A 144,179-nucleotide genomic window follows, 5' to 3' on the forward strand; every position below is an offset into this window, starting at 1 on the left:
TAGCAAAGTGAGCAAGGGACTCACGTCTGACCATACCCGGCCACACTTATGGCGGCCAAAAGCGGTACAAAAGGGGGTGGTGATGGACGGAGCATCTGAATCAATCAAACACTCACACCCAGTCAAAAGATCTGGGTTGAATCCATCACCGTTCTTTAGCCCACTCTGCCACCCCAGTTCAGACATGGCTAAATGCAAATCAGTATGACCCTGTGCCTCATGGGAACAGTCCAGCCCGAACTGCCTAGCCATGTCTTCCCTGGACTGGAAACAAGCTTCCGAGGACCGGTTTCTGGCATTCCAGCCATCTTCAGCCCGGCTTGCTTGATTCCAGTGGCAAAGTTAGCAAAGGACTCACGTCTGAGCATACCCTGCCACACTTATGGCGGCCAAAAGCGGTACAAAAGGGGGTGGTGATGGACGGAGCATCTGAATCAATCAAACACTCACACCCAGTCAAAAGATCTGGGTTGAATCCATCACCGTTTTTTAGCCCACTCTGCCACCCCAGTTCAGACATGGCTATATGAGAATCAGTCTGACCCTGTGCCTCATGGGAACAGTCCAGACCGAACTGCCTAGCCATGTCTTCCCTGGACCGGAAACAAGCTTCTGAGGACCGGTTTCTGGCATTCCAGCCGTCTTCAGCCCGGCTTGCTTGAATCCCGTGGCAAATTGAGCAAGGGACTCACGTCTGAGCATACCCTGCCACACTTATGGCGGCCAAAAGTGGTACAAAAGGGGGTGGTGATGGACGGAGTATCGGAATCAATCAAACATTCACACCCAGTCAAAATATCTGGGTTGAATCCATCATCGTTCTTTAACCCACTCTGCCAACACAGTTCAGACATGGCTATATACAAATCAGTCTGAACATGTGCCTGATGGGAAATGTCCAGCCCAAACTGCCAAACCATATCTTCCCTGGACCGGAAACAAGCTTCCGAGGACAGGTTTCTGGCATTCCAGCCGTCTTCAGCCCGGCTTGCTTGATTCCAGTGGCAAAGTTAGCAAAGGACTCACGTCTGAGCATACCCTGCCACACTTATGGCGGCCAAAAGCGGTACAAAAGGGGGTGGTGATGGACGGAGCATCTGAATCAATCAAACACTCACACCCAGTCAAAAGATCTGGGTTGAATCCATCACCGTTTTTTAGCCCACTCTGCCACCCCAGTTCAGACATGGCTATATGAGAATCAGTCTGACCCTGTGCCTCATGGGAACAGTCCAGACCGAGCTGCCAAGCCATGTCTTCCATGGACCGGAAACAAGCTTCCGAGGACCGGTTTCTGGCATTCCAGCCATCTTCAGCCCGGCTTGCTTGAATCCAGTGGCAAAGTGAGCAAGGGATTTAGGTCTAGGCATACCCTGCCACACTTATGGCGGCCAAAAGCGGTGCAAAAGGGGGTGGTGATGGACAGAGCATCTGAATCAATCAAACACTCACACCCAGTCAAAAGATCTGGGTGGAATCCATCACAGTTCTTTAGCCCACTCTGCCACCCCAGTTCAGACTTGGCTATATGCAAATCAGTCTGACCCTGTGCCTCATGGGAACAGTCCAGACCGAACTGCCAAGCCATGTCTTCCCTGGACCGGAAACAAGCTTCCGAGCACCGGTTTCTGGCATTCCAGCCGTCTTCAGCCCTGCCTGCTTGAATCCAGTGGCAAAGTGAGCAAGGGACTCATGTCTGAGCATACCCTGCCACACTTATGGTGGCCAAAAGCGGTACAAAAGGGGGTGGTGATGGACGGAGCATCTGAATCAATCAAACACTCACAGCCAGTCAAAAGATCTGGGTTGAATCCATCACCGTTCTTTAGCCCACTCTGCCACCCCAGTTCAGACATGGCTATATGCAAATCAGTCTGACCCTCTGCCTCATGGGAACAGTCCAGCCCGAACTGCCAAGCCATGTCTTCCCTGGACCGGAAACAAGCTTCCGAGGACCGGTTTCTGGCATTCCAGCCGTCTTCAGCCCGGCTTGCTTGAATCCAGTGGCAAAGTGAGCAAGGGACTCACGTCTGAGCATACCCTGCCACACTTATGGTGGCCAAAAGCGGTACAAAAGGGGGTGTTGATGGACGGAGCATCTGAATCAATCAAACACTCACACCCAGTCAAAGGATCTGGGTTGAATCCATCACCGTTCTTTAGCCCACTCTGCCACCCCAGTTCAGACATGGCTATATGCAAATCAGTCTGACCCTGTGACTCATGGGAACAGTCCAGCCCGAACTGCCAAGCCATGTCTTCCCTGGACCGGAAACAAGCATCCGAGGACCGGTTTCTGGCATTCCAGCCGTCTTCAGCCCTGCTTGCTTGAATCCAGTGGCAAAGTGAGAAAGGGACTCACGTCTGAGCATACCCTGCCACACTTATGGCGGCCAATAGCGGTACTAAAGGGGGTGGTGATGGACGGAGCATCTGAATAAATCAAACACTCACACCGAGTCAAAAGTTCTGGGTTGAATCCATCACCGTTCTTTATCCCACTCTGCCACCCCAGTTCAGACATGGCTATATGCAAATCAGTCTGACCCTGTGCCTCATGGGAACAGTCCAGCCCGAACTGCCAAGCCATGTCTTCACTGGACCGGAAACAAGCTTCCGAGGACCGGTTTCTGGCATTCCAGCCGTCTTCAGCCCTGCCTGCTTGAGTCCAGTGGCAAAGTGAGCAAGGGACTCACGTCTGAGCATACCCTGCCACACTTATGGCGGCCAAAAGCTGTACAAAAGGGGGTGGTGATGGATGGAGCATCTGAATCAATCAAACACTCACACCCAGTCAAAAGATCTGGGTTGAATCCATCACCGTTCTTTAGCCCACTCTGCCACCCCAGTTCAGACATGGCTATATGCAAATCAGTCCAACCCTGTGCTTCATGGGAACAGTCCAGCCTGAACTGCCAAGCCATGGCTGCCCTGGACCGGAAACAAGCTTCCTAGGACCGGTATCTGGCATTCCAGCCATCTTCAGCCCGGCTTGCTTGAATCCAGTGGCAAAGTGAGCAAGGGGCTCACGTCTGAGCATACCCTGCCACACTTATGGCGGCCAAAAGCGGTACAAAAGGGGGTGGTGATGGACGGAGCATCTGAATCAATCAAACACTCACACCCAGTCAAAAGATCTGGGTTGAATCCATCACCGTTCTTTAGCCCACTCTGCCACCCCAGTTCAGACATGGCTATATGCAAATCAGTCTGACCCTGTGCTTCATGGGAACAGTCCAGCCGAACTGCCAAGCCATCGCTTCCCTGGACCAGAAACAAGCTACCGAGGACCGGTATCTGGCATTCCAGCCATCTTCAGCCCGGCTTGCTTGAATCCAGTGGCAAAGTGAGCAAGGGACTCACGTCTGAGCATACCCTGCCACACTTATGGCGGCCAAAAGCGGTACAAAAGGGGGTGGTGATGGACGGAGCATCTGAATCAATCAAACACTCACACCCAGTCAAAAGATCTGGGTTGAATCCATCACCGTTCTTTAGCCCACTCTGCCACACCAGTTCAGACATGGCTATATGCAAATCAGTCTGACCCTGTGCCTCATGCAAACAGTCCAGCCCGAACTGCCAAGCCATGTCTTCCCTGGACCGGAAACAAGCTTCCGAGGACCGGTTTCTGGCATTCCAGCCATCTTCAGCCCGGCTTGCTTGAATCCAGTAGCAAAGTGAGCAAGGGACTCACGTCTGACCATACCAGGCCACACTTATGGCGGCCAAAAGCGGTACAAAAGGGGGTGGTGATGGACGGAGCATCTGAATCAATCAAACACTCACACCCAGTCAAAAGATCTGGGTTGAATCCATCACCGTTCTTTAGCCCACTCTGCCACCCCAGTTCAGACATGGCTATATGCAAATCAGTATGACCCTGTGCCTCATGGGAACAGTCCAGCCCGAACTGCCTAGCCATGTCTTCCCTGGACTGGAAACAAGCTTCCGAGGACCGGTTTCTGGCATTCCAGCCGTCTTCAGCCTGACTTGCTTCAATCCCGTGGCAAAGTGAGCAAGGGACTCACGTCTGAGCATACCCTGCCATACTTATGCCGGCCAAAAGTGGTACAAAAGGGGGTGGTGATGGACGGAGCATCTGAATCAATCAAACACTCACAGCCAGTCAAAAGATCTGGGTTGAATCCATCACCGTTCTTTAGCCCACTCTGCCACCCCAGTTCAGACATGGCTATATGCAAATCAGTATGACCCTGTGCCTCATGGGAACAGTCCAGCCCGATCTGCCTAGCCATGTCTTCCCTGGACCGGAAACAAGCTTCCGAGGACCGGTTTCTGGCTTCCAGCCGTCTTCAGCCCGGCTTGCTTGAATCCCGTGGCAAATTGAGCAAGGGACTCACGTCTGAGCATACCCTGCCACACTTATGGCGGCCAAAAGTGGTACAAAAGGGGGTGGTGATGGACGGAGTATCGGAATCAATCAAACATTCACACCCAGTCAAAATATCTGGGTTGAATCCATCATCGTTCTTTAACCCACTCTGCCAACACAGTTCAGACATGGCTATATACAAATCAGTCTGAACATGTGCCTGATGGGAAATGTCCAGCCCAAACTGCCAAACCATATCTTCCCTGGACCGGAAACAAGCTTCCGAGGACAGGTTTCTGGCATTCCAGCCGTCTTCAGCCCGGCTTGCTTGATTCCAGTGGCAAAGTTAGCAAAGGACTCACGTCTGAGCATACCCTGCCACACTTATGGCGGCCAAAAGCGGTACAAAAGGGGGTGGTGATGGACGGAGCATCTGAATCAATCAAACACTCACACCCAGTCAAAAGATCTGGGTTGAATCCATCACCGTTTTTTAGCCCACTCTGCCACCCCAGTTCAGACATGGCTATATGAGAATCAGTCTGACCCTGTGCCTCATGGGAACAGTCCAGACCGAACTGCCAAGCCATGTCTTCCATGGACCGGAAACAAGCTTCCGAGGACCGGTTTCTGGCATTCCAGCCATCTTCAGCCCGGCTTGCTTGAATCCAGTGGCAAAGTGAGCAAGGGACTCAGGTCTAGGCATACCCTGCCACACTTATGGCGGCCAAAAGCGGTGCAAAAGGGGGTGGTGATGGACAGAGCATCTGAATCAATCAAACACTCACACCCAGTCAAAAGATCTGGGTGGAATCCATCACAGTTCTTTAGCCCACTCTGCCACCCCAGTTCAGACTTGGCTATATGCAAATCAGTCTGACCCTGTGCCTCATGGGAACAGTCCAGACCGAACTGCCAAGCCATGTCTTCCCTGGACCGGAAACAAGCTTCCGAGCACCGGTTTCTGGCATTCCAGCCGTCTTCAGCCCTGCCTGCTTGAATCCAGTGGCAAAGTGAGCAAGGGACTCATGTCTGAGCATACCCTGCCACACTTATGGTGGCCAAAAGCGGTACAAAAGGGGGTGGTGATGGACGGAGCATCTGAATCAATCAAACACTCACAGCCAGTCAAAAGATCTGGGTTGAATCCATCACCGTTCTTTAGCCCACTCTGCCACCCCAGTTCAGACATGGCTATATGCAAATCAGTCTGACCCTCTGCCTCATGGGAACAGTCCAGCCCGAACTGCCAAGCCATGTCTTCCCTGGACCGGAAACAAGCTTCCGAGGACCGGTTTCTGGCATTCCAGCCGTCTTCAGCCCGGCTTGCTTGAATCCAGTGGCAAAGTGAGCAAGGGACTCACGTCTGAGCATACCCTGCCACACTTATGGTGGCCAAAAGCGGTACAAAAGGGGGTGTTGATGGACGGAGCATCTGAATCAATCAAACACTCACACCCAGTCAAAGGATCTGGGTTGAATCCATCACCGTTCTTTAGCCCACTCTGCCACCCCAGTTCAGACATGGCTATATGCAAATCAGTCTGACCCTGTGACTCATGGGAACAGTCCAGCCCGAACTGCCAAGCCATGTCTTCCCTGGACCGGAAACAAGCATCCGAGGACCGGTTTCTGGCATTCCAGCCGTCTTCAGCCCTGCTTGCTTGAATCCAGTGGCAAAGTGAGAAAGGGACTCACGTCTGAGCATACCCTGCCACACTTATGGCGGCAATAGTGGTACTAAAGGGGGTGGTGATGGACGGAGCATCTGAATAAATCAAACACTCACACCGAGTCAAAAGTTCTGGGTTGAATCCATCACCGTTCTTTATCCCACTCTGCCACCCCAGTTCAGACATGGCTATATGCAAATCAGTCTGACCCTGTGCCTCATGGGAACAGTCCAGCCCGAACTGCCAAGCCATGTCTTCACTGGACCGGAAACAAGCTTCCGAGGACCGGTTTCTGGCATTCCAGCCGTCTTCAGCCCTGCCTGCTTGAGTCCAGTGGCAAAGTGAGCAAGGGACTCACGTCTGAGCATACCCTGCCACACTTATGGCGGCCAAAAGCTGTACAAAAGGGGGTGGTGATGGATGGAGCATCTGAATCAATCAAACACTCACACCCAGTCAAAAGATCTGGGTTGAATCCATCACCGTTCTTTAGCCCACTCTGCCACCCCAGTTCAGACATGGCTATATGCAAATCAGTCCAACCCTGTGCTTCATGGGAACAGTCCAGCCTGAACTGCCAAGCCATGGCTGCCCTGGACCGGAAACAAGCTTCCTAGGACCGGTATCTGGCATTCCAGCCATCTTCAGCCCGGCTTGCTTGAATCCAGTGGCAAAGTGAGCAAGGGGCTCACGTCTGAGCATACCCTGCCACACTTATGGCGGCCAAAAGCGGTACAAAAGGGGGTGGTGATGGACGGAGCATCTGAATCAATCAAACACTCACACCCAGTCAAAAGATCTGGGTTGAATCCATCACCGTTCTTTAGCCCACTCTGCCACCCCAGTTCAGACATGGCTATATGCAAATCAGTCTGACCCTGTGCTTCATGGGAACAGTCCAGCCGAACTGCCAAGCCATGGCTTCCCTGGACCGGAAACAAGCTACCGAGGACCGGTATCTGGCATTCCAGCCATCTTCAGCCCGGCTTGCTTGAATCCAGTGGCAAAGTGAGCAAGGGACTCACGTCTGAGCATACCCTGCCACACTTATGGCGGCCAAAAGCGGTACAAAAGGGGGTGGTGATGGACGGAGCATCTGAATCAATCAAACACTCACACCCAGTCAAAAGATCTGGGTTGAATCCATCACCGTTCTTTAGCCCACTCTGCCACACCAGTTCAGACATGGCTATATGCAAATCAGTCTGACCCTGTGCCTCATGCAAACAGTCCAGCCCGAACTGCCAAGCCATGTCTTCCCTGGACCGGAAACAAGCTTCCGAGGACCGGTTTCTGGCATTCCAGCCATCTTCAGCCCGGCTTGCTTGAATCCAGTAGCAAAGTGAGCAAGGGACTCACGTCTGACCATACCCGGCCACACTTATGGCGGCCAAAAGCGGTACAAAAGGGGGTGGTGATGGACGGAGCATCTGAATCAATCAAACACTCACACCCAGTCAAAAGATCTGGGTTGAATCCATCACCGTTCTTTAGCCCACTCTGCCACCCCAGTTCAGACATGGCTATATGCAAATCAGTATGACCCTGTGCCTCATGGGAACAGTCCAGCCCGAACTGCCTAGCCATGTCTTCCCTGGACTGGAAACAAGCTTCCGAGGACCGGTTTCTGGCATTCCAGCCGTCTTCAGCCTGACTTGCTTCAATCCCGTGGCAAAGTGAGCAAGGGACTCACGTCTGAGCATACCCTGCCATACTTATGCCGGCCAAAAGTGGTACAAAAGGGGGTGGTGATGGACGGAGCATCTGAATCAATCAAACACTCACACCCAGTCAAAAGATATGGGTTGAATCCATCACCGTTCTTTAGCCCACTCTGCCACCCCAGTTCAGACATGGCTATATGCAAATCAGTATGACCCTGTGCCTCATGGGAACAGTCCAGCCCGATCTGCCTAGCCATGTCTTCCCTGGACCGGAAACAAGCTTCCGAGGACCGGTTTCTGGCATTTCAGCCGTGTTCAGCCCGGCTTGCTTGAATCCCGTGGCAAATTGAGCAAGGGACTCACGTCTGAGCATACTCTGCCACACTTATGGCGGCCAAAAGTGGTACAAAAGGGGGTGGTGATGGACGGAGCATCTGAATCAATCAAACACTCACACCCAGTCAAAAGATCTGGGTTGAATCCATCACCGTTCTTTAGCCTACTCTGCCACCCCAGTTCAGACATGGCTATATGCAAATCAGTCTGACCCTGTGCTTCATGGGAACAGTCCAGCCCGAACTGCCAAGCCATGGCTTCCCTGGACCGGAAACAAGCTACCGAGGACAGGTTTCTGGCATTCCAGCCGTCTTCAGCCCGGCTTGCTTGAATCCAGTGGCAAAGTGAGCAAGGGACTCACGTCTGAGCATACCCTGCCACACTTATGGTGGCCAAAAGCGGTACAAAAGGGGGTGGTGATTGACGGAGCATCTGAATCAATCAAACACTCACACCCATTCAAAAGAACTGGGTTGAATCCATCACCGTTCTTTAGCCCACTCTGCCACCCCAGTTCAGACATGGCTATATGCAAATAATCAGTCTGACCCTGTGCCTCATGGGAACAGTCCAGCCCGAACTGCCAAGCCATGTCTTCCCTGGACCGGAAATAAGCTTCCGAGGACCGGTTTCTGGCATTCCAGCCATCTTCAGCCCGGCTTGCTTGATTCCAGTGGCAAAGTTAGCAAAGGACTCACGTCTGAGCATACCCTGCCACACTTATGGCGGCCAAAAGCGGTACAAAAGGGGGTGGTGATGGACGGAGCATCTGAATCAATCAAACACTCACACCCAGTCAAAAGATCTGGGTTGAATCCATCACCGTTTTTTAGCCCACTCTGCCACCCCAGTTCAGACATGGCTATATGAGAATCAGTCTGACCCTGTGCCTCATGGGAACAGTCCAGACCGAACTGCCAAGCCATGTCTTCCATGGACCGGAAACAAGCTTCCGAGGACCGGTTTCTGGCATTCCAGCCATCTTCAGCCCGGCTTGCTTGAATCCAGTGGCAAAGTGAGCAAGGGACTCAGGTCTAGGCATACCCTGCCACACTTATGGCGGCCAAAAGTGGTGCAAAAGGGGGTGGTGATGGACGGAGCATCTGAATCAATCAAACACTCACACCCAGTCAAAAGATCTGGGTGGAATCCATCACAGTTCTTTAGCCCACTCTGCCACCCCAGTTCAGACTTGGCTATATGCAAATCAGTCTGACCCTGTGCCTCATGGGAACAGTCCAGCCCGAACTGCCAAGCCATGTCTTCCCTGGACCGGAAACAAGCTTCCGAGCACCGGTTTCTGGCATTCCAGCTGTCTTCAGCCCTGCCTGCTTGAATCCAGTGGCAAAGTGAGCAAGGGACTCATGTCTGAGCATACCCTGCCACACTTATGGTGGCCAAAAGCGGTACAAAAGGGGGTGGTGATGGACGGAGCATCTGAATCAATCAAACACTCACAGCCAGTCAAAAGATCTGGGTTGAATCCATCACCGTTCTTTAGCCCACTCTGCCACCCCAGTTCAGACATGGCTATATGCAAATCAGTCTGACCCTCTGCCTCATGGGAACAGTCCAGCCCGAACTGCCAAGCCATGTCTTCCCTGGACCGGAAACAAGCTTCCGAGGACCGGTTTCTGGCATTCCAGCCGTCTTCAGCCCGGCTTGCTTGAATCCAGTGGCAAAGTGAGCAAGGGACTCACGTCTGAGCATACCCTGCCACACTTATGGTGGCCAAAAGCGGTACGAAAGGGGGTGTTGATGGACGGAGCATCTGAATCAATCAAACACTCACACCCAGTCAAAGGATCTGGGTTGAATCCATCACCGTTCTTTAGCCCACTCTGCCACCCCAGTTCAGACATGGCTATATGCAAATCAGTCTGACCCAGTGACTCATGGGAACAGTCCAGCCCGAACTGCAAAGCCATGTCTTCCCTGGACCGGAAACAAGCATCCGAGGACCGGTTTCTGGCATTCCAGCCGTCTTCAGCCCTGCTTGCTTGAATCCAGTGGCAAAGTGAGAAAGGGACTCACGTCTGAGCATACCCTGCCACACTTATGGCGGCCAATAGCGGTACTAAAGGGGGTGGTGATGGACGGAGCATCTGAAAAAATCAAACACTCACACCGAGTCAAAAGTTCTGGGTTGAATCCATCACCGTTCTTTATCCCACTCTGCCACCCCAGTTCAGACATGGCTATATGCAAATCAGTCTGACCCTTTGCCTCATGGGAACAGTCCAGCCCGAACTGCCAAGCCATGTCTTCACTGGACCGGAAACAAGCTTCCGAGGACCGGTTTCTGGCATTCCAGCCGTCTTCAGCCCTGCCTGCTTGAGTCCAGTGGCAAAGTGAGCAAGGGACTCACGTCTGAGCATACCCTGCCACACTTATGGCGGCCAAAAGCTGTACAAAAGGGGGTGGTGATGGATGGAGCATCTGAATCAATCAAACACTCACACCCAGTCAAAAGATCTGGGTTGAATCCATCACCGTTTTTTAGCCCACTCTGCCACCCCAGTTCAGACATGGCTATATGAGAATCAGTCTGACCCTGTGCCTCATGGGAACAGTCCAGACCGAACTGCCAAGCCATGTCTTCCATGGACCGGAAACAAGCTTCCGAGGACCGGTTTCTGGCATTCCAGCCATCTTCAGCCCGGCTTGCTTGAATCCAGTGGCAAAGTGAGCAAGGGACTCAGGTCTAGGCATACCCTGCCACACTTATGGCGGCCAAAAGCGGTGCAAAAGGGGGTGGTAATGGACAGAGCATCTGAATCAATCAAACACTCACACCCAGTCAAAAGATCTGGGTGGAATCCATCACAGTTCTTTAGCCCACTCTGCCACCCCAGTTCAGACTTGGCTATATGCAAATCAGTCTGACCCTGTGCCTCATGGGAACAGTCCAGACCGAACTGCCAAGCCATGTCTTCCCTGGACCGGAAACAAGCTTCCGAGCACCGGTTTCTGGCATTCCAGCCGTCTTCAGCCCTGCCTGCTTGAATCCAGTGGCAAAGTGAGCAAGGGACTCATGTCTGAGCATACCCTGCCACACTTATGGTGGCCAAAAGCGGTACAAAAGGGGGTGGTGATGGACGGAGCATCTGAATCAATCAAACACTCACAGCCAGTCAAAAGATCTGGGTTGAATCCATCACCGTTCTTTAGCCCACTCTGCCACCCCAGTTCAGACATGGCTATATGCAAATCAGTATGACCCTGTGCCTCATGGGAACAGTCCAGCCCGATCTGCCTAGCCATGTCTTCCCTGGACCGGAAACAAGCTTCCGAGGACCGGTTTCTGGCATTCCAGCCGTCTTCAGCCCGGCTTGCTTGAATCCCGTGGCAAATTGAGCAAGGGACTCACGTCTGAGCATACCCTGCCACACTTATGGCGGCCAAAAGTGGTACAAAAGGGGGTGGTGATGGACGGAGTATCGGAATCAATCAAACATTCACACCCAGTCAAAATATCTGGGTTGAATCCATCATCGTTCTTTAACCCACTCTGCCAACACAGTTCAGACATGGCTATATACAAATCAGTCTGAACATGTGCCTGATGGGAAATGTCCAGCCCAAACTGCCAAACCATATCTTCCCTGGACCGGAAACAAGCTTCCGAGGACAGGTTTCTGGCATTCCAGCCGTCTTCAGCCCGGCTTGCTTGATTCCAGTGGCAAAGTTAGCAAAGGACTCACGTCTGAGCATACCCTGCCACACTTATGGCGGCCAAAAGCGGTACAAAAGGGGGTGGTGATGGACGGAGCATCTGAATCAATCAAACACTCACACCCAGTCAAAAGATCTGGGTTGAATCCATCACCGTTTTTTAGCCCACTCTGCCACCCCAGTTCAGACATGGCTATATGAGAATCAGTCTGACCCTGTGCCTCATGGGACCAGTCCAGACCGAACTGCCAAGCTATGTCTTCCATGGACCGGAAACAAGCTTCCGAGGACCGGTTTCTGGCATTCCAGCCATCTTCAGCCCGGCTTGCTTGAATCCAGTGGCAAAGTGAGCAAGGGACTCAGGTCTAGGCATACCCTGCCACACTTATGGCGGCCAAAAGCGGTGCAAAAGGGGGTGGTGATGGACAGAGCATCTGAATCAATCAAACACTCACACCCAGTCAAAAGATCTGGGTGGAATCCATCACAGTTCTTTAGCCCACTCTGCCACCCCAGTTCAGACTTGGCTATATGCAAATCAGTCTGACCCTGTGCCTCATGGGAACAGTCCAGACCGAACTGCCAAGCCATGTCTTCCCTGGACCGGAAACAAGCTTCCGAGCACCGGTTTCTGGCATTCCAGCCGTCTTCAGCCCTGCCTGCTTGAATCCAGTGGCAAAGTGAGCAAGGGACTCATGTCTGAGCATACCCTGCCACACTTATGGTGGCCAAAAGCGGTACAAAAGGGGGTGGTGATGGACGGAGCATCTGAATCAATCAAACACTCACAGCCAGTCAAAAGATCTGGGTTGAATCCATCACCGTTCTTTAGCCCACTCTGCCACCCCAGTTCAGACATGGCTATATGCAAATCAGTCTGACCCTCTGCCTCATGGGAACAGTCCAGCTTGAACTGCCAAGCCATGTCTTCCCTGGACCGGAAACAAGCTTCCGAGGACCGGTTTCTGGCATTCCAGCCGTTTTCAGCCCGGCTTGCTTGAATCCAGTGGCAAAGTGAGCAAGGGACTCACGTCTGAGCATACCCTGCCACACTTATGGTGGCCAAAAGCGGTACAAAAGGGGGTGTTGATGGACGGAGCATCTGAATCAATCAAACACTCACACCCAGTCAAAGGATCTGGGTTGAATCCATCACCGTTCTTTAGCCCACTCTGCCACCCCAGTTCAGACATGGCTATATGCAAATCAGTCTGACCCTGTGACTCATGGGAACAGTCCAGCCCGAACTGCCAAGCCATGTCTTCCCTGGACCGGAAACAAGCATCCGAGGACCGGTTTCTGGCATTCCAGCCGTCTTCAGCCCTGCTTGCTTGAATCCAGTGGCAAAGTGAGAAAGGGACTCACGTCTGAGCATACCCTGCCACACTTATGGCGGCCAATAGCGGTACTAAAGGGGGTGGTGATGGACGGAGCATCTGAATAAATCAAATACTCACACCGAGTCAAAAGTTCTGGGTTGAATCCATCACCGTTCTTTATCCCACTCTGCCACCCCAGTTCAGACATGGCTATATGCAAATCAGTCTGACCCTGTGCCTCATGGGAACAGTCCAGCCCGAACTGCCAAGCCATGTCTTCACTGGACCGGAAACAAGCTTCCGAGGACCGGTTTCTGGCATTCCAGCCGTCTTCAGCCCTGCCTGCTTGAGTCCAGTGGCAAAGTGAGCAAGGGACTCACGTCTGAGCATACCCTGCCACACTTATGGCGGCCAAAAGCTGTACAAAAGGGGGTGGTGATGGATGATGCATCTGAATCAATCAAACACTCACACCCAGTCAAAAGATCTGGGTTGAATCCATCACCGTTCTTTAGCCCACTCTGCCACCCCAGTTCAGACATGGCTATATGCAAATCAGTCCAACCCTGTGCTTCATGGGAACAGTCCAGCCTGAACTGCCAAGCCATGGCTGCCCTGGACCGGAAACAAGCTTCCGAGGACCGGTATCTGGCATTCCAGCCATCTTCAGCCCGGCTTGCTTGAATCCAGTGGCAAAGTGAGCAAGGGGCTCACGTCTGAGCATACCCTGCCACACTTATGGCGGCCAAAAGCGGTACAAAAGGGGGTGGTGATGGACGGAGCATCTGAATCAATCAAACACTCACACCCAGTCAAAAGATCTGGGTTGAATCCATCACCGTTCTTTAGCCCACTCTGCCACCCCAGTTCAGACATGGCTATATGCAAATCAGTCTGACCCTGTGCTTCATGGGAACAGTCCAGCCGAACTGCCAAGCCATGGCTTCCCTGGACCGGAAACAAGCTACCAAGGACCGGTATCTGGCATTCCAGCCATCTTCAGCCCGGCTTGCTTGAATCCAGTGGCAAAGTGAGCAAGGGACTCACGTCTGAGCATACCCTGCCACACTTATGGCGGTCAAAAGCGGTACAAAAGGGGGTGGTGATGGACGGAGCATCTGAATCAATCAAACACTCACACCCAGTCAAAAGATCTGGGTTGAATCCATCACCGTTCTTTAGCCCACTCTGCCACACCAGTTCAGACATGGCTATATGCAAATCAGTCTGACCCTGTGCCTCATGCAAACAGTCCAGCCCGAACTGCCAAGCCATGTCTTCCCTGGACCGGAAACAAGCTTCCGAGGACCGGTTTCTGGCATTCCAGCCATCTTCAGCCCGGCTTGCTTGAATCCAGTAGCAAAGTGAGCAAGGGACTCACGTCTGACCATACCCGGCCACACTTATGGCGGCCAAAAGCGGTACAAAAGGGGGTGGTGATGGACGGAGCATCTGAATCAATCAAACACTCACACCCAGTCAAAAGATCTGGGTTGAATCCATCACCGTTCTTTAGCCCACTCTGCCACCCCAGTTCAGACATGGCTATATGCAAATCAGTATGACCCTGTGCCTCATGGGAACAGTCCAGCCCGAACTGCCTAGCCATGTCTTCCCTGGACTGGAAACAAGCTTCCGAGGACCGGTTTCTGGCATTCCAGCCGTCTTCAGCCTGACTTGCTTCAATCCCGTGGCAAAGTGAGCAAGGGACTCACGTCTGAGCATACCCTGCCATACTTATGCCGGCCAAAAGTGGTACAAAAGGGGGTGGTGATGGACGGAGCATCTGAATCAATCAAACACTCACACCCAGTCAAAAGATCTGGGTTGAATCCATCACCGTTCTTTAGCCCACTCTGCCACCCCAGTTCAGACATGGCTATATGCAAATCAGTATGACCCTGTGCCTCATGGGAACAGTCCAGCCCGATCTGCCTAGCCATGTCTTCCCTGGACCGGAAACAAGCTTCCGAGGACCGGTTTCTGGCATTTCAGCCGTCTTCAGCCCGGCTTGCTTGAATCCCGTGGCAAATTGAGCAAGGGACTCACGTCTGAGCATACCCTGCCACACTTATGGCGGCCAAAAGTGGTACAAAAGGGGGTGGTGATGGACGGAGCATCTGAATCAATCAAACACTCACACCCAGTCAAAAGATCTGGGTTGAATCCATCACCGTTCTTTAGCCCACTCTGCCACCCCAGTTCAGACATGGCTATATGCAAATCAGTCTGACCCTGTGCTTCATGGGAACAGTCCAGCCCGAACTGCCAAGCCATGGCTTCCCTGGACCGGAAACAAGCTACCGAGGACAGGTTTCTTGCATTCCAGCCGTCTTCAGCCCGGCTTGCTTGAATCCAGTGGCAAAGTGAGCAAGGGACTCACGTCTGAGCATACCCTGCCACACTTATGGTGGCCAAAAGCGGTACAAAAGGGGGTGGTGATTGACGGAGCATCTGAATCAATCAAACACTCACACCCATTCAAAAGAACTGGGTTGAATCCATCACCGTTCTTTAGCCCACTCTGCCACCCCAGTTCAGACATGGCTATATGCAAATAATCAGTCTGACCCTGTGCCTCATGGGAACAGTCCAGCCCGAACTGCCAAGCCATGTCTTCCCTGGACCGGAAATAAGCTTCCGAGGACCGGTTTCTGGCATTCCAGCCATCTTCAGCCCGGATTGCTTGATTCCAGTGGCAAAGTTAGCAAAGGACTCACGTCTGAGCATACCCTGCCACACTTATGGCGGCCAAAAGCGGTACAAAAGGGGGTGGTGATGGACGGAGCATCTGAATCAATCAAACACTCACACCCAGTCAAAAGATCTGGGTTGAATCCATCACCGTTTTTTAGCCCACTCTGCCACCCCAGTTCAGACATGGCTATATGAGAATCAGTCTGACCCTGTGCCTCATGGGAACAGTCCAGACCGAACTGCCAAGCCATGTCTTCCATGGACCGGAAACAAGCTTCCGAGGACCGGTTTCTGGCATTTCAGCCATCTTCAGCCCGGCTTGCTTGAATCCAGTGGCAAAGTGAGCAAGGGACTCAGGTCTAGGCATACCCTGCCACACTTATGGCGGCCAAAAGCGGTGCAAAAGGGGGTGGTGATGGACGGAGCATCTGAATCAATCAAACACTCACACCCAGTCAAAAGATCTGGGTGGAATCCATCACAGTTCTTTAGCCCACTCTGCCACCCCAGTTCAGACTTGGCTATATGCAAATCAGTCTGACCCTGTGCCTCATGGGAACAGTCCAGCCCGAACTGCCAAGCCATGTCTTCCCTGGACCGGAAACAAGCTTCCGAGCACCGGTTTCTGGCATTCCAGCCGTCTTCAGCCCTGCCTGCTTGAATCCAGTGGCAAAGTGAGCAAGGGACTCATGTCTGAGCATACCCTGCCACACTTATGGTGGCCAAAAGCGGTACAAAAGGGGGTGGTGATGGACGGAGCATCTGAATCAATCAAACACTCACACCCAGTCAAAAGATCTGGGTTGAATCCATCACCGTTCTTTAGCCCACTCTGCCACCCCAGTTCAGACATGGCTATATGCAAATCAGTCTGACCCTCTGCCTCATGGGAACAGTCCAGCCCGAACTGCCAAGCCATGTCTTCCCTGGACCGGAAACAAGCTTCCGAGGACCGGTTTCTGGCATTCCAGCCGTCTTCAGCCCGGCTTGCTTGAATCCAGTGGCAAAGTGAGCAAGGGACTCACGTCTGAGCATACCCTGCCACACTTATGGTGGCCAAAAGCGGTACAAAAGGGGGTGTTGATGGACGGAGCATCTGAATCAATCAAACACTCACACCCAGTCAAAGGATCTGGGTTGAATCCATCACCGTTCTTTAGCCCACTCTGCCACCCCAGTTCAGACATGGCTATATGCAAATCAGTCTGACCCTGTGACTCATGGGAACAGTCCAGCCCGAACTGCCAAGCCATGTCTTCCCTGGACCGGAAACAAGCATCCGAGGACCGGTTTCTGGCATTCCAGCCGTCTTCAGCCCTGCTTGCTTGAATCCAGTGGCAAAGTGAGAAAGGGACTCACGTCTGAGCATACCCTGCCACACTTATGGCGGCCAATAGCGGTACTAAAGGGGGTGGTGATGGACGGAGCATCTGAATAAATCAAACACTCACACCGAGTCAAAAGTTCTGGGTTGAATCCATCACCGTTCTTTATCCCACTCTGCCACCCCAGTTCAGACATGGCTATATGCAAATCAGTCTGACCCTTTGCCTCATGGGAACAGTCCAGCCCGAACTGCCAAGCCATGTCTTCACTGGACCGGAAACAAGCTTCCGAGGACCGGTTTCTGGCATTCCAGCCGTCTTCAGCCCTGCCTGCTTGAGTCCAGTGGCAAAGTGAGCAAGGGACTCACGTCTGAGCATACCCTGCCACACTTATGGCGGCCAAAAGCTGTACAAAAGGGGGTGGTGATGGATGGAGCATCTGAATCAATCAAACACTCACACCCAGTCAAAAGATCTGGGTTGAATCCATCACCGTTCTTTAGCCCACTCTGCCACCCCAGTTCAGACATGGCTATATGCAAATCAGTCCAACCCTGTGCTTCATGGGAACAGTCCAGCCTGAACTGCCAAGCCATGGCTGCCCTGGACCGGAAACAAGCTTCCGAGGACCGGTATCTGGCATTCCAGCCATCTTCAGCCCAGCTTGCTTGAATCCAGTGGCAAAGTGAGCAAGGGACTCACGTCTGAGCATACCCTGCCACACTTATGGCGGCCAAAAGCGGTACAAAAGGGGGTGGTGATGGACGGAGCATCTGAATCAATCAAACACTCACACCCAGTCAAAAGATCTGGGTTGAATCCATCACCGTTCTTTAGCCCACTCTGCCACACCAGTTCAGACATGGCTATATGCAAATCAGTCTGACTATGTGCCTCATGCAAACAGTCCAGCCCGAACTGCCAAGCCATGTCTTCCCTGGACCGGAAACAAGCTTCCGAGGACCGGTTTCTGGCATTCCAGCCATCTTCAGCCCGGCTTGCTTGAATCCAGTAGCAAAGTGAGCAAGGGACTCACGTCTGACCATACCCGGCCACACTAATGGCGGCCAAAAGCGGTACAAAAGGGGGTGGTGATGGACGGAGCATCTGAATCAATCAAACACTCACACCCAGTCAAAAGATCTGGGTTGAATCCATCACCGTTCTTTAGCCCACTTTGCTACCCCAGTTCAGACATGGCTATATGCAAATCAGTATGACCCTGTGCCTCATGGGAACAGTCCAGCCCGAACTGCCTAGCCATGTCTTCCCTGGTCCGGAAACAAGCTTCCGAGGACCGGATTCTGGCATTCCAGCCGTCTTCAGCCTGGCTTGCTTGAATCCCGTGGCAAAGTGAGCAAGGGACTCACGTCTGAGCATACCCTGCCATACTTATGGCGGCCAAAAGTGGTACAAAAGGGGGTGGTGATGGACGGAGCATCTGAATCAATCAAACACTCGCACCCAGTCAAAAGATCTGGGTTGAATCCATCACCGTTCTTTAGCCCACTCTGCCACCCCAGTTCAGACATGGCTTTATGCAAATCAGTCGGACCCTGTGCCTCATGGGAACAGTCCAGCCGAACTGCCAAGCCATGTCTTCCCTGGACCGGAAACAAGCTTCCGAGGACCGGTTTCTGGCATTCCAGCCGTCGTCAGCCCGGCTTGCTTGAATCCAGTGGCAAAGTGAGCAAGGGACTCACGTCTGAGCATACCCTGCCACACATATGGCGGCCAAAAGCGGTAATAAAGGGAATGGTGATGGACGGAGCATCTGAATCAATCAAAAATTCACACCCAGTCAAAATATCTGTGTTGAATCCATCACCGATCTTTAGCCCACTCTGCCACCCCAGTTCAGACATGGCTATATACAAATCAGTCTGACCCTGTGCCTCATGGGAACAGTCCAGCCCGAACTGCCAAGCCATATCTTCCCTGGACCGGAAACAAGCTTCCGAGGACCGGTTTCTGGCATTCCAGCCGTCTTCAGCCCGGCTTGCTTGAATCCCGTGGCAAAGTGAGCAAGGGACTCACGTCTGAGCCTACCCTGCCACACTTATGGCGGCCAAAAGTGGTACAAAAGGGGGTGGTGATGGACGGAGCATCTGAATCAATCAAACACTCACACCGAGTCAAAAGATCTGGGTTGAATCCATCACTGTTCTTTAGCCCACTCTGCCACCCCAGTTCAGACATGGCTATATGCAAATCAGTCTGAACATGTGCCACATGGGAACAGTCCAGCCCGAACTGCCAAGCCATGTCTTCCCGGGACCGGAAACAAGCTTCCGAGGACCGGTTTCTGGCATTCCAACCGTCTTCAGCTCGGCTTGCTTGAATCCAGTGGCAAAGTGAGCAAGGGACTCACGTCTGAGCATACCCTGCCACACTTATGGCGGCCAAAAGCGGTACAAAAGGGGGTGGTGATGGACGGAGCATCTGAATCAATCAAACACTCACACCCAGTCAAAAGATCTGGGTTGAATCCATCACCGTTCTTTAGCCCACTCTGCCACCCCAGTTCAGACATGGCTATATACAAATGAGTCGGACCCTGTGCCTCATGGGAACAGTCCAGCACGAACTGCCAAGCCATGTCTTCCCTGGACCGGAAACAAGCTTCCGAGGACCGGTTTCTGGCATTCCAGCCGTCTTCAGCCCGGCTTGCTTGAATCCAGTGGCAAAGTGAGCAAGGGACTCACGTCTGAGCATACCCTGCCACACTTATGGCGGCCAAAAGCGGTACTAAAGGGGGTGGTGATGGATGGAGCATCTGAATCAATCAAACACTCACACCCAGTCAAAAGATCTGTGTTGAATCCATCACCGATCTTTAGCCCACTCTGCCACCCCAGTTCAGACATGGCTATATACAAATCAGTCTGACCCTGTGCCTCATGCAAACAGTCCAGCCCGAACTGCCAAGCCATGTCTTCCCTGGACCGGAAACAAGCTTCCGAGGACCGGTTTCTGGCATTCCAGCCATCTTCAGCCCGGCTTGCTTGAATCCAGTAGCAAAGTGAGCAAGGGACTCACGTCTGACCATACCCGGCCACACTTATGGCGGCCAAAAGTGGTACAAAAGGGGGTGGTGATGGACGGAGCATCTGAATCAATCAAACACTCGCACCCAGTCAAAAGATCTGGGTTGAATCCATCACCGTTCTTTAGCCCATTTTGCTACCCCAGTTCAGACATGGCTATATGCAAATCAGTATGACCCTGTGCCTCATGGGAACAGTCCAGCCCGAACTGCCTAGCCATGTCTTCCCTGGTCCGGAAACAAGCTTCCGAGGACCGGATTCTGGCATTCCAGCCGTCTTCAGCCTGGCTTGCTTGAATCCAGTGGCAAAGTGAGCAAGGGACTCACGTCTGAGCATACCCTGCCACACATATGGCGGCCAAAAGTGGTACAAAAGGGGGTGGTGATGGACGGAGCATCTGAATCAATCAAAAATTCACACCCAGTCAAAAGATCTGTGTTGAATCCATCACCGATCTTTAGCCCACTCTGCCACCCCAGTTCAGACATGGCTATATACAAATCAGTCTGACCCTGTGCCTCATGGGACCAGTCCAGCCCGAACTGCCAAGCCATATCTTCCCTGGACCGGAAACAAGCTTCCGAGGACCGGTTTCTGGCATTCCAGCCGTCTTCAGCCCGGCTTGCTTGAATCCCGTGGCAAAGTGAGCAAGGGACTCACGTCTGAGCCTACCCTGCCACACTTATGGCGGCCAAAAGTGGTACAAAAGGGGGTGGTGATGGACGGAGCATCTGAATCAATCAAACACTCACACCCAGTCAAAAGATCTGGGTTGAATCCATCACTGTTCTTTAGCCCACTCTGCCACCCCAGTTCAGACATGGCTATATGCAAATCAGTCTGAACATGTGCCACATGGGAACAGTCCAGCCCGAACTGCCAAGCCATGTCTTCCCGGGACCGGAAACAAGCTTCCGAGGACCGGTTTCTGGCATTCCAACCGTCTTCAGCTCGGCTTGCTTGAATCCAGTGGCAAAGTGAGCAAGGGACTCACGTCTGAGCATACCCTGCCACACTTATGGTGGCCAAAAGCGGTACAAAAGGGGGTGGTGATGGACGGAACATCTGAATCAATCAAACACTCACACCCAGTCAAAAGATCTGGGTTGAATCCATCACCGTTCTTTAGCCCACTATGCCACCCCAGTTCAGACATGGCTATATACAAATCAGTCGGACCCTGTGCCTCATGGGAACAGTCCAGCACGAACTGCCAAGCCATGTCTTCCCTGGACCGGAAACAAGCTTCCGAGGACCGGTGTCTGGCATTCCAGCCGTCTTCAGCCCGGCTTGCTTGAATCCAGTGGCAAAGTGAGCAAGGGACTCACGTCTGAGCATACCCTGCCACACTTATGGCGGCCAAAAGCGGTACTAAAGGGGGTGGTGATGGATGGAGCATCTGAATCAATCAAACACTCACACCCAGTCAAAAGATCTGTGTTGAATCCATCACCGATCTTTAGCCCACTCTGCCACCCCAGTTCAGACATGGCTATATACAAATCAGTCTGACCCTGTGCCTCATGGGAACAGTCCAGCCCGAACTGCCAAGCCATGTCTTCCCTGGACCGGAAACAAGCTTCCGAGGACCGGTTTCTGGCATTCCAGCCGTCTTCAGCCCGGCTTGCTTGAATCCAGTGGCAAAGTGAGCAAGGGACTCACGTCTGAGCATACCCTGCCACACTTATGGCGGCCAAAAGCGGTACAAAAGGGGGTGGTGATGGACGGAGCATCTGAATCAATCAAACACTCACACCCAGTGAAAAGATCTGGGTTGAATCCATCACCTTTCTTTAGCCCACTCTGCCACACCAGTTCAGACATGGCTATATGCAAATCAGTCTGACCCTGTGCCTCATGGGAACAGTCCAGCCCGAACTGCCTAGCCATGTCTTCCCTGGACTGGAAACAAGCTTCCGAGGACCGGTTTCTGGCATTCCAGCCGTCTTCAGCCCGGCTTGCTTGAATCCAGTAGCAAAGTGAGCAAGGGACTCACGTCTGACCATACCCGGCCACACTTATGGCAGCCAAAAGTGGTACAAAAGGGGGTGGTGATGGACGGAGCATCTGAATCAATCAAACACTTGCACCCAGTCAAAAGATCTGGGTTGAATCCATCACCGTTCTTTAGCCCACTCTGCCACCCCAGTTCAGACATGGCTATATGCAAATCAGTCGGACCCTGTGCCTCATGGGAACAGTCCAGCCCGAACTGCCAAGCCATGTCTTCCCTGGACCGGAAACAAGCTTCCGAAGACCGGTTTCTGGCATTCCAGCCGTCTTCAGCCCGGCTTGCTTGAATCCAGTGGCAAAGTGAGCAAGGGACTCACGTCTGAGCATACCCTGCCACACATATGGCGGCCAAAAGCGGTAATAAAGGTGGTGGTGATGGACGGAGCATCTGAATCAATCAAAAATTCACACCCAGTCAAAAGATCTGTGTTGAATCCATCACCGATCTTTAGCCCACTCTGCCACCCCAGTTCAGACATGGCTATATACAAATCAGTCTGACCCTGTGCCTCATGGGACCAGTCCAGCCCGAACTGCCAAGCCATATCTTCCCTGGACCGGAAACAAGCTTCCGAGGACCGGTTTCTGGCATTCCAGCCGTCTTCAGCCCGGCTTGCTTGAATCCCGTGGCAAAGTGAGCAAGGGACTCACGTCTGAGCCTACCCTGCCACACTTATGGCGGCCAAAAGTGGTACAAAAGGGGGTGGTGATGGACGGAGCATCTGAATCAATCAAACACTCACACCCAGTCAAAAGATCTGGGTTGAATCCATCACTGTTCTTTAGCCCACTCTGCCACCCCAGTTCAGACATGGCTATATGCAAATCAGTCTGAACATGTGCCACATGGGAACAGTCCAGCCCGAACTGCCAAGCCATGTCTTCCCGGGACCGGAAACAAGCTTCCGAGGACCGGTTTCTGGCATTCCAACCGTCTTCAGCTCGGCTTGCTTGAATCCAGTGGCAAAGTGAGCAAGGGACTCACGTCTGAGCATACCCTGCCACACTTATGGCGGCCAAAAGCGGTACAAAAGGGGGTGGTGATGGACGGAACATCTGAATCAATCAAACACTCACACCCAGTCAAAAGATCTGGGTTGAATCCATCACCGTTCTTTAGCCCACTATGCCACCCCAGTTCAGACATGGCTATATACAAATCAGTCTGACCCTGTGCCTCATGGGAACAGTCCAGCCCGAACTGCCAAGCCATGTCTTCCCTGGACCGGAAACAAGCTTCCGAGGACCGGTTTCTGGCATTCCAGCCGTCTTCAGCCCGGCTTGCTTGAATCCAGTGGCAAAGTGAGCAAGGGACTCACGTCTGAGCATACCCTGCCACACTTATGGCGGCCAAAAGCGGTACAAAAGGGGGTGGTGATGGACGGAGCATCTGAATCAATCAAACACTCACACCAAGTCAAAAGATCTGGGTTGAATCCATCACCTTTCTTTAGCCCACTCTGCCACACCAGTTCAGACATGGCTATATGCAAATCAGTCTGACCCTGTGCCTCATGGGAACAGTCCAGCCCGAACTGCCTAGCCATGTCTTCCCTGGACTGGAAACAAGCTTCCGAGGACCGGTTTCTGGCATTCCAGCCGTCTTCAGCCTGACTTGCTTCAATCCCGTGGCAAAGTGAGCAAGGGACTCACGTCTGAGCATACCCTGCCATACTTATGCCGGCCAAAAGTGGTACAAAAGGGGGTGGTGATGGACGGAGCATCTGAATCAATCAAACACTCACACCCAGTCAAAAGATCTGGGTTGAATCCATCACCGTTCTTTAGCCCACTCTGCCACCCCAGTTCAGACATGGCTATATGCAAATCAGTATGACCCTGTGCCTCATGGGAACAGTCCAGCCCGAACTGCCTAGCCATGTCTTCCCTGGACTGGAAACAAGCTTCCGAGGACCGGTTTCTGGCATTCCAGCCGTCTTCAGCCTGACTTGCTTCAATCCCGTGGCAAAGTGAGCAAGGGACTCACGTCTGAGCATACCCTGCCATACTTATGCCGGCCAAAAGTGGTACAAAAGGGGGTGGTGATGGACGGAGCATCTGAATCAATCAAACACTCACACCCAGTCAAAAGATCTGGGTTGAATCCATCACCGTTCTTTAGCCCACTCTGCCACCCCAGTTCAGACATGGCTATATGCAAATCAGTATGACCCTGTGCCTCATGGGAACAGTCCAGCCCGATCTGCCTAGCCATGTCTTCCCTGGACCGGAAACAAGCTTCCGAGGACCGGTTTCTGGCATTCCAGCCGTCTTCAGCCCGGCTTGCTTGAATCCCGTGGCAAATTGAGCAAGGGACTCACGTCTGAGCATACCCTGCCACACTTATGGCGGCCAAAAGTGGTACAAAAGGGGGTGGTGATGGACGGAGTATCGGAATCAATCAAACACTCACACCCAGTCAAAAGATCTGGGTTGAATCCATCATCGTTCTTTAACCCACTCTGCCAACACAGTTCAGACATGGCTATATGCAAATCAGTCTGAACATGTGCCTGATGGGAACAGTCCAGCCCAAACTGCCTAACCATATCTTCCCTGGACCGGAAACAAGCTTCCGAGGACAGGTTTCTGGCATACCAGCCGTCTTCAGCCCGGCTTGCTTGAATCCAGTGGCAAAGTGAGCAAGGGACTCACGTCTGAGCATACCCTGCCACACTTATGGTGGCCAAAAGCGGTACAAAAGGGGTTGGTGATTGACGGAGCATCTGAATCAATCAAACACTCACACCCATTCAAAAGAACTGGGTTGAATCCATCACCGTTCTTTAGCCCACTCTGCCACCCCAGTTCAGACATGGCTATATGCAAATCAGTCTGACCCTGTGCCTCATGGGAACAGTCCAGCCCGAACTGCCAAGCCATGTCTTCCCTGGACCGGAAACAAGCTTCCGAGGACCGGTTTCTGGCATTCCAGCCATCTTCAGCCCGGCTTGCTTGAATCCAGTGGCAAAGTGAGCAAGGGACTCAGGTCTAGGCATACCCTGCCACACTTATGGCGGCCAAAAGCGGTGCAAAAGTGGGTGGTGATGGACGGAGCATCTGAATCAATCAAACACTTACACCCAGTCAAAAGATCTGGGTGGAATCCATCACAGTTCTTTAGCCCACTCTGCCACCCCAGTTCAGACTTGGCTATATGCAAATCAGTCTGACCCTGTGCCTCATGGGAACAGTCCAGCCCGAACTGCCAAGCCATGTCTTCCCTGGACCGGAAACAAGCTTCCGAGCACCGGTTTCTGGCATTCCAGCCGTCTTCAGCCCTGCCTGCTTGAATCCAGTGGCAAAGTGAGCAAGGGACTCATGTCTGAGCATACCCTGCCACACTTATGGTGGCCAAAAGCGGTACAAAAGGGGGTGGTGATGGAGGGAGCATCTGAATCAATCAAACACTCACACCCAGTCAAAAGATCTGGGTTGAATCCATCACTGTTCTTTAGCCCACTCTGCCACCCCAGTTCAGACATGGCTATATGCAAATCAGTCTGAACATGTGCCACATGGGAACAGTCCAGCCCGAACTGCCAAGCCATGTCTTCCCGGGACCGGAAACAAGCTTCCGAGGACCGGTTTCTGGCATTCCAACCGTCTTCAGCTCGGCTTGCTTGAATCCAGTGGCAAAGTGAGCAAGGGACTCACGTCTGAGCATACCCTGCCACACTTATGGCGGCCAAAAGCGGTACAAAAGGGGGTGGTGATGGACGGAACATCTGAATCAATCAAACACTCACACCCAGTCAAAAGATCTGGGTTGAATCCATCACCGTTCTTTAGCCCACTATGCCACCCCAGTTCAGACATGGCTATATACAAATCAGTCGGACCCTGTGCCTCATGGGAACAGTCCAGCACGAACTGCCAAGCCATGTCTTCCCTGGACCGGAAACAAGCTTCCGAGGACCGGTTTCTGGCATTCCAGCCGTCTTCAGCCCGGCTTGCTTGAATCCAGTGGCAAAGTGAGCAAGGGACTCACGTCTGAGCATACCCTGCCACACTTATGGCGGCCAAAAGCGGTACTAAAGGGGGTGGTGATGGATGGAGCATCTGAATCAATCAAACACTCACACCCAGTCAAAAGATCTGTGTTGAATCCATCACCGATCTTTAGCCCACTCTGCCACCCCAGTTCAGACATGGCTATATACAAATCAGTCTGACCCTGTGCCTCATGGGAACAGTCCAGCCCGAACTGCCAAGCCATGTCTTCCCTGGACCGGAAACAAGCTTCCGAGGACCGGTTTCTGGCATTCCAGCCGTCTTCAGCCCGGCTTGCTTGAATCCAGTGGCAAAGTGAGCAAGGGACTCACGTCTGAGCATACCCTGCCACACTTATGGCGGCCAAAAGCGGTACAAAAGGGGGTGGTGATGGACGGAGCATCTGAATCAATCAAACACTCACACCCAGTCAAAAGATCTGGGTTGAATCCATCACCTTTCTTTAGCCCACTCTGCCACACCAGTTCAGACATGGCTATATGCAAATCAGTCTGACCCTGTGCCTCATGGGAACAGTCCAGCCCGAACTGCCTAGCCATGTCTTCCCTGGACTGGAAACAAGCTTCCGAGGACCGGTTTCTGGCATTCCAGCCGTCTTCAGCCTGACTTGCTTCAATCCCGTGGCAAAGTGAGCAAGGGACTCACGTCTGAGCATACCCTGCCATACTTATGCCGGCCAAAAGTGGTACAAAAGGGGGTGGTGATGGACGGAGCATCTGAATCAATCAAACACTCACACCCAGTCAAAAGATCTGGGTTGAATCCATCACCGTTCTTTAGCCCACTCTGCCACCCCAGTTCAGACATGGCTATATGCAAATCAGTATGACCCTGTGCCTCATGGGAACAGTCCAGCCCGAACTGCCTAGCCATGTCTTCCCTGGACTGGAAACAAGCTTCCGAGGACCGGTTTCTGGCATTCCAGCCGTCTTCAGCCTGACTTGCTTCAATCCCGTGGCAAAGTGAGCAAGGGACTCACGTCTGAGCATACCCTGCCATACTTATGCCGGCCAAAAGTGGTACAAAAGGGGGTGGTGATGGACGGAGCATCTGAATCAATCAAACACTCACACCCAGTCAAAAGATCTGGGTTGAATCCATCACCGTTCTTTAGCCCACTCTGCCACCCCAGTTCAGACATGGCTATATGCAAATCAGTATGACCCTGTGCCTCATGGGAACAGTCCAGCCCGATCTGCCTAGCCATGTCTTCCCTGGACCGGAAACAAGCTTCCGAGGACCGGTTTCTGGCATTCCAGCCGTCTTCAGCCCGGCTTGCTTGAATCCCGTGGCAAATTGAGCAAGGGACTCACGTCTGAGCATACCCTGCCACACTTATGGCGGCCAAAAGTGGTACAAAAGGGGGTGGTGATGGACGGAGTATCGGAATCAATCAAACACTCACACCCAGTCAAAAGATCTGGGTTGAATCCATCATCGTTCTTTAACCCACTCTGCCAACACAGTTCAGACATGGCTATATGCAAATCAGTCTGAACATGTGCCTGATGGGAACAGTCCAGCCCAAACTGCCTAACCATATCTTCCCTGGACCAGAAACAAGCTTCCGAGGACAGGTTTCTGGCATACCAGCCGTCTTCAGCCCGGCTTGCTTGAATCCAGTGGCAAAGTGAGCAAGGGACTCACGTCTGAGCATACCCTGCCACACTTATGGTGGCCAAAAGCGGTACAAAAGGGGTTGGTGATTGACGGAGCATCTGAATCAATCAAACACTCACACCCATTCAAAAGAACTGGGTTGAATCCATCACCGTTCTTTAGCCCACTCTGCCACCCCAGTTCAGACATGGCTATATGCAAATCAGTCTGACCCTGTGCCTCATGGGAACAGTCCAGCCCGAACTGCCAAGCCATGTCTTCCCTGGACCGGAAACAAGCTTCCGAGGACCGGTTTCTGGCATTCCAGCCATCTTCAGCCCGGCTTGCTTGAATCCAGTGGCAAAGTGAGCAAGGGACTCAGGTCTAGGCATACCCTGCCACACTTATGGTGGCCAAAAGCGGTGCAAAAGGGGGTGGTGATGGACGGAGCATCTGAATCAATCAAACACTCACACCCAGTCAAAAGATCTGGGTGGAATCCATCACAGTTCTTTAGCCCACTCTGCCACCCCAGTTCAGACTTGGCTATATGCAAATCAGTCTGACCCTGTGCCTCATGGGAACAGTCCAGCCCGAACTGCCAAGCCATGTCTTCCCTGGACCGGAAACAAGCTTCCGAGCACCGGTTTCTGGCATTCCAGCCGTCTTCAGCCCTGCCTGCTTGAATCCAGTGGCAAAGTGAGCAAGGGACTCATGTCTGAGCATACCCTGCCACACTTATGGTGGCCAAAAGCGGTACAAAAGGGGGTGGTGATGGACGGAGCATCTGAATCAATCAAACACTCACACCCAGTCAAAAGATCTGGGTTGAATCCATCACCGTTCTTTAGCCCACTCTGCCACCCCAGTTCAGACATGGCTATATGCAAATCAGTCTGACCCTCTGCCTCATGGGAACAGTCCAGCCCGAACTGCCAAGCCATGTCTTCCCTGGACCGGAAACAAGCTTCCGAGGACCGGTTTCTGGCATTCCAGCCGTCTTCAGCCCGGCTTGCTTGAATCCAGTGGCAAAGTGAGCAAGGGACTCACGTCTGAGCATACCCTGCCACACTTATGGTGGCCAAAAGCGGTACGAAAGGGGGTGTTGATGGACGGAGCATCTGAATCAATCAAACACTCACACCCAGTCAAAGGATCTGGGTTGAATCCATCACCGTTCTTTAGCCCACTCTGCCACCCCAGTTCAGACATGGCTATATGCAAATCAGTCTGACCCTGTGACTCATGGGAACAGTCCAGCCCGAACTGCCAAGCCATGTCTTCCCTGGACCGGAAACAAGCATCCGAGGACCGGTTTCTGGCATTCCAGCCGTCTTCAGCCCTGCTTGCTTGAATCCAGTGGCAAAGTGAGAAAGGGACTCACGTCTGAGCATACCCTGCCACACTTATGGCGGCCAATAGCGGTACTAAAGGGGGTGGTGATGGACGGAGCATCTGAATAAATCAAACACTCACACCGAGTCAAAAGTTCTGGGTTGAATCCATCACCGTTCTTTAGCCCACTCTGCCACCCCAGTTCAGACATGGCTATATGCAAATCAGTCCAACCCTGTGCTTCATGGGAACAGTCCAGCCTGAACTGCCAAGCCATGGCTGCCCTGGACCGGAAACAAGCTTCCGAGGACCGGTATCTGGCATTCCAGCCATCTTCAGCCCGGCTTGCTTGAATCCAGTGGCAAAGTGAGCAAGGGACTCACGTCTGAGCATACCCTGCCACACTTATGGCGGCCAAAAGCGGTACAAAAGGGGGTGGTGATGGACGGAGCATCTGAATCAATCAAACACTCACACCCAGTCAAAAGATCTGGGTTGAATCCATCACCGTTCTTTAGCCCACTCTGCCACACCAGTTCAGACATGGCTATATGCAAATCAGTCTGACTATGTGCCTCATGCAAACAGTCCAGCCCGAACTGCCAAGCCATGTCTTCCCTGGACCGGAAACAAGCTTCCGAGGACCGGTTTCTGGCGTTCCAGCCATCTTCAGCCCGGCTTGCTTGAATCCAGTAGCAAAGTGAGCAAGGGACTCACGTCTGACCATACCCGGCCACACTTATGGCGGCCAAAAGCGGTACAAAAGGGGGTGGTGATGGACGGAGCATCTGAATCAATCAAACACTCACACCCAGTCAAAAGATCTGGGTTGAATCCATCACCGTTCTTTAGCCCACTCTGCTACCCCAGTTCAGACATGGCTATATGCAAATCAGTATGACCCTGTGCCTCATGGGAACAGTCCAGCCCGAACTGCCTAGCCATGTCTTCCCTGGTCCGGAAACAAGCTTCCGAGGACCGGATTCTGGCATTCCAGCCGTCTTCAGCCTGGCTTGCTTGAATCCCGTGGCAAAGTGAGCAAGGGACTCACGTCTGAGCATACCCTGCCATACTTATGGCGGCCAAAAGTGGTACAAAAGGGGGTGGTGATGGACGGAGCATCTGAATCAATCAAACACTCGCACCCAGTCAAAAGATCTGGGTTGAATCCATCACCGTTCTTTAGCCCACTCTGCCACCCCAGTTCAGACATGGCTTTATGCAAATCAGTCGGACCCTGTGCCTCATGGGAACAGTCCAGCCGAACTGCCAAGCCATGTCTTTTCTGGACCGGAAACAAGCTTCCGAGGACCGGTTTCTGGCATTCCAGCTGTCGTCAGCCCGGCTTGCTTGAATCCAGTGGCAAAGTGAGCAAGGGACTCACGTCTGAGCATACCCTGCCACACATATGGCGGCCAAAAGCAGTAATAAAGGGAGTGGTGATGGACGGAGCATCTGAATCAATCAAAAATTCACACCCAGTCAAAAGATATGTGTTGAATCCATCACCAATCTTTAGCCCACTCTGCCACCCCAGTTCAGACATGGCAATATACAAATCAGTCTGACCCTGTGCCTCATGGGAACAGTCCAGCCCGAACTGCCAAGCCATATCTTCCCTGGACCGGAAACAAGCTTCCGAGGACCGGTTTCTGGCATTCCAGCCGTCTTCAGCCCGGCTTGCTTGAATCCCGTGGCAAAGTGAGCAAGGGACTCACGTCTGAGCCTACCCTGCCACACTTATGGCGGCCAAAAGTGGTACAAAAGGGGGTGGTGATGGACGGAGCATCTGAATCAATCAAACACTCACACCCAGTCAAAAGATCTGGGTTGAATCTATCACTGTTCTTTAGCCCACTCTGCCACCCCAGTTCAGACATGGCTATATGCAAATCAGTCTGAACATGTGCCACATGGGAACAGTCCAGCCCGAACTGCCAAGCCATGTCTTCCCGGGACCGGAAACAAGCTTCCGAGGACCGGTTTCTGGCATTCCAACCGTCTTCAGCTCGGCTTGCTTGAATCCAGTGGCAAAGTGAGCAAGGGACTCACGTCTGAGCATACCCTGCCACACTTATGGCGGCCAAAAGCGGTACAAAAGGGGGTGGTGATGGACGGAGCATCTGAATCAATCAAACACTCACACCCAGTCAAAAGATCTGGGTTGAATCCATCACCGTTCTTTAGCCCACTCTGCCACCCCAGTTCAGACATGGCTATATACAAATGAGTCGGACCCTGTGCCTCATGGGAACAGTCCAGCACGAACTGCCAAGCCATGTCTTCCCTGGACCGGAAACAAGCTTCCGAGGACCGGTTTCTGGCATTCCAGCCGTCTTCAGCCCGGCTTGCTTGAATCCAGTGGCAAAGTGAGCAAGGGACTCACGTCTGAGCATACCCTGCCACACTTATGGCGGCCAAAAGCGGTACTAAAGGGGGTGGTGATGGATGGAGCATCTGAATCAATCAAACACTCACACCCAGTCAAAAGATCTGTGTTGAATCCATCACCGATCTTTAGCCCACTCTGCCACCCCAGTTCAGACATGGCTATATACAAATCAGTCTGACCCTGTGCCTCATGCAAACAGTCCAGCCCGAACTGCCAAGCCATGTCTTCCCTGGACCGGAAACAAGCTTCCGAGGACCGGTTTCTGGCATTCCAGCCATCTTCAGCCCGGCTTGCTTGAATCCAGTAGCAAAGTGAGCAAGGGACTCACGTCTGACCATACCCGGCCACACTTATGGCGGCCAAAAGTGGTACAAAAGGGGGTGGTGATGGACGGAGCATCTGAATCAATCAAACACTCGCACCCAGTCAAAAGATCTGGGTTGAATCCATCACCGTTCTTTAGCCCACTCTGCCACCCCAGTTCAGACATGGCTATATGCAAATCAGTCGGACCCTGTGCCTCATGGGAACAGTCCAGCCCGAACTGCCAAGCCATGTCTTCCCTGGACCGGAAACAAGCTTCCGAAGACCGGTTTCTGGCATTCCAGCCGTCTTCAGCCCGGCTTGCTTGAATCCAGTGGCAAAGTGAGCAAGGGACTCACGTCTGAGCATACCCTGCCACACATATGGCGGCCAAAAGCGGTAATAAAGGTGGTGGTGATGGACGGAGCATCTGAATCAATCAAAAATTCACACCCAGTCAAAAGATCTGTGTTGAATCCATCACCGATCTTTAGCCCACTCTGCCACCCCAGTTCAGACATGGCTATATACAAATCAGTCTGACCCTGTGCCTCATGGGACCAGTCCAGCCCGAACTGCCAAGCCATATCTTCCCTGGACCGGAAACAAGCTTCCGAGGACCGGTTTCTGGCATTCCAGCCGTCTTCAGCCCGGCTTGCTTGAATCCCGTGGCAAAGTGAGCAAGGGACTCACGTCTGAGCCTACCCTGCCACACTTATGGCGGCCAAAAGTGGTACAAAAGGGGGTGGTGATGGACGGAGCATCTGAATCAATCAAACACTCACACCCAGTCAAAAGATCTGGGTTGAATCCATCACTGTTCTTTAGCCCACTCTGCCACCCCAGTTCAGACATGGCTATATGCAAATCAGTCTGAACATGTGCCACATGGGAACAGTCCAGCCCGAACTGCCAAGCCATGTCTTCCCGGGACCGGAAACAAGCTTCCGAGGACCGGTTTCTGGCATTCCAGCCGTCTTCAGCCCGGCTTGCTTGAATCCAGTGGCAAAGTGAGCAAGGGACTCACGTCTGAGCATACCCTGCCACACTTATGGTGGCCAAAAGCGGTACGAAAGGGGGTGTTGATGGACGGAGCATCTGAATCAATCAAACACTCACACCCAGTCAAAGGATCTGGGTTGAATCCATCACCGTTCTTTAGCCCACTCTGCCACCCCAGTTCAGACATGGCTATATGCAAATCAGTCTGACCCTGTGACTCATGGGAACAGTCCAGCCCGAACTGCCAAGCCATGTCTTCTCTGGACCGGAAACAAGCATCCGAGGACCGGTTTCTGGCATTCCAGCCGTCTTCAGCCCTGCTTGCTTGAATCCAGTGGCAAAGTGAGAAAGGGACTCACGTCTGAGCATACCCTGCCACACTTATGGCGGCCAATAGCGGTACTAAAGGGGGTGGTGATGGACGGAGCGTCTGAATAAATCAAACACTCACACCGAGTCAAAAGTTCTGGGTTGAATCCATCACCGTTCTTTATCCCACTCTGCCACCCCAGTTCAGACATGGCTATATGCAAATCAGTCTGACCCTTTGCCTCATGGGAACAGTCCAGCCCGAACAGCCAAGCCATGTCTTCACTGGACCGGAAACAAGCTTCCGAGGACCGGTTTCTGGCATTCCAGCCGTCTTCAGCCCTGCCTGCTTGAGTCCAGTGGCAAAGTGAGCAAGGGACTCACGTCTGAGCATACCCTGCCACACTTATGGCGGCCAAAAGCTGTACAAAAGGGGGTGGTGATGGATGGAGCATCTGAATCAATCAAACACTCACACCCAGTCAAAAGATCTGGGTTGAATCCATCACCGTTCTTTAGCCCACTCTGCCACCCCAGTTCAGACATGGCTATATGCAAATCAGTCCAACCCTGTGCTTCATGGGAACAGTCCAGCCTGAACTGCCAAGCCATGGCTGCCCTGGACCGGAAACAAGCTTCCGAGGACCGGTATCTGGCATTCCAGCCATCTTCAGCCCGGCTTGCTTGAATCCAGTGGCAAAGTGAGCAAGGGACTCACGTCTGAGCATACCCTGCCACACTTATGGCGGCCAAAAGCGGTACAAAAGGGGGTGGTGATGGACGGAGCATCTGAATCAATCAAACACTCACACCCAGTCAAAAGATCTGGGTTGAATCCATCACCGTTCTTTAGCCCACTCTGCCACACCAGTTCAGACATGGCTATATGCAAATCAGTCTGACTATGTGCCTCATGCAAACAGTCCAGCCCGAACTGCCAAGCCATGTCTTCCCTGGACCGGAAACAAGCTTCCGAGGACCGGTTTCTGGCGTTCCAGCCATCTTCAGCCCGGCTTGCTTGAATCCAGTAGCAAAGTGAGCAAGGGACTCACGTCTGACCATACCCGGCCACACTTATGGCGGCCAAAAGCGGTACAAAAGGGGGTGGTGATGGACGGAGCATCTGAATCAATCAAACACTCACACCCAGTCAAAAGATCTGGGTTGAATCCATCACCGTTCTTTAGCCCACTCTGCTACCCCAGTTCAGACATGGCTATATGCAAATCAGTATGACCCTGTGCCTCATGGGAACAGTCCAGCCCGAACTGCCTAGCCATGTCTTCCCTGGTCCGGAAACAAGCTTCCGAGGACCGGATTCTGGCATTCCAGCCGTCTTCAGCCTGGCTTGCTTGAATCCCGTGGCAAAGTGAGCAAGGGACTCACGTCTGAGCATACCCTGCCATACTTATGGCGGCCAAAAGTGGTACAAAAGGGGGTGGTGATGGACGGAGCATCTGAATCAATCAAACACTCGCACCCAGTCAAAAGATCTGGGTTGAATCCATCACCGTTCTTTAGCCCACTCTGCCACCCCAGTTCAGACATGGCTTTATGCAAATCAGTCGGACCCTGTGCCTCATGGGAACAGTCCAGCCGAACTGCCAAGCCATGTCTTTTCTGGACCGGAAACAAGCTTCCGAGGACCGGTTTCTGGCATTCCAGCTGTCGTCAGCCCGGCTTGCTTGAATCCAGTGGCAAAGTGAGCAAGGGACTCACGTCTGAGCATACCCTGCCACACATATGGCGGCCAAAAGCAGTAATAAAGGGAGTGGTGATGGACGGAGCATCTGAATCAATCAAAAATTCACACCCAGTCAAAAGATATGTGTTGAATCCATCACCAATCTTTAGCCCACTCTGCCACCCCAGTTCAGACATGGCTATATACAAATCAGTCTGACCCTGTGCCTCATGGGAACAGTCCAGCCCGAACTGCCAAGCCATATCTTCCCTGGACCGGAAACAAGCTTCCGAGGACCGGTTTCTGGCATTCCAGCCGTCTTCAGCCCGGCTTGCTTGAATCCCGTGGCAAAGTGAGCAAGGGACTCACGTCTGAGCCTACCCTGCCACACTTATGGCGGCCAAAAGTGGTACAAAAGGGGGTGGTGATGGACGGAGCATCTGAATCAATCAAACACTCACACCCAGTCAAAAGATCTGGGTTGAATCTATCACTGTTCTTTAGCCCACTCTGCCACCCCAGTTCAGACATGGCTATATGCAAATCAGTCTGAACATGTGCCACATGGGAACAGTCCAGCCCGAACTGCCAAGCCATGTCTTCCCGGGACCGGAAACAAGCTTCCGAGGACCGGTTTCTGGCATTCCAACCGTCTTCAGCTCGGCTTGCTTGAATCCAGTGGCAAAGTGAGCAAGGGACTCACGTCTGAGCATACCCTACCACACTTATGGCGGCCAAAAGCGGTACTAAAGGGGGTGGTGATGGATGGAGCATCTGAATCAATCAAACACTCACACCCAGTCAAAAGATCTGTGTTGAATCCATCACCGATCTTTAGCCCACTCTGCCACCCCAGTTCAGACATGGCTATATACAAATCAGTCTGACCCTGTGCCTCATGCAAACAGTCCAGCCCGAACTGCCAAGCCATGTCTTCCCTGGACCGGAAACAAGCTTCCGAGGACCGGTTTCAGGCATTCCAGCCATCTTCAGCCCGGCTTGCTTGAATCCAGTAGCAAAGTGAGCAAGGGACTCACGTCTGACCATACCCGGCCACACTTATGGCGGCCAAAAGTGGTACAAAAGGGGGTGGTGATGGACGGAGCATCTGAATCAATCAAACACTCGCACCCAGTCAAAAGATCTGGGTTGAATCCATCACCGTTCTTTAGCCCACTCTGCCACCCCAGTTCAGACATGGCTATATGCAAATCAGTCGGACCCTGTGCCTCATGGGAACAGTCCAGCCCGAACTGCCAAGCCATGTCTTCCCTGGACCGGAAACAAGCTTCCGAAGACCGGTTTCTGGCATTCCAGCCGTCTTCAGCCCGGCTTGCTTGAATCCAGTGGCAAAGTGAGCAAGGGACTCACGTCTGAGCATACCCTGCCACACATATGGCGGCCAAAAGCGGTAATAAAGGTGGTGGTGATGGACGGAGCATCTGAATCAATCAAAAATTCACACCCAGTCAAAAGATCTGTGTTGAATCCATCACCGATCTTTAGCCCACTCTGCCACCCCTGTTCAGACATGGCTATATACAAATCAGTCTGACCCTGTGCCTCATGGGACCAGTCCAGCCCGAACTGCCAAGCCATATCTTCCCTGGACCGGAAACAAGCTTCCGAGGACCGGTTTCTGGCATTCCAGCCGTCTTCAGCCCGGCTTGCTTGAATCCCGTGGCAAAGTGAGCAAGGGACTCACGTCTGAGCCTACCCTGCCACACTTATGGCGGCCAAAAGTGGTACAAAAGGGGGTGGTGATGGACGGAGCATCTGAATCAATCAAACACTCACACCCAGTCAAAAGATCTGGGTTGAATCCATCACTGTTCTTTAGCCCACTCTGCCACCCCAGTTCAGACATGGCTATATGCAAATCAGTCTGAACATGTGCCACATGGGAACAGTCCAGCCCGAACTGCCAAGCCATGTCTTCCCGGGACCGGAAACAAGCTTCCGAGGACCGGTTTCTGGCATTCCAACCTTCTTCAGCTCGGCTTGCTTGAATCCAGTGGCAAAGTGAGCAAGGGACTCACGTCTGAGCATACCCTGCCACACTTATGGCGGCCAAAAGCGGTACAAAAGGGGGTGGTGATGGACGGAACATCTGAATCAATCAAACACTCACACCCAGTCAAAAGATCTGGGTTGAATCCATCACCGTTCTTTAGCCCACTATGCCACCCCAGTTCAGACATGGCTATATACAAATCAGTCGGACCCTGTGCCTCATGGGAACAGTCCAGCACGAACTGCCAAGCCATGTCTTCCCTGGACCGGAAACAAGCTTCCGAGGACCGGTTTCTGGCATTCCAGCCGTCTTCAGCCCGGCTTGCTTGAATCCAGTGGCAAAGTGAGCAAGGGACTCACGTCTGAGCATACCCTGCCACACTTATGGCGGCCAAAAGCGGTACTAAAGGGGGTGGTGATGGATGGAGCATCTGAATCAATCAAACAATCACACCCAGTCAAAAGATCTGTGTTGAATCCATCACCGATCTTTAGCCCACTCTGCCACCCCAGTTCAGACATGGCTATATACAAATCAGTCTGACCCTGTGCCTCATGGGAACAGTCCAGCCCGAACTGCCAAGCCATGTCTTCCCTGGACCGGAAACAAGCTTCCGAGGACCGGTTTCTGGCATTCCAGCCGTCTTCAGCCCGGCTTGCTTGAATCCAGTGGCAAAGTGAGCAAGGGACTCACGTCTGAGCATACCCTGCCACACTTATGGCGGCCAAAAGCGGTACAAAAGGGGGTGGTGATGGACGGAGCATCTGAATCAATCAAACACTCACACCCAGTCAAAAGATCTGGGTTGAATCCATCACCGTTCTTTAGCCCACTCTGCCACACCAGTTCAGACATGGCTATATGCAAATCAGTCTGACCCTGTGCCTCATGGGAACAGTCCAGCCCGAACTGCCTAGCCATGTCTTCCCTGGACTGGAAACAAGCTTCCGAGGACCGGTTTCTGGCATTCCAGCCGTCTTCAGCCTGACTTGCTTCAATCCCGTGGCAAAGTGAGCAAGGGACTCACGTCTGAGCATACCCTGCCATACTTATGCCGGCCAAAAGTGGTACAAAAGGGGGTGGTGATGGACGGAGCATCTGAATCAATCAAACACTCACACCCAGTCAAAAGATCTGGGTTGAATCCATCACCGTTTTTTAGCCCACTCTGCCACCCCAGTTCAGACATGGCTATATGCAAATCAGTATGACCCTGTGCCTCATGGGAACAGTCCAGCCCGAACTGCCTAGCCATGTCTTCCCTGGACTGGAAACAAGCTTCCGAGGACCGGTTTCTGGCATTCCAGCCGTCTTCAGCCTGACTTGCTTCAATCCCGTGGCAAAGTGAGCAAGGGACTCACGTCTGAGCATACCCTGCCATACTTATGCCGGCCAAAAGTGGTACAAAAGGGGGTGGTGATGGACGGAGCATCTGAATCAATCAAACACTCACACCCAGTCAAAAGATCTGGGTTGAATCCATCACCGTTCTTTAGCCCACTCTGCCACCCCAGTTCAGACATGGCTATATGCAAATCAGTATGACCCTGTGCCTCATGGGAACAGTCCAGCCCGATCTGCCTAGCCATGTCTTCCCTGGACCGGAAACAAGCTTCCGAGGACCGGTTTCTGGCATTCCAGCCGTCTTCAGCCCGGCTTGCTTGAATCCCGTGGAAAATTGAGCAAGGGACTCACGTCTGAGCATACCCTGCCACACTTATGGCGGCCAAAAGTGGTACAAAAGGGGGTGGTGATGGACGGAGTATCGGAATCAATCAAACACTCACACCCAGTCAAAAGATCTGGGTTGAATCCATCATCGTTCTTTAACCCACTCTGCCAACACAGTTCAGACATGGCTATATGCAAATCAGTCTGAACATGTGCCTGATGGGAACAGTCCAGCCCAAACTGCCTAACCATATCTTCCCTGGACCGGAAACAAGCTTCCGAGGACAGGTTTCTGGCATTCCAGCCGTCTTCAGCCCGGCTTGCTTGAATCCAGTGGCAAAGTGAGCAAGGGACTCACGTCTGAGCATACCCTGCCACACTTATGGTGGCCAAAAGCGGTACAAAAGGGGTTGGTGATTGACGGAGCATCTGAATCAATCAAACACTCACACCCATTCAAAAGAACTGGGTTGAATCCATCACCGTTCTTTAGCCCACTCTGCCACCCCAGTTCAGACATGGCTATATGCAAATCAGTCTGACCCTGTGCCTCATGGGAACAGTCCAGCCCGAACTGCCAAGCCATGTCTTCCCTGGACCGGAAATAAGCTTCCGAGGACCGGTTTCTGGCATTCCAGCCATCTTCAGCCCGGCTTGCTTGAATCCAGTAGCAAAGTGAGCAAGGGACTCACGTCTGACCATACCCGGCCACACTTATGGCGGCCAAAAGTGGTACAAAAGGGGGTGGTGATGGACGGAGCATCTGAATCAATCAAACACTCGCACCCAGTCAAAAGATCTGGGTTGAATCCATCACCGTTCTTTAGCCCACTCTGCCACCCCAGTTCAGACATGGCTATATGCAAATCAGTCGGACCCTGTGCCTCATGGGAACAGTCCAGCCCGAACTGCCAAGCCATGTCTTCCCTGGACCGGAAACAAGCTTCCGAAGACCGGTTTCTGGCATTCCAGCCGTCTTCAGCCCGGCTTGCTTGAATCCAGTGGCAAAGTGAGCAAGGGACTCACGTCTGAGCATACCCTGCCACACATATGGCGGCCAAAAGCGGTAATAAAGGGGGTGGTGATGGACGGAGCATCTGAATCAATCAAAAATTCACACCCAGTCAAAAGATCTGTGTTGAATCCATCACCGATCTTTAGCCCACTCTGCCACCCCAGTTCAGACATGGCTATATACAAATCAGTCTGACCCTGTGCCTCATGGGACCAGTCCAGCCCAAACTGCCAAGCCATATCTTCCCTGGACCGGAAACAAGCTTCCGAGGACCGGTTTCTGGCATTCCAGCCGTCTTCAGCCCGGCTTGCTTGAATCCCGTGGCAAAGTGAGCAAGGGACTCACGTCTGAGCCTACCCTGCCACACTTATGGCGGCCAAAAGTGGTACAAAAGGGGGTGGTGATGGACGGAGCATCTGAATCAATCAAACACTCACACCCAGTCAAAATATCTGGGTTGAATCCATCACTGTTCTTTAGCCCACTCTGCCACCCCAGTTCAGACATGGCTATATGCAAATCAGTCTGAACATGTGCCACATGGGAACAGTCCAGCCCGAACTGCCAAGCCATGTCTTCCCGGGACCGGAAACAAGCTTCCGAGGACCGGTTTCTGGCATTCCAACCGTCTTCAGCTCGGCTTGCTTGAATCCAGTGGCAAAGTGAGCAAGGGACTCACGTCTGAGCATACCCTGCCACACTTATGGCGGCCAAAAGCGGTACAAAAGGGGGTGGTGATGGACGGAACATCTGAATCAATCAAACACTCACACCCAGTCAAAAGATCTGGGTTGAATCCATCACCGTTCTTTAGCCCACTCTGCCACACCAGTTCAGACATGGCTATATGCAAATCAGTCTGACCCTGTGCCTCATGGGAACAGTCCAGCCCGAACTGCCTAGCCATGTCTTCCCTGGACTGGAAACAAGCTTCCGAGGACCGGTTTCTGGCATTCCAGCCGTCTTCAGCCTGACTTGCTTCAATCCCGTGGCAAAGTGAGCAAGGGACTCACGTCTGAGCATACCCAGCCATACTTATGCCGGCCAAAAGTGGTACAAAAGGGGGTGGTGATGGACGGAGCATCTGAATCAATCAAACACTCACACCCAGTCAAAAGATCTGGGTTGAATCCATCACCGTTCTTTAGCCCACTCTGCCTCCCCAGTTCAGACATGGCTATATGCAAATCAGTATGACCCTGTGCCTCATGGGAACAGTCCAGCCCGAACTGCCTAGCCATGTCTTCCCTGGACTGGAAACAAGCTTCCGAGGACCGGTTTCTGGCATTCCAGCCGTCTTCAGCCTGACTTGCTTCAATCCCGTGGCAAAGTGAGCAAGGGACTCACGTCTGAGCATACCCTGCCATACTTATGCCGGCCAAAAGTGGTACAAAAGGGGGTGGTGATGGACGGAGCATCTGAATCAATCAAACACTCACACCCAGTCAAAAGATCTGGGTTGAATCCATCACCGTTCTTTAGCCCACTCTGCCACCCCAGTTCAGACATGGCTATATGCAAATCAGTATGACCCTGTGCCTCATGGGAACAGTCCAGCCCGATCTACCTAGCCATGTCTTCCCTGGACCGGAAACAAGCTTCCGAGGACCGGTTTCTGGCATTCCAGCCGTCTTCAGCCCGGCTTGCTTGAATCCCGTGGCAAATTGAGCAAGGGACTCACGTCTGAGCATACCCTGCCACACTTATGGCGGCCAAAAGTGGTACAAAAGGGGGTGGTGATGGACGGAGTATCGGAATCAATCAAACACTCACACCCAGTCAAAAGATCTGGGTTGAATCCATCATCGTTCTTTAACCCACTCTGCCAACACAGTTCAGACATGGCTATATGCAAATCAGTCTGAACATGTGCCTGATGGGAACAGTCCAGCCCAAACTGTCAAACCATATCTTCCCTGGACCGGAAACAAGCTTCCGAGGACAGGTTTCTGGCATTCCAGCCGTCTTCAGCCCGGCTTGCTTGAATCCAGTGGCAAAGTGAGCAAGGGACTCAAGTCTGAGCATACCCTGCCACACTTATGGTGGCCAAAAGCGGTACAAAAGGGGGTGGTGATTGACGGAGCATCTGAATCAATCAAACACTCACACCCATTCAAAAGAACTGGGTTGAATCCATCACCGTTCTTTAGCCCACTCTGCCACCCCAGTTCAGACATGGCTATATGCAAATCAGTCTGACCCTGTGCCTTATGGGAACAGTCCAGCCCGAACTGCCAAGCCATGTCTTCCCTGGACCGGAAATAAGCTTCCGAAGACCGGTTTCTGGCATTCCAGCCATCTTCAGCCCGGCTTGCTTGAATCCAGTAGCAAAGTGAGCAAGGGACTCACGTCTGACCATACCCGGCCACACTTATGGCGGCCAAAAGTGGTACAAAAGGGGGAGTGATGGACGGAGCATCTGAATCAATCAAACACTCGCACCCAGTCAAAAGATCTGGGTTGAATCCATCACCGTTCTTTAGCCCACTCTGCCACCCCAGTTCAGACATGGCTATATGCAAATCAGTCGGACCCTGTGCCTCATGGGAACAGTCCAGCCCGAACTGCCAAGCCATGTCTTCCCTGGACCGGAAACAAGCTTCCGAAGACCGGTTTCTGGCATTCCAGCCGTCTTCAGCCCGGCTTGCTTGAATCCAGTGGCAAAGTGAGCAAGGGACTCACGTCTGAGCATACCCTGCCACACATATGGCGGCCAAAAGCGGTAATAAAGGGGGTGGTGATGGACGGAGCATCTGAATCAATCAAAAATTCACACCCAGTCAAAAGATCTGTGTTGAATCCATCACCGATCTTTAGCCCACTCTGCCACCCCAGTTCAGACATGGCTATATACAAATCAGTCTGACCCTGTGCCTCATGGGACCAGTCCAGCCCGAACGGCCAAGCCATATCTTCCCTGGACCGGAAACAAGCTTCCGAGGACCGGTTTCTGGCATTCCAGCCGTCTTCAGCCCGGCTTGCTTGAATCCAGTGGCAAAGTGAGCAAAGGACTCACGTCTGAGCCTACCCTGCCACACTTATGGCGGCCAAAAGTGGTACAAAAGGGGGTGGTGATGGATGGAGCATCTGAATCAATCAAACACTCACACCCAGTCAAAAGATCTGGGGTGAATCCATCACTGTTCTTTAGCCCACTCTGCCACCCCAGTTCAGACATGGCTATATGCAAATCAGTCTGAACATGTGCCACATGGGAACAGTCCAGCCCGAACTGCCAAGCCATGTCTTCCCGGGACCGGAAACAAGCTTCCGAGGACCGGTTTCTGGCATTCCAACCGTCTTCAGCTCGGCTTGCTTGAATCCAGTGGCAAAGTGAGCAAGGGACTCACGTCTGAGCATACCCTGCCACACTTATGGCGGCCAAAAGCGGTACAAAAGGGGGTGGTGATGGACGGAACATCTGAATCAATCAAACACTCACACCCAGTCAAAAGATCTGGGTTGAATCCATCACCGTTCTTTAGCCCACTATGCCACCCCAGTTCAGACATGGCTATATACAAATCAGTCGGACCCTGTGCCTCATGGGAACAGTCCAGCACGAACTGCCAAGCCATGTCTTCCCTGGACCGGAAACAAGCTTCCGAGGACCGGTTTCTGGCATTCCAGCCGTCTTCAGCCCGGCTTGCTTGAATCCAGTGGCAAAGTGAGCAAGGGACTCACGTCTGAGCATACCCTGCCACACTTATGGCGGCCAAAAGCGGTACTAAAGGGGGTGGTGATGGATGGAGCATCTGAATCAATCAAACACTCACACCCAGTCAAAAGATCTGTGTTGAATCCATCACCGATCTTTAGCCCACTCTGCCACCCCAGTTCAGACATGGCTATATACAAATCAGTCTGACCCTGTGCCTCATGGGAACAGTCCAGCCCGAACTGCCAAGCCATGTCTTCCCTGGACCGGAAACAAGCTTCCGAGGACCGGTTTCTGGCATTCCAGCCGTCTTCAGCCCGGCTTGCTTGAATCCAGTGGCAAAGTGAGCAAGGGACTCACGTCTGAGCATACCCTGCCACACTTATGGCGGCCAAAAGCGGTACAAAAGGGGGTGGTGATGGACGGAGCATCTGAATCAATCAAACACTCACACCCAGTCAAAAGATCTGGGTTGAATCCATCACCGTTCTTTAGCCCACTCTGCCACACCAGTTCAGACATGGCTATATGCAAATCAGTCTGACCCTGTGCCTCATGGGAACAGTCCAGCCCGAACTGCCTAGCCATGTCTTCCCGGGACTGGAAACAAGCTTCCGAGGACCGGTTTCTGGCATTCCAGCCGTCTTCAGCCTGACTTGCTTCAATCCCGTGGCAAAGTGAGCAAGGGACTCACGTCTGAGCATACCCTGCCATACTTATGCCGGCCAAAAGTGGTACAAAAGGGGGTGGTGATGGACGGAGCATCTGAATCAATCAAACACTCACACCCAGTCAAAAGATCTGGGTTGAATCCATCACCGTTCTTTAGCCCACTCTGCCACCCCAGTTCAGACATGGCTATATGCAAATCAGTATAACCCTGTGCCTCATGGGAACAGTCCAGCCCGAACTGCCTAGCCATGTCTTCCCTGGACTGGAAACAAGCTTCCGAGGACCGGTTTCTGGCATTCCAGCCGTCTTCAGCCTGACTTGCTTCAATCCCGTGGCAAAGTGAGCAAGGGACTCACGTCTGAGCATACCCTGCCATACTTATGCCGGCCAAAAGTGGTACAAAAGGGGGTGGTGATGGACGGAGCATCTGAATCAATCAAACACTCACACCCAGTCAAAAGATCTGGGTTGAATCCATCACCGTTCTTTAGCCCACTCTGCCACCCCAGTTCAGACATGGCTATATGCAAATCAGTATGACCCTGTGCCTCATGGGAACAGTCCAGCCCGATCTGCCTAGCCATGTCTTCCCTGGACCGGAAACAAGCTTCCGAGGACCGGTTTCTGGCATTCCAGCCGTCTTCAGCCCGGCTTGCTTGAATCCCGTGGCAAATTGAGCAAGGGACTCACGTCTGAGCATACCCTGCCACACTTATGGCGGCCAAAAGTGGTACAAAAGGGGGTGGTGATGGACGGAGTATCGGAATCAATCAAACACTCACACCCAGTCAAAAGATCTGGGTTGAATCCATCATCGTTCTTTAACCCACTCTGCCAACACAGTTCAGACATGGCTATATGCAAATCAGTCTGAACATGTGCCACATGGGAACAGTCCAGCCCGAACTGCCAAGCCATGTCTTCCCGGGACCGGAAACAAGCTTCCGAGGACCGGTTTCTGGCATTCCAACCGTCTTCAGCTCGGCTTGTTTGAATCCAGTGGCAAAGTGAGCAAGGGACTCACGTCTGAGCATACCCTGCCACACTTATGGCGGCCAAAAGCGGTACAAAAGGGGGTGGTGATGGACGGAACATCTGAATCAATCAAACACTCACACCCAGTCAAAAGATCTGGGTTGAATCCATCACCGTTCTTTAGCCCACTATGCCACCCCAGTTCAGACATGGCTATATACAAATCAGTCGGACCCTGTGCCTCATGGGAACAGTCCAGCACGAACTGCCAAGCCATGTCTTCCCTGGACCGGAAACAAGCTTCCGAGGACCGGTTTCTGGCATTCCAGCCGTCTTCAGCCCGGCTTGCTTGAATCCAGTGGCAAAGTGAGCAAGGGACTCACGTCTGAGCATACCCTGCCACACTTATGGCGGCCAAAAGCGGTACTAAAGGGGGTGGTGATGGATGGAGCATCTGAATCAATCAAACACTCACACCCAGTCAAAAGATCTGTGTTGAATCCATCACCGATCTTTAGCCCACTCTGCCACCCCAGTTCAGACATGGCTATATACAAATCAGTCTGACCCTGTGCCTCATGGGAACAGTCCAGCCCGAACTGCCAAGCCATGTCTTCCCTGGACCGGAAACAAGCTTCCGAGGACCGGTTTCTGGCATTCCAGCCGTCTTCAGCCCGGCTTGCTTGAATCCAGTGGCAAAGTGAGCAAGGGACTCACGTCTGAGCATACCCTGCCACACTTATGGCGGCCAAAAGCGGTACAAAAGGGGGTGGTGATGGACGGAGCATCTGAATCAATCAAACACTCACACCCAGTCAAAAGATCTGGGTTGAATCCATCACCGTTCTTTAGCCCACTCTGCCACCCCAGTTCAGACATGGCTATATGCAAATCAGTATGACCCTGTGCCTCATGGGAACAGTCCAGCACAAACTGCCAAGCCATGTCTTCCCTGGACCGGAAACAAGCTTCCGAGGACCGGTTTCTGGCATTCCAGCCGTCTTCAGCCCGGCTTGCTTGAATCCAGTGGCAAAGTGAGCAAGGGACTCACGTCTGAGCATACCCTGCCACACTTATGGTGGCCAAAAGTGGTACAAAAGGGGGTGGTGATTGATTGACGGAGCATCTGAATCAATCAAACACTCACACCCATTCAAAAGAACTGGGTTGAATCCATCACCGTTCTTTAGCCCACTCTGCCACCCCAGTTCAGACATGGCTATATGCAAATCAGTCTGACCCTGTGCCTCATGGGAACAGTCCAGCCCGAACAGCCAAGCCATGTCTTCCCTGGACCGGAAATAAGCTTCCGAGTACCGGTTTCTGGCATTCCAGCCATCTTCAGCCCGGCTTGCTTGATTCCAGTGGCAAAGTTAGCAAAGGACTCACGTCTGAGCATACCCTGCCACACTTATGGCGGCCAAAAGCGGTACAAAAGGGGGTGGTGATGGACGGAGCATCTGAATCAATCAAACACTCACACCCAGTCAAAAGATCTGGGTTGAATCCATCACCGTTTTTTAGCCCACTCTGCCACCCCAGTTCAGACATGGCTATATGAGAATCAGTCTGACCCTGTGCCTCATGGGAACAGTCCAGCCCGAACTGCCAAGCCATGTCTTCCATGGACCGGAAACAAGCTTCCGAGGACCGGTTTCTGGCATTCCAGCCATCTTCAGCCCGGCTTGCTTGAATCCAGTGGCAAAGTGAGCAAGGGACTCAGGTCTAGGCATACCCTGCCACACTTATGGCGGCCAAAAGCGGTGCAAAAGGGGGTGGTGATGGACGGAGCATCTGAATCAATCAAACACTCACACCGAGTCAAAAGATCTGGGTTGAATCCATCACCGTTCTTTAGCCCACTCTGCCACCCCAGTTCAGACATGGCTATATGCAAATCAGTCTGACCCTCTGCCTCATGGGAACAGTCCAGCCCGAACTGCCAAGCCATGTCTTCCCTGGACCGGAAACAAGCTTCCGAGGACCGGTTTCTGGCATTCCAGCCGTCTTCGGCCCGGCTTGCTTGAATCCAGTGGCAAAGTGAGCAAGGGACTCACGTCTGAGCATACCCTGCCACACTTATGGTGGCCAAAAGCGGTACAAAAGGGGGTGTTGATGGACGGAGCATCTGAATCAATCAAACACTCACACCCAGTCAAAGGATCTGGGTTGAATCCATCACCGTTCTTTAGCCCACTCTGCCACCCCAGTTCAGACATGGCTATATGCAAATCAATCTGACCCTGTGACTCATGGGAACAGTCCAGCCCGAACTGCCAAGCCATGTCTTCCCTGGACCGGAAACAAGCATCCGAGGACCGGTTTCTGGCATTCCAGCCGTCTTCAGCCCTGCTTGCTTGAATCCAGTGGCAAAGTGAGAAAGGGACTCACGTCTGAGCTTACCCTGCCACACTTATGGCGGCCAATAGCGGTACTAAAGGGGGTGGTGATGGACGGAGCATCTGAATAAATCAAACACTCACACCGAGTCAAAAGATCTGGGTTGAATCCATCACCGTTCTTTATCCCACTCTGCCACCCCAGTTCAGACATGGCTATATGCAAACCAGTCTGACCCTGTGCCTCATGGGAACAGTCCAGCCCGAACTGCCAAGCCATGTCTTCACTGGACCGGAAACAAGCTTCCGAGGACCGGTTTCTGGCATTCCAGCCGTCTTCAGCCCTGCCTGCTTGAGTCCAGTGGCAAAGTGAGCAAGGGACTCACGTCTGAGCATACCCTGCCACACTTATGGCGGCCAAAAGCTGTACAAAAGGGGGTGGTGATGGATGGAGCATCTGAATCAATCAAACACTCACACCCAGTCAAAAGATCTGGGTTGAATCCATCACCGTTCTTTAGCCCACTCTGCCACCCCAGTTCAGACATGGCTATATGCAAATCAGTCCAACCCTGTGCTTCATGGGAACAGTCCAGCCTGAACTTCCAAGCCATGGCTGCCCTGGACCAGAAACAAGCTTCCGAGGACCGGTATCTGGCATTCCAGCCATCTTCAGCCCGGCTTGCTTGAATCCAGTGGCAAAGTGAGCAAGGGACTCACGTCTGAACATACCCTGCCACACCTATGGCGGCCAAAAGCGGTACAAAAGGGGGTGGTGATGGACGGAGCATCTGAATCAATCAAACACTCACACCCAGTCAAAAGATCCGGGTTGAATCCATCACCGTTCTTTAGCCCACTCTGCCACCCCAGTTCAGACATGGCTATATGCAAATCAGTCTGACCCTGTGCCTCATGGGAACAGTCCAGCCCGAACTGCCAAGCCATGTCTTCCCTGGACTGGAAACAAGCTTCCGAGGACCGGTTTCTGGCATTCCCGCCATCTTCAGCCCGGCTTGCTTGAATCCAGTGGCAAAGTGAGCAAGGGACTCACGTCTAGGCATACCCTGCCACACTTATGGCGGCCAAAAGCGGTACAAAAGGGGGTGGTGATGGACGGAGCATCTGAATCAATCAAACACTCACACCCAGTCAAAAGATCTGGGTTGAATCCATCACTGTTCTTTAGCCCACTCTGCCACCCCAGTTCAGACATGGCTATATGCAAATCAGTCTGACCCTGTGCCTCATGGGAACAGTCCAGCCCGAACTGCCGAACCATGTCTTCCATGGACCGGAAACAAGCTTCCGAGGACCGGTTTCTGGCATTCCAAACGTCTTCAGCGCGGCTTGCTTGAATCCAGTGGCAAAGTGAGCAAGGGACTCACGTCTGAGCATACCCTGCCACACTTATGGCAGTCAAAAGCGGTACAAAAGGGGGTAGTGATGGACGGAGCATCTGAATCAATCAAACACTCACACCCAGTCAAAAGATCTGCGTTGAATCAATCACCATTCTTTAGCCCACTCTGCCACCCCAGTTCAGACATGGCCATATGCAAATCAGTCTGACCCTGTGCCTCATGGGAACAGTCCAGCCCGAACTGCCAAGCCATGTATTCCCTGGACCGGAAAAAAGCTTTCGAGGACCGGTTTCTGGCATTCCAGCCGTCTTCAGCCCTGCCTGCTTGAATCCAGTGGCAAAGTGAGCAAGGGACTCACGTTTGAGCATACCCTGCCACACTTATGGCGGCCAAAAGCGGTACAAAAGGGGGTGGTGATGGACGGAGCATCTGAATCAATCAAACACTCACACCCAGTCAAAAGATCTGGGTTGAATCCATCACCGTTCTTTAGCCCACTCTGCCACCCCAGTTCAGACATGGCTATATGCAAATCAGTCTGACCCTGTGCTTCATGGGAACAGTCCAGCCCGAACTGCCAAGCCATGGCTTCCCTGGACCGGAAACAAGCTACCGAGGACCGGTATCTGGCATTCCAGCCATCTTCAGCCCGGATTGCTTGAATCCAGTGGCAAAGTGAGCAAGGGACTCACGTCTGAGCATACCCTGCCACACTTATGGCGACCAAAGGCGGTACAAAAGGGGGTGGTGATGGACGGAGCATCTGAATCAATCAAACACTCACACCCAGTCAAAAGATCTGCGTTGAATCCATCACCATTCTTTAGCCCACTCTGCCACCCCAGTTCAGACATGGCTATATGCAAATCAGTCTGACCCCGTGCCTCTAGGGAACAGTCCAGCCCGAACTGCCAAGCCATGTCTTCCCTGGACCGGAAACAAGCTTCCGAGGACCGGTTTCTGGCATTCCAGCCGACTTCAGCCCGGCTTGCTTGAATCCAGTGGCTAAGTGAGCAAGGGAATCACGTCTGAGCATACCCTGCCACACTTATGGCGGCTAAAGCGGTACAAAAGGGGGTGGTGATGGACGGAGCATCTGAATCAATCAAACACTCGCACCCAGTCAAAAGATCTGAGTTGAATCCATCACCATTCTTTAGCCCACTCTGCCACCCCAGTTCAGACATGGCTATATGCAAATCAGTCGGACCCTCTGCCTCTTGGGAACAGTCCAGCCCGAACTGCCAAGCCATGTCTTCCCTGGACCGGAAACAAGCTTCCGAGGACCGGTTTCTGGCATTCCAGCCGTCTTCAGCCCGGCTTGCTTGAATCCAGTGGCAAAGTGAGCAAGGGACTCACGTCTGAGCATACCCTGCCACACTTATGGCGGCCAAAAGCGGTACAAAAGGGGGTGGTGATGGACAGAGCATCTGAATCAATCAAACACTCACACCCAGTCAAAATATCTGGGTTGAATCCATCACTGTTCTTTAGCCCACTCTGCCACCCCAGTTCAGACATGGCTATATGCAAATCAGTCTGAACATGTGGCACATGGGAACAGTCCAGCCCGAACTGCCAAGCCATGTCTTCCCTGGACCGGAAACAAGCTTCTGAGGACCGGTTTCTGGCATTCCAACCGTCTTCAGCCCGGCTTGCTTGAATCCAGTGGCAAAGTGAGCAAGGGACTCACGTCTGAGCATACCCTGCCACACTTATGGTGGCCAAAAGCGGTACAAAAGGGGGTGGTGATGGACGGAGCATCTGAATCAATCAAACACTCACACCCAGTCAAAAGATCTGGGTTGAATCCATCACCGTTCTTTAGCCCACTCTGCCACCCCAGTTCAGACATGGCTATATGCAAATCAGTTGGACCCTGTGCCTCATGGGAACAGTCCAGCACAAACTGCCAAGCCATGTCTTCCCTGGACCTGAAACAAGCTTCCGAGGACCGGTTTCTGGCATTCCAGCCGTCTTCCGCCCGGCTTGCTTGAATCCAGTGGCAAAGTGAGCAAGGGACTCACGTCTGAGCATACCCTGCCACACTTATGGCGGCCAAAAGCGGTACTAAAGGGGGTGGTGATGGATGGAGCATCTGAATCAATCAAACACTCACACCCAGTCAAAAGATCTGTGTTGAATCCATCACCGATCTTTAGCCCACTCTGCCACCCCAGTTCAGACATGGCTATATACAAATCAGTCTGACCCTGTGCCTCATGGGAACAGTCCAGCCCGAACTGCCAAGCCATGTCTTCCCTGGACCGGACACAAGCTTCCGAGGACCGGTTTCTGGCATTCCAGCCGTCTTCAGCCCGGCTTGCTTGAATCCAGTGGCAAAGTGAGCAAGGGACTCACGTCTGAGCATACCGTGCCACATTTATGGCGGCCAAAAGCGGTACAAAAGGGGGTGGTGATGGACGGAGCATCTGTATCAATCAAACACTCACACCCAGTCAAAAGATCTGGGTTGAATCCATCACCGTTCTTTAGCCCACTCTGCCACACCAGTTCAGACATGGCTATATGCAAATCAGTCTGACCCTGTGCCTCATGCGAACAGTCCAGCCCGAACTGCCAAGCCATGTCTTCCCTGGACCGGAAACAAGCTTCCGAGGACCGGTTTCTGGCATTCCAGCCATCTTCAGCCCGGCTTGCTTGAATGCAGTAGCAAAGTGCGCAAGGGACTCACGTATGACCATACCCGGCCACAATTATGGCGGCCAAAAGCGGTACAAAAGGGGGTGGTGATGGACGGAGCATCTGAATTAATCAAACACTCACACCCAGTCAAAAGATCTGGGTTGAATCCATCACCGTTCTTTAGCCCACTCTGCCACCCCAGTTCAGACATGGCTATATGCAAATCAGTATGACCCTGTGCCTCATGGAAACAGTCCAGCCCGATCTGCCTAGCCATGTCTTCCCTGGACCGGAAACAAGCTTCCGAGGACCGGTTTCTGGCATTCCAGCCGTCTTCAGCCCGGCTTGCTTGAATGCCGTGGCAAAGTGAGCAAGGGACTCACGTCTAAGCATACCCTTCCACACTTATGGCGGCCAAAAGTGGTACAAAAGGGGGTGGTGATGGACGGAGTATCAGAATCAATCAAACACTCACACCCAGACAAAAGATCTGGGTTGAATCTATCATCGTTCTTTAACCCACTCTGCCAACCCAGTTCAGACATGGCTATATGCAAATCAGTCTGAACATGTGCCTGATGGGAACAGTCCAGCCCGAACTGCCAAACCATATCTTCCCTAGACCGGAAACAAGCTTCCGAGGACAGGTTTCTGGCATTCCAGCCGTCTTCAGCCCGGCTTGCTTGAATCCAGTGGCAAAGTGAGCAAGGGACTCACGTCTGAGCATACCCTGCCACACTTATAGCGGCCAAAAGTGGTACAAAAGGGGGTGGTGATGGACGGAGCATCTGAATCAATCAAACACTCACACCCATTCAAAAGAACTGGGTTGAATCCATCACCGTTCTTTAGCCCACTCTGCCACCCCAGTTCAGACATGGCTATATGGAAATCAGGCTGACCCTGTGCCTCATGGGAACAGTCCAGCCCGAACTGCCAAGCCATGTCTTCCCTGGACCGGAAATAAGCTTCCGAGGACCGGTTTCTGGCATTCCAGCCATCTTCAGCCCGGCTTGCTTGATTCCAGTGGCAAAGTTAGCAAAGGACTCACGTCCGAGCATACCCTGCCACACTTATGGCGGCCAAAAGCGGTACAAAAGGGGGTGGTGATGGACGGAGCATCTGAATCAATCAAACACTCACACCCAGTCAAAAGATCTGGGTTGAATCCATCACCGTTTTTTAGCCCACTCTGCCACCCCAGTTCAGACATGGCTATATGAGAATCAGTCTGACCCTGTGCCTCATGGGAACAGTCCAGCCCGAACTGCCAAGCCATGTCTTCCATGGACCGGAAACAAGCTTCCGAGGACCGTTTTCTGGCATTCCAGCCATCTTCAGCCCGGCTTACTTGAATCCAGTGGCAAAGTGAGCAAGGGACTCAGGTCTAGGCATACCCTGCCACACTTATGGCGGCCAAAAGCGGTGCAAAAGGGGGTGGTGGGGACGGAGCATCTGAATCAATCAAACACTCACACCCAGTCAAAAGATCTGGGTTGAGTCCATCACCGTTCTTTAGCCCACTCTGCCACCCCAGTTCAGACTTGGCTATATGCCAATCAGTCTGACCCTGTGCCTCATGGGAACAGTCCAGCCCGAACTGCCAAGCCATGTCTTCCCTGGACCGAAAACAATTTTCCGAGGACCGGTTTCTGGCATTCCAGCCGTCTTCAGCCCTGCCTGCTTGAATCCAGTGGCAAAGTGAGCAAGGGACTCATGTCTGAGCATACCCTGCCACACTTATGGCGGCCAAAAGCGGTACAAAAGGGGGTGGTGATGGACGGAGCATCTGAATCAATCAAACACTCACACCCAGTCAAAAGATCTGGGTTGAATCCATCACCGTTCTTTAGCCCACTCTGCCACCCCAGTTCAGACATGGCTATATGCAAATCAGTCTGACCCTCTGCCTCATGGGAACAGTCCAGCCCGAACTGCCAAGCCATGTCTTCCCTGGACCGGAAACAAGCTTCCGAGGACCGGTTTCCGGCATTCCAGCCGTCTTCAGCCCAGCTTGCTTGAATCCAGTGGCAAAGTGAGCAAGGGACTCACGTCTGAGCATACCCTGCCACACTTATGGTGGCCAAAAGCGGTACAAAAGGGGGTGTTGATGGACGGAGCATCTGAATCAATCAAACACTCACACCCAGTCAAAGGATCTGGGTTGAATCCATCACCGTTCTTTAGCCCACTCTCCCACCTCAGTTCAGACATGGCTATATGCAAATCAGTCTGACCCTGTGCCTCATGGGAACAGTCCAGCCCGAACTGCCAAGCCATGTCTTCCCTGGACCGGAAACAAGCATCCGAGGACCGGTTTCTGGCATTCCAGACATCTTCAGCCCTGCTTGCTTGAATCCAGTGGAAAAGTGAGAAAGGGACTCACGTCTGAGCATACCCTGCCACACTTATGGCGACCAAAGGCGGTACAAAAGGGGGTGGTGATGGACGGAGCATCTGAATCAATCAAACACTCACACCCAGTCAAAAGATCTGCGTTGAATCCATCACCATTCTTTAGCCCACTCTGCCACCCCAGTTCAGACATGGCTATATGCAAATCAGTCTGACCCCGTGCCTCTAGGGAACAGTCCAGCCCGAACTGCCAAGCCATGTCTTCCCTGGACCGGAAACAAGCTTCCGAGGACCGGTTTCTGGCATTCCAGCCGACTTCAGCCCGGCTTGCTTGAATCCAGTGGCTAAGTGAGCAAGGGAATCACGTCTGAGCATACCCTGCCACACTTATGGCGGCTAAAGCGGTACAAAAGGGGGTGGTGATGGACGGAGCATCTGAATCAATCAAACACTCGCACCCAGTCAAAAGATCTGAGTTGAATCCATCACCGTTCTTTAGCCCACTCTGCCACCCCAGTTCAGACATGGCTATATGCAAATCAGTCGGACCCTCTGCCTCTTGGGAACAGTCCAGCCCGAACTGCCAAGCCATGTCTTCCCTGGACCGGAAACAAGCTTCCGAGGACCGGTTTCTGGCATTCCAGCCGTCTTCAGCCCGGCTTGCTTGAATCCAGTGGCAAAGTGAGCAAGGGACTCACGTCTGAGCATACCCTGCCACACTTATGGCGGCCAAAAGCGGTACAAAAGGGGGTGGTGATGGACGGAGCATCTGAATCAATCAAACACTCACACCCAGTCAAAATATCTGGGTTGAATCCATCACTGTTCTTTAGCCCACTCTGCCACCCCAGTTCAGACATGGCTATATGCAAATCAGTCTGAACATGTGGCACATGGGAACAGTCCAGCCCGAACTGCCAAGCCATGTCTTCCCTGGACCGGAAACAAGATTCTGAGGACCGGTTTCTGGCATTCCAACCGTCTTCAGCCCGGCTTGCTTGAATCCAGTGGCAAAGTGAGCAAGGGACTCACGTCTGAGCATACCCTGCCACACTTATGGTGGCCAAAAGCGGTACAAAAGGGGGTGGTGATGGACGGAGCATCTGAATCAATCAAACACTCACACCCAGTCAAAAGATCTGGGTTGAATCCATCACCGTTCTTTCGCCCACTCTGCCACCCCAGTTCAGACATGGCTATATGCAAATCAGTCTGACCCTGTGCCTCATGGGAACAGTCCAGCCCGAACTGCCAAGCCATGTCTTCCCTGGACCGGACACAAGCTTCCGAGGACCGGTTTCTGGCATTCCAGCCGTCTTCAGCCCGGCTTGCTTGAATCCAGTGGCAAAGTGAGCAAGGGACTCACGTCTGAGCATACCGTGCCACATTTATGGCGGCCAAAAGCGGTACAAAAGGGGGTGGTGATGGACGGAGCATCTGTATCAATCAAACACTCACACCCAGTCAAAAGATCCGGGTTGAATCCATCACCGTTCTTTAGCCCACTCTGCCACCCCAGTTCAGACATGGCTATATGCAAATCAGTCTGACCCCGTGCCTCTAGGGAACAGTCCAGCCCGAACTGCCAAGCCATGTCTTCCCTGGACCGGAAACAAGCTTCCGAGGACCGGTTTCTGGCATTCCAGCCGACTTCAGCCCGGCTTGCTTGAATCCAGTGGCTAAGTGAGCAAGGGAATCACGTCTGAGCATACCCTGCCACACTTATGGCGGCTAAAGCGGTACAAAAGGGGGTGGTGATGGACGGAGCATCTGAATCAATCAAACACTCGCACCCAGTCAAAAGATCTGAGTTGAATCCATCACCGTTCTTTAGCCCACTCTGCCACCCCAGTTCAGACATGGCTATATGCAAATCAGTCGGACCCTCTGCCTCTTGGGAACAGTCCAGCCCGAACTGCCAAGCCATGTCTTCCCTGGACCGGAAACAAGCTTCCGAGGACCGGTTTCTGGCATTCCAGCCGTCTTCAGCCCGGCTTGCTTGAATCCAGTGGCAAAGTGAGCAAGGGACTCACGTCTGAGCATACCCTGCCACACTTATGGCGGCCAAAAGCGGTACAAAAGGGGGTGGTGATGGACGGAGCATCTGAATCAATCAAACACTCACACCCAGTCAAAATATCTGGGTTGAATCCATCACTGTTCTTTAGCCCACTCTGCCACCCCAGTTCAGACATGGCTATATGCAAATCAGTCTGAACATGTGGCACATGGGAACAGTCCAGCCCGAACTGCCAAGCCATGTCTTCCCTGGACCGGAAACAAGATTCTGAGGACCGGTTTCTGGCATTCCAACCGTCTTCAGCCCGGCTTGCTTGAATCCAGTGGCAAAGTGAGCAAGGGACTCACGTCTGAGCATACCCTGCCACACTTATGGTGGCCAAAAGCGGTACAAAAGGGGGTGGTGATGGACGGAGCATCTGAATCAATCAAACACTCACACCCAGTCAAAAGATCTGGGTTGAATCCATCACCGTTCTTTCGCCCACTCTGCCACCCCAGTTCAGACATGGCTATATGCAAATCAGTCTGACCCTGTGCCTCATGGGAACAGTCCAGCCCGAACTGCCAAGCCATGTCTTCCCTGGACCGGACACAAGCTTCCGAGGACCGGTTTCTGGCATTCCAGCCGTCTTCAGCCCGGCTTGCTTGAATCCAGTGGCAAAGTGAGCAAGGGACTCACGTCTGAGCATACCGTGCCACATTTATGGCGGCCAAAAGCGGTACAAAAGGGGGTGGTGATGGACGGAGCATCTGTATCAATCAAACACTCACACCCAGTCAAAAGATCTGGGTTGAATCCATCACCGTTCTTTAGCCCACTCTGCCACACCAGTTCAGACATGGCTATATGCAAATCAGTCTGACCCTGTGCCTCATGCGAACAGTCCAGCCCGAACTGCCAAGCCATGTCTTCCCTGGACCGGAAACAAGCTTCCGAGGACCGGTTTCTGGCATTCCAGCCATCTTCAGCCCGGCTTGCTTGAATCCAGTAGCAAAGTGAGCAAGGGACTCACGTCTGACCATACCCGGCCACAATTATGGCGGCCAAAAGCGGTACAAAAGGGGGTGGTGATGGACGGAGCATCTGAATCAATCAAACACTCACACCCAGTCAAAAGATCTGGGTTGAATCCATCACCGTTCTTTAGCCCACTCTGCCACCCCAGTTCAGACATGGCTATATGCAAATCAGTATGACCCTGTGCCTCATGGAAACAGTCCAGCCCGATCTGCCTAGCCATGTCTTCCCTGGACCGGAAACAAGCTTCCGAGGACCGGTTTCTGGCATTCCAGCCGTCTTCAGCCCGGCTTGCTTGAATGCCGTGGCAAAGTGAGCAAGGGACTCACGTCTAAGCATACCCTTCCACACTTATGGCGGCCAAAAGTGGTACAAAAGGGGGTGGTGATGGACGGAGTATCGGAATCAATCAAACACTCACACCCAGACAAAAGATCTGGGTTGAATCCATCATCGTTCTTTAACCCACTCTGCCAACCCAGTTCAGACATGGCTATATGCAAATCAGTCTGAACATGTGCCTGATGGGAACAGTCCAGCCCGAACTGCCAAACCATATCTTCCCTGGACCGGAAACAAGCTTCCGAGGACAGGTTTCTGGCATTCCAGCCGTCTTCAGCCCGGCTTGCTTGAATCCAGTGGCAAAGTGAGCAAGGGACTCACGTCTGAGCATACCCTGCCACACTTATAGCGGCCAAAAGCGGTACAAAAGGGGGTGGTGATAGACGGAGCATCTGAATCAATCAAACACTCACACCCATTCAAAAGAACTGGGTTGAATCCATCACCGTTCTTTAGCCCACTCTGCCACCCCAGTTCAGACATGGCTATATGCAAATCAGTCTGACCCTGTGCCTCATGGGAACAGTCCAGCCCGAACTGCCAAGCCATGTCTTCCCTGGACCGGAAATAAGCTTCCGAGGACCGGTTTCTGGCATTCCAGCCATCTTCAGCCCGGCTTGCTTGATTCCAGTGGCAAAGTTAGCAAAGGACTCACGTCTGAGCATACCCTGCCACACTTATGGCGGCCAAAAGCGGTACAAAAGGGGGTGGTGATGGACGGAGCATCTGAATCAATCAAACACTCACACCCAGTCAAAAGATCTGGGTTGAATCCATCACCGTTTTTTAGCCCACTCTGCCACCCCAGTTCAGACATGGCTATATGAGAATCAGTCTGACCCTGTGCCTCATGGGAACAGTCCAGCCCGAACTGCCAAGCCATGTCTTCCATGGACCGGAAACAAGCTTCCGAGGACCGGTTTCTGGCATTCCAGCCATCTTCAGCCCGGCTTACTTGAATCCAGTGGCAAAGTGAGCAAGGGACTCAGGTCTAGGCATACCCTGCCACACTTATGGCGGCCAAAAGCGGTGCAAAAGGGGGTGGTGGGGACGGAGCATCTGAATCAATCAAACACTCACACCCAGTCAAAAGATCTGGGTTGAGTCCATCACCGTTCTTTAGCCCACTCTGCCACCCCAGTTCAGACTTGGCTATATGCCAATCAGTCTGACCCTGTGCCTCATGGGAACAGTCCAGCCCGAACTGCCAAGCCATGTCTTCCCTGGACCGAAAACAATTTTCCGAGGACCGGTTTCTGGCATTCCAGCCATCTTCAGCCCTGCCTGCTTGAATCCAGTGGCAAAGTGAGCAAGGGACTCATGTCTGAGCATACCCTGCCACACTTATGGCGGCCAAAAGCGGTACAAAAGGGGGTGGTGATGGACGGAGCATCTGAATCAATCAAACACTCACACCCAGTCAAAAGATCTGGGTTGAATCCATCACCGTTCTTTAGCCCACTCTGCCACCCCAGTTCAGACATGGCTATATGCAAATCAGTCTGACCCTCTGCCTCATGGGAACAGTCCAGCCCGAACTGCCAAGCCATGTCTTCCCTGGACCGGAAACAAGCGTCCGAGGACCGGTTTCCGGCATTCCAGCCGTCTTCAGCCCAGCTTGCTTGAATCCAGTGGCAAAGTGAGCAAGGGACTCACGTCTGAGCATACCCTGCCACACTTATGGTGGCCAAAAGCGGTACAAAAGGGGGTGTTGATGGACGGAGCATCTGAATCAATCAAACACTCACACCCAGTCAAAGGATCTGGGTTGAATCCATCACCGTTCTTTAGCCCACTCTCCCACCTCAGTTCAGACATGGCTATATGCAAATCAGTCTGACCCTGTGCCTCATGGGAACAGTCCAGCCCGAACTGCCAAGCCATGTCTTCCCTGGACCGGAAACGAGCATCCGAGGACCGGTTTCTGGCATTCCAGACATCTTCAGCCCTGCTTGCTTGAATCCAGTGGAAAAGTGAGAAAGGGACTCACGTCTGAGCATACCCTGCCACAATTATGGCGGCCAATAGCGGTACTAAAGGGGGTGGTGATGGACGGATCATCTGAATAAATCAAACACTCACACCCAGTCAAAAGATCTGAGTTGAATCCATCACCGTTCTTTATCCTACTCTGCCACCCCAGTTTAGACATGGCTATATGCAAATCAGTCTGACCCTGTGCCTCATGGGAACAGTCCAGCCCGAACTGCCAAGCCATGTCTTCCATGGACCGGAAACAAGCTTCCGAGGACCGGTTTCTGGCATTCCAGCCGTCTTCAGCCCTGCCTGCTTGAGTCCAGTGGCAAAGTGAGCAAGGGACTAACGTCTGAGCATACCCTGCCACACTTATGGCGGCCAAAAGCGGTACAAAAGGGGGTGGTGATGGACGGAGCATCTGAATCAATCAAACACTCACACCCAGTCAAAAGATCTGGGTTGAATCCATCACTGTTCTTTAGCCCACTCTGCCACCCCAGTTCAGACATGGCTATATGCAAATCAGTCTGACCCTGTGCTTCATGGGAACAGTCCAGCCCGAACTGCCAAGCCATGGCTGCCCTGGACCGGAAACAAGCTTCCGAGGACCGGTATCTGGCATTCCAGCCATCTTCAGCCCGGCTTGCTTGAATCCAGTGGCAAAGTGAGCAAGGGACTCACGTCTGAGCATACCCTGCCACACCTATGGCGGCCAAAAGCGGTACAAAAGGGGGTGGTGATGGACGGAGCATCTGAATCAATTAAACACTCACACCCAGTCAAAAGATCCAGCTTGTATCCATCACCGTTCTTTAGCCCACTCTGCCACCCCAGTTCAGACATGGCTATATGCAAATCAGTCCGACCCTGTGCCTCATGGGAACAGTCCAGCCCGAACTGCCAAGCCATGTCTTCCCTGGACTGGAAACAAGCTTCCGAGGACCGGTTTCTGGCATTCCAGCCGTCTTCAGCCTGGCTTGCTTGAATCCAGTGGCAAAGTGAGCAAGGGACTCACGTCTAGGCATACCCTGCCACACTTATGGCGGCCAAAAGCGGTACAAAAGGGGGTGGTGATGGACGGAGCATCTGAATCAATCAAACACTCACACCCAGTCAAAAGATCTGGGTTGAATCCATCACTGTTCTTTAGCCCACTCTGCCACCCCAGTTCAGACACGAACTGCCAAGCCATGTCTTCCATGGACCGGAAACAAGCTTCCGAGGACCGGTTTCTGGCATTCCAACCGTCTTCAGCCCGGCTTGCTTGAATCCAGTGGCAAAGTGAGCAAGGGACTCACGTCTGAGCATACCCTGCCACACTTATGGCAGTCAAAAGCGGTACAAAAGGGGGTAGTGATGGACGGAGCATCTGAATCAAACAAACACTCACACCCAGTCAAAAGATCTGCGTTGAATCAATCACCATTCTTGAGCCCACTCTGCCACCCCAGTTCAGACATGGCTATATGCAAATCAGTCTGACCCTGTGCCTCATGGGAACAGTACAGCCCGAACTGCCAAGCCATGTCTTCCCTGGACCGGAAAAAAGCTTTCGAGGACCGGTTTCTGGCATTCCAGCCGTCTTCAGCCCTGCCTGCTTGAATCCAGTGGCAAAGTGAGCAAGGGACTCACGTCTGAGCATACCCTGCCACACTCATGGCGGCCAAAAGCGGTACAAAAGGGGGTGGTGATGGACGGAGCATCTGAATCAATCAAACACTCACACCCAGTCAAAAGATCTGGGTTGAATCCATCACCGTTCTTTAGCCCACTCTGCCACCCCAGTTCAGACATGGCTATATGCAAATCAGTCTGACTCTGTGCTTCATGGGAACAGTCCAGCCCGAACTGCCAAGCCATGGCTTCCCTGGACCGGAAACAAGCTTCCGAGGACCGGTATCTGGCATTCCAGCCCTCTTCAGCCCGGCTTGCTTGAATCCAGTGGCAAAGTGAGCAAGGGACTCACGTCTGAGCATACCCTGCCACACCTATGGCGGCCAAAAGCGGTACAAAAGGGGGTGGTGATGGACGGAGCATCTGAATCAATTAAACACTCACACCCAGTCAAAAGATCTGGGTTGAATCCATCACTGTTCTTTAGGCCACTCTGCCACCCCAGTTCAGACATGACTATATGCAAATCAGTCTGACCCTGTGCCTCATGGGAACAGTCCAGCCCGAACTGCCAAGCCATGTCTTCCATGGACCGGAAACAAGCTTCCGAGGACCGGTTTCTGGCATTCCAACCGTCTTCAGCCCGGCTTGCTTGAATCCAGTGGCAAAGTGAGCAAGGGACTCACGTCTGAGCATACCCTGCCACACTTATGGCAGTCAAAAGTGGTACAAAAGGGGGTAGTGATGGACGGAGCATCTGAATCAATCAAACACTCACACCCAGTCAAAAGATCTGCGTTGAATCAATCACCATTCTTGAGCCCACTCTGCCACCCCAGTTCAGACATGGCTATATGCAAATCAGTCTGACCCTGTGCCTCATGGGAACAGTCCAGCCCGAACTGCCAAGCCATGTCTTCCCTGGACCGGAAAAAAGCTTTCGAGGACCGGTTTCTGGCATTCCAGCCGTCTTCAGCCCTGCCTGCTTTAATCCAGTGGCAAAGTGAGCAAGGGACTCACGTCTGAGCATACCCTGCCACACTTATGGCGGCCAAAAGCGGTACAAAAGGGGGTGGTGATGGACAGAGCATCTGAATCAATCAAACACTCACACCCAGTCAAAAGATCTGGGTTAAATCCATCACCGTTCTTTAGCCCACTCTGCCACCCCAGTTCAGACATGGCTATATGCAAATCAGTCTGACCCTGTGCTTCATGGGAACAGTCCAGCCCGAACTGCGAAGCCATGGCTTCCCTGGACCGGAAACAAGCTTCCGAGGACCGGTATCTGGCATTCCAGCCATTTTCAGCCCGGCTTGCTTGAATCCAGTGGCAAAGTAAGCAAGGGACTCACGTCTGAGCATACCCTGCCACACTTATGGCGACCAAAGGCGGTACAAAAGGGGGTGGTGATGGACGGAGCATCTGAATCAATCAAACACTCACACCCAGTCAAAAGATCTGGGTTAAATCCATCACCTTTCTTTAGCCCACTCTGCCACCCCAGTTCAGACATGGCTATATGCAAATCAGTCTGACCCTGTGCTTCATGGGAACAGTCCAGCCCGAACTGCCAAGCCATGGCTGCCCTGGACCGGAAACAAGCATCCGAGGACCGGTTTCTGGCATTCCAGCCATCTTCAGCCCTGCTTGCTTGAATCCAGTGGCAAAGTGAGAAAGGGACTCACGTCTGAGCATACCCTGCCACACTTATGGCGGCCAATAGCGGTACTAAAGGGGGTGGTGATGGACGGAGCATCTGAATAAATCAAACACTCACACCGAGTCAAAAGATCTGGGTTGAATCCATCACCGTTCTTTATCCTACTCTGCCACCCCAGTTCAGACATGGCTATATGCAAATCAGTCTGACCCTGTGCCTCATGGGAACAGTCCAGCCCGAACTGCCAAGCCATGGCTGCCCTGGACCGGAAACAAGCTTCTGAGGACCGGTATCTTGCATTCCAGCCATCTTCAGCACGGCTTGCTTGAATCCAGTGGCAAAGTGAGCAAGGGACTCACGTCTGAGCATACCCTGCCACACCTATGGCTGCCAAAAGCGGTACAAAAGGGGGTGGTGATGGACGGAGCATCTGAATCAATTAAACACTCACACCCAGTCAAAAGATCCGGCTTGAATCCATCACCGTTCTTTAGCCCACTCTGCCACCCCAGTTCAGACATGGCTATATGAAAATCAGTCCGACCCTGTGCCTCATGGGAACAGTCCAGCCCGAACTGCCAAGCCATGTCTTCCCTGGACTGGAAACAAGCTTCCGAGGACCGGTTTCTGGCATTCCAGCCTTCTTCAGCCCGGCTTGCTTGAATCCAGTGGCAAAGTGAGCAAGGGACTCACGTCTAGGCATACCCTGCCACACTTATGGCGGCCAAAAGCGGTACAAAAGGGGGTGGTGATGGACGGAGCATCTGAATCAATCAAACACTCACACCCAGTCAAAAGATCTGGGTTGAATCCATCACTGTTCTTTAGCCCACTCTGCCACCCCAGTTCAGACATGACTATATGCAAATCAGTCTGACCCTGTGCCTCATGGGAACAGTCCAGCCCGAACTGCCAAGCCATGTCTTCCATGGACCGGAAACAAGCTTCCGAGGACCGGTTTCTGGCATTCCAACCGTCTTCAGCCCCGCTTGCTTGAATCCAGTGGCAAAGTGAGCAAGGGACTCACTTCTGAGCATACCCTGCCACACTTATGGCAGTCAAAAGCGGTACAAAAGGGGGTAGTGATGGACGGAGCATCTGAATCAATCAAACACTCACACCCAGTCAAAAGATCTGCGTTGAATCAATCACCCTTCTTGAGCCCACTCTGCCACCCCAGTTCAGACATGGCTATATGCAAATCAGTCTGACCCTGTGCCTCATGGGAACAGTCCAGCCCGAACTGCCAAGCCATGTCTTCCCTGGACCGGAAAAAAGCTTTCGAGGACCGGTTTCTGGCATTCCAGCCGTCTTCAGCCCTGCCTGCTTGAATCCAGTGGCAAAGTGAGCAAGGGACTCACGTCTGAGCATACCCTGCCACACTTATGGCGGCCAAAAGCGGTACAAAAGGGGGTGGTGATGGACGGAGCATCTGAATCAATCAAACACTCACACCCAGTCAAAAGATCTGGGTTGAATCCATCACCGTTCTTTAGCCCACTCTGCCACCCCAGTTCAGACATGGCTATATGCAAATCAGTCTGACCCTGTGCTTCATGGGAACAGTCCAGCCCGAACTGCCAAGCCATGGCTTCCCTGGACCGGAAACAAGCTTCCGAGGACCGGTATCTGGCATTCCAGCCATCTTCAGCCCGGCTTGCTTGAATCCAGTGGCAAAGTGAGCAAGGGACTCACGTCTGAGCATACCCTGCCACACTCATGGCGGCCAAAAGCGGTACAAAAGGGGGTGGTGATGGACGGAGCATCTGAATCAATCAAACACTCACACCCAGTCAAAAGATCTGGGTTGAATCCATCACCGTTCTTTAGCACACTCTGCCACCCCAGTTCAGACATGGCTATATGCAAATCAGTCTGACTCTGTGCTTCATGGGAACAGTCCAGCCCGAACTGCCAAGCCATGGCTTCCCTGGACCGGAAACAAGCTTCCGAGGACCGGTATCTGGCATTCCAGCCATCTTCAGCCCGGCTTGCTTGAATCCAGTGGCAAAGTGAGCAAGGGACTCACGTCTGAGCATACCCTGCCACACCTATGGCGGCCAAAAGCGGTACAAAAGGGGGTGGTGATGGACGGAGCATCTGAATCAATTAAACACTCACACCCAGTCAAAAGATCTGGGTTGAATCCATCACTGTTCTTTAGCCCACTCTGCCACCCCAGTTCAGACATGACTATATGCAAATCAGTCTGACCCTGTGCCTCATGGGAACAGTCCAGCCCGAACTGCCAAGCCATGTCTTCCATGGACCGGAAACAAGCTTCCGAGGACCGGTTTCTGGCATTCCAACCGTCTTCAGCCCGGCTTGCTTGAATCCAGTGGCAAAGTGAGCAAGGGACTCACGTCTGAGCATACCCTGCCACACTTATGGCAGTCAAAAGCGGTACAAAAGGGGGTAGTGATGGACGGAGCATCTGAATCAATCAAACACTCACACCCAGTCAAAAGATCTGCGTTGAATCAATCACCATTCTTGAGCCCACTCTGCCACCCCAGTTCAGACATGGCTATATGCAAATCAGTCTGACCCTGTGCTTCATGGGAACAGTCCAGCCCGAACTGCCAAGCCATGGCTGCCCTGGACCGGAAACAAGCATCCGAGGACCGGTTTCTGGCATTCCAGCCATCTTCAGCCCTGCTTGCTTGAATCCAGTGGCAAAGTGAGAAAGGGACTCACGTCTGAGCATACCCTGCCACACTTATGGCGGCCAATAGCGGTCCTAAAGGGGGTGGTGATGGACGGAGCATCTGAATAAATCAAACACTCACACCGAGTCAAAAGATCTGGGTTGAATCCATCACCGTTCTTTATCCTACTCTGCCACCCCAGTTCAGACATGGCTATATGCAAATCAGTCTGACCCTGTGCCTCATGGGAACAGTCCAGCCCGAACTGCCAAGCCATGGCTGCCCTGGACCGGAAACAAGCTTCTGAGGACCGGTATCTGGCATTCCAGCCATCTTCAGCCCGGCTTGCTTGAATCCAGTGGCAAAGTGAGCAAGGGACTCACGTCTGAGCATACCCTGCCACACCTATGGCTGCCAAAAGCGGTACAAAAGGGGGTGGTGATGGACGGAGCATCTGAATCAATTAAACACTCACACCCAGTCAAAAGATCCGTCTTGAATCCATCACCGTTCTTTAGCCCACTCTGCCACCCCAGTTCAGACATGGCTATATGCAAATCAGTCCGACCCAGTGCCTCATGGGAACAGTCCAGCCCGAACTGCCAAGCCATGTCTTCCCTGGACTGGAAACAAGCTTCCGAGGACCGGTTTCTGGCATTCCAGCCATCTTCAGCCCGGCTTGCTTGAATCCAGTGGCAAAGTGAGCAAGGGACTCACGTCTAGGCATACCCTGCCACACTTATGGCGGCCAAAAGCGGTACTAAAGGGGGTGGTGATGGATGGAGCATCTGAATCAATCAAACACTCACACCCAGTCAAAAGATCTGTGTTGAATCCATCACCGATCTTTAGCCCACTCTGCCACCCCAGTTCTGACATGGCTATATACAAATCAGTCTGACCCTGTGCCTCATGGGAACAGTCCAGCCCGAACTGCCAAGCCATGTCTTCCCTGGACCGGAAACAAGCTTCCGAGGACCGGTTTCTGGCATTCCAGCCGTCTTCAGCCCGGCTTGCTTGAATCCAGTGGCAAAGTGAGCAAGGGACTCACGTCTGAGCATACCCTGCCACACTTATGGCGGCCAAAAGCGGTACAAAAGGGGGTGGTGATGGACGGGGCATCTGAATCAATCAAACACTCACACCCAGTCAAAAGATCTGGGTTGAATCCATCACCGTTCTTTAGCCCACTCTGCCACACCAGTTCAGACATGGCTATATGCAAATCAGTCTGACCCTGTGCCTCATGCAAACAGTCCAGCCCGAACTGCCAAGCCATGTCTTCCCTGGACCGGAAACAAGCTTCCGAGGACCGGTTTCTGGCATTCCAGCCATCTTCAGCCCGGCTTGCTTGAATCCAGTAGCAAAGTGAGCAAGGGACTCACGTCTGACCATACCCGGCCACACTTATGGCGGCCAAAAGTGGTACAAAAGGGGGTGGTGATGGATGGAGCATCTGAATCAATCAAACACTCGCACCCAGTCAAAAGATCTGGGTTGAATCCATCACCGTTCTTTAGCCCACTCTGCCACCCCAGTTCAGACATGGCTATATGCAAATCAATCGGACCCTGTGCCTCATGGGAACAGTCCAGCCCGAACTGCCAAGCCATGTCTTCCCTGGACCGGAAACAAGCTTCCGAGGACCGGTTTCTGGCATTCCAGCCGTCTTCAGCCCGGCTTGCTTGAATCCAGTGGCAAAGTGAGCAATGGACTCACGTCTGAGCATACCCTGCCACACTTATGGCGGCCAAAAGCGGTAATAAAGGGGGTGGTGATGGACGGAGCATCTGAATCAATCAAAAATGTACACCCAGTCAAAAGATCTGTGTTGAATCCATCACCGTTCTTTAGCCCACTCTGCCACCCCAGTTCAGACATGGCTATATACAAATCAGTCTGACCCTGTGCCTCATGGGAACATTCCAGCCCGAACTGCCAAGCCGTATCTTCCCTGGACCGGAAACAAGCTTCCGAGGACCGGTTTCTGGCATTCCAGCCGTCTTCAGCCCGGCTTGCTTGAATCCCGTGGCAAAGTGAGCAAGGGACTCACGTCTGAGCCTACCCTGCCACACTTATGGCGGCCAAAAGTGGTACAAAAGGGGGTGGTGATGGACGGAGCATCTGAATCAATCAAACACTCACACCCAGTCAAAAGATCTGGGTTGAATCCATCACTGTTCTTTAGCCCACTCTGCCACCCCAGTTCAGACATGGCTATATGCAAATCAGTCTGAACATGTGCCACATGGGAACAGTCCAGCCCGAACTGCCAAGCCATGTCTTCCCGGGACCGGAAACAAGCTTCCGAGGACCGGTTTCTGGCATTCCAACCGTCTTCAGCTCGGCTTTCTTGAATCCAGTGGCAAAGTGAGCAAGGGACTCACGTCTGAGCATACCCTGCCACACTTATGGCAGTCAAAAGCGGTACAAAAGGGGGTAGTGATGGACGGAGCATCTGAATCAATCAAACACTCACACCCAGTCAAAAGATCTGCGTTGAATCAATCACCATTCTTGAGCCCACTCTGCCACCCCAGTTCAGACATGGCTATATGCAAATCAGTCTGACCCTGTGCTTCATGGGAACAGTCCAGCCCGAACTGCCAAGCCATGGCTGCCCTGGACCGGAAACAAGCATCCGAGGACCGGTTTCTGGCATTCCAGCCATCTTCAGCCCTGCTTGCTTGAATCCAGTGGCAAAGTGAGAAAGGGACTCACGTCTGAGCATACCCTGCCACACTTATGGCGGCCAATAGCGGTACTAAAGGGGGTGGTGATGGACGGAGCATCTGAATAAATCAAACACTCACACCGAGTCAAAAGATCTGGGTTGAATCCATCACCGTTCTTTATCCTACTCTGCCACCCCAGTTCAGACATGGCTATATGCAAATCAGTCTGACCCTGTGCCTCATGGGAACAGTCCAGCCCGAACTGCCAAGCCATGGCTGCCCTGGACCGGAAACAAGCTTCTGAGGACCGGTATCTGGCATTCCAGCCATCTTCAGCCCGGCTTGCTTGAATCCAGTGGCAAAGTGAGCAAGGGACTCACGTCTGAGCATACCCTGCCACACCTATGGCTGCCAAAAGCGGTACAAAAGGGGGTGGTGATGGACGGAGCATCTGAATCAATTAAACACTCACACCCAGTCAAAAGATCCGTCTTGAATCCATCACCGTTCTTTAGCCCACTCTGCCACCCCAGTTCAGACATGGCTATATGCAAATCAGTCCGACCCAGTGCCTCATGGGAACAGTCCAGCCCGAACTGCCAAGCCATGTCTTCCCTGGACTGGAAACAAGCTTCCGAGGACCGGTTTCTGGCATTCCAGCCATCTTCAGCCCGGCTTGCTTGAATCCAGTGGCAAAGTGAGCAAGGGACTCACGTCTAGGCATACCCTGCCACACTTATGGCGGCCAAAAGCGGTACTAAAGGGGGTGGTGATGGATGGAGCATCTGAATCAATCAAACACTCACACCCAGTCAAAAGATCTGTGTTGAATCCATCACCGATCTTTAGCCCACTCTGCCACCCCAGTTCTGACATGGCTATATACAAATCAGTCTGACCCTGTGCCTCATGGGAACAGTCCAGCCCGAACTGCCAAGCCATGTCTTCCCTGGACCGGAAACAAGCTTCCGAGGACCGGTTTCTGGCATTCCAGCCGTCTTCAGCCCGGCTTGCTTGAATCCAGTGGCAAAGTGAGCAAGGGACTCACGTCTGAGCATACCCTGCCACACTTATGGCGGCCAAAAGCGGTACAAAAGGGGGTGGTGATGGACGGAGCATCTGAATCAATCAAACACTCACACCCAGTCAAAAGATCTGGGTTGAATCCATCACCGTTCTTTAGCCCACTCTGCCACACCAGTTCAGACATGGCTATATGCAAATCAGTCTGACCCTGTGCCTCATGCAAACAGTCCAGCCCGAACTGCCAAGCCATGTCTTCCCTGGACCGGAAACAAGCTTCCGAGGACCGGTTTCTGGCATTCCAGCCATCTTCAGCCCGGCTTGCTTGAATCCAGTAGCAAAGTGAGCAAGGGACTCACGTCTGACCATACCCGGCCACACTTATGGCGGCCAAAAGTGGTACAAAAGGGGGTGGTGATGGATGGAGCATCTGAATCAATCAAACACTCGCACCCAGTCAAAAGATCTGGGTTGAATCCATCACCGTTCTTTAGCCCACTCTGCCACCCCAGTTCAGACATGGCTATATGCAAATCAATCGGACCCTGTGCCTCATGGGAACAGTCCAGCCCGAACTGCCAAGCCATGTCTTCCCTGGACCGGAAACAAGCTTCCGAGGACCGGTTTCTGGCATTCCAGCCGTCTTCAGCCCGGCTTGCTTGAATCCAGTGGCAAAGTGAGCAATGGACTCACGTCTGAGCATACCCTGCCACACTTATGGCGGCCAAAAGCGGTAATAAAGGGGGTGGTGATGGACGGAGTATCTGAATCAATCAAAAATGTACACCCAGTCAAAAGATCTGTGTTGAATCCATCACCGTTCTTTAGCCCACTCTGCCACCCCAGTTCAGACATGGCTATATACAAATCAGTCTGACCCTGTGCCTCATGGGAACATTCCAGCCCGAACTGCCAAGCCGTATCTTCCCAGGACCGGAAACAAGCTTCCGAGGACCGGTTTCTGGCATTCCAGCCGTCTTCAGCCCGGCTTGCTTGAATCCCGTGGCAAAGTGAGCAAGGGACTCACGTCTGAGCCTACCCTGCCACACTTATGGCGGCCAAAAGTGGTACAAAAGGGGGTGGTGATGGACGGAGCATCTGAATCAATCAAACACTCACACCCAGTCAAAAGATCTGGGTTGAATCCATCACTGTTCTTTAGCCCACTCTGCCACCCCAGTTCAGACATGGCTATATGCAAATCAGTCTGAACATGTGCCACATGGGAACAGTCCAGCCCGAACTGCCAAGCCATGTCTTCCCGGGACCGGAAACAAGCTTCCGAGGACCGGTTTCTGGCATTCCAACCGTCTTCAGCTCGGCTTTCTTGAATCCAGTGGCAAAGTGAGCAAGGGACTCACGTCTGAGCATACCCTGCCACACTTATGGCGGCCAAAAGCGGTACAAAAGGGGGTGGTGATGGACGGAGCATCTGAATCAATCAAACACTCACACCCAGTCAAAAGATCTGGGTTGAATCCATCACCGTTCTTTAGCCCACTCTGCCACCCCAGTTCAGACATGGCTATATACAAATCAGTCAGACCCTGTGCCTCATGGGAACAGTCCAGCACGAACTGCCAAGCCATGTCTTCCCTGGACCGGAAACAAGCTTCCGAGGACCGGTTTCTGGCATTCCAGCCATCTTCAGCCCGGCTTGCTTGATTCCAGTGGCAAAGTTAGCAAAGGACTCACGTCTGAGCATACCCTGCCACACTTATGGCGGCCAAAAGCGGTACAAAAGGGGGTGGTGATGGACGGAGCATCTGAATCAATCAAACACTCACACCCATTCAAAAGAACTGGGTTGAATCCATCACCGTTCTTTAGCCCACTCTGCCACCCCAGTTCAGACATGGCTATATGCAAATCAGTCTGACCCTGTGCCTCATGAGAACAGTCCAGCCCGAACTGCCAAGCCATGTCTTCCCTGGACCGGAAATAAGCTTCCGAGTACCGGTTTCTGGCATTCCAGCCATCTTCAGCCCGGCTTGCTTGATTCCAATGGCAAAGTTAGCAAAGGACTCACGTCTGAGCATACCCTGCCACACTTATGGCGGCCAAAAGCGGTACAAAAGGGGGTGGTGATGGACGGAGCATCTGAATCAATCAAACACTCACACCCAGTCAAAAGATCTGGGTTGAATCCATCACCGTTTTTTAGCCCACTCTGCCACCCCAATTCAGACATGGCTATATGAGAATCAGTCTGACCCTGTGCCTCATGGGAACAGTCCAGCCCGAACTGCCAAGCCATGTCTTCCATGGACCGGAAACAAGCTTCCGAGGACCGGTTTCTGGCATTCCAGCCATCTTCAGCCCGGCTTGCTTGAATCCAGTGGCAAAGTGAGCAAGGGACTCAGGTCTAGGCATACCCTGCCACACTTATGGCGGCCAAAAGCGGTGCAAAAGGGGGTGGTGATGGACGGAGCATCTGAATCAATCAAACACTCACACCGAGTCAAAAGATCTGGGTTGAATCCATCACCGTTCTTTAGCCCACTCTGCCACCCCAGTTCAGACATGGCTATATGCAAATCAGTCTGACCCTCTGCCTCATGGGAACAGTCCAGCCCGAACTGCCAAGCCATGTCTTCCCTGGACCGGAAACAAGCTTCCGAGGACCGGTTTCTGGCATTCCAGCCGTCTTCGGCCCGGCTTGCTTGAATCCAGTGGCAAAGTGAGCAAGGGACTCACGTCTGAGCATACCCTGCCACACTTATGGTGGCCAAAAGCGGTACAAAAGGGGGTGTTGATGGACGGAGCATCTGAATCAATCAAACACTCACACCCAGTCAAAGGATCTGGGTTGAATCCATCACCGATCTTTAGCCCACTCTGCCACCCCAGTTCTGACATGGCTATATACAAATCAGTCTGACCCTGTGCCTCATGGGAACAGTCCAGCCCGAACTGCCAAGCCATGTCTTCCCTGGACCGGAAACAAGCTTCCGAGGACCGGTTTCTGGCATTCCAGCCGTCTTCAGCCCGGCTTGCTTGAATCCAGTGGCAAAGTGAGCAAGGGACTCACGTCTGAGCATACCCTGCCACACTTATGGCGGCCAAAAGCGGTACAAAAGGGGGTGGTGATGGACGGAGCATCTGAATCAATCAAACACTCACACCCAGTCAAAAGATCTGGGTTGAATCCATCACCGTTCTTTAGCCCACTCTGCCACACCAGTTCAGACATGGCTATATGCAAATCAGTCTGACCCTGTGCCTCATGCAAACAGTCCAGCCCGAACTGCCAAGCCATGTCTTCCCTGGACCGGAAACAAGCTTCCGAGGACCGGTTTCTGGCATTCCAGCCATCTTCAGCCCGGCTTGCTTGAATCCAGTAGCAAAGTGAGCAAGGGACTCACGTCTGACCATACCCGGCCACACTTATGGCGGCCAAAAGTGGTACAAAAGGGGGTGGTGATGGATGGAGCATCTGAATCAATCAAACACTCGCACCCAGTCAAAAGATCTGGGTTGAATCCATCACCGTTCTTTAGCCCACTCTGCCACCCCAGTTCAGACATGGCTATATGCAAATCAATCGGACCCTGTGCCTCATGGGAACAGTCCAGCCCGAACTGCCAAGCCATGTCTTCCCTGGACCGGAAACAAGCTTCCGAGGACCGGTTTCTGGCATTCCAGCCGTCTTCAGCCCGGCTTGCTTGAATCCAGTGGCAAAGTGAGCAATGGACTCACGTCTGAGCATTCCCTGCCACACTTATGGCGGCCAAAAGCGGTAATAAAGGGGGTGGTGATGGACGGAGCATCTGAATCAATCAAAAATGTACACCCAGTCAAAAGATCTGTGTTGAATCCATCACCGTTCTTTAGCCCACTCTGCCACCCCAGTTCAGACATGGCTATATACAAATCAGTCTGACCCTGTGCCTCATGGGAACATTCCAGCCCGAACTGCCAAGCCGTATCTTCCCTGGACCGGAAACAAGCTTCCGAGGACCGGTTTCTGGCATTCCAGCCGTCTTCAGCCCGGCTTGCTTGAATCCCGTGGCAAAGTGAGCAAGGGACTCACGTCTGAGCCTACCCTGCCACACTTATGGCGGCCAAAAGTGGTACAAAAGGGGGTGGTGATGGACGGAGCATCTGAATCAATCAAACACTCACACCCAGTCAAAAGATCTGGGTTGAATCCATCACTGTTCTTTAGCCCACTCTGCCACCCCAGTTCAGACATGGCTATATGCAAATCAGTCTGAACATGTGCCACATGGGAACAGTCCAGCCCGAACTGCCAAGCCATGTCTTCCCGGGACCGGAAACAAGCTTCCGAGGACCGGTTTCTGGCATTCCAACCGTCTTCAGCTCGGCTTTCTTGAATCCAGTGGCAAAGTGAGCAAGGGACTCACGTCTGAGCATACCCTGCCACACTTATGGCGGCCAAAAGCGGTACAAAAGGGGGTGGTGATGGACGGAGCATCTGAATCAATCAAACACTCACACCCAGTCAAAAGATCTGGGTTGAATCCATCACCGTTCTTTAGCCCACTCTGCCACCCCAGTTCAGACATGGCTATATACAAATCAGTCAGACCCTGTGCCTCATGGGAACAGTCCAGCACGAACTGCCAAGCCATGTCTTCCCTGGACCGGAAACAAGCTTCCGAGGACCGGTTTCTGGCATTCCAGCCGTCTTCAGCCCGGCTTGCTTGAATCCAGTGGCAAAGTGAGCAAGGGACTCACGTCTGAGCATACCCTGCCACACTTATGGCGGCCAAAAGCGGTACAAAAGGGGGTGGTGATGGACGGAGCATCTGAATCAATCAAACACTCACACCCATTCAAAAGAACTGGGTTGAATCCATCACCGTTCTTTAGCCCACTCTGCCACCCCAGTTCAGACATGGCTATATGCAAATCAGTCTGACCCTGTGCCTCATGGGAACAGTCCAGCCCGAACTGCCAAGCCATGTCTTCCCTGGACCGGAAATAAGCTTCCGAGTACCGGTTTCTGGCATTCCAGCCATCTTCAGCCCGGCTTGCTTGATTCCAGTGGCAAAGTTAGCAAAGGACTCACGTCTGAGCATACCCTGCCACACTTATGGCGGCCAAAAGCGGTACAAAAGGGGGTGGTGATGGACGGAGCATCTGAATCAATCAAACACTCACACCCATTCAAAAGAACTGGGTTGAATCCATCACCGTTCTTTAGCCCACTCTGCCACCCCAGTTCAGACATGGCTATATGCAAATCAGTCTGACCCTGTGCCTCATGGGAACAGTCCAGCCCGAACTGCCAAGCCATGTCTTCCCTGGACCGGAAATAAGCTTCCGAGTACCGGTTTCTGGCATTCCAGCCATCTTCAGCCCGGCTTGCTTGATTCCAGTGGCAAAGTTAGCAAAGGACTCACGTCTGAGCATACCCTGCCACACTTATGGCGGCCAAAAGCGGTACAAAAGGGGGTGGTGATGGACGGAGCATCTGAATCAATCAAACACTCACACCCAGTCAAAAGATCTGGGTTGAATCCATCACCGTTTTTTAGCCCACTCTGCCACCCCAGTTCAGACATGGCTATATGAGAATCAGTCTGACCCTGTGCCTCATGGGAACAGTCCAGCCCGAACTGCCAAGCCATGTCTTCCATGGACCGGAAACAAGCTTCCGAGGACCGGTTTCTGGCATTCCAGCCATCTTCAGCCCGGCTTGCTTGAATCCAGTGGCAAAGTGAGCAAGGGACTCAGGTCTAGGCATACCCTGCCACACTTATGGCGGCCAAAAGCGGTGCAAAAGGGGGTGGTGATGGACGGAGCATCTGAATCAATCAAACACTCACACCGAGTCAAAAGATCTGGGTTGAATCCATCACCGTTCTTTAGCCCACTCTGCCACCCCAGTTCAGACATGGCTATATGCAAATCAGTCTGACCCTCTGCCTCATGGGAACAGTCCAGCCCGAACTGCCAAGCCATGTCTTCCCTGGACCGGAAACAAGCTTCCGAGGACCGGTTTCTGGCATTCCAGCCGTCTTCGGCCCGGCTTGCTTGAATCCAGTGGCAAAGTGAGGAAGGGACTCACGTCTGAGCATACCCTGCCACACTTATGGTGGCCAAAAGCGGTACAAAAGGGGGTGTTGATGGACGGAGCATCTGAATCAATCAAACACTCACACCCAGTCAAAGGATCTGGGTTGAATCCATCACCGTTCTTTAGCCCACTCTGCCACCCCAGTTCAGACATGGCTATATGCAAATCAATCTGACCCTGTGACTCATGGGAACAGTCCAGCCCGAACTGCCAAGCCATGTCTTCCCTGGACCGGAAACAAGCATCCGAGGACCGGTTTCTGGCATTCCAGCCGTCTTCAGCCCTGCTTGCTTGAATCCAGTGGCAAAGTGAGAAAGGGACTCACGTCTGAGCTTACCCTGCCACACTTATGGCGGCCAATAGCGGTACTAAAGGGGGTGGTGATGGACGGAGCATCTGAATAAATCAAACACTCACACCGAGTCAAAAGATCTGGGTTGAATCCATCACCGTTCTTTATCCCACTCTGCCACCCCAGTTCAGACATGGCTATATGCAAACCAGTCTGACCCTGTGCCTCATGGGAACAGTCCAGCCCGAACTGCCAAGCCATGTCTTCACTGGACCGGAAACAAGCTTCCGAGGACCGGTTTCTGGCATTCCAGCCGTCTTCAGCCCTGCCTGCTTGAGTCCAGTGGCAAAGTGAGCAAGGGACTCACGTCTGAGCATACCCTGCCACACTTATGGCGGCCAAAAGCTGTACAAAAGGGGGTGGTGATGGATGGAGCATCTGAATCAATCAAACACTCACACCCAGTCAAAAGATCTGGGTTGAATCCATCACCGTTCTTTAGCCCACTCTGCCACCCCAGTTCAGACATGGCTATATGCAAATCAGTCCAACCCTGTGCTTCATGGGAACAGTCCAGCCTGAACTTCCAAGCCATGGCTGCCCTGGACCAGAAACAAGCTTCCGAGGACCGGTATCTGGCATTCCAGCCATCTTCAGCCCGGCTTGCTTGAATCCAGTGGCAAAGTGAGCAAGGGACTCACGTCTGAACATACCCTGCCACACCAATGGCGGCCAAAAGCGGTACAAAAGGGGGTGGTGATGGACGGAGCATCTGAATCAATCAAACACTCACACCCAGTCAAAAGATCCGGGTTGAATCCATCACCGTTCTTTAGCCCACTCTGCCACCCCAGTTCAGACATGGCTATATGCAAATCAGTCTGACCCTGTGCCTCATGGGAACAGTCCAGCCCGAACTGCCAAGCCATGTCTTCCCTGGACTGGAAACAAGCTTCCGAGGACCGGTTTCTGGCATTCCCGCCATCTTCAGCCCGGCTTGCTTGAATCCAGTGGCAAAGTGAGCAAGGGACTCACGTCTAGGCATACCCTGCCACACTTATGGCGGCCAAAAGCGGTACAAAAGGGGGTGGTGATGGACGGAGCATCTGAATCAATCAAACACTCACACCCAGTCAAAAGATCTGGGTTGAATCCATCACTGTTCTTTAGCCCACTCTGCCACCCCAGTTCAGACATGGCTATATGCAAATCAGTCTGACCCTGTGCCTCATGGGAACAGTCCAGCCCGAACTGCCGAACCATGTCTTCCATGGACCGGAAACAAGCTTCCGAGGACCGGTTTCTGGCATTCCAAACGTCTTCAGCGCGGCTTGCTTGAATCCAGTGGCAAAGTGAGCAAGGGACTCACGTCTGAGCATACCCTGCCACACTTATGGCAGTCAAAAGCGGTACAAAAGGGGGTAGTGATGGACGGAGCATCTGAATCAATCAAACACTCACACCCAGTCAAAAGATCTGCGTTGAATCAATCACCATTCTTTAGCCCACTCTGCCACCCCAGTTCAGACATGGCTATATGCAAATCAGTCTGACCCTGTGCCTCATGGGAACAGTCCAGCCCGAACTGCCAAGCCATGTATTCCCTGGACCGGAAAAAAGCTTTCGAGGACCGGTTTCTGGCATTCCAGCCGTCTTCAGCCCTGCCTGCTTGAATCCAGTGGCAAAGTGAGCAAGGGACTCACGTTTGAGCATACCCTGCCACACTTATGGCGGCCAAAAGCGGTACAAAAGGGGGTGGTGATGGACGGAGCATCTGAATCAATCAAACACTCACACCCAGTCAAAAGATCTGGGTTGAATCCATCACCGTTCTTTAGCCCACTCTGCCACCCCAGTTCAGACATGGCTATATGCAAATCAGTCTGACCCTGTGCTTCATGGGAACAGTCCAGCCCGAACTGCCAAGCCATGGCTTCCCTGGACCGGAAACAAGCTACCGAGGACCGGTATCTGGCATTCCAGCCATCTTCAGCCCGGATTGCTTGAATCCAGTGGCAAAGTGAGCAAGGGACTCACGTCTGAGCATACCCTGCCACACTTATGGCGACCAAAGGCGGTACAAAAGGGGGTGGTGATGGACGGAGCATCTGAATCAATCAAACACTCACACCCAGTCAAAAGATCTGCGTTGAATCCATCACCATTCTTTAGCCCACTCTGCCACCCCAGTTCAGACATGGCTATATGCAAATCAGTCTGACCCCGTGCCTCTAGGGAACAGTCCAGCCCGAACTGCCAAGCCATGTCTTCCCTGGACCGGAAACAAGCTTCCGAGGACCGGTTTCTGGCATTCCAGCCGACTTCAGCCCGGCTTGCTTGAATCCAGTGGCTAAGTGAGCAAGGGAATCACGTCTGAGCATACCCTGCCACACTTATGGCGGCTAAAGCGGTACAAAAGGGGGTGGTGATGGACGGAGCATCTGAATCAATCAAACACTCGCACCCAGTCAAAAGATCTGAGTTGAATCCATCACCATTCTTTAGCCCACTCTGCCACCCCAGTTCAGACATGGCTATATGCAAATCAGTCGGACCCTCTGCCTCTTGGGAACAGTCCAGCCCGAACTGCCAAGCCATGTCTTCCCTGGACCGGAAACAAGCTTCCGAGGACCGGTTTCTGGCATTCCAGCCGTCTTCAGCCCGGCTTGCTTGAATCCAGTGGCAAAGTGAGCAAGGGACTCACGTCTGAGCATACCCTGCCACACTTATGGCGGCCAAAAGCGGTACAAAAGGGGGTGGTGATGGACGGAGCATCTGAATCAATCAAACACTCACACCCAGTCAAAATATCTGGGTTGAATCCATCACTGTTCTTTAGCCCACTCTGCCACCCCAGTTCAGACATGGCTATATGCAAATCAGTCTGAACATGTGGCACATGGGAACAGTCCAGCCCGAACTGCCAAGCCATGTCTTCCCTGGACCGGAAACAAGCTTCTGAGGACCGGTTTCTGGCATTCCAACCGTCTTCAGCCCGGCTTGCTTGAATCCAGTGGCAAAGTGAGCAAGGGACTCACGTCTGAGCATACCCTGCCACACTTATGGTGGCCAAAAGCGGTACAAAAGGGGGTGGTGATGGACGGAGCATCTGAATCAATCAAACACTCACACCCAGTCAAAAGATCTGGGTTGAATCCATCACCGTTCTTTAGCCCACTCTGCCACCCCAGTTCAGACATGGCTATATGCAAATCAGTTGGACCCTGTGCCTCATGGGAACAGTCCAGCACGAAATGCCAAGCCATGTCTTCCCTGGACCGGAAACAAGCTTCCGAGGACCGGTTTCTGGCATTCCAGCCGTCTTCAGCCCGGCTTGCTTGAATCCAGTGGCAAAGTGAGCAAGGGACTCACGTCTGAGCATACCCTGCCACACTTATGGCGGCCAAAAGCGGTACTAAAGGGGGTGGTGATGGATGGAGCATCTGAATCAATCAAACACTCACACCCAGTCAAAAGATCTGTGTTGAATCCATCACCGATCTTTAGCCCACTCTGCCACCCCAGTTCAGACATGGCTATATACAAATCAGTCTGACCCTGTGCCTCATGGGAACAGTCCAGCCCGAACTGCCAAGCCATGTCTTCCCTGGACCGGACACAAGCTTCCGAGGACCGGTTTCTGGCATTCCAGCCGTCTTCAGCCCGGCTTGCTTGAATCCAGTGGCAAAGTGAGCAAGGGACTCACGTCTGAGCATACCGTGCCACATTTATGGCAGCCAAAAGCGGTACAAAAGGGGGTGGTGATGGACGGAGCATCTGTATCAATCAAACACTCACACCCAGTCAAAAGATCTGGGTTGAATCCATCACCGTTCTTTAGCCCACTCTGCCACACCAGTTCAGACATGGCTATATGCAAATCAGTCTGACCCTGTGCCTCATGCGAACAGTCCAGCCCGAACTGCCAAGCCATGTCTTCCCTGGACCGGAAACAAGCTTCCGAGGACCGGTTTCTGGCATTCCAGCCATCTTCAGCCCGGCTTGCTTGAATGCAGTAGCAAAGTGAGCAAGGGACTCACGTATGACCATACCCGGCCACAATTATGGCGGCCAAAAGCGGTACAAAAGGGGGTGGTGATGGACGGAGCATCTGAATCAATCAAACACTCACACCCAGTCAAAAGATCTGGGTTGAATCCATCACCGTTCTTTAGCCCACTCTGCCACCCCAGTTCAGACATGGCTATATGCAAATCAGTATGACCCTGTGCCTCATGGAAACAGTCCAGCCCGATCTGCCTAGCCATGTCTTCCCTGGACCGGAAACAAGCTTCCGAGGACCGGTTTCTGGCATTCCAGCCGTCTTCAGCCCGGCTTGCTTGAATGCCGTGGCAAAGTGAGCAAGGGACTCACGTCTAAGCATACCCTTCCACACTTATGGCGGCCAAAAGTGGTACAAAAGGGGGTGGTGATGGACGGAGTATCAGAATCAATCAAACACTCACACCCAGACAAAAGATCTGGGTTGAATCCATCATCGTTCTTTAACCCACTCTGCCAACCCAGTTCAGACATGGCTATATGCAAATCAGTCTGAACATGTGCCTGATGGGAACAGTCCAGCCCGAACTGCCAAACCATATCTTCCCTGGACCGGAAACAAGCTTCCGAGGACAGGTTTCTGGCATTCCAGCCGTCTTCAGCCCGGCTTGCTTGAATCCAGTGGCAAAGTGAGCAAGGGACTCACGTCTGAGCATACCCTGCCACACTTATAGCGGCCAAAAGCGGTACAAAAGGGGGTGGTGATGGACGGAGCATCTGAATCAATCAAACACTCACACCCATTCAAAAGAACTGGGTTGAATCCATCACCGTTCTTTAGCCCACTCTGCCACCCCAGTTCAGACATGGCTATATGCAAATCAGTCGGACCCTGTGCCTCATGGGAACAGTCCAGCCCGAACTGCCAAGCCATGTCTTCCCTGGACCGGAAATAAGCTTCCGAGGACCGGTTTCTGGCATTCCAGCCATCTTCAGCCCGGCTTGCTTGATTCCAGTGGCAAAGTTAGCAAAGGACTCACGTCCGAGCATACCCTGCCACACTTATGGCGGCCAAAAGCGGTACAAAAGGGGGTGGTGATGGACGGAGCATCTGAATCAATCAAACACTCACACCCAGTCAAAAGATCTGGGTTGAATCCATCACCGTTTTTTAGCCCACTCTGCCACCCCAGTTCAGACATGGATATATGAGAATCAGTCTGACCCTGTGCCTCATGGGAACAGTCCAGCCCGAACTGCCAAGCCATGTCTTCCATGGACCGGAAACAAGCTTCCGAGGACCGGTTTCTGGCATTCCAGCCATCTTCAGCCCGGCTTACTTGAATCCAGTGGCAAAGTGAGCAAGGGACTCAGGTCTAGGCATACCCTGCCACACTTATGGCGGCCAAAAGCGGTGCAAAAGGGGGTGGTGGGGACGGAGCATCTGAATCAATCAAACACTCACACCCAGTCAAAAGATCTGGGTTGAGTCCATCACCGTTCTTTAGCCCACTCTGCCACCCCAGTTCAGACTTGGCTATATGCCAATCAGTCTGACCCTGTGCCTCATGGGAACAGTCCAGCCCGAACTGCCAAGCCATGTCTTCCCTGGACCGAAAACAATTTTCCGAGGACCGGTTTCTGGCATTCCAGCCGTCTTCAGCCCTGCCTGCTTGAATCCAGTGGCAAAGTGAGCAAGGGACTCATGTCTGAGCATACCCTGCCACACTTATGGCGGCCAAAAGCGGTACAAAAGGGGGTGGTGATGGACGGAGCATCTGAATCAATCAAACACTCACACCCAGTCAAAAGATCTGGGTTGAATCCATCACCGTTCTTTAGCCCACTCTGCCACCCCAGTTCAGACATGGCTATATGCAAATCAGTCTGACCCTCTGCCTCATGGGAACAGTCCAGCCCGAACTGCCAAGCCATGTCTTCCCTGGACCGGAAACAAGCTTCCGAGGACCGGTTTCCGGCATTCCAGCCGTCTTCAGCCCAGCTTGCTTGAATCCAGTGGCAAAGTGAGCAAGGGACTCACGTCTGAGCATACCCTGCCACACTTATGGTGGCCAAAAGCGGTACAAAAGGGGGTGTTGATGGACGGAGCATCTGAATCAATCAAACACTCACACCCAGTCAAAGGATCTGGGTTGAATCCATCACCGTTCTTTAGCCCACTCTCCCACCTCAGTTCAGACATGGCTATATGCAAATCAGTCTGACCCTGTGCCTCATGGGAACAGTCCAGCCCGAACTGCCAAGCCATGTCTTCCCTGGACCGGAAACAAGCATCCGAGGACCGGTTTCTGGCATTCCAGACATCTTCAGCCCTGCTTGCTTGAATCCAGTGGAAAAGTGAGAAAGGGACTCACGTCTGAGCATACCCTGCCACACTTATGGCGACCAAAGGCGGTACAAAAGGGGGTGGTGATGGACGGAGCATCTGAATCAATCAAACACTCACACCCAGTCAAAAGATCTGCGTTGAATCCATCACCATTCTTTAGCCCACTCTGCCACCCCAGTTCAGACATGGCTATATGCAAATCAGTCTGACCCCGTGCCTCTAGGGAACAGTCCAGCCCGAACTGCCAAGCCATGTCTTCCCTGGACCGGAAACAAGCTTCCGAGGACCGGTTTCTGGCATTCCAGCCGACTTCAGCCCGGCTTGCTTGAATCCAGTGGCTAAGTGAGCAAGGGAATCACGTCTGAGCATACCCTGCCACACTTATGGCGGCTAAAGCGGTACAAAAGGGGGTGGTGATGGACGGAGCATCTGAATCAATCAAACACTCGCACCCAGTCAAAAGATCTGAGTTGAATCCATCACCGTTCTTTAGCCCACTCTGCCACCCCAGTTCAGACATGGCTATATGCAAATCAGTCGGACCCTCTTCCTCTTGGGAACAGTCCAGCCCGAACTGCCAAGCCATGTCTTCCCTGGACCGGAAACAAGCTTCCGAGGACCGGTTTCTGGCATTCCAGCCGTCTTCAGCCCGGCTTGCTTGAATCCAGTGGCAAAGTGAGCAAGGGACTCACGTCTGAGCATACCCTGCCACACTTATGGCGGCCAAAAGCGGTACAAAAGGGGGTGGTGATGGACGGAGCATCTGAATCAATCAAACACTCACACCCAGTCAAAATATCTGGGTTGAATCCATCACTGTTCTTTAGCCCACTCTGCCACCCCAGTTCAGACATGGCTATATGCAAATCAGTCTGAACATGTGGCACATGGGAACAGTCCAGCCCGAACTGCCAAGCCATGTCTTCCCTGGACCGGAAACAAGCTTCTGAGGACCGGTTTCTGGCATTCCAACCGTCTTCAGCCCGACTTGCTTGAATCCAGTGGCAAAGTGAGCAAGGGACTCACGTCTGAGCATACCCTGCCACACTTATGGTGGCCAAAAGCGGTACAAAAGAGGTGGTGATGGACGGAGCATCTGAATCAATCAAACACTCACACCCAGTCAAAAGATCTGGGTTGAATCCATCACCGTTCTTTCGCCCACTCTGCCACCCCAGTTCAGACATGGCTATATGCAAATCAGTTGGACCCTGTGCCTCATGGGAACAGTCCAGCACGAACTGCCAAGCCATGTCTTCCCTGGACCGGAAACAAGCTTCCGAGGACCGGTTTCTGGCATTCCAGCCGTCTTCAGCCCGGCTTGCTTGAATCCAGTGGCAAAGTGAGCAAGGGACTCACGTCTGAGCATACCCTGCCACACTTATGGCGGCCAAAAGCGGTACTAAAGGGGGTGGTGATGGATGGAGCATCTGAATCAATCAAACACTCACACCCAGTCAAAAGATCTGTGTTGAATCCATCACCGATCTTTAGCCCACTCTGCCACCCCAGTTCAGACATGGCTATATACAAATCAGTCTGACCCTGTGCCTCATGGGAACAGTCCAGCCCGAACTGCCAAGCCATGTCTTCCCTGGACCGGACACAAGCTTCCGAGGACCGGTTTCTGGCATTCCAGCCGTCTTCAGCCCGGCTTGCTTGAATCCAGTGGCAAAGTGAGCAAGGGACTCACGTCTGAGCATACCGTGCCACATTTATGGCGGCCAAAAGCGGTACAAAAGGGGGTGGTGATGGACGGAGCATCTGTATCAATCAAACACTCACACCCAGTCAAAAGATCTGGGTTGAATCCATCACCGTTCTTTAGCCCACTCTGCCACACCAGTTCAGACATGGCTATATGCAAATCAGTCTGACCCTGTGCCTCATGCGAACAGTCCAGCCCGAACTGCCAAGCCATGTCTTCCCTGGACCGGAAACAAGCTTCCGAGGACCGGTTTCTGGCATTCCAGCCATCTTCAGCCCGGCTTGCTTGAATCCAGTAGCAAAGTGAGCAAGGGACTCACGTCTGACCATACCCGGCCACAATTATGGCGGCCAAAAGCGGTACAAAAGGGGGTGGTGATGGACGGAGCATCTGAATCAATCAAACACTCACACCCAGTCAAAAGATCTGGGTTGAATCCATCACCGTTCTTTAGCCCACTCTGCCACCCCAGTTCAGACATGGCTATATGCAAATCAGTATGACCCTGTGCCTCATGGAAACAGTCCAGCCCGATCTGCCTAGCCATGTCTTCCCTGGACCGGAAACAAGCTTCCGAGGACCGGTTTCTGGCATTCCAGCCGTCTTCAGCCCGGCTTGCTTGAATGCCGTGGCAAAGTGAGCAAGGGACTCACGTCTAAGCATACCCTTCCACACTTATGGCGGCCAAAAGTGGTACAAAAGGGGGTGGTGATGGACGGAGTATCGGAATCAATCAAACACTCACACCCAGACAAAAGATCTGGGTTGAATCCATCATCGTTCTTTAACCCACTCTGCCAACCCAGTTCAGACATGGCTATATGCAAATCAGTCTGAACATGTGCCTGATGGGAACAGTCCAGCCCGAACTGCCAAACCATATCTTCCCTGGACCGGAAACAAGCTTCCGAGGACAGGTTTCTGGCATTCCAGCCGTCTTCAGCCCGGCTTGCTTGAATCCAGTGGCAAAGTGAGCAAGGGACTCACGTCTGAGCATACCCTGCCACACTTATAGCGGCCCAAAGCGGTACAAAAGGGGGTGGTGATGGACGGAGCATCTGAATCAATCAAACACTCACACCCATTCAAAAGAACTGGGTTGAATCCATCACCGTTCTTTAGCCCACTCTGCCACCCCAGTTCAGACATGGCTATATGCAAATCAGTCTGACCCTGTGCCTCATGGGAACAGTCCAGCCCGAACTGCCAAGCCATGTCTTCCCTTTACCGGAAATAAGCTTCCGAGGACCGGTTTCTGGCATTCCAGCCATCTTCAGCCCGGCTTGCTTGATTCCAGTGGCAAAGTTAGCAAAGGACTCACGTCTGAGCATACCCTGCCACACTTATGGCGGCCAAAAGCGGTACAAAAGGGGGTGGTGATGGACGGAGCATCTGAATCAATCAAACACTCACACCCAGTCAAAAGATCTGGGTTGAATCCATCACCGTTTTTTAGCCCACTCTGCCACCCCAGTTCAGACATGGCTATATGAGAATCAGTCTGACCCTGTGCCTCATGGGAACAGTCCAGCCCGAACTGCCAAGCCATGTCTTCCATGGACCGGAAACAAGCTTCCGAGGACCGGTTTCTGGCATTCCAGCCATCTTCAGCCCGGCTTACTTGAATCCAGTGGCAAAGTGAGCAAGGGACTCAGGTCTAGGCATACCCTGCCACACTTATGGCGGCCAAAAGCGGTGCAAAAGGGGGTGGTGGGGACGGAGCATCTGAATCAATCAAACACTCACACCCAGTCAAAAGATCTGGGTTGAGTCCATCACCGTTCTTTAGCCCACTCTGCCACCCCAGTTCAGACTTGGCTATATGCCAATCAGTCTGACCCTGTGCCTCATGGGAACAGTCCAGCCCGAACTGCCAAGCCATGTCTTCCCTGGACCGAAAACAATTTTCCGAGGACCGGTTTCTGGCATTCCAGCCATCTTCAGCCCTGCCTGCTTGAATCCAGTGGCAAAGTGAGCAAGGGACTCATGTCTGAGCATACCCTGCCACACTTATGGCGGCCAAAAGCGGTACAAAAGGGGGTGGTGATGGACGGAGCATCTGAATCAATCAAACACTCACACCCAGTCAAAAGATCTGGGTTGAATCCATCACCGTTCTTTAGCCCACTCTGCCACCCCAGTTCAGACATGGCTATATGCAAATCAGTCTGACCCTCTGCCTCATGGGAACAGTCCAGCCCGAACTGCCAAGCCATGTCTTCCCTGGACCGGAAACAAGCGTCCGAGGACCGGTTTCCGGCATTCCAGCCGTCTTCAGCCCAGCTTGCTTGAATCCAGTGGCAAAGTGAGCAAGGGACTCACGTCTGAGCATACCCTGCCACACTTATGGTGGCCAAAAGCGGTACAAAAGGGGGTGTTGATTAAGCATGGGCGGATTTTGCGGATTGGCAATCCGCGAATTTGCGTATTTACGGATTCGCAATCCGCGAAGATCCGCGAACTCTAGCGGACTTGCGGATTTTTCCGTTTTTTGTGTTGGCGCGTGTTCGCGCCGATTTTGTGACAAGTTCGCAATTGCGAACTTACTTTTCGGCTTGCAACGGCCGCGACTATGTTGTTTCTACGTCTGGTTTATCATCACAGGTTCACAGCACCCTCTGTTTCACCACTGCCACCCTCTGGGACACCCATGCCACCCTCTAGTACATCCTCACAGGCACCTATTAGGTTTATTTATTACTGTAGATTATGGTGGTTGAAAAAAGCTAGCACACCTGCCCTTCTTCAACTGCCATCAATTAATTTGTGTTTCATTAATGTGTCAGTAATTTTGAAAGTTCCAGTCTGGCTGGCACCTGCTTCCTTCCTTATCTGTAATTTGCTTTTTGTTGCAGTGAAATTTTTTTTTTACAGGACCTTTATGGTGCTATTCTATGAGCCTGCTGTTTGGGTCATAGCAGGGTCATAGAATTGTTGCAAACTCTGGAGGGGCCCATCAGGAAGCACTACCTTGAATGTTACTAATGTTAAGTTTGAACTTTTGCACCTGCTCATTGCTTTCATTTTAGCTAAAATCGTTTTTTTTGCAATTTCGCGCGTTATTTGGGGCGCGAATCCGTGCGAGATCGATTTCGGAAGCCGCGAATACGTGCGAATACAAAATTGTTTTTGTTGCGACGTGTATATTCGCGTGATCTTGCGCGTGTTCGCGAGGCGCTTCTAGCTATTCGTTTGCCAAGTTACCCTATCGGTCGTACACGGGCGCGGCCATCTTGTTGGCGTGACGTAATTCCGTTTCCGCCCGCTATGTGTAATCTCGCAAAGTGTGCTGCTCGCGAGTACAAGTTCGCGCGTACTCGCAAGGAAAATCTCGCGCGAACTTACCCACGCGGTCGTGAACGGGCGCGGCCATCTTGTTTCTCATTCATTGCTATGGTTCTGGGCATGCTTTCTCTATCCTCTCTCAATCTCTGCCATCCTTTGCTTGTTTGAAGTTTTTTTGATCTAATTTTACTTATTATCTAACCCTCTATTTTTCTAGCTCTATATTTTTGTGTTTTCTGCAGCTTTTAGTTACTTTTAAACTACTTTTTTAAACTCTTTTCTTTTCTTCTTCACTATTCTATTTCTTCTTTATCATTTAAGTTTATTTCTGCCCAGACCATGGTAAAGGGAGCCGGGAAGCACCCTGAGAAGGGGAAGGGTCCCGCACCCCGTGCCCGGCTCCCGTGCGGGCGTTTAAGGGGGGAGCAAGTGGTCCCGAGGGAGATCTTTAGCGCGGAGGAAGTGGCGGCACTGATCTTCCATGTCCAGCGCCGCCTCCCCAAGACGATCCTGGGAGGCGGCAAGATCGCGACCGGCTATGGCATCCGGGAGCGCCGCCAGCGGTGGGAGAAGGTGTGCCGGGCCATGTACAAGATCTCTGGGGTCCGGCGCACATATAACCAGGCCACCCACCGCTGGACCGATGTCATGGACCGGGAGCGGGACTTGCTGGACGCGCTCGGCGTAGAGGTCCCCGGGCTTGGTGAGTAGTAGTAGTAGTACATTTACTACTCTGTTTTATCCTGCTCTGTTATTTGCAAATCTTTGTTCTTTACCAAGAGCAATAATGCTGCCGATTACATTGAGGTAAATTATATTTCAAAATCTTCTATGCATTTCATTTTCAGGTGCACTGCTCTCCTTCTCAGTAGCCTTGCTTGCTACTATGCTTCTTTGTTTTGTATGTTGTGTTCAGAAGCATTTCATTGGCCTGAGAAATTATGTATCAGTGTACTGTAAAGAAAAGAACTGCGTAATGCTAGACAGTAAGGGTCATATTTTCAATTACCGGCGCATCCCTGCAAAGTAGCAGGGATGCGGCAGTAATTGTGTGCCATGCCACCACCACCCATTGGCCCAAAACGTCACAGAAGCCTTACGCATCTGTGCCGTAAAGGCAGCGCATTGCTGGAGTTGCGTGCCAACGATGGCGCAGCTCCAGCAATGCTCTGGGGTACCCTATCTCCCCAATGCTGCATCAAGCCGTACGTCGGCTTCAAGCGCGCAGGGTTTGAGTCATGCATCATTGTCATAAAAATGACTGATTGACATCTTGTAGATTTCCCTCAGCCACTTTTAGGATTCGTTCCTGCGCAGGTACGCCCTCCCTTGCGCCGGAACGCCCCCTGATGGCGCAGGGCTTTACAACGTGATGCATCGCCCATATGCCCATATGTGTTTTTTTTTTTAATATATACGCCGCACCAACACCATGGCGAGTCTTTTGTTCTGCCGCTGCGTCAGAAAAGGCACGCAACAATGGAGGAAAATCAGCCGCAACTTCCGCAAGGGACTTATAAATCAGCCCCAACAGACTGAAGTCCAGTGTCCTTCCTTTAGACAGTCACATGGCTATCAGAAGAAATAGTGGCGGTGGTGGCGGGTGGATTGATAGTTTGAGTATTCACTGATCTGCAAGCAGGATGGACTTTGTCTGTCACGTGTTGTGCACTACTGCCTGCAGTGCCAGGCCTAGGCAAACCTCTTTAGTAGTCTGTTTATTGAGTTACATAGGAACTTTCTAAGTCAACGTTCCGCAAATCAGGCAATACGAATAACGTAGTATACCACATGAGATAGATCCCGTGGAATAGTTGTCTATCTATTTGCTATTTTTCCAAAATATGTTGTTATTGTTCTTTTGAAATGTTTGATTTGGTTGAAAAATCTCATCCATGTTTTATGGTTTTTCTTTCTTTCATGTTGTACATCAGCTCCCCCCAAGGGCAAGAGGACACAGGAGGAGGGTGCTGAGGATGCAGGCCAGGATCGGGCAGGCGAGGGCTCCTTTGCTGGCCCCAGTAAGTTTACATTTTACTAAACAGTACCTATTTTTTCCTAGCGTTCCTCATTCGATTTTTTCTAAATCGTCTTTGATCTTCTTGTAGACTGGATATAAATTCTTATCCTGCCTCGAATATGACTCCCTGTGGTATTACTAGACTATTCTTATTAGTCTGTCTGTGTAGCTAACTAAGATTGGACATTTGGCAATTCCATTGGACTCCCATTATATTCAGCAATACCTCTATGCACTGTCTCCTTACTGACTAGATAGTGTGGCAGAGTCATTCAGCTCCCGAAGTCACCGATTATAGATCCCCAATGATCTCTAGATTATCGTACGCAGGACAAGAGAGTAGTACGGAGTCACAGCACAGTCAAGAAGTGTCAGAGGCACTCATGCTTGCAAAAATTCCAAAACCTTTAGCTCATCCACTCTAGTCTAGAGGAACAAAAACCACAGAGTCTATTTAAGTGTAAAAGCTTTATTAAAAGTAAACACATTTATTGAAATCTACTTTGTCATAAAACTATTTAACTGTAAACGGAAAAGTGGTTAGTGCTGACGATTAATTGGACACATTTCTTGTGGTCGAGCCGAACTCTCACCTACTTTGAACTTGATCCTGGTCGTGTTCTTAGGACTCAGGAGTCAAGCTTCTGTCTGTTAGGAGAAAAAGTGGTGCGTGTTAAAAATCAAAAGCAAGCATTCATCAGTTGTGCATAAAAGTGCAGCAAGACAACAGCCTTCCCTGGAAAATGGGACATTTTTACTATGGAGTAGACAGTCACAAATTATTACATTGTATTCTGTTTTTTTAACATTTCTCCTAGACCAAATATTATATAGTAGTGAGTGGTGTATTCTAACTTTCTTAAATGTACTTTGTAGGTGTAACATCTGGTGACGGGGCCAGCGCGGAGGTGGCTGATGTGTTGGACTTGGACTCGGAGGCCTCTGGGGAGGATGCGGCGGTAGAAGAGCTGGTGGCCGTTCCTGTGGGGGATCAAACGGTGGTGGCGGAAACAGGTAAGCTATATATTCCTTACTTATTGAGATTGAAGACTGCATAGTGTGCTTTCTGCACGGGTGTATTACAATTACAAATCAACCAGGTAGTAGCCTCCTCGAAATGTACTTCGACTTAGCTGTGAAGTTTTTGGTGAGAAGAATCCCAATAAGTTCTTAGACGAACGTGATGGATGGGATGAACGAAAAGCGAAAGAAGGGTGTAAGTAAGTGGGACGCGAACTTGTATGATGGCTGGCAAAGAAGAACAATATGTGTTTGCTTGGACCCAGAGGTGGCTGGGAAGGAAAGAATATGGTATGGTGCATGGCTGGGTCAATGATGAAGCAAGGATGGGTGGAAGGACAGCAGCCTGGGTGGGTGAAACAGAAACTGTATGTGTGCGTATACTTTGAATGAATGGATGCCTGGAGCATGGTATTCTCTGACTCTTACATAGCAAATGTGTATCTAGAGAGAGTAGATGGTCGCCAGGTGAAGTAAGTGTTACCTTGAAGAGCATGTACCACCGCACCCGCACGTCCGTCCCAGTGCAGGGAAGGCAAGGAAAAGAAATTGTAAATGTGTCCAATACTACCATGAATAGTAGCAGTACTTTGTATTGCGTTTGCATTCACAGCATATATCTGGTTATTACGGTGGACACTCCGTACCTCTCTTAATAACTTTAGTTTACTTGTAGTACGTCATTCATGTGTGGGTGTATCACTGTGTTCACTCAATATTAAGCAAAGCACCTAAAGTCATCTCATCTGTCATTAAATACGTCCCATGTGAAGTGATAGATAATCAAATTAGTTAGCTTCTTCAGTTTCCTTTTCTAGTACTCATTTGCACTGTAGGGTGAAAGGTAAATTAATTAAGCAGTAGCCCTTGTAACAGAGTATTCTCAGTGCCACCCGTAATAGAAAAGTAATAGCTTCACCACCTGCATGTACTGGACCGGTACAGTAACGCAAGTCTGTCTCCATCATCATGGTGTGCAACTTTTTTTCTCGGGTGCAACTTCACTGTGCTGTGTCCATGTCATTCTGCCGGCTTGCATAAGATAACGTACCCATTTCCCTAAACAAGAGAGAAGAAGAAGAATAAGACTGGTGTACTGTCATAGTCGACTGTAATGGAAGTCCATAGTGGTCGTAGAATTAGTTCATTAAACTACCACTACTGTTAGAGCAAGGATGCAGAAGTGGGAGGGTTACATAGATACTGTCCTCAATAGTTATGTACTGTGCTTTCAATTTGCTACTTGTACTCTGTGACCCAACTTTCGGCTCAATCACTTTGTGTTATTAATAAGGAGCATTGGTTACAGACTATGTCTTTCTTTCTTCATATAGTTGCTCCTTCCAAATCAACAACAAGGAGGGAGCAGGCTAGATTGGCCCGGCAACGGAGGCTGGAGGCCACAGTCGCCGAGTATCGGCGGCTGGTGGCCCTGGAGGAGGAGGAGGACACGCAGTCGAGCGGGGCAACATCTTCGACTGTGACCACTGCATCCTCCTCCGTGACTAAACCAGCGGGACCGAGCCGGGCTAAGAAAGCCGACCGCCACCGCCAAGCACCCGAAACACCAGCTGCCCCCCACAGGAGCTGCAAGGAACGCCAACACCGCCTACGAGTCCGCATGTCCAACCTGGAGCAGGAGGTCCTGAGGTATAAGACCTTGGTTAAGGGCCTCCGCTCCGAGCTTGCCACCCTCCGCAAGGAGTATGATGCCCATGCCGCATCATGCACCAGCACCAGCACCCTCCAGTAGTGGAGTGTCCCTTGCCCTTTTTTTATAGACTTTTGGGGGGTGGGATTTGGGAGTTGGGATCGTTTTGGGACGTTTCAGAGACAATCGTTGGGGTTAGGGTGGGTGAGGGAGATTATTTTGTTAGGGATAAATAAATATATTTTTCAACTACTTTATCTGACCATACCTGTTTTTTACTGCTTTTCAGTCTGGTGGGTGGGGGGCGGGGGTGTAACAGTAACTTTGTTTTCCTGAACAGTCGTAGGACTTTAGTAGTACAACCGTCAAACTCTTGTCTACTCCGAAATAATACTCCATTATACTACCTCCCACCAAACGCTTATCTTACCTGTAATTTGTGTTAGAAATTAGGGCTAGGCCCAGGGCTGGCTCCAGGTGAAATGGGGATTAACGTTGTCATTCCTGGGCGGGTGACATTTCCTCATTGCGGTGTTACTAGTGGTGTGACACAGTGGCAGTTGCATGCCTATGGAAAAAAAGAAAACGAAACCTTGTTTGTACTCCTTACTGTAGCATTACAACGGTTACGGTACGATCGAGAAAATAGCAGGTGACAGTACACTAGAACAGTGCCATAATGTAGCCTAACAAATGGTAAAGTATTGCAAGTATAACTAGTACTTGCGTTGAATTTATTTGACATTGGCTACTACTACTAGAAGATATAGTACTGAAGCTGAGTAAGTCTAGAAGATATCCTCGTATTCCTTCACCAGCCTGTTGCTGCTATCACCTTATCCTCCCCAGCAAGTGTGTGGAATTATTGATGTCATTTTAGTCAGACATCAAGCAAAACAACACAGCCCGGGGGAAGAGGGTTAGGGTTTGTAAAATGGATGGGAATGGGGGTTTCTTTTTGGGTAGGTTTTGTTGAGAGAAGAAAAAAAAAGCAGAGCATGGACAAACAATAATTGAAGATACAGAGTTTACAGACAATCTTTGGTTACAAAGTAAAGGTAAGCACATGCAGTCACACTCATAGAATAAAAGACAACAATGGATACTGTATCTGTATTGCGTATGTTGTTGGAGTTGTCCTGTTGAAATTGGTAAGTAAGTTGCATGCAGCAAACAATTCCTCTTATTGGCGGCACTCCTCCATTCCAGCTGACGCTTCGTCCATCAATGTGGTGGTGACCACTGACAGAAGAGACACCCTGTCCACTGCCTGCCTGGCGGATGTTGACTGAAACCCGGCCTGTAATTATTGAACGGAAAACAGGAAGTGCTATTACAATACCACTGATAAATAAATAAAAGGTATGTACGCTGTGTGGTTCAAAAAGTGACACTTTGATTTCCCTAATAGACAGTACAATATTTTTGAAATTGCGTGCTCTGTCTGAGTCACCTTTTTAAGGATCAATAAGTATGGCCAAAATATTATAGCGGATCTTTCCCCTCAAGGTGGGTGTACTACTGTGTTTTAGAACAAAATTTGACCTTCCCAGCAATGCTCCCACCAAGACCCTTACTAAAGCCAGTCGCAAAAATGTAGAAGAACCCAATCATATCTCCAAAAACGATGCCTAGCAGAAAAATGGTTACAAAACGTACTTTGAAAGTAACAGTAGACCCAAATACAGACCGTGGATTGTATTCAAACCACTTGCCTGCAAGCAAAAGTATCCATAGCCAGCATCGCTCCAACAGTGCTCTACAACAACAGAACCGCGTTGCAATAGAACCCCCCTAAACACATGCAATCCTGCTGCTAGGGCTAACCCTAACGAACCCTAACTTACAAAAAGTGCAAAAACTGGTGTTTCCTTATGGATTTTGTCCAACAAACTTCTAGCCGGTATTAGACCTTCCCAGGAATGCCCCAGGCAAGACCCGCCAACCCACCCGCAAAAAAACACGCGACACAACACCACCAAACAGCGAAAAAGCTAAATCTCATACTTACAATGTCTCTCGGCCTTCGGTCCAAACGCGGCGCTGTGCAGCTAGGTCGTCATCATCATCAATCATCATAACTCCTGTTTTCCACCACGGATTTCCTGAAAAGCAAATGCAATCAAGATTAGACTGTCGCAGCAGTGCTTCGACAGAGACCCCGGCCGCAACCCACCCACGAACAGCAGGAAGCCCCCCAAAACGCTACATTGAGCAAGATGTCTGAAGAAATGGCAAAAAAAAGGCTGTTCCTTATGGATTTTGTCCAAAACACTTGTATCCGGTATTAGACCTTCCCAGGAATGCCCCAGGCAAGACCCGCCGGCGCCAACCCACCCGCAAAAAAACACCCGACAACACCCCCAAACAGCGAAAAAGCTAAATCTCATACTTACAATATCTCTCGGCCTTCGGTCCAAAGTAACGCGCTGTGCAGCTAGGTCATCATCAATCATCATAACTCCTGTTTTCCACCACGGATTTCCTGAAAAGCAAATGCAATCAAGATTAGACTGTCGCAGCAGTGCTTCGACAGAGACCCCGGCCGCAACCCACCCACGAACAGCAGGAAGCCCCCCAAAACGCTACATTGAGCAAGATGTCTGAAGAAATGGCAAAAAAAAGGCTGTTCCTTATGGATTTTGTCCAAAACACTTGTATCCGGTATTAGACCTTCCCAGGAATGCCCCAGGCAAGACCCGCCGGCGCCAACCCACCCGCAAAAAAACACCCGACAACACCCCCAAACAGCGAAAAAGCTAAATCTCATACTTACAATATCTCTCGGCCTTCGGTCCAAAGTAACGCGCTGTGCAGCTAGGTCATCATCAATCATCATAACTCCTGTTTTCCACCACGGATTTCCTGAAAAGCAAATGCAATCAAGATTAGACTGTCGCAGCAGTGCTTCGACAGAGACCCCGGCCGCAACCCACCCACGAACAGCAGGAAGCCCCCCAAAACGCTACATTGAGCAAGATGTCTGAAGAAATGGCAAAAAAAAGGCTGTTCCTTATGGATTTTGTCCAAAACACTTGTATCCGGTATTAGACCTTCCCAGGAATGCCCCAGGCAAGACCCGCCGGCGCCAACCCACCCGCAAAAAAACACCCGACAACACCCCCAAACAGCGAAAAAGCTAAATCTCATACTTACAATATCTCTCGGCCTTCGGTCCAAAGTAACGCGCTGTGCAGCTAGGTCATCATCAATCATCATAACTCCTGTTTTCCACCACAGATTTCCTGAAAAGCAAATGCAATCAAGATTAGACTGTCGCAGCAGTGCTTCGACAGAGACCCCGGCCGCAACCCACCCACGAACAGCAGGAAGCCCCCCAAAACGCTACATTGAGCAAGATGTCTGAAGAAATGGCAAAAAAAAGGCTGTTCCTTATGGATTTTGTCCAAAACACTTGTATCCGGTATTAGACCTTCCCAGGAATGCCCCAGGCAAGACCCGCCGGCGCCAACCCACCCGCAAAAAAACACCCGACAACACCCCCAAACAGCGAAAAAGCTAAATCTCATACTTACAATATCTCTCGGCCTTCGGTCCAAAGTAACGCGCTGTGCAGCTAGGTCATCATCAATCATCATAACTCCTGTTTTCCACCACGGATTTCCTGAAAAGCAAATGCAATCAAGATTAGACTGTCGCAGCAGTGCTTCGACAGAGACCCCGGCCGCAACCCACCCACGAACAGCAGGAAGCCCCCCAAAACGCTACATTGAGCAAGATGTCTGAAGAAATGGCAAAAAAAAGGCTGTTCCTTATGGATTTTGTCCAAAACACTTGTATCCGGTATTAGACCTTCCCAGGAATGCCCCAGGCAAGACCCGCCGGCGCCAACCCACCCGCAAAAAAACACCCGACAACACCCCCAAACAGCGAAAAAGCTAAATCTCATACTTACAATATCTCTCGGCCTTCGGTCCAAAGTAACGCGCTGTGCAGCTAGGTCATCATCAATCATCATAACTCCTGTTTTCCACCACGGATTTCCTGAAAAGCAAATGCAATCAAGATTAGACTGTCGCAGCAGTGCTTCGACAGACACCAAAAATTACACACAAACCCCCGGAACCCCGCCAAAGAGCACCTCAAAGGCAAGCAAGTCAGCAAAAACGGCAAGAAATTTCCACCTCATATTTGGTCCAAAACACTTTTGTCCATTATTAGAGCTTCACAGCAATGGGCCCAAAACCGTCAACTCACCCGCAAAGAAGTACAACACCCCCACAAGTGCTGAGTCTTTCTTCATTGTGCGTAATCCAGCACTCTGCTTGGAGGGAAATCACAGTCTGGAGGAGGAGGATAGAGGAGCATGTTCTTCAGAACTTGTGAACCTGAGGAATGTAGACTGCGGCACCTTCAAATCAATAAGCAAACAAGTGAAGACAGTTCTGATGATGGTCTTGTTTTTGGGATTAGGTGATTAAAGTTTGAATTAAATTAACTGTGCAAAACAAAGAAAGAGAGACACAAAGCACACAGGAATAAAAGTGAATAAGGACGAAAAAGAAAGTTCTTGATTGATTGTCTCATTTTCAGGGCTCGGTGTCAGGGAATAAGAACAAGATTTCGTCATCATACTCTGCGAATTCAGGCTGGATGAGGTCAGTGGCACCGAACAGAGAAAAAATCCCCTCATCTACGTTGCTGTCCTCATCGTCTTCATGTGGCGTGCTTTCTCGCACTTTGTAATCTGGTGGTATGAGGTGCTGATTCATCTTGATCATTGTCAGCCGCTCCACATTTTTGGGCGATAGGCGGCTCCGTTTGGCAGTTACAATGCCACCAGCAGCACTGAAAACACGTTCAGAAGACACACTTGCGAGTGGGCAAGACAAATAGTTTATAGCCAGGTTGTAGAGCTGTGGCCACAATTGTTTTTTGCCATGCCAATACTGCAATGGCTCCTCATTAAGAAAGACCACTGTTGAGTCATTCAGATAGTCCTGCACCATCGACTCAAGGTCATCAACTGTTCCTCCACTTTGCTTACTTTTTGCTGTGCCTGTGACATTTTTTAGAGAACCATACCCCATCAAACTTAGCCAATCCTCCTCCCCAGCCACTGTTAGTGTTGTCATTGTGTGTGGTGCAGATGATCCAGTTGCCGGTGTCTTTAACGGCTGAGAGGTCACTTGTGCCCCAGCCACAGGTGCAGAAGTGGATTCTTGTGACTGCGGATGGCCTGCTGATGCTGATGCTGATGTACTGGCTTCTCCTTCAATAACCTGCCGTTCTTTTTCAAACCTCTTGGCTGACCAGGCTAACCAATGTTTGTACTTTTGAACATCTGCATCAGCGAAAGGAAAGAATGCGTTGTCTGCCAGCGCCTTTTTGTAGCGTGGATCCAGAATAGTAGCACAAATGTAATGCTGATCTGAGTTGATGTTTTTAAGACGTTCATCACCACGTAGGCGATGTAATAATTTCTCAGACAAAATGAAATGGTTTTTTTTTTTTTCATCTTTTTCAAACTCAGAAGAAACCGCCATCAGTTGGTGCTCCAGTATGCACAACAATGGGATAGCTTTTCCCAAATTACAGTCCTCCTGGCTGACTGCACGCGTGAAGAACTCAAAAGGACGAAGCATGTCTGTCAGGCTTTTAACTATGGCCCATTGCGCCTTACTCATCCGCAGGTCCTCCTTCTGAGATGTAGCCTCTGTCAAGAAATAGTGATCGAGTACCGTATACTGCTCATGCAGACGCTCAAGCATGTAGAAGGTTGAGTTCCAACGTGTTGCCACCTCCTGGATGAGTGCTTTCACTGGCATTCCACGTTGAAGTAGCAGTCTCCGCAGATGCTTCCGGGCCTTAAAAGAATGGCTGAAATGGTTGCACATTTTGCGGCAGGTGGCCATTACCTCGAACGCTGGACTCTCTTTATCACTCAAGAATTTTTGAACTACCAGGTTGATACAGTGCGCCAAACACGGCACTCTAACATGGTGACCCTGTGACATGGCCTTAACTACATTGGCGCCATTATCCGTGGAAACATAACCAATCTTGCGTTTTAGGGGGGATAGCATTGACAACACCTTTTTGTCAAACTCTTCCAAAAGGTTTTCTGCTGTGTGACTTTTCTCCAAGGCAAACATGGCTAGTGTTGCATGTTTCCGAGCAGCTTTGAAAACTTGGTCCGGGTCAACACCTGCGTTTAGCTTTGCTATAACACCTGAAAAAGAGACCCAGTGTGCAGTGATGCACATGTAATCATCGCCTGGGCCACTGGTCCACATGTCTGTTGTCAGATGTATTGTGTGAACAGCACTCTTCTGCAAAGCTGCCCCAATCGCCTGCAGCACATCTTCATGTAGTGCTGGAACCGCAACTCTGGCAAAATAGAACCGGCTCGGAACCTTCCATTTAGGGCAGAGCGTTGCAACTAATTCAAGAAAACCTACCGCTTCTACAAAAGAAAAAGGTAGAAGGTCCACAGCTAGCATTTTAGCCAGCTTAGTGTTATACAGACGCGTCAGTGGGTGGTTGCGTTCATATGGCACGTCTGAAGTAAGCATTGTTCTAATGTTGGCCTGGACCAAGCATTTACGGGCTGATAATGACTTCGTTGACCCAATTTTGCTCGCTGGTGAACTTTTGTGCGTTGGTGTCTCACTCGCTCCAACACTCTTAGTGTGCCTCACATTGGGTGTGCTGCTGAGAGGGGTACTGGGTGTAAGGGAAGTGCTTGACACGTCTTCTTCCTGCTCGTCAACATCAGATGAAACATCAACGTTTCCTTGATTTTGGCCTTTCTTGATCGCAGCTAGGTGCGCAAACCATTGGACAGCGTGCTTTCTGTCAAGATGACCACTCTGGCCGCCGGTACCATAGTTGCTACCTGGCTTACCACGACTAACTGCAAGCTTACAAAGGGTACAAATGGCAAACCTTGGATTTTTGGGACAAACAGTAAAGAAGTCCCAAACTGGGGACTTGAAGTGTCTGTGGGACCTGGAGGAGGCGGCGATACTGGTGGTGGTGGTGGTCATGAAGCTAATGCCAGATGAAGTGGAGGATCTGGATTGGCCAACTTTTGTACGTTTTCCACTTTCACCGCCACTAATTAAGGTCGAGGTTGACGCAGGTCTCTTCTTGCCAGAAAGAAATATGGAAGCGGGACGAGTTGGTGTACTACTTAACTCCAATGATTGTGGTGTTTCCACTGCCTCCTCATCGACAACATCATCATCATCATCATCACGCGCAGCAGCTCTTCGGGCTAGGGTCAAAATGTCTGTTTGCTGCATGCCCGCTGGGGCTGCAGTGACCTTTATGATGACTGGGTCGTCGTTGGCAGAGTCTTCATCAGCAGCAGTATCCGCCACTTCTTGTTGAGCCTCATCACACTCCATAAGTCTGAGACTTTGGACGAGCTTCCTTTTACGCTTAAGTACCTTTGTTGGATCATGGTGTGCCTCACTCTCAGACGGCTGTGGTGCTGGTTCCCAAGTTTGATCCGTATCATCAGAAGGAGGTGTGCTTGAAGAGGATGTAGACACCACCCTTGATCTCTTCCTTGCTAGGGTTGTGGAAGACAATGAAGGATCATCAGGAGGAGTGGCTTCCTCAAATGATACCTCGCCTTGATTGTCGATTTCCTGATGTGCCCCTACTTCGGGAGGAACAACTATTGTGGGCACTTGTTGTGACCCTCCATGCACCTCTGCATGCGCATCTCCTTGCGCTGCCTCTCCTTCCACATGTACTTGGGCTTGTACTTGCACATGTGATTGTTGTTGCCGCTGTGGTTGTTCAACACTCGTCAGATGAGCTACAACAACCTGTGTTGATTGAGGGACATTGCTGCTGCTTTCTTGCGATGAGCCAACATCACTGGTCGATGGTGATTGAAGAAGTATACTGGCTGCCTCTGCAGCACTCAAGGGCTTGGACTTAAGTTGGCGTGGTGGTGGTGGTGGCACTGAGCCCAATGGAGCGGGGGTGCTGCTGCCAGCTTGGTCCCCAGCAGATCCCGCTGCAGCTGCTGCAGGCATACTTTTTTTTTTACTCACAAAAAAAGGGGCGGGCGGCACACCAGTGTCCTTGGTAACTTGCTTCTTCTGCTCCTTACTGGCACCTTTCTTGCTAGAGGAGCTACGGGTTACTTTTTTTGGGGCCATCTTCTTCAGAGCAGGTCAGCAGGCAGCAGTTGCACGAGTTGCAGAGGGTTCTGTGTCCAGACGTGACGTCGCGTGACGTTATGCTGCACACACCGCTGCAGGACTTCTTCCTGGCACTGGTGGTTCTATTGAGTCTTCTTGTGCACCTAAAAGCAATGGAAGACAGAGGAACATCAGTTCAGTTATACACCCCAAAAAATCGACAAAACACAGAAAAATGAGCACAATCCCATGCCATCCATGATGTTTACATTGAAGACACCCCACAGAAAGACTAGGGACATGCAAGTATGCAACACTCACTACCCCTGGGCATAAGGGATGAAAAGTAGGCAAAATAAGTGCAGGCCTCAGACACTGCCTCTCCTCAAAATGGCCCCCTTACACCCCAAGCACATGTTGCCTGTACCAGCCAGCACTCAAGATTGCCACCACCACCACCCACATGGCCAGTCCACATCAACAGTACACCCCCAAAAAACAGAAAAACAGCCAGAAATCACCACAATCCAATGCCATCCATGATGTTTACATCAAAGAGAGTGAGACAACACCACAGGCACACTCAGTCCATGCACCACCACCACCCCTGGGCAAGCAAAAGGCCACACCAGCAGCCCCCCAAAAACGACAAAAAACAATAAAATAAGCACAATCCCAGCCCATCCATGGCCTCAATGGTGTTTAAATTCAAGAAGACACCCCACAGAAAGACTAGGCCCATGCAACACTCACCACCCCTGGGCAAAGGGCCACACCAGCAGGCCCAAAAAAACGACAAAAACCAATAAAATCTGCACATTCCCAGTCCATCCATGACCTCAATGGTGTTTAAATTCAAGAAGACACCCCTCAGAAACACTAGGCCCATGCAACACTCACTACCCCTGGGCATAAGGGATGAAAAGTAGGCAAAATAAGTGCAGGCCTCAGACACTGCCTCTCCTCAAAATGGCCCCCTTACACCCCAAGCACATGTTGCCTGTACCAGCCAGCACTCAAGATGGCCACCACCACCACCCACATGGCCAGTCCACATCAACAGTACACCCCCAAAAAACAGAAAAACAGCCAGAAATCACCACAATCCAATGCCATCCATGATGTTTACATCAAAGAGAGTGAGACAACACCACAGGCACACTCAGTCCATGCACCACCACCACCCCTGGGCAAGCAAAAGGCCACACCAGCAGCCCCCCAAAAACGACAAAAAACAATAAAATAAGCACAATCCCAGCCCATCCATGGCCTCAATTATGTTTAAATTCAAGAAGACACCCCACAGAAAGACTAGGCCCATGCAACACTCACCACCCCTGGGCAAAGGGCCACACCAGCAGGCCCAAAAAAACGACAAAAACCAATAAAATCTGCACAATCCCAGCCCATCCATGGCCTCAATGGTGTTTAAATTCAAGAAGACACCCCACAGAAAGACTAGGCCCATGCAACACTCACCACCCCTGGGCAAAGGGCCACACCAGCAGGCCCAAAAAAACGACAAAAAACAATAAAATCTGCACAATCCCAGCCCATCCATGGCCTCAATGGTGTTTAAATTCAAGAAGACACCCCACAGAAAGACTAGGCCCATGCAACACTCACCACCCCTGGGCAAAGGGCCACACCAGCAGGCCCAAAAAAACGACAAAAAACAATAAAATCTGCACAATCCCAGCCCATCCATGGCCTCAATGGTGTTTAAATTCAAGAAGACACCCCTCAGAAACACTAGGCCCATGCAACACTCACTACCCCTGGGCATAAGGGATGAAAAGTAGGCAAAATAAGTGCAGGCCTCAGACACTGCCTCTCCTCAAAATGGCCCCCTTACACCCCAAGCACATGTTGCCTGTACCAGCCAGCACTCAAGATGGCCACCACCACCACCCACATGGCCAGTCCACATCAACAGTACACCCCCAAAAAACAGAAAAACAGCCAGAAATCACCACAATCCAATGCCATCCATGATGTTTACATCAAAGAGAGTGAGACAACACCACAGGCACACTCAGTCCATGCACCACCACCACCCCTGGGCAAGCAAAAGGCCACACCAGCAGCCCCCCAAAAACGACAAAAAACAATAAAATAAGCACAATCCCAGCCCATCCATGGCCTCAATTATGTTTAAATTCAAGAAGACACCCCACAGAAAGACTAGGCCCATGCAACACTCACCACCCCTGGGCAAAGGGCCACACCAGCAGGCCCAAAAAAACGACAAAAAACAATAAAATCTGCACAATCCCAGCCCATCCATGGCCTCAATGGTGTTTTAATTCAAGAAGACACCCCACAGAAAGACTAGGCCCATGCAACACTCACCACCCCTGGGCAAAGGGCCACACCAGCAGGCCCAAAAAAACGACAAAAAACAATAAAATCTGCACAATCCCAGCCCATCCATGGCCTCAATGGTGTTTAAATTCAAGAAGACACCCCTCAGAAACACTAGGCCCATGCAACACTCACTACCCCTGGGCATAAGGGATGAAAAGTAGGCAAAATAAGTGCAGGCCTCAGACACTGCCTCTCCTCAAAATGGCCCCCTTACACCCCAAGCACATGTTGCCTGTACCAGCCAGCACTCAAGATGGCCACCACCACCACCCACATGGCCAGTCCACATCAACAGTACACCCCCCAAAAACAGAAAAACAGCCAGAAATCACCACAATCCAATGCCATCCATGATGTTTACATCAAAGAGAGTGAGACAACACCACAGGCACACTCAGTCCATGCACCACCACCACCCCTGGGCAAGCAAAAGGCCACACCAGCAGCCCCCCAAAAACGACAAAAAACAATAAAATAAGCACAATCCCAGCCCATCCATGGCCTCAATTATGTTTAAATTCAAGAAGACACCCCACAGAAAGACTAGGCCCATGCAACACTCACCACCCCTGGGCAAAGGGCCACACCAGCAGGCCCAAAAAAACGACAAAAAACAATAAAATCTGCACAATCCCAGCCCATCCATGGCCTCAATGGTGTTTAAATTCAAGAAGACACCCCACAGAAAGACTAGGCCCATGCAACACTCACCACCCCTGGGCAAAGGGCCACACCAGCAGGCCCAAAAAAACGACAAAAAACAATAAAATCTGCACAATCCCAGCCCATCCATGGCCTCAATGGTGTTTAAATTCAAGAAGACACCCCACAGAAAGACTAGGCCCATGCAACACTCACCACCCCTGGGCAAAGGGCCACACCAGCAGGCCCAAAAAAACGACAAAAAACAATAAAATCTGCACAATCCCAGCCCATCCATGGCCTCAATGGTGTTTAAATTCAAGAAGACACCCCTCAGAAACACTAGGCCCATGCAACACTCACTACCCCTGGGCATAAGGGATGAAAAGTAGGCAAAATAAGTGCAGGCCTCAGACACTGCCTCTCCTCAAAATGGCCCCCTTACACCCCAAGCACATGTTGCCTGTACCAGCCAGCACTCAAGATGGCCACCACCACCACCCACATGGCCAGTCCACATCAACAGTACACCCCCAAAAAACAGAAAAACAGCCAGAAATCACCACAATCCAATGCCATCCATGATGTTTACATCAAAGAGAGTGAGACAACACCACAGGCACACTCAGTCCATGCACCACCACCACCCCTGGGCAAGCAAAAGGCCACACCAGCAGCCCCCCAAAAACGACAAAAAACAATAAAATAAGCACAATCCCAGCCCATCCATGGCCTCAATTATGTTTAAATTCAAGAAGACACCCCACAGAAAGACTAGGCCCATGCAACACTCACCACCCCTGGGCAAAGGGCCACACCAGCAGGCCCAAAAAAACGACAAAAAACAATAAAATCTGCACAATCCCAGCCCATCCATGGCCTCAATGGTGTTTTAATTCAAGAAGACACCCCACAGAAAGACTAGGCCCATGCAACACTCACCACCCCTGGGCAAAGGGCCACACCAGCAGGCCCAAAAAAACGACAAAAAACAATAAAATCTGCACAATCCCAGCCCATCCATGGCCTCAATGGTGTTTAAATTCAAGAAGACACCCCTCAGAAACACTAGGCCCATGCAACACTCACTACCCCTGGGCATAAGGGATGAAAAGTAGGCAAAATAAGTGCAGGCCTCAGACACTGCCTCTCCTCAAAATGGCCCCCTTACACCCCAAGCACATGTTGCCTGTACCAGCCAGCACTCAAGATGGCCACCACCACCACCCACATGGCCAGACCACATCAACAGTACACCCCCAAAAAACAGAAAAACAGCCAGAAATCACCACAATCCAATGCCATCCATGATGTTTACATCAAAGAGAGTGAGACAACACCACAGGCACACTCAGTCCATGCACCACCACCACCCCTGGGCAAGCAAAAGGCCACACCAGCAGCCCCCCAAAAACGACAAAAAACAATAAAATAAGCACAATCCCAGCCCATCCATGGCCTCAATTATGTTTAAATTCAAGAAGACACCCCACAGAAAGACTAGGCCCATGCAACACTCACCACCCCTGGGCAAAGGGCCACACCAGCAGGCCCAAAAAAACGACAAAAAACAATAAAATCTGCACAATCCCAGCCCATCCATGGCCTCAATGGTGTTTAAATTCAACAAAACAGTTGTATCATGCACCCATAACCAACCCTGGTCCTACTGGATACTGTGGCTACCCACAATATAATTTATTTAATTTTCTGAAAAAGTTCCAAAATTGTACTTGCAGCAACTGTAATGCCCCAAACAAACTTACTTGTGAAAGTTGATTTCTAATCCAAAAGTGATCCAAAGACAGTCAAAAAGGCCTCAAATCCAAATATCCAGCAGCACCCACAAAAAGTAATCCTTCCAGCTCCAGATCCAAATTAAAGTGACCAGGAGATGGACAAAGCACTGGGAGGAGCCTGCTGGACAGGAACAGGAAGTTGGAGACTGTGGGGCACTTCCTTCCTCCCCCCCCCCCCAAAATGGACTCCTTGCAAAAAAAAAGGCCATGCAAATGTCAACCTGAGGAGTGATTCTGATAAAAATCATAATTTTCTGAAGGTTTATCCTGTTTGCTGGTGATTTTCTTGTGCGAAATTGCAAAATCTCTATTTCGCAAGTGCGAGATTGTTCCTTTCCGCCGCAACTACATGTTCGCAATTGCGAACTCTCGCGAGGTGTGCTGTGCAAGGTGGCAAGCCGCGAGTACGTATTCGCGGGCGACAAACTCCCGCGGGAACACGCAGCAAGATCTAAAATGGCGCGTCACTCGCAAAGAAAAACAACTCGGCAAACGCTAAAATGACGGAAAGTGAACGCCGTGCACCACGCCGCGCGCCGCAACCAAGCAAAAAATCCGCCGCGAGCGGATTCACGGATTTTCGACAAATTCGCGAGCGTTCGCGGATTGCGGATTTGCCGAAAATCCGAAAAATCCGCGAGCGGAGCGGATTTTACGCCCATGCTTAGTGTTGATGGACGGAGCATCTGAATCAATCAAACACTCACACCCAGTCAAAGGATCTGGGTTGAATCCATCACCGTTCTTTAGCCCACTCTCCCACCTCAGTTCAGACATGGCTATATGCAAATCAGTCTGACCCTGTGCCTCATGGGAACAGTCCAGCCCGAACTGCCAAGCCATGTCTTCCCTGGACCGGAAACAAGCATCCGAGGACCGGTTTCTGGCATTCCAGACATCTTCAGCCCTGCTTGCTTGAATCCAGTGGAAAAGTGAGAAAGGGACTCACGTCTGAGCATACCCTGCCACAATTATGGCGGCCAATAGCGGTAATAAAGGGGGTGGTGATGGACGGATCATCTGAATAAATCAAACACTCACACCGAGTCAAAAGATCTGAGTTGAATCCATCACCGTTCTTTATCCTACTCTGCCACCCCAGTTTAGACATGGCTATATGCAAATCAGTCTGACCCTGTGCCTCATGGGAACAGTCCAGCCCGAACTGCCAAGCCATGTCTTCCATGGACCGGAAACAAGCTTCCGAGGACCGGTTTCTGGCATTCCAGCCGTCTTCAGCCCTGCCTGCTTGAGTCCAGTGGCAAAGTGAGCAAGGGACTCACGTCTGAGCATACCCTGCCACACTTATGGCGGCCAAAAGCTGTACAAAAGGGGGTGGTGATGGACGGAGCATCTGAATCAATCAAACACTCACACCCAGTCAAAAGATCTGGGTTGAATCCATCACTGTTCTTTAGCCCACTCTGCCACCCCAGTTCAGACATGGCTATATGCAAATCAGTCTGACCCTGTGCTTCATGGGAACAGTCCAGCCCGAACTGCCAAGCCATGGCTGCCCTGGACCGGAAACAAGCTTCCGAGGACCGGTATCTGGCATTCCAGCCATCTTCAGCCCGGCTTGCTTGAATCCAGTGGCAAAGTGAGCAAGGGACTCACGTCTGAGCATACCCTGCCACACCTATGGTGGCCAAAAGCGGTACAAAAGGGGGTGGTGATGGACGGAGCATCTGAATCAATTAAACACTCACACCCAGTCAAAAGATCCAGCTTGTATCCATCACCGTTCTTTAGCCCACTCTGCCACCCCAGTTCAGATATGGCTATATGCAAATCAGTCCGACCCTGTGCCTCATGGGAACAGTCCAGCCCGAACTGCCAAGCCATGTCTTCCCTGGACTGGAAACAAGCTTCCGAGGACCGGTTTCTGGCATTCCAGCCGTCTTCAGCCTGGCTTGCTTGAATCCAGTGGCAAAGTGAGCAAGGGACTCACGTCTAGGCATACCCTGCCACACTTATGGCGGCCAAAAGCGGTACAAAAGGGGGTGGTGATGGACGGAGCATCTGAATGAATGAATCAAACACTCACACCCAGTCAAAAGATCTGGGTTGAATCCATCACTGTTCTTTAGCCCACTCTGCCACCCCAGTTCAGACACGAACTGCCAAGCCATGTCTTCCATGGACCGGAAACAAGCTTCCGAGGACCGGTTTCTGGCATTCCAACCGTCTTCAGCCCGGCTTGCTTGAATCCAGTGGCAAAGTGAGCAAGGGACTCACGTCTGAGCATACCCTGCCACACTTATGGCAGTCAAAAGCGGTACAAAAGGGGGTAGTGATGGACGGAGCATCTGAATCAAACAAACACTCACACCCAGTCAAAAGATCTGCGTTGAATCAATCACCATTCTTGAGCCCACTCTGCCACCCCAGTTCAGACATGGCTATATGCAAATCAGTCTGACCCTGTGCCTCATGGGAACAGTACAGCCCGAACTGCCAAGCCATGTCTTCCCTGGACCGGAAAAAAGCTTTCGAGGACCGGTTTCTGGCATTCCAGCCGTCTTCAGCCCTGCCTGCTTGAATCCAGTGGCAAAGTGAGCAAGGGACTCACGTCTGAGCATACCCTGCCACACTCATGGTGGCCAAAAGCGGTACAAAAGGGGGTGGTGATGGACGGAGCATCTGAATCAATCAAACACTCACACCCAGTCAAAAGATCTGGGTTGAATCCATCACCGTTCTTTAGCCCACTCTGCCACCCCAGTTCAGACATGGCTATATGCAAATCAGTCTGACTCTGTGCTTCATGGGAACAGTCCAGCCCGAACTGCCAAGCCATGGCTTCCCTGGACCGGAAACAAGCTTCCGAGGACCGGTTTCTGGCATTCCAGCCCTCTTCAGCCCGGCTTGCTTGAATCCAGTGGCAAAGTGAGCAAGGGACTCACGTCTGAGCATACCCTGCCACACCTATGGCGGCCAAAAGCGGTACAAAAGGGGGTGGTGATGGACGGAGCATCTGAATCAATTAAACACTCACACCCAGTCAAAAGATCTGGGTTGAATCCATCACTGTTCTTTAGGCCACTCTGCCACCCCAGTTCAGACATGACTATATGCAAATCAGTCTGACCCTGTGCCTCATGGGAACAGTCCAGCCCGAACTGCCAAGCCATGTCTTCCATGGACCGGAAACAAGCTTCCGAGGACCGGTTTCTGGCATTCCAACCGTCTTCAGCCCGGCTTGCTTGAATCCAGTGGCAAAGTGAGCAAGGGACTCACGTCTGAGCATACCCTGCCACACTTATGGCAGTCAAAAGTGGTACAAAAGGGGGTAGTGATGGACGGAGCATCTGAATCAATCAAACACTCACACCCAGTCAAAAGATCTGCGTTGAATCAATCACCATTCTTGAGCCCACTCTGCCACCCCAGTTCAGACATGGCTATATGCAAATCAGTCTGACCCTGTGCCTCATGGGAACAGTCCAGCCCGAACTGCCAAGCCATGTCTTCCCTGGACCGGAAAAAAGCTTTCGAGGACCGGTTTCTGGCATTCCAGCCGTCTTCAGCCCTGCCTGCTTTAATCCAGTGGCAAAGTGAGCAAGGGACTCACGTCTGAGCATACCCTGCCACACTTATGACGGCCAAAAGCGGTACAAAAGGGGGTGGTGATGGACAGAGCATCTGAATCAATCAAACACTCACACCCAGTCAAAAGATCTGGGTTGAATCCATCACCGTTCTTTAGCCCACTCTGCCACCCCAGTTCAGACATGGCTATATGCAAATCAGTCTGACCCTGTGCTTCATGGGAACAGTCCAGCCCGAACTGCGAAGCCATGGCTTCCCTGGACCGGAAACAAGCTTCCGAGGACCGGTATCTGGCATTCCAGCCATTTTCAGCCCGGCTTGCTTGAATCCAGTGGCAAAGTAAGCAAGGGACTCACGTCTGAGCATACCCTGCCACACTTATGGCGACCAAAGGCGGTACAAAAGGGGGTGGTGATGGACGGAGCATCTGAATCAATCAAACACTCACACCCAGTCAAAAGATCTGGGTTAAATCCATCACCTTTCTTTAGCCCACTCTGCCACCCCAGTTCAGACATGGCTATATGCAAATCAGTCTGACCCTGTGCTTCATGGGAACAGTCCAGCCCGAACTGCCAAGCCATGGCTGCCCTGGACCGGAAACAAGCATCCGAGGACCGGTTTCTGGCATTCCAGCCATCTTCAGCCCTGCTTGCTTGAATCCAGTGGCAAAGTGAGAAAGGGACTCACGTCTGAGCATACCCTGCCACACTTATGGCGGCCAATAGCGGTACTAAAGGGGGTGGTGATGGACGGAGCATCTGAATAAATCAAACACTCACACCGAGTCAAAAGATCTGGGTTGAATCCATCACCGTTCTTTATCCTACTCTGCCACCCCAGTTCAGACATGGCTATATGCAAATCAGTCTGACCCTGTGCCTCATGGGAACAGTCCAGCCCGAACTGCCAAGCCATGGCTGCCCTGGACCGGAAACAAGCTTCTGAGGACCGGTATCTGGCATTCCAGCCATCTTCAGCACGGCTTGCTTGAATCCAGTGGCAAAGTGAGCAAGGGACTCACGTCTGAGCATACCCTGCCACACCTATGGCTGCCAAAAGCGGTACAAAAGGGGGTGGTGATGGACGGAGCATCTGAATCAATTAAACACTCACACCCAGTCAAAAGATCCGGCTTGAATCCATCACCGTTCTTTAGCCCACTCTGCCACCCCAGTTCAGACATGGCTATATGGAAATCAGTCCGACCCTGTGCCTCATGGGAACAGTCCAGCCCGAACTGCCAAGCCATGTCTTCCCTGGACTGGAAACAAGCTTCCGAGGACCGGTTTCTGGCATTCCAGCCTTCTTCAGCCCGGCTTGCTTGAATCCAGTGGCAAAGTGAGCAAGGGACTCACGTCTAGGCATACCCTGCCACACTTATGGCGGCCAAAAGCGGTACAAAAGGGGGTGGTGATGGACGGAGCATCTGAATCAATCAAACACTCACACCCAGTCAAAAGATCTGGGTTGAATCCATCACTGTTCTTTAGCCCACTCTGCCACCCCAGTTCAGACATGACTATATGCAAATCAGTCTGACCCTGTGCCTCATGGGAACAGTCCAGCCCGAACTGCCAAGCCATGTCTTCCATGGACCGGAAACAAGCTTCCGAGGACCGGTTTCTGGCAGTCCAACCGTCTTCAGCCCCGCTTGCTTGAATCCAGTGGCAAAGTGAGCAAGGGACTCACTTCTGAGCATACCCTGCCACACTTATGGCAGTCAAAAGCGGTACAAAAGGGGGTAGTGATGGACGGAGCATCTGAATCAATCAAACACTCACACCCAGTCAAAAGATCTGCGTTGAATCAATCACCCTTCTTGAGCCCACTCTGCCACCCCAGTTCAGACATGGCTATATGCAAATCAGTCTGACCCTGTGCCTCATGGGAACAGTCCAGCCCGAACTGCCAAGCCATGTCTTCCCTGGACCGGAAAAAAGCTTTCGAGGACCGGTTTCTGGCATTCCAGCCGTCTTCAGCCCTGCCTGCTTGAATCCAGTGGCAAAGTGAGCAAGGGACTCACGTCTGAGCATACCCTGCCACACTTATGGCGGCCAAAAGCGGTACAAAAGGGGGTGGTGTTGGACGGAGCATCTGAATCAATCAAACACTCACACCCAGTCAAAAGATCTGGTTTGAATTCATCACCATTCTTTAGCCCACTTTGCCACCCCAGTTCAGACATGGCTATATGCAAATCAGTCTGACCCTGTGCTTCATGGGAACAGTCCAGCCCGAACTGCCAAGCCATGTCTTCCATGGTTTGGAAACAAGCTTCCAAGGACCGGTTTCTGGCATTCCAGCCATTTTCAGCCCGGTTTGCTTGAATCCAGTGGCAAAGTGAGCAAGGGAATCCAATCTGTAATACCCCTGTGCACTCTTGATGTTTTGTGGATAATTACAAAGTTCTTTTAACATTCGGGTTGGCGCTGAATCTGTCGCACGGCGTCAATCCGTGCCTTAATAACAGTGATTTAGAGTGAGAAGCAGATCCTCACAAGATACGCGCTCAGTATTACATGGAACAGAAAGTTCCTTCAAGTTTCATCTGATTGTAATCCAAAACATTACTCCATATTTTGTAATTTCAGCGTTTTATTTTCATCTTTCAAATATTCATAATATTAATCTGATATTTTCTCAGCATTAAGTTCATTTCTCAATCTTCTGAAAAAACCCAATGCATTTCGGGTCACGACAACAGTGGACCCTTCTTCAGGGGTCGGCAAGACACCGCACGCACGCCACAGCCTTGACAATCCTTAGAGCGAATCCAGTGGCAAAGTGAGAAAGGGACTCACGTCTGAGCTGGGGTGGTGTGGAGTGCAAAAAAAACGATGGATTTAGGCCCAGATCTCTGTACTGGGGTGAATGTATGACATTGTTCTGCATTCTGTCCATCAATTGTTGTTTTTGCCTTTGTCACCCGAGTGGGATGGGTATGCTCAGACGTGAGTCCCATGCTCTCCACACCACTGGAGTCAAGCTATCCAGGCTGATGAAGGCTGATAGCCAGAAACCGGTCCTTGGATGCTTGATTCCGGTCTGGGAAAGACATGGCTTGGCGGTTCAGGCTGGACTGTTCCCATGAGGCACAGGGTCAAGGCTGATTTGCATATAGCCATGTCTGACCTGGGGTGGTGTGGAGTGCATAAAAAACGATGGATTTAGGCCCAGATTTCTGTACTGGGGTGAATGTATGACATTGTTCTGCATTCTGTCCATCAATTGTTGTTTTTGCCGATGTATATGCTTCATGCACCTGATTTGGTTGTGTAGTATTGTTTGTGAGAGGAGGTTGTGACGTAGAGGGGGTGGTGATGTGTTTATGAGTAGAGTGTATGTTGTGTGTAGGAGGGAATGAAGTAGAGGTAAAAGTGTTTATCTTAGACTGGTTTGTTTAAAGAGTTACAAAGTGTGGTGGTGTGCAGTGTGTGTGTTGTGTGTTAGTGTTATTATGGTAGAAGGGAGAGGAGGGTGTTAGTTGGACAACTGATGGAAGGATCATTATATGTTTGTTAGTGATAAAAGGTGTACTGTTAGGTGTAATTACAGCAGGGAGAGTGTGTCTGATTGGGATGTAGTTATGTATGGTGTTGATTCCTGTTGTGTTAGTGATGAGTGTATTGGTTAGTGGTATAGGATAGAGTTGTGTACTGTTTGTGGGTGATGGTGGATATGTGTGGTAGTTCGGATAGTAGAGTGTGTAGATGTGGTTTGGTTGGGTTGGTGGTGCATGCTGGTACATTAATCTGTGCATAGTGTTGTGCGTGGAGTTTATTTGGTGTGAGTGTGTTGCTCTGTTTGTGGTTGTGTATGGTGTGTGCTGGGTATTGTTAAATGAGAAAAAGGGCAGCATTTCTGGCCCTAGTCCCGACCAGTCTCGAACAGGCTCAAACAGGCAACTACCCTTGTCCTCTCCGCCCTTAACAGGTTCAAACAGGCAACTACCCTTGTCCTCTCCGCCCTTAACAGGCTCAAACAGGCAATTACCCTTGTCTTCTCCGCCCTTAGCCTCGACATCCGGGCTGAGACGCCCTAAGCCTGGCCTTTTTTTGTAGCCCTAGTAATCAGGTGACCCCTGCAGCCAATGGGAACCCTAGCCCTAACACTATCCAATCACAATACTAGCCATAACATCTAGAACCAACAGGAGACCAGGACCTTGCAGCCAATCTTAGCCCTAGTCCAAGCATCCAATCAGTTAAAAAACCATGATCTCTACGTCCAATGAAGCCCTTAGCCCTACCACCAGTCCCAACCCAAGTCCAAGCAGCCAATGGTACAGGTAGCCCTAGTCCCTACTTCCAATAGAAAGCCTAACCCTACTCTTAGTCCCACAACTTGTCCAACAACCAATAACACCAGAAGCCCTAAATAGCTACTTCCAATTAAAGGTCTAACCCTAGCCCAAGTCCCACCCACTCCCAACAACCAATAACATAGGAAGCCCTAGTCCCTACTTCCAATAGAAATCCTAACCCAAGCCCTAGTCCCAACCCTACAATGATTGAATCACAGACCGAGAAACCAATCAGAACCCTCAAATACCCAACCAATGAGGACATTAACCCTAACCCAATAGAAACAACAGGTACAACCACCAATCAGTGTACACATGTGGAAACCACTAGCAGACCATATAAGATCCCAGCGACCTCAGACAAGGTTTGCTGGCCAGGGAGTTGGAAGCTGCTTCTCCTGTTCAGAATCTCCTAGGAGACAGACAGGCTCAATCCACAACTTTGGACTTCTGCAGGTAAAGGATCCCAGAATACCTGTGTGTGTTCTAACCTGTACCAGAGTGTTCTACTTGTGTCAGTTGATGGTCTGGTCAGCTGGTGAGGTGTGTACTCAGCTGTGTCCTACAATAAATCTACATGTAATCAACTAGAAGTATCCTGTCATCTATTTACAACAGGGGGCAAGGAGGGGCGCTTGCCCCCTCCCCCTGGAGAGCCCCTCCTTGCCCCCCCTGCAGATGCCCATGCTTTTACAGACGCCGTTTGTCTATAATTCTTGGCCCTGCAGGGAGCAGAGGTGTTCCTGCCAGAGGCCTCAACTCCCTGATGGGGCGCCTCACACTCCTCCTTGCAGCTGCTCCCGCCCATTGTCAATCTTACTGTGGCTGATTATCACATACAGAATGACAATGGCCGGTTTGAGCTGTGAAAGCACCTTGCTAACAGCCTCCTCTATGTCTAAGTGTGTCGGGACAATCCAGCCGATGAAGACCTCGGACCCCTGCAGGCATGTACAATACTGGTGTGTGAGCGCCGAAACTCGGGGCATGAAGGAGATCATCTAGGTTCACTTTCAAGGTACTGTAAAGGAGTAGCAGCGCAATCTCCACTGCTGTACTGCAACCTCGTAAGGCTGTATTTCAATACTACAGTCGAGCCCCAGAGTCTCTGAGAAACACTGCCAATCTCATCTACAAGGTACAGGGAGAGTTATGGGCCGAGAGGGTGATTGTGGTAAGCTCATTACAGCTGAAACTCTTGATTTTATGAGATGCAACACAAGCTGTCTTCACTGTATTGTGCAGCGCCTCATGTTCTGTGCTCTGTTCACTTGGATTGGGATCTGAAAGGTCAGCAGTAGGGGGTGTGAAAGAACAGTAGTGTGCACATGTGTGCACTGTCCTGGGGGTCCCACCCTTCACACCTCCAATTATGAAAGATAGATCAGTAAAAGGATGGATTGATGAATGAAAGGGTGGATGATGGGCAAGTGAATGGATGAGAGAAATGATGGATGGATTGATGAATTAAAAAGTGAAAGGGTGAATGAATGAATGGATGGATGACTGAATGGATGGATGGGTGGAAGAGTGGATGGATGAGTGAAAGGGTGGCTTGGGTGAAGAGGTAAATGGTTGGATGAATGAGTGAATGGAATTTATGAGTGGAGGAGTGGGTGGATGAGTGAGAGGATGGATTGGGTGAAAGGGTGGATGTATGATGGATGAGTGAAATGATGGACTGGGTGAAAGGGTTGATGGTTGATGAATGGATAGATAAAAGGTGGCTGGATGGGTGAAAGGGTAAGTGGTTGGATGAAGGAGTGGATGGATGAGTGAAAGGATGGTTTGGGTGAAAGGGTAAATGGTTGGATGGATGAGTGAATGGATGGATTGGTGGAAGAGTGGATGGATGGGTGAAAGGATAGATTTGGTGAAAGGGTGGATGGATGATGGATGGATTTGGAGAAAGGGTGGATGGAGGGATGGATAAGTTAAATGATGGATGGAAGAATTGACATTATATAGGTTTGCAAATGGTTGAAAAGGTTTGGATATGGATGGCAACACAGATGGAAGGACAGAATGAATGGTGAAAGACTGAATGGTGGATGAAAAATTAATAGATAACATAAAGTGGTGGATGTCAGGGGTTTGATGGAAGGATGAATGGCTAGATCCCTGGACAAGAGAGCTCTTCTGTGGAGGGTTGTGATGACTTACTTTGCTTTCTTGGTGCCATAAGAGCTTTAGTTCAAAGTGGGAGGTATTTCAAATTTCTGGCTACTCCCTTGCCTATGTATTACTATTCTGTATTTGCTGTGTGCTTATGTGTGAGATCCATACATCATGCATACAACATTTTGAGTGACACCCAACTGCTACTTGAATGTTATACCAGTTTTTGTAAATGTTTGCATGCTTTGTTTTAGGTGTAAGGTTTTAGGGAGAGCCTCAGACCGCCATAAGCTGTGCTTGAGATGTATATTGTGTTTGGAACATTAGGCAAGGTGTCAAAAATAAACTATGTAATAGTGTATTGACTTCTTTAAGAAAGCTGCATGGAAAAGCACCTTTGTGACTTCCGTCAGCTAGTGCAACTCTCTGCGAAGCTGATGGAGCGAGATAGAAAACAAAATTTTGTTTAAACTCGCAAAGTCACATTTCCATAACATGAATAAAATTATTAATGATTTGTGATATGTCGTGCTAATACAACCTAGATTAAACTTTACACGTGGGGGGACTAACATGTGTGCTCATAAACGTGCATAAATGTTGCATCTTTTTGTTCGTGCAAAATAATAAAATAATTTATTGTTTTCGTTTTTGTCATTACTAACTGCTGCATATTTAAAATAAGCATGTGCTTGTTTTGCTTTTTCTTGTCTGTGTGATGTCATTTCTACTATTCTAGGTGCATATGGGTCTCATAGAAAAACGGAGACTGGTAAATATAAACGCTGCTTTATTTGTTTGCAATGGCTAGGTAACATTTTGATTAATCGGGTGGGCTAATTATTTAGTAAACCATGGGGTGGATACAGAATATACTTTATTTCTTACATTAATACTTTTCTTGTGTTTGTTTTATACTAGAAATCATAAGTTGCCTGCTTTTGAGGCCTAGCTATTTGAGCCGCAAAATAAAAGCTGATCTATAATTCTGCAGAAAGTCACGAGACGCCCATTCTGAACTTAAACGTTTATTGAAGCTGCATTCACAAAGCAAAAACTGATGAGCTGACATCATTCTGTCGGACATGGCCAAGGTCGAAAGTGAACTTTTTTGTCAGTCCTTAACTTGGCATCCGCGGAAGTTGCTCTGAAAAGCTATGGAAGCTGCGAGGATGATCTGTTACAAAGTTGCAATAGCAGGAAGCCTCTGGCTTCACGTGGAAGAGACAATGGTCTTTGTAAGACATGATTTTGTGGAACTTTTTAAGAATCGGGTGACATGTCACTTGTCACTTTCAGCCAATGGGACGTCGAGTATTTCTGAAAACTTTCCTTTGCTAGTTTAGTTAGCGTAGAAAGGTATAAAAAGTCATGCCCTTAGGGTTGGGCTGGCTGCTGCTTTCTGACTTTCCGATGAGGGTGATGTGCTGCTGGACTTTGCGTGGAGCACGTAAGAATCCTCAAAGAACTTTACTTTAATTTCTGTCTATTTAGCTCAGTTAGGGAAATAGGTTTTTGAAATGCTAAACTTCATATAATTTCTTTAAATTGATTCAATTGCTCAAATTGTACTTTTCTTATTTCTTACCATCATGCTTGCTTTATTGCAAATAAATTTCATTTATAAAACTTACAACATATATACCATTATTTAGAAAATAAAATCTTACTTTTGACAAACAAGCTGGTCTTGGTTATTTAGAAGTATAGGTTACCTTTAGCTAGATCACGTCGCCTATGGTGGTCGTTTAAGTGGTTGGGTTTTATTCTAATGACAATATTCTTTCTGCAAATGTATAAAATGTTTATAGTTTGTAAATAATGTGTATATAGATTTATTTGACCACCTGATTCAGTAGGCCCAAAAATATATCAGGTTCATAAATGGGTCCATGTATAGTTTAGAATTTTGTTTATAAGTTATGAAATTGGGTAGCGTAGTTTATGATATATTTTCTATAGCCCGCTGGATCAATTATCTGGTAGCAGAAATTGATGGTTGCTAAGGGGTAACCAAGGTAACATGTTGGTTGCTAAGGATTACGTCATGGTATGCAAATAGGATTAATGTTTTAACACTTGTTAAGTTCGTTTTTCGTGCCTATCTGTAAGCTATACCGGTATAGATTGTGTGGCGAGAAATTAGTCACGCAAGCCATCTGTTCGTTTGTAGTGATATCGCCGAGTATCACAAGAGGTATCGCCGTGTACCATAGTGTTGTCGCCGAGCAGCACAGTTTTAGGGCTAGGTCTGAATCTTGTATAGTGAGGATTTTCTAAGAAATCAAAGCAGCATGAGAATAGGGACAAAGCGCCTTCCATAAAACTCACTGTGATGAGAGTATTAGTTATATCCGAGCTTGAGTGAAGGGTAAAATTTAACGTCGGTGCATGATTATCTATAAACAGGTTAGAGTCCTGTACGGGTACATGTTTCATATCTATAAACAGGTGAGAGCCCTGTACGGATAACGTCGTTATTTTGCTAACGGTGCATGATTTCTATAAACAGGTGAGAGTCCTGTACGGATTTCGTGTGTGTTTGAATTTAGGGAATTTTCCGTGTAAAAGTGCGAGTTTGAATTGTATTTTATGTTCAAGTGGAACTCTTAGAACTTTCACTTCGCGGTGGGTTCAGAGCAAAGCGAGTTCATAATTATACGTGTTAGAAGGGTGGGGTAAGGTTACTCTACTGACAATTGAATATTATCCTTAGTGTGAATAGCGCCGTCTATTCCGAAGTGTGGATACTTGAATGTATGTATACTATCCTAATTAGTAAAACGAACAGATGTTGTCTTTATAAGTCATTGTTAAGAATTAATTTACACTGAAAAGTGTTCTTAAAATGGCGCTGTGAAAAGATTTTGTGAAGGAGGGGTAAGCGCCAGGAGTGAGAAACGAGAAACCACAACTGCTGTGTACGTCACAGAGCCGCGCTGGGATTGGGTGACCTACGTCACAAGCTGTATTCTGATTGGCTCCTGAGTCTCTGTCGGCCAGTGAGCTGATTGGTAGTTCAGAAAAACTCTAAATTTATTGGTTGAGCAGAAAAGTGACGCAGCTCAACTGCCATTGGGTTGTTGGTGTGTTTCGCGCACGGATTGGTTGTTTTGCGGAACATCCCGGAAATATTTTACGAACGATTTTGTGAATTAAATTTAACTTTTAAAAATGAGTTATCATTTTAAACATGTTGAGAAAAAGACAACATTATTTCAGAAATTTAAGAATTTATTTTCACCTGACAAGAAAATCGAAACGCGAGGTGGTAAACTACTTCATAAGTATAAAACACCTGCAGCATATATGGAAGGTGAATACGGATATCATACTGTCTTATGGTTCGACAGTTGGAAACGTTATACTAAAAACGATGGTGTTTTGGCTTGGCCTGATGATGGTTCATTTAATGTAAGAGTTTTAAGAAACTTACGAGAGAAAATGAATGCTCTTGTTCCAAAACCGAGACCAACTCAATTTGAAGCTTTAGTTGAGTGGGAAGATGAAATGTATCAGTTACAAAGAGAAGCTAGTGGAATTAAAAGACCTTCTAAAAATCCATCATGGAAAAGAGAAACTCATGAAGATAGATTACGAATGTGGAGACAGGGAAACATGAGTGAAGGATTGTATTTAATTCATGAAATGGTAATGGGTTCTCCTACAGGGAAATCTATGGAAAGTGAATCTGAGGATGCAATTATGGAAGAAATATATACAACTGCTAGAAATAAACAGCCGAATCAGCCTTTGAGACCTCCTAGATCATGGTCTACTCCGGTGGTTTCTACTGAAACTTCACCGAGTGCGCCTCCAATTAGTGAAGCTCCTAAACTTTATCCAAATAATTGTGAAATCACTGAAACTCCTAGAAGACCAGAATTTGAGAATGCTCGAAATGAGGGTAGACATTTTTCAATGACTCCAAGAGCAAGGGAACCTCCAAAAGATTATACAAGAGAGACAAGAAATGTTGAGGATGATGATTATAATGAATACTTAAGGTCTAAAGAAGAATTAATCAAAAGAATGACAAAAGGCATGGAAGCTGTTACAGTTCCAGTAACAATAGGTCCTGTTCAGCCTGTATTTGATCAAAGAAATACAAACAAAACTGGATTAACTATTCCTTTAAATACAGAAATTCAAAAGCCTGCTGAAAAAATTTATTCAGATTTGACAGAATTAAACACTTCTAGATCGAGAATGCCTGATTTAACTTTCAATGAGGATTTATCTCCAAAAACACCAATGGGTGCTATGTCAGATGTAGGAAGTCCTGAAGTCAGGGTAACCACACCAAAGCTTGATGTGGCCAAATTAAAAGCGAATATTGAAGAATTAATAATTGGAACAATTGGCCCAGATAGTTTAAATTACTATCGGGATGATGAACTATTATTCATTTGCAAAAGTATTCAATGGAAAACGAAAAATAAATATGATCAATTAGAGGATCTAGCTGCAGAACTTGAAATCGATGTGAGTAAACAAAAGAATTTTGCAAAACATTATAGATTAGATTTCTCAGAAAGCGACATTGAGAGTTTGAACTCAATGGGAAGAATAGTTCACATTAAAGATTTAATTGTCTATATCAAAAAGTTAGGAGAACTGAACAAATGGAGAGTGAAATGGACCAAAAGGAAGGAAGATGAAAGATTAGAAAGAATGTCAAAACAATTTCCAATGAGAGAAGTTGCAGGTGGAGGATATGTTCATGTCCCATGGTCGAGACAGGACATTCTGTTATTCACAAATGACTTTCCAAAATTAAGAGAGAAACCTGTTGAGTGGTACAGGCAAGTCGATAGATTTATCAAAGTGTCAAAAGTTCTGTGGATTGATTTGGATGGATTTTTTGACATTGTTGTTCCATCTGATCTTTGGACAGAATGTAAAATATCTATTAGTTGGCCAAAAACAGAACCTGAGCGAATTAAAGAAACAGGTGCCCCAAATCCACTCGTAATGGATTTTTATGAGAAAGTAATTGTTTGGATGAAAAACAAAATTCCACCCAAAGAAGTTGATTGGGTTAAAATAGAAAGAACAGAGCAGGAAACAAAAGAATCAGTTCATTCTTTTTATGAAAGACTACTGTTAATCTTTAAACAATACAGTGGTTATGAAAAATTAGATGAGAAAGACATGAGTCATTTTATCTATAGATTTGTTTATGGACTAAAGCCTGAAATTGGAGAAATGATCAGAACTAGTATTGTCGGATGGCAAGCACTATCTATAGATGATATTCTGAGAAAAGCAAAATATTGTAGCGATGAATTAGAAGTAAAACAGAAGAAGCTAAAGGAGAAAGCCATGTGGGCACAGGTAAAGGTAGCTGAACAACAGATTGCCAGCATGGGAAATAAGAACACTAATTTTGTTCAAACTGGAAATACGAACCAGATACAAGGAAAGTTTAAAGGTAATAATTTCCAAAAGAAATTTAGCCCAAAGATAGAAGAGCTGAAACAAAGATTACCTTGTTTTAATTGTGGCGAAATTGGACATTGGAGGGACGAGTGTCCTCATCCTCCTAGAAACTTAAAGAATCCCTTATTGAATCCACAGATGCAGAATGGTGTTAACGTGCAGCAACAGCTACAGATGCAACAGGGGTTAAATGAATTTAATATTCAGCGACAATTACAACAACAGCAACAACAACAGGTGAATAATCGTCAGGACCAGTTGCCACAACCACCTTTTCCGAATTGTGGGGGAGTTCAAAAATATAATCCAAACGTGGGATTTCAGGGATGTGAACAGGTAATAAAACCGCAAAAACAGCAAAAACAGCAAAGGGTTCAAATGCAAAATGCTTCACCACAATTTTTATTAACAGAAAGCCAAGACAGTGATTCTGATGATTATTGCTGACGGTGCCCGAGAGAGGAGGAAGAGTGTGTTGTTGGAGCCACTCTTGAGGTTGACCAGTCTGGTCCTTATGTAAACGGGAAAGTTAATGATGTAGACATCACTTTTCTAGTGGACACTGGTGCTACCCGTTCTACTGTTAGATCAGTGGAAATTGAAAACCTACCTCTCTCTGGGGATACCATCCAAGTTGTCGGAGTAAGTAATCAGCAAATTAAAACAGACTTAACTGATCCAGTACCAGTTGAAATTGGAAATTACAGAGACAAACACAGATTTGTGGTTTGTAATAGTAGTCCAGTAAATCTATTAGGTAGGGACATCCTATGTAAAATGAATTGCAGAATATATTGTTCTCCTGAAGGAGTTGAATTACAAACAATGGAAGAAGATGGTTTGTACAGAATGACAATGATGATGATGGAAGCAGAAGAAACAAAATTGTTTCCTGCATTTGAAGAAAAAGATTTACCTGAAGAGCTAAAAGAAACAGTGAAATCTGAAATATGGGATTTTACTGGGAATGAGATGGGTCTGATGAAAAACGTAGATCCTGTTAAAATTGCATTGAAGCAGGGAATAGAATTTCCAAACACTCCACAATATAAAATGAAAACAGAGACAATTGAAGGTATTACACCTGTAATTGAAAAATTAATCAAGCAAGGTGTATTGAAAGAAATGAAGAGTAGCTCTTGTAATTCACCAATTATGGGAGTTAAAAAGGCTAACGGAACATTTAGGATCGTACAAGATTTGAGAAAGGTTAATCAAATTGTTATTCCATGTTGTCCTGTAGTTCCAAATCCAGCAGTAATTCTATTTCAGATTCCATATGATGCTGAATGGTACACAGTCATTGACCTTTGCAATGCATTCTTTACTGTTCCTCTACACCCAGACAGTTATGAAATCTTTGCTTTCAGATTCCAAGGTAAGACCCTTGGATGGACAAGAATCCCTCAGGGCTATACAGAAAGTCCTTCAATCTTTAACGAACTGTTAAAAAGATCATTAGAAGATTTAGACTTACCAGGTAGGTCTACGTTGGTGCAGTATATTGATGATTTGTTAATAGCTGCAAAGACAAGAGAAAATTGTGTAACAGACACAATAATTCTGTTAAATCGCCTTGCAGAAGAAGGACATAAAGTGTCCCCAGCAAAACTACAGTTTTGCAAACAGGAAGTAAAATATCTTGGTCACAGAATTGCAAAGGGAAAAAGACAAGTAACAATAGAGAGAATAAAAATGATTCAAGCAATGTTACCGCCAAGAACACAAAGACAGGTCAGAATGTTCCTGGGAATGGTAGGTTACTGTCGACAATGGATAAGTGGATTTTCAGTAATTGCGAAACCACTACAAAGACTGACCAAATCAGATGTAAAAGATCCAATTATCCTCAATGATGTTGAGATGGAATCTTTTGAAAACTTGAAAAAGAGCTTATGCCAAGCTCCTGCTTTGGGTATGCCAAATTATGAAAAAGATTTTGAACTGTATTGCAGTGAGAGAGAAGGATGTGCATTATCTGTGTTAATTCAGAGACATGGGAACCTAAAGAAACCTATTGCATATTTCTCTGCAGTTCTTGATCCAATTGCAAAAGCATTACCAGGTTGTTTAAAAGCAGTTGCAGCTACAAGTATCAGTCTTGAACAAAGTGAAGGAATCATTATGGGATTTCCTGTAAAAGTTTTTGTGCCTCATTCAGTTGAAATATTACTGACAAGAGGTAAGACTCAACATTTAACAAGTAGCAGATTGACAAAGTATGAGAAAATCATACTGGGAGCAGATAATGTTTCAATTTCAAGATGTTTGAATCTGAATCCTTCTACATTACTGCCTGATTCTGAAATTGTTGATGACATCGAGACAGAACATGAATGTTTAGATGTCATGGAATTCTGCACAAAACCAAGAAAAGACATCAAAGACAGACCTTTGCCTGAATCGGATTTTGTCTACTTTGTAGATGGCTCATGCTTAAGATCCGAAGGTGGTGTCTTGAAAGCTTCATACTCAGTTTGTACAGTCGAAGATGTTGAAGAGGCATCATGTCTTGAAGGAGTTCGTTCAGCACAAGTGGCTGAATTGATTGCTTTAATTCGTGCATGTGAAATATCAAAAGATATAAGAGTTACCATCATTACTGATAGTCAGTATGGATACGGAGTTGTGCATGATTATGGACAACTCTGGTCACAGAGAGGATACATGACATCAACAGGGTCACCAATTAAAAATGCAGTTTTCATTAGAAGATTAATTGAAGCAATACAATTGCCAAAAGAAATTGCCATAGTCAAGTGTGCAGCACACACTAGAGGGACTGATTATATTTCCAAAGGAAATGCCTTCGCAGATGAAACAGCAAAGTACTGCGCAAGGAAAAATTATTCTTACAATCGGAATAGAAGTACAGAAACTGATTCAAATTCATTAATGCTAACAACTGTTGTAGAAACATGGAATGAGATTAGAGATTTACAAAACGAAGCAGATGATGAAGAAAAAGACCAGTGGTTAAGATCAGATTGTAGACAACGTGATGAAGATGGAGTGTGGGTTTACAAAGATGGGAGAGTAGTTTTACCAAATTGCATGATTTCTGACATGGCCAGATTATATCATGGTCCTGCACATTTAGGAAGAGATTCCATGGTCAGACTTTTTAGAGAAACATGGTTCAATACCAAATTCAGAACAATTGCAGAATCTTTTTGTCAAAGGTGTTTATCATGCCAACAAATGAATCCAAACAGAAAATCAGTGGTGGGGACAGGAATAATTGGTCGAGAAGGTGGTCCCTTTACCAGGTTACAAATAGATTTCATTGAAATGCCCTTACACAACTGTTTGAAATATGTACTTGTAATTGTATGCTTGTTCTCAAGATGGGTAGAGGCTTTTCCTACAAGACATTGTGATTCAATTACAGTAGCAAAACTAATGCTCAGAGAAATCATCCCAAGGTACGGTTTTCCAGTTACTATTGAGAGTGATGGAGGAAGTCATTTTGATAACAAACTGTTGAAGTTAATTTGCGAAGCTATGAGTATTGAGCAGAAAATACACTGTGCATACAGACCAGAGGCATCAGGTGTAGTTGAACAAATAAATGGAACTATCAAAAACAGAATTGGGAAAATGTGTCTAGAGACAGGAGTGAAGTGGACTGATGCTCTTCCACTTGTTTTGATGTCAATAAGAAGTACACCAGATAAAAAGACAGGTTTGAGTCCTCATGAAATTTTGATGGGAAGAGTTATGAGGCAAGCTTTTGTACCTGTAGGTAAACTGTTGAGCATAAATGACAGTGCAATTTTGGATTACTGTAAAAGGTTATCTGATATGGTAACTTCTGTATCTAATCAGGTGGGAACTGAAGCACAATCAAATGACAAAGTTTTGACACATGATCTGAGACCTGGAGACTGGGTCAGAACGAAAGTACATCGGAGGAGGAATTGTCTATCTCCTAGATGGCAGAAACCTAGGCAGGTAATCTTGATCACTACTAATGCTGTAAAGTGCAGAGGATTGAAGCGCTGGATTCATCCAAGTCATACTATTCCAATACCAACTCCTGAGAATTCTGATGTTGAAAGTGATACCACAGATGACTCTGATTCTGAAGCAGAAGACAGAACAGAAGGTGAAATAATTCCAGATTCTGAAGATCGACAAGAAAGTCGACATCTGGAAACTGTGCCAGTGAATGGAAATCTGACAAGAAAAGACTTAGAAATAATTGAAATAGATTCTGAAGGTGAAGAGAATCTGTTAAAAGGAAAGATAACTGAAGATTCGGTTGTCTATATTGAAGACAAAGAAGCTGAACAAAAAGAAGTTTCAGACCAGGAGAGTATCGAAAGGCAGAGAACGAGCTCTGAAGTAAGGAACAAAAATCCGAAATCTGGGAAGCTAGAGGTAATTGAGGAAGAGGAGGAGAACGAATTACCGAGTACCAGTGATGGAAGACAAAGTGAAGTTCCTGAAGGAGTGAAATTGCCGTATAGAGAAGTTCCTGAGTCAATTGAAATTTCAGACTACGAAACTGAGGAAAGTGACGTGGAAGGTGGAAGTGAAAACAGAAAGAAAAGGACTTGGAAATCAGAATCAAATAATTCTGAACCAAAGAAAAAGTACGTGAGAAAAGCAGACTACTGGCCTGGTGGAAGATTGAGAGTGAGATTGATTAAAAAGCCAATAGAACAAGTTGAAGAAATCAGTAGTCAAAAGAGTCCTGGAAAAGAGGTTGGAGTTGGAAGGAAAATAGAAGTGATATCAAGAAAAGGGAAGAGAATAATTAGACCAAACCAGAAATACAAGTCTCCTGAGTGGACTTACTTAGTAATTCCACCTGTTATAGACATATATGATAGTAGTGAAGAAGAAAACGAAATCCAAGAAATTAGTGACAATGATTGAAGTACAAATTTATTAAATTGGCATAAGGCTGAAGAAATCCTGTTAGTTGACACAAGGTCGAAGAAAAACTGTTTAGTAGAAGAAAACTTATGTATGACATAAGGTCGAAGAAATCTTGTTTAGGGTTATAAAAGAAAAATATATTTTAAAAGGGGGGTGTATATAAATTTTAAAATTTATTTTTAATTTTATTTTTGAGGCTAAAACTAACCTAAAAATGCCTTACATTAAGGAGAGCACTTCAAAATGCTCTGTTTTTAAAAGATGCTGTAAGATGACTCTGGTGTGTCTGCTCATTTTAGTTCTGCTCTGGTTGATACTAGCTGTGATTATACCTTTAGAAATGAATAGAGAATTACACAAAGTTAACTTAACAAGCAAAGCTCTGGTTAGCCAAACTAAACATAGTGCATCTGCAAAAGTAATTGATCATCAGCCTAACATTCATCAAGATAAATCAATAGGTGATTTTTCAAGCAATACTTTCACAAAGCTTTTGAGTGAATATGTAAAGGTAATGGATGCAAAGGATTGTTATGTGTGCGTTAAGTTACCCGCTTCTGTTTCTGAGGGAGTAACATATAATATGCTTCCTCTCACTTATGCTGTTACATGTAGTGTATTAACTAGTTTATTTTATCAAACTGGTCGTTTAGAATATTACTATTCAAATTATGATGAGATTTTTGCTAATGTCAAGATTGATAATGCTTTAAATAAGCATAAGAAAGCTAAACAATTGAGAGAATATTTCCTTGTTACTAATGAACTCACTTATGAGTATGCTTACAAGAATAATCTAACATGTAAATTAAGTGCTGAAGGGAAGAAATTTCTGAATATGGTCGAGGAGAGAAGAGCAATTTATAAGAGAAATGAATTAGTCAAGCAGACTAAGTCATCATTCTGGCAAAAAGAGGATGAGAAACTAAATGGCAAAATGCTTGAAAATATTGCAATTCACATAGACAAACCTGTTAGTGGAAAGCTTTGCATTAGAAGAGATAACACACTTTTTGATAATTATTTTGTAGGTGCAAGCAACTGTGAAGATACTTATCAGATTATGGGAGGTTGGGGATTTAAAGGTGGAAAAGATCCTATCTTTCCTGGAATTTATTTTGTTTGTGGTGACAAAGCCTACTACAACCTTCCAGACCATTGGTATGGAACTTGTTATGTGGGAATTGTTTTTCCTAAAGTGTTTCATGTTGACAGAGATTCAGAAGGATTATTTAAAATTCATAATTATGTAAATAGAGCTAAAAGAGAAACTTTTACTGAAGTTCTGGGAGATATTTTTCAAGCTGTAATACCTTTTGTTGGTATAACCTTAAATGCAGGGAGAATCAGAAAATTGTCCACTATAGTTGATAGATTATCAACTGACACTGCTGATGGATTTCAATTAGTGAATGTTGAAGTTATTGCAATTAGATCCATGGTAATTCAAGACCGTCTTGCTTTAGACATACTCTTAGCAAAAGAGGGAGGAGTCTGTGGCATTTTACATGTCCAACATTGCTGTACATATATACCGGATGAAAGTAAAAATATTGAAATGTATATTAAGAATATTACACAAATGCATTCTGAAATAATTCCTTTAGAAGAAGAAGATTTTACTGGGAAACTTTCAAATAGGTTTCAAGCAATTAAAAACTGGTTTCATAATATCGGAAGTTCAATTCTTGGCAAGATTCTGGCACCTTTGATTATAATTATATTCATTTTTATTTTGACTAAAGTAGGTTGTTTGTTACATAAAAGAAAGAAGCATTTGAGAGAAAAGAAGAGAATTTATAAACTGAGAAAAGAAGAGGAAAGGGAAATTGAGTTGCAGGAGTTACATAGAGAACGTCATGTTAATTGCAAGGATTATGCTGAAACAGACTTTTAGGTTTACTAATACAATGAATTTGAATCGATTTCTTATAAATTTAATTTTACCAAAATTTTGAGTGCTGGTGTGGTGATTTGTTAATCACCAGATGAGGGAGTTGATGGAGCGAGATAGAAAACAAAATTTTGTTTAAACTCGCAAAGTCACATTTCCATAACATGAATAAAATTATTAATGATTTGTGATATGTCGTGCTAATACAACCTAGATTAAACTTTACACGTGGGGGGACTAACATGTGTGCTCATAAACGTGCATAAATGTTGCATCTTTTTGTTCGTGCAAAATAATAAAATAATTTATTGTTTTCGTTTTTGTCATTACTAACTGCTGCATATTTAAAATAAGCATGTGCTTGTTTTGCTTTTTCTTGTCTGTGTGATGTCATTTCTACTATTCTAGGTGCATATGGGTCTCATAGAAAAACGGAGACTGGTAAATATAAACGCTGCTTTATTTGTTTGCAATGGCTAGGTAACATTTTGATTAATCGGGTGGGCTAATTATTTAGTAAACCATGGGGTGGATACAGAATATACTTTATTTCTTACATTAATACTTTTCTTGTGTTTGTTTTATACTAGAAATCATAAGTTGCCTGCTTTTGAGGCCTAGCTATTTGAGCCGCAAAATAAAAGCTGATCTATAATTCTGCAGAAAGTCACGAGACGCCCATTCTGAACTTAAACGTTTATTGAAGCTGCATTCACAAAGCAAAAACTGATGAGCTGACATCATTCTGTCGGACATGGCCAAGGTCGAAAGTGAACTTTTTTGTCAGTCCTTAACTTGGCATCCGCGGAAGTTGCTCTGAAAAGCTATGGAAGCTGCGAGGATGATCTGTTACAAAGTTGCAATAGCAGGAAGCCTCTGGCTTCACGTGGAAGAGACAATGGTCTTTGTAAGACATGATTTTGTGGAACTTTTTAAGAATCGGGTGACATGTCACTTGTCACTTTCAGCCAATGGGACGTCGAGTATTTCTGAAAACTTTCCTTTGCTAGTTTAGTTAGCGTAGAAAGGTATAAAAAGTCATGCCCTTAGGGTTGGGCTGGCTGCTGCTTTCTGACTTTCCGATGAGGGTGATGTGCTGCTGGACTTTGCGTGGAGCACGTAAGAATCCTCAAAGAACTTTACTTTAATTTCTGTCTATTTAGCTCAGTTAGGGAAATAGGTTTTTGAAATGCTAAACTTCATATAATTTCTTTAAATTGATTCAATTGCTCAAATTGTACTTTTCTTATTTCTTACCATCATGCTTGCTTTATTGCAAATAAATTTCATTTATAAAACTTACAACATATATACCATTATTTAGAAAATAAAATCTTACTTTTGACAAACAAGCTGGTCTTGGTTATTTAGAAGTATAGGTTACCTTTAGCTAGATCACGTCGCCTATGGTGGTCGTTTAAGTGGTTGGGTTTTATTCTAATGACAATATTCTTTCTGCAAATGTATAAAATGTTTATAGTTTGTAAATAATGTGTATATAGATTTATTTGACCACCTGATTCAGTAGGCCCAAAAATATATCAGGTTCATAAATGGGTCCATGTATAGTTTAGAATTTTGTTTATAAGTTATGAAATTGGGTAGCGTAGTTTATGATATATTTTCTATAGCCCGCTGGATCAAAGCCCCCATAAGCAAAGACAGATTCCATATTTTAAGTTCTACTTGCTAAAACACCCATAATGCTTTCCCTGTAGTGGGTTCATCACAGCAATCCTCCCTTTAAGTTCACCTATGCTTGTCATGTTACATCTCACAATGGCACTCAGATATGAGATACTAGCAACAAAGTCTATCCTAGCAGACCTTCCTGAGCACTTCTCTCACCATACATGTCTGCTCAAGACCATGAGTTGTAAACAAAATATCAGACTGGCTAACCCATTGCAGTAACCATATAAATAGATTATTATCATATGAAATACCTCAAAAAGAGCTGAACAGTTGCTCAAAGCAGCGTGCATACCAAAAAAACGTGAAGTGCACGATTGTCTCAACCTAATGTAAACTTATTTTGACTGGTACTTAAGTGGTTGTCTATTTACTTACTTTTATACTACCGCGCAACTTCCTCTGATGTGTCCTTTTGTTCCGAAGATTTGTCTTGAATGTTGACCTTCTGTCCTGAATTTTCATCCTGAATTTTTGCCCTTTGTCCTGAATTTTTACACTTGCCGTCCTGAATTAACAACCATGTCAGTTGGTCACCCTACATTGACTGGTGAGCTCACTTCGGGGCGCAGCGTTCACACATGACGTCACCAAAAGTACAGAGTTCACCCGAACGTGTCTGCAAAGCATTCACCAACTCATCCATGGTAAATACAATGTGAAATGCTTGGATGCGCAGATCTGGACAGAACTGAAGCCCAGAAGCATGTCTGAAGCACGCACCTCCACTAGCAGGGAAAAGATACACTACAAGCAGCGCAGGAACCATGAGCCTTCTTCCCCGCTGCAAATGTCCTGCTTAGCCCCCATTCCAGAACAGGGATTTCTCAAGAAATCTTCTGCATGTGGGGTCCCTTTTGTTGCAAATCTTCATCTCACATTGAAGTGACCCCTCAGCCAGGACTTTAAATGGGCTGGGTCACCCAGGTCGCAGAGGCCTTTGCAACGGGTCCTTATTGGGCTCTAACGTCATGCCCTTTATTCTGACATAAACATTGATTGATTTCTACATAATGAATGTAAAAAAGCAATTCATGTCTGCGATTTAGTTTGTGTTTGTGTTTGATGTTTTATTTAATATTTAATTCCCTTAGAGTGTTAACAATTTTCCGGATTTTGTGTTTCTGTATTTTTTCTGTGTAGCATATTACGCTTGTAAAGCGCCTACTTTAATCTGAGCCACCACCAGGTGCTAAGAACGAGACATGGTTGAATGCTAGGCAACCGAGAATGTGATTTTTATGACCCCTTCTGATAGGCCCAGAACCAGCCCGAGCCAGCCCGCCTCTGAACGGTTTTAGCGACCCTCCCTGCCCCCACCCTTTGTTTTCTTTTAGACTGGTGCCACCAAGGTGATATCCTTGCCTGAAGGCAGGGATTTCACCTAAGCACTTGATGTGTTGCAATAGCATGGTTAGGTAAAGTTAAGTTAGAGGAAATGTTATGTATTGAATAAGTTGTATTTTTGAGATCAGGTCAAGATTCTTGTAGCGAAGGAAAGGAAATAGGACCACGACCTGATTGAATAATACTCGAGGGAAGGGTAGTAATAATACAGTCCCCATTTGTAGCTATAGATGGATGGTAGTAATCATGTTGGTGATCGTGGACGGTTTGGAAAGTACTGGGCAGTGACAAACTTTGAGTGGGAGATTCCCTGTCCCTGTCTTGGGGAAGACCTGCAGGTGGTACATGGCTATTCGCTAATGTATCCAAACGAGTTAAAACACTCCTCTCTATACCTTCTAATTGCTTTGAAAGAGTGCTAAAAGCAAGCTGGACCATATCCGTGAGGGACTGTACAAAAGCCTTCATGTTCGCTTAGTTAGCAGAGAGAGCTACCAAATGTTTGTCCGCTACTTTATTGGGCTCTTTATTTAGGGATGGATTCTGTGGAGGAGTTTTATTAGGGCGCTGCCTTCCCCTACCCGGGGAGCTGAAGGGCTCTGGAACACAGAAGTGAGTGGCTTTTTAAGGTGTTTTCTCAGAGGCTGAGTGACTGGTTAACTAGAAAGGTGGGATTTAGGAGCACAACCCTCTGGCTCCTATCTTCTGACTGCCCTCTGTCTAATAGGTTTTACTGAACAGTGGTAGAACTTAAACCTGTTTCATTTGAGGTCAAGCCGGAGCTACTAATGGTACCATTAGATAGAGACTCCTCCACATTCATTATCTGTTTTTCCAGCATCCCCATGGTGCCTGAAATGTAATTCAGGATGGAGGAGGAGGCACCTAGTTTATTCAGTGATTTTACAGCCCCCTCCAGTTGTTTCCTTTTTACCATCTCTAAGACTTTAGGTCAATAGATCTTATATAAAGATGAGTCTGGGCCTTATAGATACAGCGAGTACTACAAATAAGGGATCAAATCAACAGTCGGGAAATAGGTGCATCAAATATCATTGTTAATACACTCTTTGAAATCAGTAACCGGAGCCAATTTCAAAACAAAAATAGTAGACACGTAAGTACAGAACTCAGGTATAAAACTGATATACACAGGTTACAGAAAATCTAAAATCGTTCTTAGAAAGCCAAGGGGGGTTGGCCAGCCCTTGGCCCGGGCTTTGCTCACACACGTCCCGCGCCATGGGAGCCGTGGTGGTAATTTATGCGCCTCTGGGCGCAGCGGCAATGACAGCGGAGCTGGGGACTGTGAAGTGTAGTCAGCTTCTCTCCTCACAGGTGCTGGATCAGGCAGAGCAATCGTGGCAGTAAATATGGCAAACACAACAGGATTCTCGCCCGCGTGACCCGCGCTGGTAATTTATGCACCCCTGGGCGCAGTGGCAATGACAGCGGGGCTAGGGAGGCTAGGAAGTATAGTCAGCTCCTCTCCCCCTAGTGCTGGATCAGGCAGAGCAACAGTGGCAGTGAACGCGGCAAACACAACAGGATTGCAGCCTGTGGGAGCTGCGCTGGTAATTTATGAGCCTTCCTGCGCAGTGGCAATGACAGCGGAGCTGGGGAGGCTGTAAAGTGCACTCAGCTCCTCTCCACCTGGTGCTGGATCAAGCAGAGCAACAGTCGCAGCAAACGCAGCAAACACAACATGATTACTGCCCGCTGGAACCACGCTAGAAATGTATGTGCCTCCGGGCGCAGCAGCAATGACAGCAGAGCTGGGGAGGCTGAGGAGTGTAGTCAGCTCCTCTTCCCCTAGTGCTGGATCAGACAGAGCAACAGTGTCAGTAAACGCAGCAAACACAAAAGGATGTAATTGTTTGACTGTTTTAAATATTAAAGAACTCTCCTTCTTCTACCTGAGACCCTTAAGGCATTTAAGTTCCATGTCAAAATCGCAGGCTGTGTGTCTTATTTGTTATTGTTTCAGGTCCCATCTGATTTGCAATATCTTCATTCTGGTTTTATTTGTCACATATGAGAAGTGTACATTTTTTTTAGTTTTTTAGTTTTCTCCCATTTGCTCCCCACCCAGTGCACATATTTTCTACTATTGATGTCTAATATGGGACCCCTCACCCCCCTCCCCCGGCGCAACCTCCCCCACCTCGAGGAACCCTCCCTTTAACTAAATTGGACAGCTCTGTATTACTATCGGCTCTCTCCTTTCCGGAATCAATATATAGCATAATTTGTTACTGGTCAACTAATCCAATGATGCGTTTTTATGTGTGTGATTAAACTTTCAAATACTCTTGGCTCTTTTATATTATGCATTTTATTATTTCACATAATTCTTAATGTGGCAGGGAATTTCAGTTTGGCAGTGGCTCTTAAAGACTTAAGCTCTTAAAGGTGCTTACCTAACTCCCATTGTCTGTTTTGAGTTTCTTTTGCCAAATCTGACCAAATGCGAAAAGCCCAGTCATCTTTTGTGTATGAGCCTGCCTCAGGGCTTCCATAAGCATCAATTCTTTAATTGAGTAGGTGTTGAAATTTATGAGGCTTTTCCTAGACTTATCTCTATTGGGATTTCTCCTAAAAGGGTCTCTGCGTACTCATTGTATGTCTAGAAGACGATCCAATGTGTGAACTACACATATCTTTTCCTTAAACCGATTTACTATGAAATCCTTCAAATTCCCTCCTTCCTTTCTCTCTGGGATATTCAGGAGCCTTAAGTTGTTCCTTCTAGAGTGGTTTTCTAAGATCTCTATCTTCTCTTTAAGTGTCCGCTCCCCCATCTTTAGATTCTGAATTTCCACTCTATTTCAAAAACTTCAGCATTCATGACTTCTATAGATGTTTCCTTATTGCTGATTCTTTCAGTCAAGTCTGTTAACTTAAGTTCAAGTGACTCACAGGCTTCACAAATTTTAGTTTGGTTTGCTTCTGATTTTGAAAATTTATTTTTAATGTCTTCTGAGAGTGTAATTAGAAGACCCCCTATATCTTCCTGGATCGTGGGAAGTGCTCGTGTACCAACCTCTACTTGAGGTTGCGTCACTCTCGAGTCCATTATACCTGTCTGATTTACTTCCTCTCCTGACAGAACCTCGAATCTATTTGCTTAAGAAAAATCATGTATCCCCCCCTCAGGGTAAACCAAATTGTGGATGGTAGGGGCTAGCCCCAGAGTTTATTTAACTAAGAATTTTTTCCATCTCCCGCACTTAAAAAACAATCTTAATGACTGGGTAATTTTTACTTTCCCGCTCACAAAGACTGTTTTATTCCTGAAGCTATCTCCTTTTTTTTTTACAGGTGAAGAGCTGACGTCTATTAGGCTCACTCAGTGCAGGCGTTAAAACAATTATTGGAGGGGACCCACTCCCTGTTTCCAACCCCCCTCCCCTAAACAACAAAGAGTCTAAGTCCACTCAAAAGGTTTCTCAGAGTATATCTATTTTTACCTTGTGGTCTGAATTCTGTGTTGAAGGTAGCCTCCGAGTTGTCTGACTTCTTCCTCTGGGCTCTTTTTGTAAAAAAAGGGTTTACCCCACACTTTAATTTTTGCACCCGACCCAGGTACCTTTTTTGGGCTAATAGGATGTTGTGGTTTCGGCATTTCCCACTGCTCCACAAGCTGTGGCAGCCTGCTTGTGCTTGCACTGCCGCCTATCTCCAGAGGCAAATCCATGGCACTGCCTGCCGATTCCGACACAGCTGCACGGCAGCCAGATACCACGTAGTCCCACGGGGAACCGGACGCGTCTCCTGTGAAAGCGAACCGCGCAGTTCAATCCGCCATGGTGGACCAGCCCCTACCTTCCTGAGAGGTTCTTTTCAAACCAGCATTATAGGTAAGTTATTAAATATTCTCCTGAAGAGTCAAGCACCTCGTAGCCTGCTCGTTAGCCAGCCTCCATCTTCCCCTCTGACCGTACAACCCCAGGAATGGAACGATCTTAAATCAGCCAGGTAGTCTTTTGAAACCTTTTGTACCAGGAATAATATTGAATGGCAAGTGTGGACCTGTTAGAAATTGGGTTTCTGGTTGGCAGAGGTATGCATCCTATCTAAGCAGAAACCACAAGCCTAGCCAGGGTAGGTCAGATACACACTCTAAATTAACCTGTGCTCTCCCGCCAGAAGATTGGTTCAGAGCAGCTAGGCTTTACGAAAGAGGCAATGTGTAAAGTATTTGTGCAACATTTAATACAGTAAAATAATGAATTTAATTTGTTGAACAAAACAAGATTAAAACAACAATCATGCAATGAGTAGAAGTTGAGTTATGAATTTTTAAAAACAGATCTTGCAATATAGGGCTTAAAACGATAAACAGCCAACTGAAGTTTCTGGTTGCACTGGACCAGGTTGGATCTGAAATCTTAGACCAACTGCAATGAAGCACGGGTCACGGGTCCGATACAGGAACTAAGTTGGTCCTGCTAAAAAGTATCTTGGTTGCACATCGATGCAGTTAAGATGTGTTGAGTAGGAGATGATGCATTGGTGCCAACGTACAGGATTCAAAGGCAATGAGTAGTTGTCGAGCTGCCCAAATGAGGGATAAGTTGCTGTTGAGATACATGATTGTAAGTAATGCATCAAGAGATAGATGCAAAGAGCCACACAGATGGCAATGCAGTGTCCTTAGTCTGTGCCATTGCATTGAGGGAGATGCATCTGTTCTGACCGGTGCAACATTGTTGAAGCAGAAATGTTGGTAGCTGTACCACTTTTTATCCACTTGCAAGGGCCCGGGATTGGATTGTCACCACTTAGCAGGGCAAACTTGTAGCTGGCAAAGTCCAGGTGCTGTGCAGGTGGAAGAAGACTCTTTGATATACCTGAGACTCAGAACAGGAAGCAAGCAGAGAAGCCCTTGGAGCAACTTTGTGTTCAGTCCTTCTTTCCCAGGCAAGGAGATCAGCAGGCATCAGCAACTCCTGCTTTTATTTCTGGGCTCATCTTATACTGTCGAGTATTTGGGTAAACTGCACCTTCTTTTACTGTCACTTTTATTGGATTGACATTTGCCATTTTTCCTACATCTTTTCCTGTAAAACCCCACACTTCAGGATTCACAGTATCTTGTAATTATTTTGGTAAGTCTTCTATGGTCAATATTTTATTTTCAGTTTCATGTTTTGCCAACATTAATTTATATATTCCATCTTCGTCTGGGGTTTGAATATCAACACCACTTGGAGTGCAAAAGATGGTACAATTCATCTTGCACAGCAAATCCCTACCTAACCGGTTTACTGGACTGGAATCACACAAAACAAACGTGTGCATTTCCTTAAAATTGCCTATTCTGCCCTCCATCGGCTCTGTAACTTGGGTACTAATTTGTTTATTAGAACCCCCCACTACTTGGATCGCTTCTCCCGAGCGGGGTAGGTTTGGAACGTCTGCTGTTCTCACAGTAGAACGGGTAGCGCCAGTGTCCAACAAAAAGGTAACATCATTTCCCTCAACTTTTCCCTCTATATATGGACCTGACTCATCTTTCTAGATCACCCCATTTTTGCAATATTGATAATAACTCCTTAATCTGCACTTTTCTTCCTGACACATTCATATTTTCCAAATCTTTATCAGTGAATTCAGCTCGGTAAGGTTTTTGTAGTACTTTTGATTTACCAATATCAATTCCCATTTCAAGTGCCATATTCATTAATTTCTCATGAAATACTCTTGTGTTCCGTGTGATACTTCGACATATAAACAACAATTCATCTTCGCTGAATGTGTTCAATCTTTCTAAACCCACATTTCCTGCCATCATTTCTTCTAATTCGACCCTTAATTTGAACATATCCAGTGCTTTTGGTTGTGATTTTGGGTTATCAATTTCTTGGGTCCATCTCTCTAATTCTTCTGGGGTAACTACTGTTGCATTTACTGTACCTGTTGGTGTTTCCATTCGCACTTCTCTAGAGCTCACGGGAGTACTTTTCCTAACTGAGCTACTTTCAGGTTCTCTTATAGGTAAATCCATAAGGGAAATTACCGACTCACATTCACTTGCTTGATCATCCACAATTAATGTCTCTTTTATTGGCTGTACTACAGGTGTAGTTAGAACAGGAGTTTTTGGACCAGGCTGCTTACCTCCATACAAAGGAACAACAGGATCAATGGTTACCGGAATTGTTAGGGCTTCAGGACTAGTATTTCATTGGGAAATTTTCTGAATTAACTCACTTATTTGTTTATTTAATGCTTCTCTCTCCCTGTCCTGAAGTACCTTTTCTAGTGAGGTCTCATGTAGTACTTGTGGTATCAAAGGTGGTTTCAATAATGGTGCACTAGGATTCATTGTGCTTGGTTGCTCATTATATGGTGGCGGATTTTTCATTAACAAATCCTCCAAATAATCATCTTCTGGATTATCGCTAATCAGTAGATTTCTTGTTTTCTCTGTGCTTTTACTTCCTGACGGGTTTTCTTGAGTAAATACAGGATACAACCCTTCCACTATCATGGACTGTCTCCATTGTTTCATTTGCTTATCTCTGGTCTCACGTGGAAACTTAGGGTAAAACTTACTTATACCTCTGTCATTTCTGGGTCTGTCTCGCTCAAATGCTTCAATTTCCCATTCTTCTAATGCCTCATACTGTGCTTATCTTGGTCTGGGGTCTAATTAATTCATGCGATTTCAAAAATTATACAAAATTCTGCAATTAAAGGTACCATGTTTTGGAAATGCCAATATTACGTCATCTTTGGTGTATTCTACCCAATTCTCTAACCACACCCTTTCAACCATCATGTATGATGCAGGCGTATTTGATGGTGGGATAATAATTCCTTCTCCAGTTTTAATCGGTTTATCCTTTTTAAAGAAATTCTTAACTCTTTTGGAAAACGACATTTCCTTTCACCTCCGTACATGATATAGGGTCTTCCTCTTATCATCTGCTCTTTAGCAAAAATCTAGGTATTTTCTGTCAGGTCAATTTCCTATGAACCCTGAATGCCACATATAACTTAAATTTTAACCTTTGCGGTGACACTCAGTTGTTTACAAAATTTCTTCCAATACCTACGCGTTTCTTATTTTTCAATGACCAATCAGAATTTAGAATACAAATAGACTCAACCAATGGTTGTGCAGCTTTTCACGTGAGACGAGTTCCCACGCTCCTGCACTCACCCTCCTTTACAGTATTATTTCAGCTACACACCCGCTGTCTCAACCAATACCAGCGCGGCTCTAGGTGACGTCAGCGCAGCTCCGCAACTGACTCCCCTCTTTGCAAGGTAATACGAGAACTTATTTCTTTTCACTTTTCAATTTTTTATATTAATTTTATTAATTTACAAACGTAAAAACATTTGCCACTGTACCTAAGTGACTTAATTCAAGGGAAAGATAATTTTCACCCACTACGAGTAAATCCCTTCCGTTTACTCTTCAAACACTACGAGCAGAACTCTTCTGCCTACCCTTCATACAAGCATTGGAGAACCTGTTACTCCCTCCGACTTACCCTTTCTAGGTGATTATAAGGCCAAGGTTTTACTAGCGAACCCCTTTGCGTCAATCAAGCTCAGAAGAACCTGCTACTTCTTCAGTGTGACCCTTTCTAGGTGATATCGTACCAAAGTTTTGCCAGCGAACTCTTTGCTATATTCACACATTTATTCAGAAAGTCCCTAAACAATGCTTCCGTTTGTACCTAACCATGCACTTACTTCCTTAGACAAGTGACCTCAACTACAGAGTGGCTTCCATTTACCACCTGTTATTCTGCCCCCAGGGATTCCAGACAAAACATATAACAGATGAGAACAATTTTTGTTAATACATAAAATCAATACAATCAATAATCAATATAATTTCAAATACTCAAAAATATATTTCAATAAATCAACTAACTATAACTAACTACCTATCTTAACTAAACCCTAACCATCATTCTGCTACCAAAAGAAACTGATAGAGCGCAGGTTCACCTGCCCGTTTTACAATACTCACCTGGGCCCATAAAAACTATATACGGAAATGAACAGGTAAACCTACACTCATATCAAATGTTGTGTAACCATTCAGGACCTATACCATTTGACTTACCAATCCTAGTCTCCTGGTACCTGAAATCCTAAAGGATCAATGAGTTAGAATATTAGGTAGAAATATATCATTTGCACTCATATAATAACCACAGACTCGGGAAAAGTTTAAACTCTTTATCAATGTAAATTATTAACTGTCAGTGTCCATACTACATTAATTGAAACTCTATCAATCAACTAAAATATGATTAAGGTAAGATGAAATGAGAAACTTTCATTAAGCATTTAAACATACGGAGGGTAGAAAACGGAAAAACAGTACAATGACGAACCCATATTAATTATATTTACCTAGAATGGTGTGAAGACCAACCCTGGCCACGGGCTGGGTCAAAGGACAAAACCTCAAAGTGCACGTGCCAGCAGGAAAGAATAGGTGCAAACCAGAATCAGGACAGGTACGGACCAAACCTCTGCACAGTCCCATAGTATGTGTGTCATGGTGCCAGGCTGGCCGCACCCCCTCCAGCACAAAGGGTCTCGGCGCGGGTTACCCTGGTGTAGTCTCGCAGGCGTCAGGTGCCAGTAGTAAGCGATCTTAACTGCCGCTTCCTTGCTAGCTACATTCTTGGCGGTGTGATGTGCCCTATAGTACACTTCTTGCCATTCTTTGTCCGTGAGGGATCTGCCTAATTCTCTTTCCCACCTTTTCTGGCCCTCTCACTGAGGGAGGGCGAGGGGGGCAAAGCATCGTGTATAGTTCCGATATCGCTTGCTTATCTGATTTCTTGACATGCAGCCATTATTCAAAGGGGGTGAGGCGTCTGCTGGTCTGTGTTAGCATGTCTCTCACCAGGAGCCAATGACGGACTTGGAAATATTCAAAGTGCGGGAGTTGGAGGAGCGCATAGGCTTCCTGTAGGTTTTGCTGTGTCATGAAGCCCTTGAGATCGCAGAGATGTCAGGTTGATCTGCAGTCGGATTGCCACCACTGGGGGAAGGACCCTGGCGCCATGCCCAGTGGGAAGGCGGGTTATCGAATAGGGGCGTCAAAGGCGAGGGGTATGTGGTAAGGCCTCTGGCCACTGCCACTCTGTCCCACACCTGCAGGGTAGTGCGAGTAATGGGCGATCGCTTCATGTACGCGGGCCAGTCTTGATGTCGGAGGAAGGGGATCCGCACAGCGGCATCTGAGCCATTGCACGATCTTGAAAGAGCCATCTCTTCTCGGATTCAGGGCGATTCCATTCTAAAAGGTATCTGAGCTGTGTCGCCTGGAAGTACCGTAGGAGGTCCGGGACCCCCATGCCCCCCTCGGCCGTGGTGCGGCGAGCGAGGTCCTTGTGCAAGCGCGGCCATTTGCCCGCCCAGACAAATTGCCTGACGGCATCTTGGAGTTTTGTAAGCATTCCAATTGGGGGGGTAACCGGCAGTGTCTGGAACAGATATAGCACCCTTGGCAGCAGAGACATTTTGATTACCGCCACCCGCCCCAGCTAGGAGAGGGAGTGCTGCTGCCACCTCGCGAGGTCGCCCGTCAACTGGGTAAAGAGGGCGGTATAGTTCTGCTCTACCGTCTGGGCCGTTGACGGCGTCAGAGATATGCCCAGGTACGGCACTGACACACTGTAGGAAAGCCCCCCCAGATCTCGGGGAAGCGGACTGGACGTACGCGCATTGCGACCCACCGGGAGGAGCATCGACTTCCCAACATTCATCTTGAACCCCGACACCTTCCTGAACAACTCCATCTCTGCCAGAAAGGCCGGGACCAATTTGACAGGGTCTTGCAAGGCTGCCAGAATATTGTCCGAGTAGAGGCTTATGGTCTGCGATTCATCCCCAAATTTGAAACTGGTAATCGCCGGGTTGTCCCTGACCTTTTGTGCGAAAGGTTCTACATAGAGCGCAAAAAGCAGCGGCGAGAGGGGGCAACCTTGTCTCGTCCCCCTCTGGATGGTAAATGGTTGGGAACAAACCCCGTTGACCCTAATGGTCGCATGCGGAGCAGGGTAACAGCCGGCCACCCAGGCCCAGAAGCGGTCTCCTATGCCAAAGTGCGCCAAGGTGGCGTCCAGATATCCCCAATCGACCCGGTCGAACGCTTTCTCCGTGTCCACCGACAGCAATGCCGTGTCCGAGTCGTTGAAGTGGGCTTTGTCTATGACATGCAATAGGCGTTTTGTGTTGTCTGTGCACTGTCGGGCAGGGATAAAGCCTGCCTGGTCTGGTTCGATATTGCCAAGGAGGCATGGGCCCAATATTGCGGCCAGGATGCCGGTAAATAGCTTTAGGTCTAGGTTGAGCAGTGATATGGGTCTGTAGGCCCTGCAGGTAGTAGGGTCCTTCCCCGGTTTTGGTAGTACAGTAATGTCCGCTTCCAGCATGTTGCGAGGGATGGAGCCCGGGCCCTCAAACGAGTTAAACAGACGGGCAAGGACCAGGGCTATCAGGGGGCAAAACGCTTTATAAAAACCCACCTAGAAGCCATCCGATCCCGGGGATTTAAGCAGCTTGAGACGTGCTATCGCGGAGATGACTTCCTGCGTTCTTATCGGTGTCTCTAGGGAGCTTGCGAGTGTCTCGTTAAGGGCCGTGACAGCTGCCCCGGTGAGATAGGATTCAACATCCCCCCTCTCGGACGGGCTCCGCGGCGTATAAGGATTCGTAAAACGTCCAAAACGTGGCTGCTATCTCATCTCTGTCACTATGTCACTGATGGACGCGATTTTTGAGCGCAAGACCTTGGCTTTGAGCTTGCTGGCCAGGAGATGGCCTGTCCTGTCGCCGCCCACATAATAAGTGTGGCGCAGGCGTAGGGACGCGTATTCAGCGCGGTCTAGGTCGAGGCTTGCTAGTTGGGCCCTGGCTTTTTTGAGCTGACACCAAATTATTGGCGCTCCGGTTTTGCTGTGGACCCGCTCCAGCTCGAGTACTTGGTCGGACAGCGCCTGCCTCTTTTCCCGACGCTCCCGAGCTTCCTCTGCAGCAATCGCTATCAGCCTTTAAAGCGCCCCACAGTGCCGCGAGGGAGATGTCAGGTGTGTCGTTCGTAGCTAGGTATTCTACTATACGCTCATTCAAGAGTTGAGTGACTCCCTTGCGCTGTAGAAGCGCCTCTTTGAGGTTTGGGGATCCGAACTTGCACCATCAATGCGTCGTGGTCAGATAAGGCTGCGGGTACAATCTCGGTGTCTGTGACCAGGGCCGCCACCTCTGTGGAGCCCAGAAAGTGATCTATTCTGGCATACGTGCGGTGTGTGTGGGAAAAGTATGTGTATCCCGGAGTGTTTGGATGTCATGCTCTCCAGATGTCAACAAACCCCCTGCTCTCCAGCCATTGTCCCCCATCTTTAGAAATCACTCCTGTGAACCCGAACCCGAACCTCTGCCCGGACCTATCTTTGTGGGTGTCCATTCCCAGATTAAGGTCGCCCCCAATAAGCGTAGATTTGATGTTGTGGGCGAGTGTGTCTGCATGGGCCCTGGTGAGAAAGGATTCTTGTTTGGTGTTGGGAGCATATATAGAGCCTATCAAAGCTGACCACCCTCCTATCTGAACTTTGTAGGCGAGGAGTCTCCCCCTGATTTCTGTGTAATGTAAAAAAGGGGGGTTTCCTTTCTGTGTTCTTCAGTTAATTCTTAACCATTTGGCACATAGCAGATATTCTCAATCACATTTTCAATCAATTTTTACATGGTATGTAGAAATATCAGGTACAAAAACTCTATGGATTCCTCATTTCTCACAAATTTATTATTAGGAAATGACTTGGTTAAAATTACAATACACAATTTAAAAAACAAAAGAAAAACAATTTACGATCAATTGCTCAAATCAATGATATTCCAACTCTACACATTTCTAATTTGAGCTATGGGTCTTTGCTTGCATATATTACATAAAACATAAAAATTAATACAATTTTATACAATCTAGTTAAAAATCACATGGAGTCCTTATGTCGACGCGTTTCGGTGCTTGAATTTTATTAAAACCAGGTATCTTCTTTTTTTATTGCTTGTTCCTCATTTTTTTCATGGACTACCGGACCATCAAATTTACTTTCTAGATCCTCTTCGTGGGTGTAATTCATGTGTCTCAACCACGATGTTTCACTATTGGGGTTGCAATCCTAACATCTGCGTCACCTTTAAACTTGGTTTTGTTGTTATGCTGCTTGCATATATGTATTTTTTGCGCTGGTTAAAATCATGGTGTTCCCTCCGAAACTTTGAGACCTCAATCCTGTATGAGACTGCGGTGCTTTTAACTTTATCTTTACATCTCTTGGTGGATCTGGTTTTCGGGGATTTTTTCTTTTCTTTATCTCCCTCTTTTCCAGGCTGGCTCTGCCTTGCAGTTTGCAGAGGTTCCACCTATGTGTGCGTCTTCGTCTCGATGTCACGTCCTCTCGCGGGTCAGTCAGCCCCTGATTTCTGCCACTTTGTCCCCCCCCACGCCCCGGTAGTGGTGCGCGAATAGGATGGCCACCGCTGCCTTCTTGTCAGCAGTGGAAGAGTAGTGTTGTATCGGAAACGCCCTAGAGCGCATACGGTGCCAGTCTTTAGATATTAAATGAGTCTCCTGTAGTAGGCAAATCTCTGCCCTGGAATTTTCTAAGAAGGACAGGATAGCCCTACGTTTAATGGGGTTGTTGAGTCCCTTAACATTGAGGGAGAGAACCTGCATTGTCATGTCTGGCCCCTGAGGACTGCGTCCAGGGAACCCATCTGTCTTAGCCATCCCTACCCCCGTCGTCACCACTGTGCTGCTTGTGGAGTGCCACATCGGAGTCCACCCGCCCCCCCTGCTCAACCCCAAGCCCCAACAAAACTCTCCCGCCCAAGAACCACCCCTTCCCATCCATTACCCTCCTCCCCCACCCCAACCAAGGACCCCACCTGCAAACCATTGTCCCAGATCTGTCGTTCCTCCACTCAGACCTGTGGCGAAGAGAAATGAAGGAGTGTGTGGCTGTGGCGACCCTGCTGGCCCCCAGCCCATCCCCCAATGCACCCGCTGAGAGTCATTGCGAGGATTAAACCCCCTGCGATCAATATTGCTACAGTTTAACGTTGATGTGTCCTTGGATACTTCCTGGACTGCTGCTGCCTGCTCCTGGGCCATCGTCGCCGGGTCTGGTCGGAGAACTGTTTTGGATGGGCGTCTGCGGCCCACTAGCTGCCATCCCCGCCGAGAGGCGTTCGGGTACTCATCTTGAGTTGGCCGTGGCGAGGCTCCCTCCGTCAGCAAGGCATCCCCTGGGTCAATGCCTAGCAGTTCGCACGTGTCCCGCAGGGAGCGTAGTTGGTGCAGAGTCCCCTTCCACTTGAAGATGAGCCTGAAGGGGTGTCCCCAAGAGTAGGGAGTCCCACTGTCGCGCAGGAACTTTGTTGCTACCTGGAACGCTTTCCTTTTTTGTAAGGTGATGGCCGATAGGTCCTGAAACAGTGCTATTAGGTGGCCTTGAAATTGCAGAGGCTGCTTCTGGTGGGCCTCCCTCAGGATTCTTTCTTTGAGGGGGAAATCAGGTAGGAAAGGTAGAATGTCGGGTGGAGGGGCCGACGCCTGGCGCGGCAGACCCACCCTATGCGCTTTGTCAATGCAGACTTCAAACTCTTCAGGCTCCCCCAGGATCTCACGGAACAGTCCTTATAGGAAGCCGGTCATGCTGTTCCCCTCCATTTTGGTTGGAACGCATCTAACGCGTATGTTATTGCGTCAAGAGCGATTCTCGTGATCCTCTGTGTGCGCTTGTAAGTCCACCTGCTGGTCGCATAGTCGGGTCACTTCTTGTTGCAGCTGCTCCACTTCCTCGCTCCTAGCTTGGTCCGCTTCCTCCACAGCCACCACTCGTTCCCCCAGGCCTTTCACGTCCCACCGCAGCTCCCTATATTCCCCAGCCATGTCTTGCTTGAGTGTCTGGAAATCGTCTCTCAGGGATTTAAAGAGTGTTTCCAAAAAGGCCTTAGTGATCGGGGCCCCGCCATCATCTTGTCCAGGGGGGTCCCGTGAGGTCGTCGGAGTGGGTGGGCTTTTCTCTCCCTTTGGAGGGCCCTTGGCTAGCATTTCTGGGATTGTGCGCCCCCCCTGCGATTTGAGTTGGCCATGACGCCCCCACTGTCCAGTTCTAGGAGACCCGGTCCTCAATTCTCTAGCCTCAGTGGGCCCTTTTCTCTTCAGCGGAACCACTCCTCCGTCGGGGGCCCCGTGTGCGGCCGGTGCCTGTCACCACCCTCGTCCCCACCTGGTTCCTGCAGCGCTTCTAATATCTTGGGCGGACGCGTTGCCAGTTGCCCTGTCCCTTCACCTCATGCCTTCCTTTGGCACCGCTGATAAGTGCCTCTTGCTGGGCCTGGTGGTCAGGGCTAGATGGTGTGCCGCCGTGGCTCCGCTTCCCCCTCGCCGACTGGCGCGCTTGCTCTCACTTCCTATGCCGGGGCCTCGGTCCTTCTCCGGCCACCACTGCAGTCGGGTTTAGCCCGTGAGGACAATGTTCCCTGGCCCGCACCTCAGCTGCGCCGTCCTTTCCCAGCCTCAAGACGTAGGGGAAGCGCTGAGGAGGCCTGCCTGTGGCTTTGATCCCAGCCTTCGCTCCTCCTCGCTTGCAGGCCTCGGTGTCTCCAGAGGAATGCCGAGTTGGGGGGCCATGATAAAATCCCGGGCCTCCGCTGCTGGTTGACTCCTTTGCTGTGGGGGGAGCCGGCCCCTATGGGCCCTCTCATCCCCAGTAGGCGCCGCAACCGCCGTGCTCTGGGCGGTTTGCGCAGGCCCGGACAGGCCCCAGTCCTCGGGGCTCGATTTTCAGGGCGATCGCTTGAGTGGTTGCCCAGGCCCGCTGCACCACCCCCGGTGTGGCCGCCTCACCCAATGTCCGACCAGAGCCGCCGTGCCGTTTTGGAGTGCCTCTCTCCTGTGCGTGTGTCAGGTGGGTCTTGCGGCCGTCCGCTCTCTCTGCCGCTTCTCCAGAGTTGTGGTAGGCCTCAAGACCGGGGCCTTGGTTTTCGCGCCTGCCGCCTGGGCACTCCACCATGCGGCTGCTCGGGATCGCTCACCAGCAGCTGTCGCCTCTCTCGCCACTCTCCGCGCCCCTCCGCGCCGGTGCTGCGCCCCACTGTCCCGGGGGCACGAAGTTGTGTCCACTGGTGTGCCCTCACCGGACGGCTGCCAAAGGAGTCTCGTGT

This window comes from Lissotriton helveticus, chromosome 3_1 (assembly GCF_964261635.1).
Source record: "Lissotriton helveticus chromosome 3_1, aLisHel1.1, whole genome shotgun sequence".
NCBI lineage: Eukaryota > Metazoa > Chordata > Amphibia > Caudata > Salamandridae > Lissotriton > Lissotriton helveticus.